A 144,179-nucleotide genomic window follows, 5' to 3' on the forward strand; every position below is an offset into this window, starting at 1 on the left:
TCTATTGTCGGTGCCAGTATCTGTCAGTTGGTTTCCAAATGGTTGCCAGTTGGTTGCCATCAATGACAACATCAACTATTCTCATAAGAGTGTAGAATGCCAACACTTGATCCATTAACATTTACCCTAACCAGGTATCATTATCCCTAAGCCTAATTATTCTTGAACCATAATGTTAATTAAACTATAACTCAAACCCTATTTGAACTCTAACCATAGCCCCGATTTATCTTACAATAGTACCCTTAATTGTAACTTGACATTAACTCTAACCCTAATCTAACCTAACCTTAACCCTAACCTTAATCCTTACCTAACCCTATAATCTTACCCTATAATTAACTAGGTAATCATAATTAAATTATATCTTGAACTTGATCCCTAACCCTTAACCCTAAACCCAACCTAGCATTGACACTATCCCTAATCTAAAGATAATTGAATCCCAACCCTAATTGAATCTTTATTCTAATGTTAAACATAACCCTAACTAAACCTTAATCCTAACCCTAAATCCAGTGTTTACTATAGAATCCTAACCCTAAATCTAGGGTTTACTATAGAATCCTAACCCTTACACTATGCTTTATCCTAAAAACTTAACCCTCTTTCAATCCTAACACTAACTCCAATCCTAATTAATCCCTAATTTAATTGTAATCCTAACCCTAATCCTCATTCAACCCTAACCCTGATCCTTATTCAACCCTAACTCTAACACTAATTCTAATTGAACCTCAACCCTTACCCCAAGCTTTATCCTACAAAAATAACCCTAATTCCACCCTAACCTTAACCTGAAACCTAATCTTACCATAACTTGAACCTAACCATAACCTAACCCTAAACTTAACAATAACCCTATAATTAAATGCTACCTCCAACTTCAACCCTAATCTAACCATAAGTAAACCCTAACTATAATCAGGCCCTAATCATAATAAAAATCTAACCCTAACTATAATCAAACCCTAATCATAAACAAACTCTAATCTAACGATAATTAAACCTTACCTTCAACTTGAACCCTAATCTAACCATAATCTCGTCCTAACTGTAAGTGAACCCTAACTCTAATTAACTCTAACTCTAAACCTAACTTTAAGTGTTTCCTCTAATTCAACCCTAACACTAAGTTATAGTTAATCCTAATTGTGCTTGATCCATAATGCTAATTAAACTATAACTGAAACCCCATTTGAACCCTAACTATAATTTAATCCTATTCATAAATTAAACAATTAAGGTTGAGATATAGTTAGGGTTATAATGTTATTATTCATACTATACTATTATTTAATATAAAATAATATTGTTATCTTAATATGACAATAAATAATATTTTAATAATACCATTATCTTAATCTAACTAGAGAAGGTGGTGGTAGAGTATTAAGACCTAGGACATAGGATCTAGTCCCAACATCAACATATGACATCAATAGGATAGTGTAAGGCCCAAATAGGCTTGAAATGACCCAAGAGAAGGCATGGTAAAGAAAGGGCCCAAATAGTGTGAAATTTTAAAGGGTTGCAATTTATTACACTACAATATTTTTGATAAACTAATTTACCAATTTATATAAGAGTAAAAATTGCTAAAATAATTAGAGCGGGAGAAAGGAGACAACCTACATACATAGGTGTTGGGTGAAAACTTTGTAAACTTGGGGAGGCTTACAAAATGTGGATTTTCACCACAACATGTGAGACAATACCTCTTAGAAGGAAAGATACGGTATCTCCTATTATAAGGGAAGGCCCCCCCTTTCTACTGCAATCTATATCTATTCTTATTTTACCTGCTAACTTTACACTAATTTTAGGATGGTACAATAAATTAGTTCTCTTTATCTGATTCTCTATTTAGAATAGAACAACAAAACAATTGTAACTTGCAATAATCTTAACAATCTGTACTAATTGGAATCAAAGTGTCCATGAAAGTACAAAGCCTTTTGTTGCTTCCTTTTTCTAAAAATGACTTAAGGGATGAGTTTCTTGTATATAAGGAACTCAAAGTCTCCTTCAAATACTCAAATCCTATCAACCACTGTAACCCAAATATTGATTATAACTGTCAATGAAATAAGATTCATAATATATTGTAAGCACAAAGTTAAATTCAAATATATCACAAACCTTTCTACTCTAACAAGATAACTCAACAAAGCACAAAGTCTTCGCCTTATTATCCACTTAATACAAATTTTTCAGTAAGATATCATAACACAAAGTCTACAATATTTTACTTTATCTCTTTTAACTCAAATACTTTTCACAAAGCAATATATAATCTTAAAGAAAGTAGAAAAGAATGACATAAGAACATTCCCTCACACAATTAAGCACTCCCAAGATAAATGTTGGATGCAACTTCTTTTCTTCTTTGATTAAACTTCTTCAATACACTACAAGCTGAAAGTCTTAGATAGCTTTTCAATTTTGCAGAGTTTCAATGTATTAGCCAAAAGATGATAATTACAATGAGCAACCTCATATATGTATGTGAGCTGCAATGAGCAAAAATAGGAAAGTTACAACTAACTTATGACTAAGTCAAAGAAAGAGTTTGATTTGACTTAGGACTTATGCACTCTTACATGCCAAACTGTATATACAAAATGACACTTGAAGTGTCAATTGAATTTACAAAATGACACTACACTAGAGATGCATAAAAATGACTAAGTGTCTAGAGACACATCTTTATTATGATTATCCTTCTTTAGAAAATCTTCATATTGTTGTCAGGTAGCCTGTATTTCATAATCATCTGGTGTTCAAAATGTTTGATGCCACTGAGGATGGTGGGAAGACTAGATAAGAGTCTTGCTTCTTTAACTTCATCTTTTTTTGACTTGGAGAAGGTAAAGTTATCTGGTACTTGTGACTACAATATATTTGAGAAAAACCTCTAAAGTAGCCCATACATCTTCATGAGAAAACCATTTTCATTGGAACAAGAAGGCTGAAAAGGCCTGCTCTTCAAAGTTCCTCCAAGTGTAAAAATTTCTTCTTCATACTTAGAAAAATTCTAAGTAGAAATTGTATCTTACATTTTCTACACTTTGAAAAATTTCCAAGTGCAGGTGTCAATCGGGTCCGTAGGCCCAATTTGCGCCTGGGGTAATGCATAGGAATGTGAGATGCAAATCGGGTATATAGACCCAATTTACACCCGAAAGGGGTAAATCAACATTGTGATGGTCGGGGAAGAACTTGCGTAAGTCGAGTCCATGAGCCCGATTAACACCACAAAATGATTGTAACCAAAGTGTAGGTTGGGACCATGGGTCCGACTTACACATTACATGGGTAAGACAATGTAAAAACAAAGGAAGCATTGTTTAGGTTTACAATCCCATACGACATTGAGGGCAAAGTTAAAGGTGGTTTCATCTGGGTTCACAAGCTTGAATGCCACTAATCTCTTGGTGTAGTTAGGGTCTATGGACCTAGATGACACCAAGACGATGTATTAACTGCAACAAGGGTAACTCATGTAAGTCGGGTTCATAGGCTTGACTTACACCACAAATGATATAATGTGGTGGTGTAGGTCGGGTCTATGAACCTGACTTACATGATGGGAAACTCATGGTGCTAGTGTTGTTCGGATTCGTATACTCGACCTACATAGTTAGGTGCATTTCGGGTCTATGGGCCCGATTTACAGCAAAACTAACAAAACAAGTGTAGAATCAGGTTTAAGAGGTCCGATTTGACACCAAACTCAATAAAGATGAAAAAAAATTAACTCCTAGAAGGCATTTTGTTCAATCTTTCAAATTGACAACTTGAGACTTTAAATCGAGATGATTTCTCAAGGGCCAAGTCATGAACAGAGACAACAAATTTTTACCTCGATCAATGTGCTTAGAACACTTGTGCTACAAATTGGACAAATTTGTAGGGGTTATCCCACAATTTTGAGCAAGCCTAATTGAGGATAACAATAGGAAACAACATAGTAAATGCTATAGATTTGAGAAAAACTCATGTATCTCCATTACCATATCTCTTTAGCTTTACACACAAATTTGCACTTAGATATTATACTAGATCGCCAAGGTATTCTGCACATTTTAAAGGATCCATTCCAAGATCTTTCAAATCTTTATGGGACTTGATAACTACTATTGAGACTACTATTCAACCTGTTTAAGGAAAACTCCCAAATGTGCCTATAGTGCAACCTTGTCCGTATAATTGAAGTTTTATTATAAGTGGTACAAAATATTATCACCCTAAAAGAGACATAACCATGCATGATATGTCCTAATGACATAAATGTAGCAAACAAAGATGACATAAAAGAGATTCAAGTCCTTGACATGGACTCTTGATCTATTGTAGTTTGAAGAAAAACTTAACAAATAATGCCAACCTTTATAAATGACTAAGATTCTCTACTTTTGCTCAATAAGCTACCTTTTATTTTTAGAATTAATAAAGAGTAGTTATTAAGTTATGCATTCATATTTAGATTCTAAATTAAAGAACTCAAGGATAATCAACTTTTGCCTTGAAAAGCATACACTCTTTTAATAGAATGTTTTGATAATTACAAGCCATAGCGATAAACCAAAAGAAAAAGGTTGGGATCATAAAAAAACAACTATAGGTTCTTGAATTGGAATAGGATATCCATGACATGAACCTGGTGGCTTTCACTAACAATATTGAGATCCTCTCCTCTCTTTGCAATACCTTCCATTAGAAGTGTTTGTTGGACCATGCCAATCACTACTATATTAAGAATATACAAGAAACTGTCAACAGGTTGGCTCATTGTGAGGGCCTTCTCACAATAGCTCATATGTCACGTCAACTGTTATAAAACTAAAGACAAAATTTTGATCCTTTAACCTTGATGTTTTAGAGAAATAAATTGACCCACTATCTACATGCATACATATAAAATATCTCAATTAAACGAAATTTCAATGAAATCTTTAACATATCAACTCTTTGAACTCTTCATTTTCATAACTGAAATCAGTTGGAAAATATATGACTATATGTCGATCGACTTAACACACTATATACTGAAGTGCCATTGTATTTGTGCTCAAATTATGTAGTAGTAACATTATAAAAGCTCCTTTGTTGTACCTTGTTTTCAATACTAATACAATATAATAATAGCTTTATTATCTAAATAAAAAAAGGTACAAAAGGAAGAGAATGTTGAAGATAAATGGAATCTGTTTTTTCAACAAGGTTCGTTGAAAAGATGGCAAAGAATAATTTAATATTAAAAGAAGATTTGAGGAGGATGTTTGGAATCAGCTTTACTTTGCCTTTTTATATGTATGTTAGTTATGATTTCTCCTTTTTCCTTTAATAATAGCAATAATACTTTTCTTCTCCATCATCCCTAATAAAGGAGGATCCCAAGAAATAATCACTACAATGTGCAGTTCAAAACTTACCTAATATTAATGAAGTTTAGCAATTTTTATTTTTATTAATTAATTTTTGTCGTTATGCTCTCTTACTTTGCATATTTAATCCAAAGGGTTGGCTAATGTTCCTTAGCTTTAGTACATTAGTCTTCCAAGGCTAAGGATCCCCAAATAATTTAGTTTTAACTATATATTAGTTTAATTTTTAATACTTAAATATCATCATTTTGGGTCAATGACGTCTTGGGGCTTCCACTCCTAACAACTCAAGAGTGCTATGTGCCATTTCATCATCATTGATATTTTGAGAAAATTAATGCTCATGAGGGATTACTACTGATATATATAATTAGACGAGGTAGTGTAAGAGGATAATGACATATAGAGGGTTTTCCAAGAAAAATAAAATATTAAAAATCATGTGTCATTTAATAAAGGAAAGTATAAATTCTGATGGTTTGTAAAGTATTTAAGTAATATTTTTAGTATAAGGTATAAGATAATGAGCGATGGAATTGAGGTTATGGGTTATTATATTTGTGATGTCTATTAAGAGTTTTTCACAATTCATAAAATAACATAAGCTTTTAGATTAAACGGTGTATGTGTTTCAATCGACTTCCACATCACATTTAATGATCTATCATCAAAATGTTTAAATATGTAGAATTGAAGTGCATATATCTTCTCAATATAAAACTTTAGAAAAACCAAACTTTAAAGAGACCAAATTTTCATATATATATTTTTAATGGAGGTTTTTTCATCCATAAAGTCCTTCTAGCTCCTAGATATAGAAGCATGATTCTTGGGCTGAAACTTCTTCGGCTATGAGCCAAAGACTAGGGGGTATCCATTATGTCAAATTCGCTTGTGGCACAATCGAGACCTCATCCCTTGCAATAATAAAGCGGTAACTGGTGACTCGTTAACAACCATTCAACTTCACCAACAAACCAAGAACCCACCACAGAATTCGTTTATTTTCAATCTCTAATTTTAAAAATATATATTTAAAGAGGACACGAAAGTGACTCTCTAAATACACTAGCCCAAATTTAGTTTACCATCTCTAAATTTAGTAACAACAAAACTAAAAAGAGAGTGGATCTCTAGCTCCAATTTCTCGCCACGCCAACTCTTTTTCCCGTTCCGTTAGCCGTTAACTCCGCTCTGAATTCTGTTCCGTCACGGCGTCAGAACACCGCCAAACACGGACTGGTCGTCAACCAACGTAATTAAATCACGGTCGTGATTGGTTACAGTTAAAAAGTTTTTTGCCTGAATATTAATTTAAAAAAGGTAAAATATAAAACAAGCATTTGATGTACATTAATTATTACTATTACCTCACCGACGAATACGATAAAGGCTGATGTGACGTTGGTGGGCCCGACCAAAGGCTTTACCCCATCTCCTTTATTCCTACCCCATTAAATATGCTTTACTATGTTAATGGCTAAACACTTTCCGTAATGTTAATTTCTTTTTTTTTAATGTTTTTTTAGCCGTTCCGAAGCCTCGCAAGGGAATCTTGTAGGTCGGTTTGGACCGTCGGATGCACGTGATTCACACAGAAGATCTCCACCGTCTACCTAGGGTTCTACTTCAATTATTACGCTTAGGGTTCTTTTCTTCTGATTATTTTGACATGTTTCGACATGCAATTATTCAGTGCTTTAGCGTGTATGGTGCACATTCATTCCAAAGATCTTGGAGTGCATTCCATAGAGTTTGGAATGCTTGTACAACATCCCGTACCATAGGTTCGACATGAAATTTGAGCCACTTTAGGCTATTCTCTCTATTATTACTTTCTGTCTTGTCTCTATATTAAACGTTATATGATCATGTGGCTTATAATCAAGAACATTAATATAAATTATTACTATGTTTTTGTTAATAATATACAATGGTCTTGGATAATTACCATTTTGGTTCCTAGAGAATAAAAAAATTATTTTGACTCTATTTTCTTGAGTCAAATTTGTATAGTTGCAAAATCTAGTAGAAGACAAACCAACAAATTATTGCTGATGGACGATGGGTCACATTCAAAATTATTATTTTGACACAAAACAAAAATATTCGAGTGATAGATGGGGCCGCATGCCAATGGAATATGCAGACATTGGCTCGTTGAAAGCTATTTAAATATAAGGAGCCCCAGGAAACGATTTGAAGATCACACTAACCTCATGTATGATCATTAAATATCAACACGAATTACTCTCAACAATAAACATAAGATTGTATTTGTTCATAGGCATTGCAATTTCATGGAGGTGTCATCTTCCACCTTTTTGGGACATGATTTTAAACATCACTTCTTTAATAGAGATGATTTTGAAATGAACCTTAATCCTTATATCAGGCTCTATTTGCTACACAATCCTAGCTAGTAAATCCATTTTGTTATAGTGTCATTATGAAACAATTGGTAAACTCCAAGGTTATTGTGAAAACAAAAACAATTATGTTTCTCATGGTCATTTTTAAATTTTGGTAAAACTTTTTTAAAATCATGTTAGATATACATCTCTTCTTATAATTGTATTATTGACGTTTCTAACATAACACTTGGCAATTGATTTCTACACTTAGTGATATATATCTAGGCTCACCTTTGTTTTTACTATGTGGCTCTAGTGGAGGATAGTGTGGACACATATGTATAGTCATCAAGATAATTTGTATGAATTCCACATTCATATGGAAGAATTGTAGCTAAAACGTAAGGAATAACAACTCTAATTTGAGTTAAGCTAGTGCAACCTAGTGACAACAAATTAAATTTGATCAAAATTTATAAAGGACCTATTAAGTATAAACTCCAATCAATTTTCCAATGTAATTTTATGAAGAATTATTATGGTAAGACTAAAGCACAAAAACCAATAAATGGAGGTGCAACTCATGATGCATGAATCCACAACTCTCTTTGAAGATCTATCTCAAAGAGTGGCACAAGATTGGAAACAAAAACATATTATCTAGTTTGTATTAGGGGGCAAAGTTATTATTACTTACAAATGTACAAATATTTTTAAGGACAAAATAAAAATCATAGTACAACAAATGCAACCAATGAAATATAGTGGTGGATAAAAGTCCTTTTTCCTTTTCAATATATTGAATGAGGAAGAAGGCTAGATCTTTCCATATTCATGTTGACTACATGGAAGATAAAATCAGTGTGCCTCTTCAATAGTGTGAATAAGGAAGAATGATGACTCTTTCCATATTTGCATTGATAACATAAAAGTCAAAGTCTATTTGTCTCTTCCTAGTCTGAACAATGAAGGAGGATGACTCTTTATAGTTTTGAATTAATTATATGGAACTAATTTTTTTTTTGATTATATGGGACTAAAAGTCTCTTTGTCTGTTCATTAGATTGAACAAGGAATACGGATGGGTATTTCCATATTTACATTGACTCTATTGAAGTAAAAGTCTCTTTGCCTCTTCAATATGTTGAACAAGGAATAAGGATGGGTCTTTCCATATTTACATTGACTTTATTGAAGTAAAAGTCTCTTTGCCTCTTCAATATGTTGAACAAGGAATAAGGATGGGTCTTTCCGCATTTGTAATGACTATATGAACAAGGAATAAGGCTAGGTCTTTCCACATTTGCAATGACTATGAACAAAGAAGAAGGATGACTCTTTCCATATTTGTATTGATAAAATGAAAGTAAAAGTCTCTTTATCTCTTTAACAATATGAACGAAGATGAAAGATAACTCTTCTTGTATTTGAAATAATTATACGAAAATAAAAATCCTTTTACCTCTTCAACAATATAAACAAGGAAGAATTTTTTTTTTATAATTTTCGAATAAAATTACTTCAGAAAAAAACCCATCAAAACTAATTTTTTTATTTTTTTATTTTTATATTTTTAATTTGAGATCTCAAAATCATATGGAGTGTGACGGAGTAATGACAATGTTTAAAACTTCATCGACTATTAGAAGTACAAAATCTAAATGATGATTATTAAAAAAAGGCAAAAATCTTCTAGACCTCAAGCTTGTCTCGCTCTTTTTCTTGGTGTTGAGTGGGTTCCCATTATAAAATTGTTGAAAGCGACCCATGTGCGAAGGAACAGACTATTATCATTATTATAATATTCACACAGGAAAAGCAATGTAATCATATTTTATGCTTTAATGGATGACCCATTCGGGTATGAAGTGGATCACATGTGAGAATGTAAACTCGTATGTGAGAAGAAAGATACAGTTGTGGGGCTATGCATAAAGTTGAATCATAACCTCATATTTGCTTTCTTGTGTCTACGAAACCACCCAAATTCCTTTCTATCATTTCTCTTGATTGTTCTCCATTGCCCAAATTCCCAAAATTATCCCTTCCCCAATATAATCACTTTCAAGGATGGTACATTTCACTAAAGGGGGATGAGAAGGATGAATTGTCTGTTGAGGGATCAAAATGTATCGTTGATCTTTTCATTTCGGGATAGATGTTGTTTAAGAAGGGGAAGAGCAGTTGTAGGAATGTCTTCATGGATTCATTGGGTGCGATAATCTTATTTATGATTAAATTTTAGTTATATTTATTATTAGTTCACATGGTCTGATTGTACATTTGAAGAAACTAGGAAATTAATTTGGACGGATTTTTATTTTGTTGTGTGTTGTTTCTGGATTTCGATTGTGTGTTTAGATGCAAATAAACACACACAATCGAAATCCAAAAACAACACACAAGAACATTATGGATTGTGGAAAATTGATATTGCGAATTTTTATTTATTTCATAATCTTCATGTGATCTATATATTTTTTTGATACTTGCATCAATGTTGGCTATTCTATTATCCTATTTGTCTTTCTCCTATCTTTTATACAATCTCATTTTCTTAGAAGACTTATGTCTTCTCAACTACCCTACAAAAATAATTTTCCTAACTTAAAAAATCTTGATTTTGTTGTTGCACTACTTGGAATTCGCAACTTCATATCTAAGACATTGGAGGGGAATTCAAGGATTGAGTGGTGGTGATTTGCCCTCTTGTAATGTATTCAATTTTCATGTTCCTTTCACAAAAGAATGACTTGGGAATGCAAGCATATGGACAAATATATTCAATGAAAATTAGAGCATGCAAGGAAATAATTCATGATAGTTCTGAATATCACAAGCATTTACATCTCTATTGTTTCTATTGAATTGTAGTTCAGAATAGACAATTATAGACGACAAGAGCTAAATAAGAGCCATATTACAATGGATTAATGAGGGCAATGGAGGCTCCAAGTTTTTCTTCAATTATCTAAATAGCAAACATAAGGAGAGAGTTTGTGCCATAGTGGATGACTTGGCCCTTTGTACACAGTTCCTTCTAAGATAACCATGTTGTTCCCCCTGACTCTTAATTTTACCTTAAATGCTAACAACCTTATGGGAAATTCAGTGATGGGGGACCTTTTGCGCGAAACTCACTGAATGACCTCTGAGTTTGAGAAGACGACTCTTAATACAATTGGAGGAGAAAAGGGGAAGAAAGAAACTTAAAACAAATGATCTACACTACTTAGGCGATACGCCAAAATATTTTGGAAAAGCATTAACAACATATAAAACCCAGAGACATGCGGCTTTAAAGCTCATTCAACAATCTACATGCTCAGAACCATTCGAGAGAGCAATTCAACAAAACTCATTCAACATAAAACATTAACCATTCATCCAATAGATAACAAGTCTCAGAGCATAGTTTAATCCGTGGAGTCTCACAACAAATATCATAGAAGTTATTGAATTCGAAAACAACATTGAAGTCAATATATTAACTTTCAAATAAAACAATCACAAAGGCCATAAGCACAATCTGACATGTCTATCATTCACCAAATTTAATTAACATAAAGGGTTCTCCAATGAGCCAAAGTCTAAAAATCTATCTAAAAGTTTGAACCCTTCAAAGCAAGAAAAATAAAGCATAAATAGATCCCCCGACTCCTAACTAACACTTCACAGCATCAACAACATCCTAGCAACCGCTTCTGACAGGAAATCCTAGCGTGGCACTCCGTGAGATGCTACCCAACAAAACAACCTTTGAAGTTATTATCCCAATTGTGTCATGGCGACCCCTGCACCTGCCCAACAAGAAAACCGTGATGCAAACCACGTCCTAGTTCATGAACTACCATGGAAGACACACACCGACTCTGGGGATACCCAAAGTCGAGCACGAAAAGAGAACTAGATCGTGCAATGCGAGGACACCAAGTGTCACCATCTTTACACAATCAATGGTGAGGTCGAGAAGCATATACCGATATAAAAACTTGATCCATGCGGAAGCTCTATGTTCTCTCAACTTTTAGCGAGAAAAGTGAGCAACTTGAGGCAACGCCGAGACGCCACTTGGCATGCATGATGACGAATGGGAAAATAATCAAAAATCAAAAGAAATTGCTGCCACTTGACCAAAATGCTGCCTACGAGCAATCCCAAAATAATATTAATATTTCTTGGCGACTAAATGTGGAATTCTGCCTGCGGAATGCTAGAACCCAAAATTGTTGGTTCGAAGACCAGACTTCATGCTAGAACGGGGAAAAGCAGATCAAAGACTTGCTATAATGGAAACCATTCGTCCTCAGAGGGTAACACCAGCGCTTCCAGACTCTAGTAGTGTTGATCTAAATACATTACTTCATCGAATGGCAAGTTCGCTGGTTCATCATAGACCAACTTTAAGAGTGCGTAGAGTTGGGACAGGGGGTGTAGGAAACACTCGACCTCCTCTGCTGAAATAGGATTGCTCAGGCATTGTAGGAAGGTCCTATCTTGCTGTAATTGCTCTATTTGGCTCAACACTTGTTCAATCCCTAGCACATAACCATTTGCGAGAAAAGGAGAAGACAGGCCTAGGAAAACAAACCTCTCTATGCGCTGCTTGATATCTGGAACCAAAATCTTTAAAGGCTCAAGCGCTGCTGATACATGCACGATTACCCTATGTTGGTTAATGAAGACATTAGTCTTCTTGATTAATTGCTTGTGGTCTGTAATTTTTTTTTCTCTCAACTCTTCATCTTGAGTAGCATACATCAACTAAATTAAGATCTGGGCTACGGGGAGCTTAGGACCAATAAAAAGCATAGAGCTGTTAATGAGAGCGCTCGCTTCAGCACAAAGAGATTGCGCTTCTCCTAAAAATCTTAGTACGGGTTGCAGTGAAGGGCAATACTGCTTGATTCATTCCCAATGAAAAACATACAATTCCACCAAAATTGGAGAAAAATCTTGAGGAACCTCCAGGGGGTGAGGAAGGTTTTATAACCCCAAGACTCCCTCATCTTTTGCTCTTATCTCATCCCACAGTTCCTTGCACTTGTCTTGTTCATGGACCACCTGACTTTCTAGAGTGAGGATTTTGTCATTTCCATCTTGTACAACTTGTTGGAGTCGTAACATGTGATCTTGTTCTTGCTGCAAAAAACCTTTCATATCCAGGATTTTCTTTTTAGCTTGCTCCATGCTACTCCTTTTTCACACACATCTGTTCAAACATTTCTCTTTCCTCCGAAAGCGTGACCTGTGCATCACTCAGTTGCTGAGTGTATTCTTATTTTAGGCAGATCTCCTCACGCAGCTGCGTATGAATTTGGGTAGCATCTCTGGAAGCTTCTTTTAGTTGCTATATTTCTTGCTCCATCTCCTGCAATTCTTTCAAGGCCACATTCCTCGTTGCCTCCTGTCCTTTCAAATAAGAACTCACATTGTTCAGGGCGGACTGCAACTTTCCTTTTTCAGAGTTAGCCTGGGTTAACAATCCCTGCAAGAAGTTGATTTCAACATTCCTAGCTTTGTTGTCCTTTCTCTGTTGGTCTAAGGATTCTCGGAGACTCGCATTATTTGCTTGCATTTTCTCTAGACGATGACTCTTTTTGATGAAATCTGAATACATAGTCTTCGAAGTTTCTTCCATCATTTCTACTTTGTTAGATGTCATAGCGTTCCAAAACCAAAGCCTATGCGAGACAGTGGCTGCATCAAGCATCTGTGGGGAAAACGTTGTAGGAATAAAATTGAGGCCAGGGAGTGAAATGGAGACCTGTGATGATGCAACTTGAGGGTCGACCGGAGCCCCAACAGGTGCTAATGTGAGAGCAGTGAGGATTTGGGTAGGCATAGGTGTGAGCAAAGGAGCTACAGAAGATACAGATTGAGTAGGGAGAAAGGGAAAAGAAGGGCGTACTTGAACCGTATAAGTCATCGATCGCTAAGAGACTGAGGGAACCACTAGGACTCGAGAAGATGAACCCTTCTTTGCAGAACCTAGATATTGCTTTTTACTAGAAGGGGAATCAGGTGCCTGTTTCTCAGCTGATCTTTTGGTGGTTTGGGAATGGGGTCTTCGAATTGAACCGGTGAGAGGAAGAGGAATATTAGACTCGATCTCTTTCTCTTCTACACTTATAGCATCTACCTCCTACTATTGGGTCACCTCGGGGGATGAGTCACCACGTGGGGACTCATCGCCTATCTCTTCATCTGACTTGTTGTGTTGTCGCCATTCAATCTAAAAACACTCATCAAAAGGAGCATTCTTGATGTTAGCCCTCGGCTGATTCACTTCTTGATGGTAGATCTAGAAATCCTCCCTCTTTTTCTTAGGCCATGAATCCAACCTCATGGGTTATAGCATGCTCTGGGGAATAGGCTTCGCTGGATTGTACTTTTGCATTATATAGTAAAAATTTAACCATGAGGGTCATTTCAAAATGGGAAAATCACTGGGACCCACATAGAGATTTGGGTTATTCACTGACGAGTTAGTGCGTCCTTCCCACGAACTCCATGGTTCATGCTTAATTACATTTTTTCTCTTAGACAGGCACCCATCTGGGTTGTAACTCCACATAACATCAATTAATACTAAGCCAAGTTGCACCAGCTTGGATGTCAGGATATTTTCAGCAATGCTTCTCCGAATGAGAGTAATGGGGCCAATAGATTTGTGGTCCTCTATTATGGAGGTATCTTGTTTTCCTGCCCCTATAGCTAAGTTGATCTTCACCAATTGCAGGGAAATTTCAAGGGCGAGGGTTATTTCTGTGACATAGGTAGGTAGGCGGAAGAGCTCTTCAGAGAAGCTATTCACCCAGATAAAGGATAAAGTCACTACCCAAAAACCAGTCACAAGGGGGGCATTCATTGTACATCCAATTCATTTGTATATGGGAAAAGTGGGCAAGAGGCTCCTCGGGGATCAAACCAAGATCTCAAAGGACGGGAGTTAGGAAATAGTCTAAAAACTGGTAGGCATTGTAAGAAGCTAAAAAGATGGGCGTCTAGGCCGACACAGACATCTTGTTTCTTGACTCATCATGGGTAGCTAGTCGCATGAATTGGCTAAAAAAAAGCATCATTCTGATGTAAGAAAAGGTGAAATAAGAATGAGGTGAACCTGAACCATGGAAAATGCTAGAATTCAGCTAGTTGCTTCATCATCTCTCTGGCTATTAAAACAGAGAAGTCAAAATGAAATGGCCCTTTCTGCTTCCAGCATTTGAACATGAAACCTATCACAAGAGCAGTGATCTCTCGGTCGTTATCACGACCGCATAGTCATGCAAGGGTCAAGGAAATATCTTTGAGGTCATCATGCCTCAAGTCGCTGTAGGACAAAGGGAGTCTTGGAGGTCCAGCTATTGGACTCTGATTCAGCACGCCGTGATAGAAGGAGACAATATCTCTTCTAGTGCTCCAATATTCCTCCATGGAAATCTCAGTGAACACCTTTGTTCCGTAAGAAATGGGACAAAACATCATATCTCTCACTGCCTCTGGGGTTATAACTACTCTCAGAGAAGAGCTCTGAATTGAAGAAGAAACAGGCTCAAACCTGTTGGCGCACGTAGCTACAAACTCTGGATAGTGCAGAATCATGAGAACCCAAAATTGAGGAGTGCCACTATTCTACAAATTGACTACTATAGATTGTGGCTCATTTCTGTGATTTACCATCCTACCACAAGCGGCCTCTCTGAGGTTCTTCAACTGCTTGTGAAGTTCAGGCTCAATGACATTCTCTAAAGAATCTATCACAGCCACTAGGTTGAGGGTGGCTGACTTTGATTTAGCTTTGGTTCTTTGATATTTTGGCTTTGGGGGCATGGTGTGAGAGGAATATGAGAGCTCCCCGATTACATCTACCCACATTTTTCCTTGGAAAGGACCCGAGGGAGCTACTTCCATCTCCATCTTCAGTAAGAAAACTTCTCTTTCTAACACCTCTAAAGATTTTCAACACTTGGAGTTGTAGAATGAACAATATGATAGGCACTTTTGGAGACCTTCTTCCTTAAATGCATCGCATGCCTAGATTTTCATGAAAGAAGGAATTTAATGATGAGCACCTATCCGCATGTATGCCAGTTTATTTTCCAGTTGCAATTAATTCTAAAAAATGATAAGTGTCGCCATCTACGATTCTTGAGAAAATGCCTATTCAGTCCGTCGTTACTTAGAGCCACTTGAGACGGTCTGTTTGTCTGGACAAATTTTCCTATTAAGAAGAGTATTCGTAGCTAGTGAGACTCACATGAGTTATAACAAACCTGCGGGTGTTTTGGCTTAAACAAGATATACATATATATATGCATGGCGTCTGAGGACACCGCTTCTATTTTCGAGGTACAAGGCAGGGCATATGCAACCTTCAAACCAGACTCCATCTACTTGCACGAGTTGATGATGGAAGACAACTGTGTCAAAAATCGGGAGCACTGACTTTTCACTTCATTCATCATCCAAAGCTAAAAATACACTATTAATATGTCTTTTTTAGACATTCTTTTGCACAGTATCCAGCTCAACGACAAAGTTTCCTGAAAAATGGATACTCCCGTCAGGCTCAAGTCGCTTTCTTAGGCAATATTTTACACCGGAGGTTACAGGGGATGACAGGGCGCAAAAATCCTCTGATAATTGTTGTTTTCAAATGGGTGCTTGGGGAGGATTTCATTGATGACATGGACAAATATCGCGTAAACACGGATATCTGCTCACGTTTTGTGGTTTTGTTACTGGATACCGGGATGACTGGTTATCTGACCTCAGAGCTAGCTAAAGCGCTCTTCTCTATGGAGTATCTAGCTAGATGGCCTAGAAGACGTCATGGCATACTACGTCCCTTTCAAAGGCTTACCTCTATCCTCAAATTTGCAGCATTTCATCACCCTTGGTGAGGAAGTGACCTGGTATCTGCTTATAGGCGGTTTTAAGACCATGTCGCTGTCATCTCATCGCTTCCGAGCGGAGCTTACTACGGAGTTCCTCCTCCAGGTCCATTTGATAGTGCCTGGTTCGGCTAGCACCAAGTGGTATATTGAGTTCAGGGACTACATATTCCCGCGAATCTTGATGGTGCATGTCCTCCCTACCCTGGTGCTTGTGTCGATAGCTCAGGAGCTTGGCGACGACTCTAGCCACAAGTGGTCAGAGGGAGATGATGCTAAAGGTGAAGATGAAAACTCCAAATTCCAAATGGATGAGGATGATGATGAAGAAGATCATTGAGATACTACCACCCTATTTCAAAAAGATTTGTCTCTTTACTTCTCAAATCTAGGCCGTAGGCCTTCTACATATATTGTACCAAGATACTTATAATATAATGATTTCTTTTTTCTCAATCGATGTGTATCTTGCGATTCACTTTTTCTCTTTGGGAATGCATGAAGAAACATAATTAAATAAATAAGGCACACTAAAATAAACTATTTATATTATTGTACATTAGGAAATCTGCTGCTAGTGAAAGGGTTTAAGATGAAACCCGTTGACCAGGTATCTGAGAGATTCTCCCTGCATATGCTCGAGATCAAAAGTATTGAAACCCTTGTAGTTTGTAATGCAGAAGGGTCCCTCCCATAAACCATCAAATTTAGCATGCTAACCAGGCTTGGCTGCCCTCTCATTGTACTTCAAAACAAGGTCGCCTTGCTTGAATCCCGGGTCAGAACTTTTCTTATTATCAAACCACCTCTTGACAGTTTGTTGGCGGTTTTCAAGGCACGAAAACACTGCTTCCCTTGCTTCCTCTAGCTCCATAATCTTTGCCAATCTCACCTCCATGGGACCATTTTCGGCCACCTCAATAGATTTGAGTAGTTGTAAGGCGAAAATCTCCAAAGATGGGGGGAATAATGCATCCTTGTCATAGACCAACTTGTATAGGGAGTTCTTTAGAATCTATTTGGGCGTTATCTAGTTTGCCCATAATGCGCTTCTCAAGTGGTGATGCCACTCCCTTTTGCGTTCAGAGCCCATCCTTTTAATGAGTCTTATGAGATTCTTGTTAGTGGACTCAGCTAGGCTATTTCTGTGTGGATAGTAGTTTGAGGAGGTCTTCAGGTAGATACCTCTACTGAGAGCGAACTGTGTGACTCATGAGCCTATGAATGCTCACACATTGTTCGATATTATGGTCTTTGGCAGACCATATCAACACACTAAATCTTCCAAAAAATGCTAATATTTCAGCCTCTGATGAATTCCTCACGGGGACAACGTTAGACCATATGTTGAAGTAGTCAGTAGCAGTTAAGATCTACGCATGCCCAATTGAGCTTGGAGGGTCGATCATTCCTATGAAATCGAGACCCCACTGAGAAAAGGGTTCTTCCACCATTATGGGCCTGAGCGACATTGCCACCTTTCTACACCTACCACTGTAGTACTAGCATTCTTTGCATTTTCTTACCAGAGTGTGTGCATCTTTAAACATAGAGGGCCATAAGTACCCAACACGGGTGATCTTAATGATGGTGGTTTGCACTGAAAATTGGCCTCCTGATAAACCATAATGAAATTCATGTAGAATCTTACTAGCTTGGCCTTGGTTCACGTAGTGGAGTAGGATTCCATCAAAATTTCTCTTAAAAAGCACTCCTTCCACTAGGTGGAAGTCGTTGTTCTGCATCTTGTAGAATCTCCTCTTTTCGGGAGGGAGGCCTCCAAGAAAAATCATAGTCTTCATAAATGTTTTCGAGTCTCCATCCAGCATAATTCTGTTGGTTTGGAGGTGACCATTGCAACTTGCTTTGTAGTAATCTCAACTTCTTGGGGTTCAAACTCTTGGGCTATATATTCACACAAACCTTTTTCGTAGATTACCTTGGTGGGTCTGACATTAATGTCATATTCTAGGATTTTGGTAATCTAGTTCACTCTCTTCTCTATAATGTCACCTTCCATTATATATTACCTGATTGAAGGGTGGGTGACATACACAATAGTCTTATTACAGGCGATAAAATGCCTAAACATTTTTAGGCCCTTGATGATGGCCAAAGATTTCTTTTCAACAAAATTGTATTTAGCCTCATATTCGTTCAAAGTTTTGGAATGGAAATCTATGGGGTGCTCACTTCTTTTGTCTGCATCTTTCTGGGTTAGAACCACGATAATGCTATAATTGCTAGAGAAAACATACATTATAAAATCCTTAGACATATCAGGGTTGGAGAGCACGAGAGCTGAAGAGATGGCATCTTTGATCCTCTCGAAATCCTCTTTAGCTTCAGGAGTCCATTTCAAATGCATTTATTTTTTAAGAATTAGAGTGATGGGCCTCACCATCCCAGCAAAGTCTGAGATAAAGCGGCTAACAAAGTTAACTTTACCTAGGAAAGACTAAACACCCTTCTTGTTGACAGGAAGAGGAAGCTCCTTTATTGCCTTCACTCGATCTGGATTGATGGAGACTCCTACTTTTGACACTACGTGCCCCATTAATTTTCCTTGTGGGACCCCAAAGATGCATTTCTTTGGGTTTAATGAGATTCCAAACTCCAAGCACTTCTGGAACACTAGCTCAAGATGATCGAAGTGATCTTCTTTGTGCTTTGAAAACATGGTCAAGTCATCCAAGTATATGAGGATGCTTTTGTTGGTATTATGGATGACTTCGTCATGTGTTGCAATGGTTTTGTCATTGATGTCAACACTTATCTTCTTGGAGGTATACATTGTTGATTTGGCACTATGGTTATATTGGTTTATTGCCGAATCGACACATTATGTTCACCAGTATGCTTAGTGGCTTATGCACAGTTATTGGTATATGTTCACCAACAGGTTATATTGTTCACCGACAGCGATGACTTGTTATCATCTGGAGATCATTTGGTTATGTTGAAGACATGGATTAGAAGTTTAGATTTGGTGTTTTTCTTATTGGTCTAATCGGGTTGACAAATTTGCCTTTACCGATAGATAAGTCTAGGTTATGGACCGGTACATGATATCTATTCTAGATCAGCACAACATGTTTTGGAGATGGTTTATTGATTGGATAATATGGTAAATGTATTGAGCCGACATGTTGTATCACATCAAGACTTATTTGTAATTGAATTTAATTGTAATATCTTTAGTGAGCTGACCTATACATTTGGTCTTAGGTTTTTGTATATATGATTGTAAGATCTTATCGAAGATTGGGATATAGGATCGTGGTATGAGTGTGTTCGAATATTGAAGAGCGAAAAATAAGCAGATCCTTGTGTGAATCACACATACATTATTTGAAGGTTGAAGGAAGTTTATGAAGGTGTTTAGCACTCATGTTCAGAGCTTAAACCGGTTTTGAATCCAACATTGCAGATGCTATTTTGAGCAGTACATTGTTATTGGATTTAACCATCCAATTGTAGTTAGTGTGACTCCTATCTTGTGATTGAGCAGTGAGCTCTAGGCGGTTGGCCTTTCTGCATGTGCAGACCCCATTTGTATACACTTACTATCTGTAGTAGTATCATTTGATTGTGGGTAAGGTTTCCCATAGTGGTTTTTCCCTTACTGGGTTTCCACGTCAAAATCTATGTGTCATGTGTTGTGGATGTTGTTTCTCTTTCTGTTTTATGCATTAAGTTAAACTGGTACTTCTATAATTGTTAATCTATTTTACCAGCACTTAAGTTTGGTTTACCGACATTAAGTTTAAGTTAGAATAATCTCTTTTGATTTACAATTTGTTGACAACTGGTTTACAACCGATTCACCCCCCCTCTCAGTTGTCCTTCCTAGGTCCTAATAAATTTTGTTAATGATATCCTTGAAAACCAAATCCATAGCTCTCTAAAAGGTAGCACCGATTTTTGACAACCTAAATGACATTTTCTGATAAGCAAATGTTCCCCATTTGGTTGTAAAGGTTGTCTTATGTTGATATTCTAGCTTTACCAATACTTGGTTATAACCCAGGAACCCATCCAACATCAAGAACATCTCCGACCTCACTACAATGTTTAATAACTATTCCATTGGTGGCAAAGGATAATGGTCTTTTAGAGATGCTTGGTTCAGGTCCCGAAAATCTACACAGAGTCGGATATCTCCATTCTTCTTCCTGTTTGGCACCAAATTGGATACCTATGTACTATGCTTGATGGGATAAACAATCTTTGATTCTATCAACTTATTCAATTCCTGAGCCATAAGGAACTCAAGCTTCATATTGACAGGTCTTTTCTTCTATTAGACCGACTTGGCCCCATCAACGAGCTCAATGGTGTGCTGACTGATGTTATAATTGTATCCTTTCAAATATTCATATGACCATGCTAGCACACCCACATATTCATCACAATATTGAGCCAGTATCTCTCGATCTTCTGAGGGAACTTCCTTTCCAACCTCAAGTATTCTCCCATTCCCTACTGACATTTTGACATAGTCACCCTTATCAGCCATAAGTTTTCGATTGTCATTTTTGGCACCATCATGGTCAAACAAATTTTTTAGGGTGATCAATCCATTTGAGAGCTTGTTGGATTTCAATTGAATGATTTGATTCCTGTAAGCCTCCTTTACTTTAGGCTACAATTGGTCAGCAAACTCTCCTCAGTTTTGAATGAATAATGCGATTTGCTCGTCACTCTCAAAAACTTGTCAATGGGTGTCATTGTCTAGAATAACTGGTTGAACGATCACGCAGACTGCCTGGGGATCAGCGAGTAGGTCCACAAAAAGGTTGAATTGAGATCCAATAGTAGCCATTCGATCAATAGATGAATTTGTTTTTTGAGGAATCCTCTGGATTTTGAAAGAATCAAAGCTTTCGATTAGATCCCATGTCCTATGGCAGTAGGATCTCATACGGACATGCCTGGCACTAGTGTACGATCAGCTCAGAGTCACCCAAAAATTTCAACTACTTTATACCCATCCTTTATGCAAAACTTAAGGCTTGGATCAACCCTTCATATTCTGCTTCATTGTTGGAGCAAGCAAATTGCAGGCGAAAAGACCTCAGGATCTGTTCACTCGAAGGTGAAGTAAGGAAAATCCCAATGCCTGAACCTACTTTTCATCTTGCACCATCAAAGTGTAAGGTCCAGAGTGCAAAGGACAAATCTTCTTTGGTTAGAGGATCCTTAGTTAGTTTTGGGATGAATTGATCTTCATAAAAAATGCAGTAAGTACCAAGACCTGTGGCATGATAGTTGGAGTATGGATCAGAGTTTATGAATTCATTGAGAAAAACCTCCTGCACTGGTGGAATATCCCTAGTCACCTCTTCATCTTCAAGAAGCTCTACCATTTTTCTCTCTTCATTAGAGATGGAGGTATGAGTTGGCTCAAAGTTGAGCATAGCCTGATTCTCTATGTGCTCGGTGTGTAGGGGTTCTGAAAGAATTTTGAGTTTAGCACCACATTAGGTTCAAAGGATGAGGTGAGACCAGTCTAAATATATGTAACCTCCTATTTTGGCGGTGAAGTCTCGAGAAAGGTAGAGGCCAAAAATAGGCAGAATGTCGATAACTATTACTTCTTGAGACACGGTGACACTAGAACATACAAACACCGACAGAAGAAGGCTTTTGATAAGACCCATAGTCTGGACCTTATTTCCATCTAGTTGCATAACACCCCCATTTAAAGGCTCATATTTCATATTCAACACGTCAGTAATTTGCTTAGGCATGACGGTAGTGCTGGCAGTCGAATCTATCATAGAATTGTGTAAAAGCTTGTCTCCTACTATGAGGGTCAAATAGAAAGGAATTGGTTTAGGATTACCTTCCACTTGGGATTTAGGAGGTGCGACCTCATTTGTCAACACTGTCGGTGAGTGTGATCATTTTACGGGGATCTGAAATCTTTCTTTGCTGGCTCGTGGAGAATTGGCAACATTCCCACCAACAGGTTTCCCCACCTCCGACAAAGCTTCTTTCAACCGATTCTTCTGCTCTGGGATACTAAGGAGATCCCATAAGAAGATGTTGGTAGAGGCTTTCTTTAGCTGCTCCACCATGTCCAACACCAATGACATCGATGCTTTGAATCTCTCAGCTTATAGGGGATAAATTCTTTTCTCAGGTATGTAGTAGCGACTACGGGTTGTTCATGAGCTTTATCTGAGGTGAATCTCCCCTACGTGCCTGCATTCTCTCCTGTGAAGCACCTTTTTGACTGGAGGTTGTAATCTGATTGCACTTTAGGAGCCCCCAAGCTTGATGTGGCTGTGCCATTTGTGAGCACGATGTCTTTGTCCTCCATCCAAGAGAATAGTGCATGGTCAGGAGCTATCTCTGTTTTCTTCTCTATTGACATACCTTGCATATGTGCAATGAGAGATGCATTGTCCATGCCAGGGGATGCGTAAACCGAATCATCTGAAGTCACGCCTAGGTTTCATTGATATGCAATTTTTTGTTGTAAATTGCCTCTTGGGAAATTTCATGGGGCGTGGACGTTGTTACATGGAAAATACCGAGAATTGGTATCATCCACTAGATTATTCTGTCCCACGGTCAACTCTTTACCGGTGTTAGGATAGATAGTTTGCAAAGGATTGGGTACCAGAACTATTTGGCCATTTGGCTGACCTGGGGAAGTTTGGTTATTCACATATTGGTTTTGCTGATATATGGGTCTATTCCCTTGGAAATTTTGTTAGAAAGGAGGTCTAGCAGGTGGGATTTGGGACCTTTTCAGATTAACGATTTCATTCGAGAAAGATTTCAACAAATTTTTCATATCACTGACCTCTGCAGCCAGAGATAAGGGAGAAGGCAGATTTGCTTGTTGGGATCTAGGGTACACATAAATAGATTGGGGAGCAGATTTGATAGCTCAGGAAAGACCGACATGAGCGGTCATGGTGTAAGCTTTCCAGCATCGATTAGATTGTTCTCTACTTGGACTGCTAAATCAAACACATCTGGGAGGGTATTACCTCTGAGAGATTGGATCATCATAGATATATTTGAGTTGAAGGATTTCGGATAAAAAACAAATGCCATATCCATAGGTGGATGGGCAAACAACGGTATTCTTTGTCAGGTCCTCTAAAACCTCAAATTGAATTCTGTCACTGCTTCTTGAGGGGCTCTCTTTATGGTAATCAATTGATGCATCAAGGATGACCTATTAGCCTTGCTGGAGAATCTCTAAAAGAAGCGATCACCCAACTGATCCCAATCGGCTATAGAATTTGGGCCAAGGGATCTGTACTAATCTAGATCTTTCCCTTTGAATGAAGCCATGCGCAATCTCAAAGCTATATTTTTCTCTATGATGTTATGGATGATGTAAAGATCGACCACATCTTGTAGGTGCTCCCTAGGGGTCTTGGGACATTCTTAGGTGAAGTTAGGGACAACTTTTAGCTCGGAAGAGGGAATTGGCCCCCATATTGCAGGTGGAACGAGAGGAATGAGAGGGCTTCCACTATTCCAAGTCATGAAGTTTCTAGGGGGGATCTGAGCCATTATTATGGGAACAACCGTAGGGAAGATAGGTGGGTTCCGGGAAGAAGTAGCTACGAGTGAATGGATGCTTACTAGGGGTGGGAGGAGAAAACTAGGATTTAAAGTTGTCTGGCTCCTGGTAATGAGTCTACAACTCATAAAATTGCTAAGGCTTGTTCAAAATTATGATCCCACAAGGCGTACTAGAAAAAGAATGGTTGACTCTTAATTTTACCTTAAACGCTAACAACGTTATGGGAAATTCAGTGATGGGAGACCTTTTGCACAAAACTCACTGAATGACCTTCGGGTTTGAGAAGCGGACTCTTCATATAGTTGGGGGAGAAAATGGGAAGAAAGAAACTTAAAACAAATGATCTATGCTATTTAGGTGATACACCAAAATATTTTGGAAAAACATTAACAACATATAAAACCCAGAGACATGCGACTTTAAAGCTCATTCAACAATCTATATGCTCAGAACCATTCGAGAGAGCAATTCAATAAAACTCATTCAACATAAAATGACATTAATCGTTCATCCAACAGATAACAAGTCTCAGAGCATAGTTTAATCCATGGAGTGTCACATCAAATACCATAGAAGTTGTTGAACTTGAAAACATCACAGAAGTCAATATATTAAGCTTCAAATAAAACAATCACAAAGGCCATAGGAATAATCTAACATGTCTATCATTCACCAAATTTAATTAACATAAAGGCCTCTCCAATGAGCCAAAGTCTAAACATCTCTCTTAAAGTATGAAACCTTCAAAGCAAGAAAAAGAAAGCATAAATAAAGCTCCTGACTCCTAATTAACATTTCGCAGCATCAACAATGTCCTAGCAACCGCTTCTAATAGGAAATCCTAGCGTGGCACTTCGCGAGATGCTACCCAACAAAAAAACCTTCGAAGTTGTTATCCTAACTGTGTCATGGCGACCCTTGCACCTGCCCAACAAGAAAACCGTGATGCAAACCACATCTTGGTTCACGAACTACCATGGAAGACATGCAGCGACTCGGGGGATACCTGAAGTCAAGTGCGAAAAAAGAACCAGATCGTGCAACGCGAGAACACCAAGTGTCACCGTCTTTACATGATGGATGGTGGGGTCAAGAAGCATACATTGATATAAAAGCTTGAGCCACATGGCAGCTCCACATTCTCTCAACTTTGAGTGAGAAAAGCAAGCAACTCGAGGCAACGCCGAGACATCACTTGGCACACATGCTGATGAACGGGAAAATGACCAAAAAATTAAAAGAAATTGCTGCCACTTGACCAAGATGCCGCCTACAAGAAATCCCAAAATAGTATTAATAGTTCCAAAGATTCTACAAGGGGCTATTTAGAGAAGAAAACCATTGGAAGAATATTCAACAAACTCTAGAAGAGATTATTAAATAATGTACTTCTAACAAAACTGGTCATGGTTATAGCTAATAAAGTTTGAGTATAGATGGGTTTTTAGTGCAATTTTATCAAAATATATGGCATCATATCAAAGACGAATTTTATATCATTATTTGGAAGCCTTTGAGAAATGAACATTGGGTCCAAGCATTAATAAAAGCTTATTCAAGCTTCTACTTAAAGGAAAAAATGAAGACACCATTTCTAGTTGGTGGCCTATTAACTTGTTTAATACTTCTTAGAAAGTTATTGCAAATATGTTGAGTATTTAGATTAAAATTGTGGTACAAGGTATTGTGAGAACAAAATAAAAAAGTTTTCTTGGAGGTCGATATATCCTTGATAACTTGATTTTGGCATGGGAAATTGGTGAAGAGTTTTGTTTAAAATAGAGATTTGTCATGAACCAAGTGAGTCCATACCCACCTCATTTGTAAACTATTTAGTACAAATAAAGTTTTAGGCGATATACTTGAAAAAATGTAAGTGAAATGTGGTATTATTTAGGATGCATAACCATTGTTTGACATGATCTCAAAACAATATGTATTTTTACAAGTTAATATATATGTAAAATTTGAAACAAAAATAAATAAAATTAAAGCAATATTAAAAAATTCTATTCTAAATAAAAAAATAACCTTAGATGGAGCTAAAGATTGTTTAGGAAAAATAAAATGTATGACAATGTTCTTAACACAAAACCCTCTTTATTAACATTGATTTATTTGAGATGTAACATATGTGGTTTTTGAAGGACTTGTTCTAGTTATTGATAGTATTTGTCAAGCTCACATTGTTTTTTTCTACTTTTAATGAAGGAATGAATTATGTTCATAGATGTTTGATTGTGGATGTGAAAGGTGGGGATTTTATCTTGGATGAATGGTTTAAATATGAAAATATGTTACAAATGCACAATGACCTTTCTTATATAGGCAAAGTGAGATGTAGTCTTAAAAATTACCTTGATATAAAAATTAAATGCCTAGGTAACTAATAGTAGATGAGGTGAACATCACCCCATCATAACCAACTTCTAGAATTAACACATAGGACTAAACTTAACATGTTAATATATCCACTTACCATGAAATTACAACCTGTACAAGACATGATTCACTCTAACACTCTCCCTTACATGCAACTTAGGGAGTGCTTCTGGATCTTGCTTGAACAAATATCCATCTCTCGTTATCGATCTCACCTTAGAATAGTAGGGGTCGTCTCTCTTTATCCAATATCGATTTACTGAAGATTGGATGTAAATGATGTGAGATGCAAGGATGGGTCCCAACTACTAGGCCATGTTAGGTACCCATGTACAAATGTGTTGAATCCTAAGAGTGGGGGGGGGGTGAATTAGTATACACAATGAGTTAAACAAACTCTTAAGCAGTTTAACTACAGACCGATGTAGTAGATTAAACAATAAACCGATTGAAACATAACCAAGCCAAATAGAAAATAAAGCATTCACACACAGAAGCACAATCACCGTAACACAAGATGTTTTGACATGGAAACCCAAGTGGGAAAAACCACAATGAGTAAAATTCACAATTCAACTATCTGCAGAATAGTAACCAGTCCGGTTAAGGCCTTACAACATTCTTCACCAGAACAGATCCTGTTAGGAATCCAAATCTCTGTTAGGAGATAAGTCCTGCTAAAGACTACCCTATTAGAGGATTTCAGATCCACAATTGTGAACCACCTTGTGAGAGGATTTTCAATACGCTTGGCTGGGCCTACCCAGTTAAGGGTTTCAGACTTGTCAAAGATATTAGCAATCAACAAGTGAATGATCTAGACAGTAGCACAAAATGCTTGATTAGATCCTTGACAACTCCCTGTTAATACATTCCAACATTACTTCAGTCTCCTATATTTTGCACTCACTATCTCTGTTGTGAGAGACCTTTTCTCGCACATACCTAAACTTCTTTTCAACAATCGCACACACCAACTCCCTTAAAAACCTAGACATGATGTCCTCATATAGGAACTTGATTTCATGTTGGTCCAATAAGATTAAACTACAATTTCCTAGGTACAGTGCATCTAGACACATTTGGTAACATGACACAGAAACACCGCCAAAGAGTCGGTGGATGATAACTCATCACACATTACAATTATACCGATTAACATAGATTACCAATTACCAGTTGACAAGTGAAGACTGGAAAACTGAAACATAGTATTCTGATCAAAAGATTAACTGCCGCATAGGGTCTTTATTTCACTTGAGATCTTCATACCGCTTGGGGTCTTTGGTCATGCTTTGACCGGTAAGCATCTTCTATAAAACACCGATAGTCTTCAACAAACAAAGACTATGCATATTAATGACATACAATACCGGTTGGAACAACTACTGGTTGAGAATAACTCATACATCAAGTAAGTGTGTGTCCATCATTGACAATCACAACTAATCATCATCAAAATACCAACAATCTCCCCCTTTGGCATTGATGACAACACTTAGGAAAATTTTGACATCTAAGTTCTTACAAAACAAAAGTAGATGCCATAATCAAAGTTACTCCCCCTAAGCATATATACTACTCCCTTTGCAAAATTTACAAGTATGTGCATGAAATGTTAATACTCACCAAAATTTTAATACACTACTGCCCCTTTGCCAACAATGACAAGGTAATGCAAAATATTCCCCTTTTTTGTTTGCATAATATGAAAATAGAGTATATGTTCATGACAATAAGGAGTAAAATTTCTCAAAAAGAGATTTAAAGTTTTGCATAAATTTTTTCATGTCTAAAGAACATGACTCAAGAAGTGAGGCAGCAATTTCACTTTCGGTCTTCATCTGGAAGGCTAATTCTTCCATTGCATCGGTGGTGCTCATCTCCCGTGTCACAGTAATAGCCTCCAAGTTCAGGAAACACTTCTGAAGAACCTGTAATGTTGGTAATAGGAGCAACTGGAGCTCCTTCAGATCTCGAGTCCGATTGTAGATCTCTGAGTCAAGCTTCACAATCTGATGCTGGTGAGTATGAACAGTTTGTCCATATACCGTGAATAGATCATAGGGCAATTTGAAGTTGCCGATATATTTCTGTAACTCCAATTGGAGTTGAGTCTTCTATTTTAGAGCATCTTCACAAAATAGGCAAGGTTGACAGATTTTACTCAAAAGTAGGTTACCTTCACTCATAGCTGAACTTATATCATCTTTTTTCTTAAGGAGTCATGTCCTGTCTTCATCCATTTGCTTTACTAAGGCAACTTTCAGTGCCTTTTCATGGTTTTTTTTGCAATGGTATGGGTAGCATCTTCCAAACACTGTACCTGATCATCCACTACTGTGCAAAGAAGTTTGAGCTTGGCCAATGAGGAATCGATACTGGGGAGGTTAGTACCGGGGATTAGATTAGAAAGGGTGTCAACAAAAAATTGAATGACATCCCATTATTTTTTTTTTCCTTAGTTTTTCCAATCTCTCCCGCGCTAGTTGAATGCTCTGCAGTAGCTCAATCTCATCAACCGATTGAGTTAGACAGGCAAGAGTCAAAACAGTGGGACCAGTGAAATCAACCTACTTGGCCTGATCTCCAGTTACCTTCAGAGTCTGTCCTCCTTCCTTTGCCTTGATCTCCACTTATCTTTTCTTCTCCTCTTCTTCTTTTTCTTGGGCTACCTTGGTGGCCTTAACTTTCTCCTCTTCCAATCTCCTCTTCCCCTCTTCTTTCTTCCGCTCTTCTTCTTTCTTTTTATCCTCTTCCTTTTTCTTCTTTGCTTCCTCCTTCCTCTTCTCTTCTTCCTTCCTCTTGTTCTCTTCTTCCTTCCTCTTCTCTTCTTGTCTTGCTTTCTCCACTTGCTCTTTCTCTTGCTTTTCTTTCTTCGCTTTCTCTTTTTCACTTTCTTATCCTTTTCTTTCTCCATTATCTTTTTCTCAGCTTTTTCCTTGTTTGGAGTGATATCCTCAATATCTAGTGCATCAACATCAATGGGTTCATTTTGTTCTACCATTCTTTCACCTAGAGTGTCAAGGACTTCATCCGGTTTGGCTATGGATAGGTTAGGCTCTTGCTCAACCTGTTGATTAGCTTCGGATACTTGTTGCATTTTGACAGAAGTTTTAACCTCCAAATGGGTGTCTCTTTCCACTTCAAAAGTTTTGCCTCTGAGTAGTTGAAGTCTTCTTCTTCGCATGAAGAAAATGCCTTTGTACTTATCAATAATTTCAAACAATTCTGAGTTAGAGGCATCTCGAAATATTGAGCAAAAAATTTCTCCCTGATGTCTTGCTCCTTTTCAATGGCAATGCGCCATTTTGTGTCCAAAGAATCATACAAAGATTTAGAAGTAACTGATTTAATTTCAGAAGGTGACCGATCATTAATACATAAATATTTAATAAGTTCTTGTTCAACATCCTCCTTTTCACTATCATTGAAATCATCAAGAACTTTTCTTCTAATATTCTTTATGGTCCTTTGATAATGTGTCATAGGTTTTTAAGAGGAAATATCTAAATTTACCGGTGCAGAGGCTGCTGATACATTACTAGTTGACTTCTTCTTCTTGCTTGATTGTTTTGTCTTCTTCAGTTCTACCTCTGGTTCAGTGCCTTCTGAATCCAGTGAGTTATTCCTAGTTTTCCTCTTTCTTTCAAATACCTTTGTCGGAATAGCCTCCGGTTTCTTTTTTGCTGGTGACCTTTTGGTTACTTTAGGACTGGCAACAGATGTAATTGGTGCCGATGCCGATGGTACTACTTTATTCTTTTTTGCTTCGATACCTCAATAGGTTTGATCCTATCTAAGTAAGTACCGATCCTCTTTTTCTTGGGATATAGTGGTGAAGAAAGTAGGGTAGAGGCATACCCTGTCAGTATATTATTTACCACTTCATACCCCATAGGCTCAACTACATCTTCTCTTGGTTTGACCGCTTCCATTATGCAACGATCTATTTTGATTGTAAAACAGATGTCATTTTCATATTTCTTAACTAGATCACTAGATATTTTAATTCTCTAGTTCATCTTTAGTTTGAACTAGTCAAAATATTTGTTTAGAGTCTCCGGATATGCAGTTCCCACTACTTGCAGACTCTCCTATATTTGTCTGGAAACTGGTGGGTCAGTTGACCATTGAACATCACCGACTCCAGGAAAATATCCTTGAAAGTAGAAAAACAAACTGACAAGTAGTTGACCAAACTTAAACCTCAGAGTTTTTTCCAATTTGATCAACTTCAGGTTATTTATTAATTGTTTTTGCATACAGGTACATAGGTCACATTCTGCATTCTCCTTGATCATCCTGTAAGCAGTATGCACCGCAACTGTAGGAACAAAATTCATTCTGCTAGCATAGAATATTCTATACCCTATTACCATACATGCATATTTCACCAAATCATCTTTAATGGTGTTGACAGTCATTGCCTGTTGGTCACTCATAGAACCAATGAGCTCTGTCACTTTGGTTTTGGTGATCTTTCAAAGAACGGGGACTTCCCCAACATTGCAGAAACTGGCCACGACATGAATTGCCTCCGATGTAATATCATGGGTTCGCTCAAGGTACATCTTATCACCATGAACCCTACTAAGGATAATCCTAATGTGTTCTTCTGTAAATTCTTTGAGAAAATACACTGCATTATGTAATTTCTTCTTCTCTATTATGCTATATTCAGGTTTAATCTTCTTGTCATCTCCACAGAACAGACTCAGTTGGGAGTGAATCACTAGGGACCCTAGGTCTTCTAGTTTGCAATCAATATATCCTAAAACATCACCTTCAACAATGACTCTGACAGGAATTTGAGATAGGGCATTATATTTCATCTTCTTTGTAAGAAACTCAGGTGCATCCTCAGGTTCAGTAGAACTAGAAGGGATTTTAGATGCAGAAGACATATCTAGAAGATTCCAAATGACAAGAATGTTTCAATAAGAAATACCTTCACTCTCTGAACTAGGGTTTGCCGATGTCGAGCACAACACACTTCTTCAGAAGCTTTTTTACCACTTTGACTTCCACACTGATAGCTTGAAGTGGCTGCTAAATCTTGTGCAAGATTCCTTTTTGAATTCTTTCGAATGCAAGATAAATCGCTATGGTTGCACTGCTTAAGCTTGGAAAAATTCTTCTCTGAAAATAGGTAAGTAAAAATGACGACAAAAGCCACTTTTAAACATGCTCCAACCTACCATAATAAATGCATCATCATTAGGGCTCAAACCATAATTTTACCTTTTACCGCTTCATTTCTTCTATCGATTGATAGGTAACAAATACCGATAAAGGTACTTTACTAATATACTCCAAGGATTCAAAACATTTTATGGATGTGTTCCCCCTAAGCTTTTCGAAGCTCAGTTTGTCAGTTCAGAGATTTCCACACTGGGTTCAGAAACTGGTACATCTTGTGGCTTCTCTTCAGATTTATTTTTCCAAGTTTTATCCATGTCTGCCTGAATGGTTTCAACATCAATCTTCCCTTCTGGGTTGATTGATATGTCTCCCGATGGATTCTTTCTCAGCCTGCTTACTCTGGCAGTGTGTCCTAGTTTTTTACAATGATAGCATATCATTCCAGGTGTTTTTCATGGTCCGGTGTTCACATTTCCATTCTTCCTTCTGCATGTTGCAGTAGTATGACCGCTACCATGATAGATCAAATAGGTTTCTCTCCAACTAGTTGCCACTCCATAACCATTTGACCGATGGTCATAGGTTTTGTACCAGTTTGGGTTTCGGTTCATAGGAAGTTCTGGGACAACTCCTTTAGATCTTGGTGGATAACTTCCAGAGTTGTTCATAACCGACCTGCACTCAAAAGATCTATGCCCAAACTTGTTGCATGCATAACAGTGACCATTAAATCTACCAGATCTAGCCACATTGTTTTGAAAGTAAGGAAAGTTGTTGTAAGCCTTGCTCCTACTTACATTGGCAATATGTCTTTCTTTAAGATAGTTAAAGCAAACAGATTTAAAATTTTGCTTACCTTTACTCCTACTGTTGTTCTTAGGTTTTGATTGCTTCTTTAGTGCATCACTCTTGGTTCCAGAGGTCTCACCTTCCTCATATCTAGAGAAACCAAGTCCAGTGGTATCCTTTGATGGCTTCACAAATTCCAGCTTTTGTTCCAACTTAGTAGCACTCCGATTGAACTTAGCAAGTATCTCCTTTGTCTCAGCAAGTTCCTTGGAAAGGGCATCATTGGTCTCCATCAAGGTTTCATTATGAGAAATAGCTATATTAAGTTCAACTTGTATTTCTTCTATCTCTTCTTTACCCTCATGCAGATAGGCGGTAATGGTACCGATTTCTTGTTTCAACTTAGATATCTCATGCACCTTGTCCTTTACCAAATCTTCAGCTTTTCTTCTATTTTCTAGCTCCTGACTCATCCTGATAGTCAGTCCTTCCAACCCCCTCCTTAGGTTAGTTTTAGATTCATTCAGTTTTTTCACTTCTTCAACTAGGGCCTCCATGTCTGCTTCATCAGAAGAGATGTGTTCAGTAAATTCCATCAATTGCTCAGCAAGTTCTCTTCTCTTGGCTAAAGAAGGTTTATACTTGACTTTGAGTTCATCATAGGCTCTCTTAGACTCGGTAAGATGGTGAGTGAGTTCCCTCATGCTGTATTCCCCCATATCTCCTTCCAAGTGGTTAGACTTATAGAAAGGGAGGCTCTGATACCAATTATTGAATACTAAGAGGGGGGGGGGTGAATTAGTATACACAATGAGTTAAACAACGATGTAGCAGATTAAATAATAAACTGATTGAAACATAAACAAGCCAAATAGAAAATAAAGCATTCACCCCTAGAAGCACAATCACCATCACACAAGATGTTTTGACGAGGAAACCCAAGTGGGAAAAACCACAAAATAGTAACTAGACCGGTTAAGGCCTTACAACGTTCTTCACCAGAACAGATCCTGTTAGGAATCTAGATCTCTGTTAGGAGATAAGTCTTGCTAAAGACTACCCTATTAGAGGATTTTAGATCCACAACTGTGAACCACCTTGTTAGAGGATTTTCAATAGGCTTGGCTGGGCCTACCCGATTAAGGGTTTCAAACTTGTTGAAGATATTAGTAATCAACAAGTGAATGATCTAGACAGTAGCACAAAATGCTTGATTAGATCCTTGATAGCTCCCTGTTTAATGCATTCCAACATTACTTCAGTCTCCTATATTTTGGACTCACTATCTCTGTTGTGAGAGACCTTTTCTCATACAGACCTAAACTTCTTTTCAACAATCACACACACCAACTCCCTTAAAACCCTAGACATGATGTCCTCATATAGGAACCTGATTTCATGTTGGTCCAATAAGATTAAACTATAATTTTCTAGGTACAATGCATCTAGCCACATTTGGTAACACGACATAGAAACACCACCAAAGAGTCAGTGGATGATAACTCATCACACATTACAATTATATTGGTTAATAGAGTATATCGATTACCGGTTGAGAAGTGAAGACTGGAAAACTGGAAAATAGTGTTCCGATCAAAATATTAACTGCCGCTCGGGGTTGTCGTTCCGCTTGAGATCTTCATACCACTTGGGGTCTTTGGTCATGCTTTGACTGGTAAGCATCTTTTGTAAAACATCGATAGTCTTCAACAAAGAAATACTATGCACATTAATGACATACAATACCGATTGGAACAACTACCAGTTGAGAATAACTCATACATCAAATAAGTGTGTGTCCATCACTGACAATCACAACTAATCATCATCAAAATACCAACAAAAAGATGTCTCACAAATGGAGAAAAGAAAATCAAATTGGGAAAAAACCCCTCCCAAAAGAGAGAATGCAAAAGAAGAACATATACAAGTGATATATGGAAGTCTCATCAATACTCTCAAGAAATACATTCATCACGAAGATACGCTCGATATCCCTAGACCATAAGAGGGAAAGAGGGAGAATATGTAGTCCCCAATAATGAATAACCTCCCAAAAAAATAGCGAGTATCTAAGGACAGAATATGATCCAACATCTACAAAAAACTTGTCTCCCCTTAGGAAGAAACAAAACCAAGTAAAAATATAGAAATGCTTCTCATTCAGGATAGGAATTGAAATATGGTTTAACATGAAGAAGTATGATGATGTGTCTCTAAAAAATGCTTATGTGTCTCTGTGTCCATGAAAGATGAAGATGCCACAATACAATTAGGTACGTCCATTCAAAGAAGAAGATGACAATTTGAAACTATACAAAAATTAATGTTTAACAAGATCAAAGGAAATGATAGTTTGACAAGAAAAGTGCAATAATTTTCATCAAAGAGGAGAGTAGACCCATCAAATGTGTCCTCCAAATTGAAAGATAATTTGATGGTCTCTATGAACATGAATGATGGAAGTCTCAATCAATGACTTTGCACAAGGAGTCAATGAAGGTGAAGGTACATCAACTACATTTGAAGAAGAATCAAGAATTGTTGACGATTATTTTGACACACCTGCCAACATTCAGGTAGTCAATGTGAAAAATCACCACCTCTCCTAAAAAACAATAAGTTATGCGGAACTAATCACTCCAATATCTATAGTCAAGTCTCGACGGTGATGGGAAGGCCAATGGTTGATGTGGTTGTACTTGTTGAGGGGCATGCTGATTAAAACTAAATCCCAATAATCGTTAATAACTTTACTTCCTTTTTTGTATTTTTATGATTTTAAGATTCTTCTAGAAATAAATTGCAAGAGATAGGAAAACAAGAAAATAGTAGTGAAACCAATTCAATGAAAACTTAACGAACTACTTAATTAGTACCCTGCAATCCAAATATCATCAAATATTATCCAAATCAACATTCAATAGCGGACCTCCAGTAAACCTGCAAAGTCCACAACCTTACAGACTCATGGAAAGAATATCACCACAATATTATCTATCCCAGTAATTCTCATACACCACTTACGTGCATAGCATGAGTCATAAAGCAATAAATGGAAGATCAGAACACATTGTTGATTTCAAATAATAGACAATACTAGATTACAAATAACAAACTCGTCGAACATATGCATAGATCATGCAATCTATAAGCTGCTTCTTGTATTAATTTCAAAGAAAGGGTAACAAAAATAACTTAAGTTCATAACAATCTACAAAAATAAAATTTCTAAGTGGGCCTCAAATCATCAATTTGTGGACCCTTACAAATGAATGAAATTCCTCAATTTATAGAGTTTTCTGCCCTATTTTTTAGGAAATAAACTTAATCTAAATTAAGAACTCAAAAGATAGGAGCCACAGTTAACTTGTAGGTTTCTGCCTCTATATTCCAGTTAACTACTACGAAATGGAGGTTAGGTGAGCACTACGAAGACCATGCTGCATGAACCAGGCTTCCGTAGTCATGTAGAATTCAACTCAAAACTGGAACGCGAGTTGGAGTACCAGTGGGGAAGTCATGCAAAAACTCTTCTCAAAAGTCCTGCTATCTTTAGTAACTATACGTTTATCTTCTACTTATTTTTATAGGACTTATAATTTTTGATAATACATGCAACTACCTAAAAACCCAAATAAATTTTGTAGCAAATTCTATTATTTGGGGGGTAGGACGACTGATGAGCATATTGAAGCATTCAAAGATACAGTTGTTCGTAAAAACATTGAACACCAGGATGTAGTATTTAGAATCTTCCCATATTCACTTAGGGAGAATGAATATAATTGGTATTTGACTCTACCAACAAATTCTATCACTGGCTGGGATGTTTTGGAGAAATCTTTCATCGATCAATTCTGGGTGTATGTTGACCCCAAAACATTGTACCATCAATTTGCCTCTCTTAAGAAGTCACCAAATAAACCTTTAACAACTTTTAATACTAGATTTCAAAGGGAATTTAAGAGGTTACAAGCTGCTTACCAAGTAGCACCCAACATAGCAATTGACTCATATCTAAGAGCTATTGACCCATGGACCACTATGTTTATCAAAAAGAGTGTTCTCGAAGATTAGAGGGACACCTTGGAAAAGGTCTATGCATTGGTGATCACCATGAATCATGAGTTGAACCAAACACCAGGAGGAACTGGATACAATCTATCCATAGGAGTGAATCAAGGGAACTATAACCAACTCCTTGGGGTACCATCACCTTTACCTATAGGAGCCCCAACAATGAACCCGTTGTCGATCTATGATTCCAAACCTCAAGCTAATCAACAGTTTGCTACCCAACTTTTAAATTGGCAGACTAATACCAATGCCACTCCCACTCAAACACAATATGCTGGTAAAGTACAAGGGGAAAATCAATAATTTGGTAATTCTCATGCAACAAACCAACCTCTAACTACGACACCTGAGAGTCAAGGATCACATATATCCATTGAAGTAGAAGCATTAAAGAAAATGAATTCACAAGTTACTTCAGATTTGAGCCAATTGAAGATGAATCCTCTGGGAGGGTACAACCAATCCCGATCATACAATAATAAGAGGAACTACAACAATTAGAACCAAAACCAAAGGTATAACAAAAAATCATACAATAGGCAATGAAACACGGGTCCAAACAATGGTGGGGTGAACCATGATCATCCTGACACACAAGATAACCCAAATAACACACAAAGTGTTAACCTTGCTTATATGAATTTATTGACTAATTGGTGTAGGTTGCACAATACAAAAATGCATTTCGAGGTTAATTGTGCCCTGTTCAAAAAGATCATAAGGATCGCTCAAGCTGATTCTCAGCCAAAGGATCGCTCTAATGAAGAACCTGAGAAAGTTAATACTGCAATGTTGGCTGACATGTTCCTATGCAAGGAGTTTCAAGTTGAAGCTGAAGGTGAATCATATGTCTATGATGCTCAAGCCTTTTAGACCATAAATAATTACAACCTTAGGAGTCAAGGCAAGGCTCCATTAACAAAACTACCTCCCCTAAAGGGTGGATTTGTACCTCCCGATGCGAACGCAAGCAACAATCCTAGCCCTCCTCAGGCTTTTCAAGGAGCACGTCCTAGACAAAATCAAGGGCAAGAATATGTTTTGAAAGGATCTTTTGATGTTACCAAGGAGATGGAGAGGACTTCCACCACTATGTCCCTAATGGAGGTACTGAGTGATCAGAAATAAGTCAAAGTATTAAATATTTTAATCTTTAATTAATTTTTGTCCTCATATAAATGTAATAACCTTTCAATATTGGTTTGTCTTTTCAACTTCTGATGAGGACATACATGTGGTGTCTGTTTAGCTTCTTTGAAAGCTTATAAATAAGCCCAATTCGAATCCAATTGCAAGGAGTTGGAGAGTTATAGAGTTACAGAGTTATAGGCATATGCTCCTTCACAAGATTTCCCAAATTGGATAGATTCCAAGCATACAACTCTGTTTTACAAAGTTTGCCCAAATTGGATAGATTCCAAGCATACAACTCTCTTTTACAGAGTTTGCCCAAATGGGATAGATTCAAGGGCACACAAATTTCTTTCACAGAGTGCCAAAAATTGTATGGTTCTTACATATTTTCAATGAAATGAAAATTTATATGATTTGTTATGTGTTTACAATACCACAAATTCTGCTTTGGGTATTGTCCTCTGAATTGACAAAATAATTTAGATCAATGGCATCAGAGCCATTTTCAATTGCTACAGGTGCATCTACATCTAATGAGTTGTTACTACTTATCAGATTGCCATTAGTTTTATGTCAAAGTTATACTATGTACTTTAGTCGGTTAACACTACCAAATCATGCAGTCGGTATACACAGAGAAGTTAGTATGCACAGTCTAGTCGGTTACAAAAGAAAGCAGTCACAGAACACAGTATACACCAAGTTGTCTACTGAGTATCTTTTTATGTCTACTGAGCAACAAAGATGACACACCGAGTTAATATACACTGAGTGAATTGTATTACCAGATTCATTGAACTTGGACATGCATATGAAAACGTGTTACAAGATTGAGGCACATCTAACCGTTATCACATTGGAAATTGCACTAGAAGATTGTGTATGATTTCGAGGTCATCTAACCAATGAAATATTTTACATGGTTATAAATCGTGTTTGTAAGATCAAAGCAATGAATTGGATCACCGTCTTAAGAGATCTATTTATACAACATGAGTTAAGGGTGTATGTATGAGAAAAAGAAGACTGTTACAGAGATACAAAGGTCACCAAGAAGGTTTTCAGAGAACAGTCGAAGAACAGAGTAAATAGAAGGGTTTACCGAGTTACTATATGGGTTACCGAGGTATGCTATAAGCAAGGTAATCTATTCTAAGCACATAGAATCTACTATAACATTTCAGATGTAAAGTTGCAGATATTTGTAATGATTTTATTGTAATATTTTGAAGTTGAAAGAGAAACCTTTAACAGGGTAAAAGACTCTAATCAAGTCTATAAATTGTAAAGCCTCTAACCAGGTGCAACATTTAGATTAAGTGTTGTAAAATCCTTTAGCAAGGTAGATCTAACAGATCTTGTTACTCATAATAGGGTAATCTATCAGAAATAGCTAAATATGTAGCTCTAACTGAGCACTCTTTATTATTGCAATAGTGAAGTTGTGGGTGCCATCCCCACCGCAGTTTTTCTCTTTAACCAAGAGTTTCTGCGTAACCAAAATATATGTGTTATGGAGTGAATCATGTATGATTGTTATCTATTTGTTTTAGCTTTATTTTATGTTACTGCACTATTCGGTTTATGCATAACTGTAAAGTTATTATTCAATAAAAGTTTTGGAGTACTAATTCACCCCTCCCCTCTCAGTACATTAGCTTTCCATATTGGGCCTAACAATTGGTATCAAAGCTTCAATCTTGGAAAAGGGTTTAACTGCCTAAAGAGAAAGATCTTATCAATGGAAGGCTATAAACAATCTCGGAGGATTGTGTATCTGCAAGAAGAGCTAGATCATGCTAATCAAGTGATTGCAGGCATGCAAAGGCAAATACAAAAATCTCTGAAAGTAAGAAGAAGATTATCTGATGATTTGCAGGACTCTCAAGAGTTAGTGGAACTAATTGAGACATCATCTGAGAACAATATATCTGAAGAAACTGAAGAAATGATTGAAGTATTGAAAGAAAAGAACAAAGCACTGGCTGATCAACTAAAAGCAATGAAAAGAGAACATGAACATTTCAGCACACAAATGACTGAAAATCTAGATGCATTAAGGACAACTAAGGATAAAGCAAGAGATCTAGAAAGAGAGAAACAACAACTTGAAGTCTTAGTATCTGATAAAAATGATGAAATCATAAGGTTGACTAGGATTCAACAAAAACTATCAGATCAACTAGGTTATGCACATCATGAAGCAATTCTGAAGAATGATGAAAATCAAGCATTGAGACTTGAAGTATCAAGGTTGATAGATGAACTTGAAACAGAGAAGAAATCCAAAGAAACACTGAAGAAGAGTTATGAAGCATCAAAGAAGTTGGATGAGCAACTGAATACAAGAAGACCCAACAAAGATGCAAGACTCGGTTACAAAGGAAAAGACTCTACTGAGAAAGGAATTCATACTACCGAGAGAGGAGAATCATCAAAGCAAGCTGGAAATAGGAAGAACATCAAAAGAAAGAAGCTTATTTGCAACTACTGTGGAAATCAAGGTCACATTGCCAACATATGCCAAATCAGAAAAGGTAAGCAACTGAAGATCAATAAGTTCAATGGTTATTGTTACAATTGCAATAAATATGGTCACACATTTAACCAATGTAGGACAAAGTCTGTTAACAATTATCAGAAGGAAAAATTCAAAGGGTTTTGTAGAAACTGCAATAGATATGGACATAGTATCGAGAAGCGTTGGTTTAAGCAAAATAACTACATGTGGTCTGCACACCGAGCAAATGCTAGAGGTTACCATACTTACATAGATCCTTACCGACAATATGCAGCAGTACCATGGGATTACAATACAAGGATGTGGTGTGAATGTTGTGGAAGATATGGACATATTAGTGCTAACTGTTTTATAAGGTTTGGAATGAACAACTGAAGATCATGGAGAAATCCTGGTATGGCATGTTTTCATTGTCACAAAGTTGGACACTTGGCTGGAGATTGCAGAGATCAACCTAGAGGAGACACTGAAGAAATAAAAGGCAAATTACAGATGATTTTGAAAAAGAAGGAAATTGTGTCAAATGAAGAAAGCACCTTACCTACCGAGTTAGGTGCACCTATTCCAAATTAATCGGTAAAGATATTAAGGGATTGCATTCTCTGAAGGTTAAAATCATAACAATTCCTATTCTATTATGTACTAAATTCAAAATCTGCATAGTTAAGATGCATTAGTAAGTTTGAAATTCTATCAAAGTCTTTGAAGCACTTTACAGGAAACCTATCAAGTTAGTGAATATAGGAAGCCTATCAAGTCAGTAAATGAAGGAAGCTTGGTTACTCGGTTAAAAAAAAGAGAGAGTAAATCGGTTAAAGAGGAACCGAGTGCATTTAATGTTTTTGACCTAACCCGCATGGAGCCCGATAAGGTATTTTGTGTACTTAAAAGCATTTTCACGGTCATTTTCATTCACCAAGTTTTTGAAAGAGAAGAGCAGAGCGAATCAAGGCAATCAAATCTCATTCAAAGCAAATCCAAGGTATTTACATCAAATCTCAACATATTGTTAAGCTGGTTTACCGATCTTATCTTGTTGCCATTATTTGCTAAGTTTAAAGTGTCTGTCGTTTGAAATTCTGAAACCCTAAGGACTCTTTACTAGTTTATACCTGAAATCTTAAATGGTGCCCAAGATCCAAGATCCCAAAGTTGTCAAGAATGTAGAGAAGCCCTCACTGAAATACTCTTTGACTCCTAAAGTCGCCTCCGAACCGGATGACAAAACCACCTTTTCACTCATCTCGGATAGAGTATTGCTAGTCGAAGATGTGAGATTCTTCACCAAATGCCGTGTTGAAGAACTCGGTCATGTTGAAATCAGAGACACCTATGATGAATTATGTACCGATGGTGTATTAAACAACAAGTATGAACACATCAAAATCAAAGGATTAACTAAAGCCCTAACCTACCCTCATGTGTTCAAACTCTAGTGGGTCAAGTTTGTTCTAAGCAGAGTTCATGATGATTTCATGTGGCTAGAAGAGAAACCTTTTAAAATCACCAAGGAAATCATTCATGTGATCACCGGTTATCCTATCTATGATCATGCACGAGCTCTAAAGATGATATCACAGAAGGAATTGATCAGTTTAATTGGAGTAGAATCTGATTACAAAGGACTGAAATTGAACAATGTCACTGATGCAGAAATTAAGTTTTCCATTAGAGTAATTGGTTATTGTTTCTTCCAATCGGCAAGGGAAAACAGTGTACCCTGTGCAGCAGTTGACTTAGCTTATAAAATTGTGAAAAAGGGAATGAAAGTTGACTTATGTGAGGTGTTATTGAAGAACTTGTTTGAGAATCTGAACACAATAAGGAAGCTGAAGAAGAACAACTCGGCAAATACTCTAAAGTTTGGTTCACTTCTTGTATGCATGTTTTTCTACTTTGAAAAATTCTTTCCATCAGTTGGTAAAGTAGTTTGGGAGCTACACCGACCAATCACCCATCAGATTAATGACTTCATCAAGAAGTTAGGAGATAACTTCAATGATATAATGGATGATTATTTTAGTAAATTTCAGGAGAAGATGCACAATAGGTACCGAATTCCACCCCAGCTAGTGGAGAAATATAAAGATGATATATGTTTTGAGGTAGACACTAATTACTGTTATGTGAATACTGTGGAACCAAGAACTCAATCTTTTCCATCTATGGGTTATGAGATTGACTTTGACATCACACAACAAGAAATTGATGCATTTCTTACATTACCAAGGCATGCTACTGAGCTAAGATATGGAACCTATGAAGAAGTAAAGGTAAAAGTAAAAATCAATATTGTAGTACCTAAAGCTACAATAAAAGCAACAAAGATGATAAAGGTTTTAACAAAGAAATTCAGAGAAGATTCTTCCTCCACACCTATCAAAAGCACTCTTGCCATCACCGAAGAGGAATCAGAAGCTCAAGAGGCAACTATAACACTAAGCACCGAATTGCCTAAGGGTAAAGTGTTAAAAAGAAAGAAACAAGACACTTCAAAGGCCCTACTAACTCCTCCAACAAAGAGACCTAATACAAGAGCATCTGCATCATCACCGAGTAAGAAACAAAAGAGTGTTACTGCTCCCAAGGTAACAAAGACATACAAGAAATATACTTGAAGACTCATTTTGGCAAAAGAGTTTAGTGATACAGAATCTAAAGATGCAAACAAATTCCAGATTGTCAAGAGCAAGAAGGTAAATATACATAGTGTTGAAAACTTCTGTGCCAATCTAAAATAATATGGCGGATTTGGTTCATTTAGATATGTCAAGTATGAAACTAGAAATAATGATGAGAAGAGACAAATTGAAGAAGCTGTCATCTGCACACTTCTAAAGTTTCGGTTAGCTCCATTGGAACTAGTAAAGTCACTTCCAAATGAACTTTACTTGCATATTGATAATAGGTGGAAGTATGCAATGGACTCAGAGAAAAAAATCAGAGAAAGAAGTCTAGTCCATCTCTTTCCTGATATGTCAATAGCCGAAATAAAGGAACATCTAACAACCTACAATTCAAAGTTTCTTGTCAAACAGAGAGCCTTAAAATTGATGAATGGGCTATATATTGACGTAGAGAATGAGACAAAAGCAAAATGGTAGGAAATCTTTAAAATCAAGGATGCCTGTGAACAATCTACAATTGAAATCATTGATGTCACTGAGCACGATCCTGATGTCACCGAGCAAGGTCCTGATGCTACAGATTAAGACCCGGCTGACACTATTCAAATAGATGAAGATGTCATGGATACAGAGGAACCAGAGCAGGAAATGATAGAAGGCACTACATATGCAAAACTTGTATCTAGTGAATCCATTTTAAAAAAAGTTCAGCCTTATCCACTAATCAATCAACCTATCTCTACCAAAGCTCCTCAAGATACAACACAAGGCACCGAAGGTCACAAGTCTACATCAGGAGAAGATACTACTCTAGAACAGACCACACAAGCACCTTCGAGCATTGAAAAATGTTGCAGCTGAGACACCCAGTACCGAGACACCAAAAGACACCACAGAGGCTATAGGAACCGACCAAAGTGTATCCTCTATCAAGCAATCAACCGAGGGTTAGCAAGCCTCCCAAGCTATTGTCTTGGTCCAACCAGCCAAAGGTAAAGAGAAGAAAGTGAAAAAGCATAGTTTCAAAGTTGATTTATCTAAACCAATAGTGTTGCCCAATGTGGATATATCAAAATTAAAGGGGCAAGCACTCATTGATTTTGGTGAACTGTGCAAAGAAAAGGTTGAACAAGAAAAATAGATGGCCATACAAAAGAAGAATAAAGTACTTCAGAAGGTGAAGACACTGCTATCAGATATGCTACCTACAGCTACAGTGTCAACCGATGCAGCCATCCACATTCAACTGGATGAACTCCTTACTCAAATAGAAACATCCGGAGTTGATGCATTTGAGTATTTGAGCAAGCTAAAAGACAAGGAGCTTACTGCAAAAATGATAGAAGAGGTACAGAAAGCTCTAGCCATTGGCAAAGTCAAACTTGTCAAATTCATTGCTGAGTTGTCCCCTCAACTCAAGCACATTCTTTATTTATTTCAGAAACTCTGTACATTTTCTATATTCATTAAAGACATTAAGAATAAAACTGATGCAATTGAGAAAGAGATCACCGATCTCTCAAGCAAGTTGACCACAAAGCCAAATTCAATTCAAAATTTTTATACAAGGTTACAACAGCTCATGGCTCAACAATTAGACTTAAGAAATGAAGAACACAAAATCAGGATGGATATAATGACACTCCAGACATTATTTCTTCCACATCTTTCATCAGTCCAAGAATAGATTAACTGAGCCACACGCCTATCTACTACACAAGAGGGAAGCACTCTTGATGGCTTAATATCCCTATTGGCTGATATTCAAGCACAAAATTCTTTAATGGAAAGTGTAAAGGATGCACTCTCTATCACTCTCACCGACGCCCGAAAAAAATACAAATCCATTTTTGACCATTTATCGCCCCTGGATGGAAATTAATTTTTTGATGTTTGTCAAAAAGGGGGAGTGATACTATATATTTGGGGAGTGATACAATTTTAATACATACAATTTTCTTACAGTATTGAGAATGATATAGTATTCAGAGTATAGTATACAGGGGGAGTATACCGAGCAGAGTATGCAGAATATCCAAGTACAATGAACAGAGCAATGAACAAAACTGAGCATGCAAAATTATAATTATGTACAGTATAATGATAAGGGGAGTATATCTGAATATACTATTTCATTGACTATTGTATATACTATCAAGTATAGTCATTTTGCAAAGTATATAATTTTTTGAGTTATGACTTTGAAAGTAGTTTTTGTCAAACATCTCAACTAATGTCAAAAGGGGAGATTGTTACTACTTATCAGATTGCCATTAGTTTTATGTCAAAGTTATACAATATACTTTAGTCAGTTAACACTACCGAATCATGCAGTCGGTATACACAAAGAAGTCGGTATGCACAGTCTAGTTGGTTACAGAAGAAAGTAGTCACAGAATGCAGTATACACCGAGCTATCTACTGAGCAGCAAAGATGACACACCGAGTGAATCATATTACCAGATTCATTGAACCTGGACATGCATATGAAAACGTGTTACAAGATCGAGGCACATCTAACCGTTATTACATTGGAAATTGCACTAGAAGATTGTGTATGATTTTGAGGTCATCTAACCAATGAAATATTTTACATGGTTATAAATCGTGTTTGTAAGATCGAAGCAATGAATTGGATCACCATCTTAAGAGATCTATTTATACAACATGAGTTAAGGGTGTATGTATGAGAAAAAGAAGACTGTTACAGAGACACAGAGGTCACCAAGAAGGTTTTCAGAGAACAGTCGAAGAACCGAGTAAACAGAAGGGTTTACCGAGTTACTATATGGGTTACTGAGGTATGCTTTAAGCAAGGTAATCTATTCTGAGCACATAGAATTTGGTATAACATTTTAGATATAAAGTTGCAGATATTTGTAATGATTTTATTGTAATATTTTGAAGTTGAAAGAAAAACCTTTAAAAGGGTAAAAGATTCTAATCAAGTCTATAAATTGTAAAGCCTCTAACCAGGTGCAAAATTTAGATTAAGTGTTGTAAAATCCTTTAGCAAGGTAGATCTAATAGATCTTGTTACTCGTAACAGGGTAAGCTATCAGAAATAGCTAAATATGTAGCTCTAACCGAGCACTCTTTATTATTGCAATAGTGAAGTTGTGGGTGCCATCCCCACCGCAGTTTTTCTCTCTAACCAAGAGTTTCTGCGTAACCAAAATATATGTGTTATGGAGTGAATCATGTATGATTGTTATCTATTTGTTTTAGCTTTATTTTATGTTACTGCACTATTCGGTTTATGCATAACTGTAAAGTTATTATTCAAGAAAAGTTTTGGAGTACTGATTCACCCCTCCCCTCTCAGTACATTAGCTTTCCATATTGGGCCTAACATGAGCCACTACCCATACTATGAAAAACTCTTCCTTGTCTTCATCTTTAGCAGAAGGAAATAAGGAAGCTACTACAACATCTACCAAGGAACCAGTAGCTGCTACGTGACGCAGGAGCACCTAGGACTTAGACTATCTAGTTTTTTTAATTTTGGCTTGTACTAACCCTAGCTAAGTTAGTAGTGAATAAGGACTCCAGGAGGGTCCAAGAGTTAGTGTTTTGAGTCAATGTAGGCCTAGGTTGAGTTCATTCTTCTTAGGTTTGCATTTTTGTGTAAATAGTGGATTTGAGTAGGTAAATGACCTTCTTGATGGTGAAAAGTGTCAAAAATTGGTATAGGAATTAGGGAGGATTAAATTAATCTTAAAAATGTTTGAAAAGTCATGTGTGATGACTTATATTAGGTCTTATCAGTTGAGAAGACCAAAACATGCAAAATTGCAAAGTTGCAAAAAGTTGTCATGGCAACTTTTGAAAGTTGTCATGCCAACTTTTGTCTTGAATTGGTTAGCGATGGAGTTAGGGATTGTCCAACACCCTAGGATGACTCCATATGTGGGAAATATATAAGTACCATCTCTTGAATGATTACAAAGGTTGAAGAATGTGTCATGTAAGTTCAACAATCTAAAACTACTCATTTTTCAAACTAGTTGGCAGAATTTTGGCTTGATTTTACTCCTTTTGTAATTGAAAATGGATTGAATCCATTGATAAAAAAATGGATTGAGTTTCTCTAGTGTGTTACAGTGTTTTTGGTTCAATTTAAATCTTTTTAGATAGTTTTCATTAGTGTTTTCTTGCTTTAGTTTGCAAACAGCCATTTTTGGCTTGTATATAGCAGTTTTTTGTAAATATGGGTGCCCCATGAGTTCCACATGTGCTGCCATCACAAATTGTTTGGGAATGGAGGGAAACCAATGGTAAAATGTACATATGTAGGGGCAGATTTTTGAGAATATTTTTAACATGACTTTCACCTTGTTCTAGGCGAGTCTAGGAGCAACCCGGCTAGAGGAAATAAGGTGAAAATGAAGTGCCAAGTGTAGAGGTGAATGCCAAACCACTTTCTAAGTTTTTGGAGAGGTCCAAGGAGCTGGGAAAGAGTTTTTAATTCAATGAGAATCCTTGACAAGTACATTTAATGCTCAAACCCCAACTTGACCATTCACTGCCTGCTAGAGGCCTAGAAAACCCTTCAAAACCCTCATTTTGGGGTTAGCACATTGAATGGTGGGTTAAGAAGCCAAAAACACAAAAATATATTGAGGTTAAATGAATCATTGAAGGAAATCCAAAATTTTTAGGGGGTATTTTGAACCGTTTTCACTCAAGCCCTAAAAAACCGGTTTTATGAAGCTTAATTTGGGCTAATTCCTTGTAGCCCTTTTCTAGGCAAGATTTTGGAATCGGTAAGAAACCTAATGATTGCAAACCTCAAATGGACCCTAAATGCATTCAAAACATGAAAGAAGACACCTCCACTCATCTGCATCATCTCACAATGGTAGGAGGTCAAATTGACAACTTGAAGCCAAGAAACTATAATTGAGCACATGGGAAACATTGTGAATTGGTAGGCTTCCTAGCCAAAACACTTGAAGCAAACACCTTAGAAAGGTCAAGAACCAAGCCCTAGAAGAGACTGAGAAGGACTTGGAGATCTAGAGAGAAACTAGGCCTAGTGAGTTGGTGGAATTGAGCAACACTAGCTAGGTGAAGTGTTGAGCAAACTAGGTCAACCCCATCAAATTGGTATCAAAGCCTATAAGATTTGGGCTAGGTGAGTAGATGTACTCAGTGGAATCTGTAGGAGATAACAACATGGTGACAAATGAAGAGTTGGCAAAAAAAGTGGATGTGTTGGGACTCATTAAATTTGAGTAATTTGAGAGGCCCATTTCAAAATTTTGCTCCCCATTTCCAAATGATCATAAAATAAGTCAGTTTGAATGGGCTAGTTAGAGAGAGGGTAAAATGGAGCCAATTGATTTTAAAAGGGTAAGGCTTGGGAAATGAGTCCTAAACCTTTCATTTGGCCTATGCAGTGTGTTGCAACTTTCAGATTTCAGTTTCGATCAGTTTATCAGGTACCCATTTCAAGGGGTGAGTTGAAACTGCATTTTAGGTGCAAATGCAGATTTTATTACGTGGCCTACTTTGAGCACCTATAACTTTTGATCAGTTGATTTTCATATTGAATTTCAAAGTGAATTGAATTATATGAATAAATGTGAGTCAACAAGCCAAGTTTTAAGTCTCTAGCAATCCATTTTCTCAGTTTAGCAAGCTCAATCCATTTGCAATTTGTGTTGTTTGACAAGTCCCTGTTTCAGCAGCTAGTCAGAGCCTCGCTTTGCACATTTGTAAAAGTTGTCCCGGTGAATTTCATGCCAGAATGTTTGTTCCGAGCTAGTGTTGATATAAATGACAAGCCGTATTTCAAATTTTAAGCTCCTGCCAATCCGTTTGATCAATTTTCAAAAGGGTTTCTTGAGCCATCTTTTTCAGTGTTCCGTACTTTCATTGCTCTATCAGTTAAAGTGGTTTTTTTCATGAGCGCACCATTTGCACCCAGTTAGATTCCCGATCGAAATGATCATTCTAAGATTTGATATGTACTTCAAGGTACCTATGCCTCAGATTTGAGGGTCTGCGGAGATCGTTTTATATTTTTAAGAAAGGCATCATGAGTTGCCCACGCATTGACTTCATCAAGTTCGCAGTGCCGACAAAGCCAGTTGGTCATATTTGACCATTAATATTTCTTCACTCGGGATTATTTTTGAGAAACCACTTGGTAGAGTTCATGTTTGTATATCAGAGTACATGCCTGTCAGTTTGCAAGGTCCAAAAAGGCGTTTTGACTAGTTTGAAAATTACATCTTTGCGATTAAATGCGAAAATGTGGGGCAAGCACCTGACAGTTGCAAAATAGTTTGATGATCCGAAAATGGTGCCGATCGATTCCAGAGGTATGTTTAAGGTTCTTGAAGCATTTCAAAGGTCAGTTGCATGAAAACAATTTTTTTTTTAGTCGGACCCACTTTTGGGCCCGACTTGGCTCATGCCCGTGCAATGATTTTATGGTGAAATGTTCTTATTTCATGGCAATATATATCAATGTCAGCTCGACTACAATTTGCTAGTAGGATGGTGAGAGGCGAGTTCAGTTTACTTGTCGTCTATGGATTGATGGACGTATATCTTGCATGCTAGTTGCAAACTTCAAATAATTATCAAAGAGTATATGCAAATTGTAATGCTAAACCCAGGTTCTCCTTTGCGTGGTGTTTGGGTTGAAGAGCCATTAGAGGCTTTCAAGCAATGCCATTGGCAAGATCAATGCCAATCTTCCCCTGCCATGAGAATGATAAAGGAGGAGCTTGAGTAATTTTTTTTTCTGCAATGTGTGGAGTTAAATATGGAGTTGAAAACATTGGAAACCTTCAAAGAAGATTCAATGTGTTATGCAAACCCAAATCCCACAATCTCTACTAATGTCCTCCCTATCGTGGTGTTGAAGGGTGGTTTGAGAATGTTTTAAAGAAAATGCAGTGGCTGGTGTAAAGCCCACATTCCAAAGACTTTGCCAACATCTTCTCTGCATTGGAGGTTAAACCATCAAAAAACTTCCAAGCAGTGCAAACCAGAAGCCTCATAGCCTGCGTGATATGTGGTGTGGAGCAAATTCCCCTCTACGTGGCTGGTGAAAAGGCCACAAAAAATCCCAAGCAATTCATTTGGCAGGTTAAAGAATAAAAGTTTTCAAGAAATAATATTTGGCAGTTGTATAACCAACTTCCACGACAAGCCAACACCCTCCCCGCGTGGTATGAGTAAAGGGAGGCTCGGAGAAAATTTCAACGCTAATGAACCTGCAGCTATAGAGCCCAGCCTCCATGACTCTACCAACATCCTCCTCCCTGCGTGGGCCTATTGAAAAGGCATAGCAACTCCAACAAATGCATTACTAAGTCAAAATGCAGTCCTCCTCCCGCGTGGCATGTAAGAGGCTAGAGTTTTCAAACAAAATGGCATGGTCTCCTCCCAACATGGTAAATGAATTGGAGTGGCAGTGCAGAACATTGAAGGAGAGACATTGAAACAATAGCAAATGCCAAATCCTCCCAGCTGTGCATTGAGCTTATGCCAGAGTGATGAGAAAGTCTCCAAGTAATGCAAATTGGAAGGTACAAAGGAGGCATTCGAAAATTTTCAAATAAAGGTATTGTGGCAGGTGTAGCCCAAATCCCACGACCTCTGCCAGTCCTCACTCCTTTGCGTAGTGGTAATGGAGGGGGGCATTAATAAATCTTTCAATCAAATGCAAAGGCGCCATTAAAACTCAAGTAAAACCTTCAAAATGCACAGTCCTAGGCAAAACCATTTATCCCACATTTGCTAGGGAATGGAATTATTTGATATTTAAAAGAAACACTCCACACAAACATAGTGTCAAAACCTCAAGGGCTTTTGACAGATGGTGCCGGTTGGGCGCCTAGGCAGACTACACATGCGTGGGCACGTTTCCTGAGGCAACCAAGGAGGCCAAGTGGTGACTAGGCAGACCCCACGCGAGCACAGATCCTGAGGTAGGCAAGTTTTGCAGAGAAGGGGCGACTTAACTGGTGAGCAAGTTCATCGAAGATCTACTATGCGCGTAGTTTTGCGAGGCAAAGATGCTCAAAGAATAACCATTGTGAAATGGCAAAAAACACGTACAGAAAAGGGAAGGATTAAAGATCGTGCAGGTTCGTCGAAGATCTACGACTGACATTGTTTCGCGAGGCAAAGATGCACGCCCGTTACCCTTCATTAAATGGCAAAAGGTGACGTGGTAGGTCCAACTTGTGGGTCCCGCTGATATGGCGATGAGGTGCTGATGACATGGCAGATAGATGGTGGTGACAGAGCAAATGATGTGGTGAATCGGTGAGGTGGTGCCTAGTGGACCCTATCAGCAAATCGCAGGCTAACATGTGGCAGGGCATCAGGCCAAAAATAAAAAATAAATATATAGTTCCAACTATATAAGAAATTCAAAAATTTAAATGACAAAGGTGTATTGAGAGATTAATTCGTCTGAGAGGTATTTTTTGGTCAAATATGCAAGTATTATATATCACCGGAAAGCTCTCGGAATGAGGAATCCATTCATGAAGTTTTTTTCATCAAATATGAGATACTTAGAGAGTAGTTTCCATGGGAAGGAAATGAAATTCAGTTAGGGAAAGAAGACACATGGCTTGTTCTGATTAAATCTGATCTTTTTAGCTCTCCTTCATATTCCCATTTATTCTCAATTGTAAGGGTTCCAAAATTTTGGAGGAAGTGCTCCAGATTTCATGGCTTCTATTTCTAAATTTCTCGATCCAAGTTTGTAAAAGCTCTTTGGTTTGTTTTAGGGTATAGAGATTACATTGTAGTCTTGGAGATGTTTTTTCTAGTTGCAGGTCTTACTTGTGTCAATCATGAGTAAATTTCACACAATGTTGTCTCTAGGCATGTATTTCATTGTCATAAATTGAATCCTCATGGAGGATGGAATTTGTCAATTTCTAGGAGATTGTTGTGGCTGTTTGTAGGTATCCTTCAATGAAGGTTTTAAATTTTGTAATCAGTCATAAATAATGAAATATGTATCCAAGATCTATGATTTTGTGAAGGAATTGAGTAATGCATTAGTATAAGGTATTAATGCATGAATATCTTGTAAGGAAAACAAATTTGTACCTATGATTTGCATTTTGCAGTTCTGTGTGTGACTCTGTTTCCCAATGAACAAGGCACTAGTCTTTGAAATATTTGGGGATAGTTTTAGATTTATACATTTAAAGAAAATCTATTTCCCTTTGTGTTTAGGAGTTGTGTTCTTTTCATTCCAAACTCCGTTTCATCCATTATTTGTACAAGATCTAGCCAATCTGTATGTGTTTTCTAATTTGTTGAGCTTGTGGAATGATCTATCTGCTTATTGTTGATGCAGTCATATGTCTATAACTGTTGTATTTAATGCATCAAAAGGGTGTCCCCCTAGGTGTAGCAGAACCTGAAGTACAGGAGGATCAATTAGGGTTAACCAGTTTTGGTGAACAACAAAAATGGCGAGTCTGTTGGGGAAGCTGAACAAAAATTGCCTAATTTCTTCCAGTTAGTCAGTCCGTTGAGATTGCACAGAGTTGAAAATATCTTTTATGGTTGAGGGATTTAGTATTATGTTCTGAGGTTGCAATGGTATTGTCTGCTATTAGAGAAAATTTCTTGTGATGAATTGAAAAATATACATTGTTGAGAGTTGTAATAAGTCATTGCAGGTGTTTATAAATTCTTCCCAATGTCATAGTTGGGTGGTGACTCTAGTCTCTATACCGGTGCTTACAGGAAGTTTGTATTCCAAGATTTCCACAAGATTAGTAGATAATCTGATGAGCCATATTAAGATGCAGATGATTAAATTAGTTGTATGCTCAGACATGGTGCTTTCATCATAAAAGTTTTATAGAAAAGTGCAGTAAAAGATTTTAGTTCATACTTAAGTCTAATGCATTTTCCAGATTTGTGTTAAATAGCCTGGCATGAATTGGTTGCAGCGAGATTGAAGGAGAAAATAGAGAATTAAATATGTGTTGAATGGTATTCTACTGTTCAAAAATATCCTCTATGCAAGAGGTGGCGACTTTGAGGTAAACGACCATGCTAAAAGTTGAAGTTAATCTTTAGATCTACGAGAGTTTATGGCTGCAAATTATCTAGGTATAGTCAGATATTTCAATACTTTAATGTATTTTGGGGTATCTGAAAAGAGCAAAATAGTTTCCCTATCTAGTGTTTTCCACTTTGTTGAAAGGGAAGAAGATAAAAAATATTTGCATATTCAAAGTGTTGTTAAGTTTCAAAATCTTATATGTTTTCCTATGATATGAAAATATCCATGAGTTTTATGTCAAAAAGTGAAGAAGATAAATCTATAGCTTGACATATTTATAAGTTGTTGAATTTTTGGTGGGGTTGTGTATGAAGTTTGAGAAGTCACAATGTGCAGTCAATTATTTCAGCCCTAATATTATTCACATATGACCATGCCTAGTGAAATGTCACAACCATGTAATAGGAAAAGTTTCAGTATGAAGTATTATGCTACTCTAAATTTTGAAGGTATTCCGGGTTACCAAAATCTTATACCCACATAAATTAGAAAGTATTTGCCAATATTCAATGGGAAGAAATCAAAATCAGCATGTCAACATTTGAAAAGATTTTCAGATTTGATGGGAGAATTTGAAATTTGTCAAGAAGATGTGTGCATGAAATTATTTGTCCAGTCACTGAAAGAGGATGCAAGGGATTGGTTTTCTTTCTTGCCAGCAAATTGTATTTCCTCATGGGAAGAATTAATTTCAGACTTCATAGACCAATTTTCTAAAAAGGTGAGTGATTCTGATATGATGAGAGAATTCACGTACATACAAATTAGGGAAGATGAATTGGTACCAGCATTTAATATCAGGTTTTCACAAACATTGTCTAAACTTTCCAGCAAGTATAAGTTTGATGATAAAGTATGTTTGGAAATTTATATGAGTGCATTTGACGAGAAGATGGGTTTCTTATTGAGAAACAAAGAACCCAAAACTTTGGATGAAGCTTTTGACATAGCTAGGGACATTGAAAATAACTTAAAATTTGGGATCTCAAAGAGATTTGTGTCTGCTGTTGTTTCTTGTGAAAACACCTTCAATGGTGAAATAACATGTGAAGCCGAGCAAAAAATTCTTTTTCAAGAATCTTTGTTGTCAACGCTGGTTGTCTCTCACAATAATGATGGAATGATCAGCCAGAAATTTCATGATAATGTTGATATAGAGATAGATATATATAAAGGATGTGTACCATTTGATTTGTATGCTGATTATGCTGATTATGTGGCTGCAAATTATGAAGTAAATCATGAATCTCCCAAGGTTAATGATAATAAAAATAATGATGTTGATGACCAGTGGTTTTTGCATGCTACTAATGTATTTGATGTTGAAGTACCAAATACTGAGGGATCACCAAGTGTTGTTGATTATGCAAGTGAGGATGTGCAATATGATGTAAATCAGATTTTGATTGTCTGATGAAGCTGAAAATGAAATTGTGGATGATGATGATGGTGTTATCAATACAAGTATACCCAGTGATGAATGTGTTTCAGAATGGAGTGGTGTTGTTGATTATGAGGACACTGAGTTCAATTTTCAGCACCTTGAAGGTATACAAATGAACAATGAAGATCAATTTCAGAATGAGAGTGATCTTGGCACAAGTTATTCATTCTCCTATGATTAGCAAATGAATGCCAGTTATGCAGCTGAGGATGTCTATGAGAGTTCTTATTATTCATCTTGTGAAGATGATATAAGAGGAGACCAAGTTATATATCTCAGTCATGAATCTGAAAATGAAAGTGTTTTTGAAGATAAAAATATATGTGAAAGTGCGGATAATGTTTTATTTTCAGATTTAAGTGAACCTATATTTAAATGTTTTCAAAGTTTGAAAAACCATGAAGAGGATGTGAATGTTGATAGTATGTTGGAAGCAGAGATGGAGTTCTTTGCCTTTGATACAAAAGTTCATGTTGCTGATCTCATGGATGAAAATGCTGAAGTCTCCCCTTGTGTTGAACAAATTTTTGATGCTGATGGAGTTCCAAACAGCAGTAACATGTGTTGTAAAAATTTACTTTATGATGAAGATACGAGGCATGGGTTGTGTGATGATTACTTCAGACCATAAATGGAAGTTTTTCAGGTGGATGTAAGTCTGAATGAGAAAGATTTAGCTAATGATTTGCTTCAGTTAGAGGTATGCATTCTTTTCCATGAATGGGATATTAAGAATGCGGATGTATTGAGTTTGATATACAAGGATAGTATAGAGTGTGATCAGCATAGTGAAGTATTACATCTGGACCAAAATGTTTATGTTCCTTGTTTGTATCATTTGGTTAGTAATGTCCCTCATTCTATGAATTTAAATGATGATAAGGCATGTGCTGATGAGAACTACAGTGGTGAGAATGAATGTTTTATTTTTGAAATTCAGCATGATGATGCCCTTGCAAATGATAGAGTTGATTGGGATAGTGAAATGTATTGCAGCTTGTGGGAAGGCCTCTATAGTGATTTGTCTCATGATTTTACCTTTGTTGAAATAGTGTGTGATTACGAAGTTCAAAATCAGGTAAAAGGTGTGCACACCAGCTATTGTAGTAATGAGATGAAAGAGGTTGATTATAAGGATTATGCTCAGTTGTTATTGAAAGGTGCCTTTGTTTGGATCATGATATCAGGTGATGAGAATCAGATATTTGACAAAGGTAAATGTTGAGGAAAGTGGAGCATTTTATAATCAGTCATAAGTATGTTTGTATATATTGTATAGTTGCTTTTCTTCAGTTGTGTGGTTTTCAATAAAGTGCCCTGCTACTTGGGTAGAATAAGGAAGCCCTTTGCTTTTGAGAAGAGAAGAGAAGTGATCCATTTTGGGTGGTCTGCTTTACCATAGATTTTGAATTCTTGTGTTGATCTTGCAATCAACCATCCCCAGTTAGAGCCACTATTGGGACTCATTAAATTTGAGTAATTTGAGAGGCCCATTTCAAAAATTTTCTCTGCATTTCCAAATGATCATAAAATGAGTTAGTTTGAATGGTCTAGTTAGAGAGAAGGTAAAATGGAGCCAGTTGATTTTCAAAGGGTAAGGCTTGGGAAATGTGTCCTACACCTTTCATTTGGCCTATGCAGTGTGTTGCAACTTTCAGATTTCAGTTTCAATCAGTTTATCATGTACCCATTTCAAGGGGTGAGCTGAAAGTGCATTTTAGGTGCAAATGCAGATTTTATTAAGTGGCCTACTTTGAGTGCCTATAAATTTTGATCGGTTGATTGTAATATTGAAGTTAAAAGTGCATTGAATTCTATGCATAAATGTGAGTCAGCATGCCAAGTTTCAAGTCTCTAGCAATCCATTTTCTCACTTTAGCAAGCTCAATCCGTTTGCAGTTTGTGTTGTTTGACAAGTCCCTCTTTCAGCAGCTAGTCGGAGCCTCGCTTTACACATTTGTAAAAGTTTCCCCATTGAATTTCATGCTATAATTTTTGTTCCTAGATATTGTTGATATAAATGAAAAGTTGTGTTTCAATTTTCAAGCTCCTGCTAATCCTTTTGATCAGGTTTCAAAAGGGTTTCTTGAGCCATCTTTTTCAATGTTCCATACTTAGACTATCTAGTTTTTTTAATTTTGGCTTGTACTGACCCTAGCCAAGTCAATACTGAATAAGGACTCTAGGAGGGTCCAAGAGTTAGTGTTTTGAGTCAATGTAGGCCTAGGTGAGTTAATTATTCTTAGGTTTGCTTTTTTGTGTAAATAGTGGATTTGAGTAGGTAAATGACCTTCTTGATGGTCAAAAGTGTCAAAAATTGGCATAGGAATTAGGGAGGATTAAATTAGTCTTAAAAATGTTTGAAAATTCATGTGTGATGACTTATAATAGGTCTTATAGGTTGAGGAGACCAAAAAGTGTAAAATTGTAAAGTTGCAAAAAGTTGTCATGCCAACTTTTGTCCTGAATTGGTCAGCGATGGAGTTAGGGATTGTCCAACACCCTAGGATGACTCCATATGTGGTAAATATATAAGTACCATCTCTTTAATGATTACAAAGGTTGGAGAATGTGTCATGTAAGTTCAACAATCTGAAACTACTCATTTTTCAAACTAGTTGGCATAATTTTGGCTTGATTTTACTCATTTTGTAATTGAAAATGGATTGAATCCATTGATCCAAAAATGGATTGAGTTTAGTTAGTGTGTTACAGTGTTGTTGGTTCAATTTAAATATTTGTAGATAGTTTTCATTAGTATTTTCTTGCTTTAGTTTGCAAACAACTAGTTTTGGCTTGTATATAGCAGTTTTTTGTAAATATGGTTGCCCCATGAGTTCCACACCTGCTGCAATCATGACTTGTTGGGAAATGGAGGGTAACCATATCTAAAATGTATATATGCAGGGGTAGATGCTGGAGAAGAGTTTTAACATGACTTTCACCTTGTTCTAGGCGAGTCCAGGAGCAACCCGACTAGAGGAAATAAGGTGAAAATGAAGTGTCAAGTGTAGAGGTGAATGCCAAACCACTTTCTAAGTTTTTGGAGAGGTCCAAGGAGTTGGGAAATAGTTTCAAATACAAGGATAAGCCTTGACAAGTTAATTTAATTCTCAAACCCCAACTTGACCATTCACTGTCGGCTAGATGCCTAGAAAACCCTTCAAAACCGTCATTTTGGGGTTAGCACATTGAATGGTGGGTTAAGAAGCCAAAACCACAAAAAATATATTAAGGTTAAATGAATCATTGAAGAAAATCCAAAATTTTTAGGGGGTCTTTTGGACCGTTTTCACTAAAGCCCTAAAAAACCGGTTTTAGGAGGCTTAATTGGGGCTAATCCCTTGTAGCCCTTTTCTAGGCAAGATTTTGGAATCGGTAAGAAACCTAATGATTGAAAACCTCAAATGGAACCTAAATGCATTAAAAACATGAAAGAAGACACCTCCACTCCTCTACATCATCTCACAATGGTAGGAGGTCAAATTGACAACTTGAAGCCAAGAAGACATAATTGAGCACATGGGAAACATTGTGAATTGGTAGGGTTCCTAGCAAAAACACTTGAAGCAAACACCTTAGAAAGGTCAAGAATAAAGCCCTAGAAGAGACTGAGAAGGACTTGGAGGTCTAGAGAGTAACTAGACCTGGTGAGTTGGTGGAATTGAGCAACACCGGCTTGGTGAAGTGTTGAGCAAACTAGGTGAACCCCATCACTATGCCTCAAGCTGACTAGGCTCATACTGCTACAGCAGATCAGGAAGAAGCAATTATTCTCTTAAGAGTCTCACTAGAACTTTCAAGTTACATGGAAAAATTTTATTTGGAAGATGATCGAGCAATGAGGCCCATTGCCTTTCAAGAAGGGAGCAATGATCAGAAATAAGTCAGAGTATTAAACATTTTAATCTTTAATTAATTTTTGTCCTCATATACATATAATAAACTTTCAATATTGGATTGTCTTTTCGAATTTCGATGAGGATATAAATGTGGTGGCTGTTTAGCTTCTTTGAAAGCTTATAAATAAGCCCAATTCGAATCCAATTGCAAGGAGTTGGAGAGTTATAGTGTTACAAAGTTATAGGCATACACTCCTTCACAAGATTGCCCAAATTGGATAAATTCTAGGCATACAACTCTCTTATACATATTTTTCCCAAACTGGATAGATTCCAGGCATACAAATCTCTTTTAAAGAGTTTGCCCAAATGGTATAGATTCAAGGGCACACAACTCTCTTTCACAGAGTTTACCGAAAATTGTATGGTTCTTACATATTTTCAATGAAATGAAATTTTATATGATTTGTTATGTGTTTACGATACCACAAATTCTACTTTGGGTATTGTCCTCTGAATTGACAAAATAATTCAGATAAGTGGTATTAGAGCTATTTTTGATTGCTGCAGGTGCATCTACAACCAATGAGCCACTGCCCATACTACGCCAAACTCTTCCTTGTCTTCATCTTCAGTAGAAGAAAATGAGGAAGCTACTGTAGCATCTACCAAGGAACCAGTAGCTGCTATGCCTCAAGCTAACCAGGCTCCTGCTGCTACAACAAATCAGGAAGAAGTGATTATTCTCTCGAGAGTCTCAATAGCACTTTCAAGTTACATGGCAAAATTTTATTTGGAAGATGATCGAGCAATGGGGCCCATTGCCTTTCAAGAAGGGAGTAATGATCAGAAATAATTCAGAGTATTAAATATTTTAATCTTTAATTAATTTTTGTCCTCATTTAAATGTAATAACCTTTCAATACTGGATTGTCTTTTCGACTTCTAATGAGGACATAAATGTGGTAGTTTTTCAACTTCTTTGAAAGCTTATAAATAAGCACAATTTGAATCCAATTGCAAGGAGTTGGAGAGTTATAGAGTTATAGGCATACGCTCCTTCACAAGATTTCCCAAATTGGATAGATTCCAGGCATACAACTCTCTTTCATAGAGTTTGCCCAAATTGGATATATTCTAGGCATACAACTCTCTTTTATAGAGTTTGCCCAAATGGGGTAGATTCAAGGGCACACAACTCTTTTTCATAGAGTTTTCCAAAAATTGTATGGTTCTTACATATTTTCAATGAAAATAAATTTTATATGATTTTTTATGTGTTTACAATACCACAAATTTTGCTTTGGGTATTGTCCTCTGAATTGACAAAATAATTCAGATCACTGAGATATTGCCCTAAAAAAAAGAAGGCTCTCCTTAAGAAGTTGTAACTACTAGAATCTCAGAGAAACAAGGTTAAGATGGATGACCTAAATGAAGTCAATGCCAATGTCAGTAGTGATGCAATTGAGAACCCACCATTTTTACTTAGTTTGAAGATATGTGGAAAGAATCTGCACAACTGTTTGGTAGATTTAGGTGGTTCCGGAAATGTAATGCCATACTCTATATGTTAGAAGCTCAGTCTCAACCTAGTGTGGGAAAATAGTAAGGTGGTACAATTGGACAAGACTGAGGTCAATGCAATTGGAGAATTAAAAGATGTATACATCCAGTTGGGTGCTAATCCCCACATATCTCATTACATCAATATTCAAGTGGTAGATATCCAGAGGTATATGGGACTCTCCTCAATAGGGATTGGTCAAAAAATTTGGTAGGCTATTTTTCAACCTATTTTACATACTTATGGCTTCCATGGAAGGGGAGTAACCAGATCCAAATTGATAGTGAACCCAAGTTGAAGAAGTTGGTCATGGATTATGGAGCTCCCAATGAGGTGGCATATGCTGAAGTGAGTCCAAGAGTCTATAGAGTAAATGAAATCCTCACTTTCTCTGCACCTGCCATTCCCCAGTTATGTCAAGCAGATATGACCTCATATAGAGGGAAGGTCAAAGGTTTCATTACAACAGTAAAACAAGGGATGAATTTTCTAGGGGATACTATGAAAGTACAAAATTTTCTACTTCCAAAATGGTGTCGAATACATCATGAGGAGCACTTGGAGATATCATGTATCCCATGTCAGAATGAGGTTATGAAGTTGATGAGCCTAGTCCTATGCAAGGAAGCTGATCATGTCATCAACATGAAAGAAATTGAAATTCCAAGTCACGAGGGAGTAATACCCCAAACAATGGATGTTATAAAGAAAATTCCTAGCTGGGACAATGCAATAAGGAGATCTTCATGGTTGAGATTGGTAAACAAGAGGATGAGGATATCCCACCTAAGTAGGAGAATGAAGAAACCCCATCTCAAGTGTAGCCTCAAGTAGAACAGTCCACTCCTAACACTCTTGAAGTACTCTTGCAACCTGTAATTGAACAACCTCAGGTGTTGCAACACCTTGAACCCGAGGGACAAAAACCACCTTCAAAACCTAATTTATTACTGATCCTAAGGTGAAGAATGTAAAGAAACTGAAATATGAAATATGATTTTTAAAGTTTGGTGGGTCTAGATCCAAGCAAGGCAGTGGAGCAGGCGTAGAGTTAACAAGTCCCAAAGGGAAAACCTTTCTAGCCTCCTACCAACTCCAATTCCCTTGCACTAATAATATGATGGAGTATGAGGCCCTAATTAGAGGACTACTCTTCGCTCATAAGAAGGGAGCCACATGCTTACGAGTGCAAGAAGATTATGAATTAGTGGTTAAACAAGTAAGAAGCCAATATGCATGTCACGACAAAAGGTTAGTAGCATATAGGAATAGAGTATGGGGGTTGGTTGAGGATTTTTATGCTTTCGATATTCAGCTGGTGCCTAGCAAAGTAAATGGGATATCAGATGCATTGGCTATAGCAACAAGCACACTAGAACCAATGAGCCAATCTCCTTTGAAGAAGTTTTCTGTAGAGTTGGTCTCCACATCCGTTGTGCTTGATAACATCAAACACTTTCAAGTCTTCGAGAATGATACCCACATTCTATCTTTTATTGTCAATTAAGGGGCTCTTGAAGAACAAATATTTGATGAGAAGGATAGGTCAAATGATCTTGATGAAGGGGAAGATGAAGAAATTATGAATTTGCCTACAAATGTTATTCCCAAGGGTATGGTCACACTAGAGAGGCTTTTTGATTTTGATCCCAGGGTAAAAGAGAGATTAACAATGGATTCAGATGCTAGGAAATACGAACCACATAATATTGGTCCAGAAGGCCAAGATAAGATAGTGTACATTGGGAAGATTTGTACTCACAATGAAAGAGAGAAAATTCTGCAAATCTTAAAAGAGTACATTGATGTTATAGCATGGGGATACAAAGATCTCAAAACTTTCTATACATTGATGTTATACCTTTGAAACCTAATGTAAAGCTGTTTAGATAGAAGCAATGACTGGTTAATTCATTGATAGAACCCTTAAATTTCAAGGAAGTTCAAAAGCAACTCTCAGCTAGGATTATTTTCCCGGTACGTCGCTCTACTTGGGTTGCCAATTTGGTGCCAGTAAGGAAAAAGAATGGGGAAATTTGTCCTTGTGTTGACTTTCACAGCCTCAATAAGGCATCCGAAAAGGATAATTACTTGCTCCCTTCCTTAGATGAGGTATTACAAATTGTTAATGGTTCACAAATGATGTCATTCTTGGATGGTTATTCTGGATATAACCAAGTTTTGGTGAACCATGAAGACCGCATGAAAACAACGTTTACTATGAAATGGGGGACATATGCATACCAAAGGATGCCATTTGGGTTAATTAATGCTGGAGAAATATTCCAAAGAGCAATGGATATGACTTTCAAAGATTTGATTGGCAAATGTATTATTATATATATGGTTTACTTGACTATATTTTATAGGGTTAGAGAAGATCACCTGGACCACCTCTGTAAAGTTATGGAGAGATGCTGAAGATGTGGGATTTCCCTTAACCCCAAGAAGTGTGTATTTGGAGTGGCTGAAGGAAATCTCCTTAGTCATGTAATATCTGAAAGAGGGATATGTATAGACCCAGATTTGAGTAGAAGCGTTGTTGAAATTATAAATGCCTGGCAGTAAAAAGGAGATGAGATCTTTCTTTGGAAGATCATTTTTGTCATAAAAATTATCACTGAGTTTGTAGAGATACTCAAGCCATTAAATGAAATGATGAAGAAGGATGCTAAGATTGAATGGACTACTGAAGCAAAAGAGGCTTTCACCCAGATCAAGAAATCCATCGTTGAAGCTCCCATATTAACTAGTCTCGACTATAATCTATCGTTTTATATACATTATTTTGCTTCATTACACTCAGGAGTAACTATTTTGATGTAGAGGCAAGAAGGGGACGAGAAACCCATCACATTCATGAGTTTCCCTTTCACAAGTGCCGAGGTGAGATATTCTTCTCTTGAGAAACATGCTTTTTCTTTGGTAAGAGCAGTCAAGAAATTTAGGCATTATATCCTAAGGAGTAAACTCTACATGATTGTACCTGATTAGGCAGTTAAGTCACTACTTATATAGTCAGAGCTGGGAGAATGTCAAGGGAAATGTATGGCTATTTTACAAGAGTTTGATCTAGAGATGCATCCAATGAAGTTGGTTAGAGGCCAGGGTTTGTCTCAAGCTATGACGACTGATATCCCTCAAATCCAATGCCAACAATATATGTTGCAGTCATTCACTCAGGACCCATGATACATGGATTTAGTTTTTATTTTATTGAATAATAATTGTCCTGAGGGGTTGACAATCACTCAAAGATGAGATTTAAGGCTCAAAACTGCAAATTATATGATCAAAGATTTGACACTTTATAGGAAAAACTATGAAGGTATTTACCTTCGATGTCTTGATCATCAAGAATCCTGTAAAATGATCGAGGAGTTCCATGGGAAGTATGGTACAAGTCATGGGTCAACACATGCCACTACACATCAAATTTTGAAGGCTGGATATTACTGGCCTAATATTTTTAAGGATACTCATGACCATGTTCGTCACTCTCATACATGCCAAACCGCAACTTCTAGAGAGAGGATTCTTGCCATGCCTCTCCAACTAGTATTCGAGGTAAGACCGTTTTCCCAATGGGCACTAGATTTTGTAGGTGTGATTAATCCTAATTCATCTATAGGACATAAGTTATTTCTTACAACAACAAATTACTGCACCTGATGGACGTAGGCCATAGCATGTCAAAATGTTACTGCGAAGGTTGTCTTGAAATTCATTGAAGAATACATCATCACCAGGTTTGGTATGCCGTTCGCTTTGGTATCTGACAATGGCCCTTCTTTTACTTCTGCACAGTTGATGCAATGGTCAAATGAATATAAGGTGATATTGAAATTCTCATTCAATTACTATCCACAAGGTAATGGAGTAGCTGAATCTACGAACAAGAACATCCTAGATGTCATTAAAAAGCTACTCGAGAAGAATCCTAGGGATTGGGACAATCAGTTGAGATATGCCTTATGGGCTGATCGACCAGAGTTAAATCCTCTTTGGGAACTTCTCTGTATTACCTTGTTATGGCCATACTCCTATTTTCTTGACCAATTTACAAATACATGTCCTCCAGTTAATGAAAGAACTTGAAATTAAGGATCAGGTAGAGGTTTGTCTCCTAAATTTGTGAAAACTTGATGAGAAAAGGATTAATACCCTACAACACTTTGCCAGGCATCAAGCTTTTGTTAAGTGATGGTTTGACAAAAGAGCGAAGGTGAAAGACTTTCATATCTATGACAATAATTTTGAAAGGTTGTGGTTAGGTCTTTATCAGATAGAAATTTGTTTAGGAGAAAACACCTTTAGGTTAAGCTCTTTGATTGGAGAACTTGTACCATTGCCCATCAATGGTTAGTTCCTCAAGGACTATTTTGATTAACCCCTAGTGAAGCTTGACCTATTGTACTATAGTATATTAGTTGTTTTTGTTTTGTTTGCTTTGTTGCTTTTTTGGGTTTGCATGTTTGTTGTGTTTTCGCTTTTCTACATGCTTGTTTCCCTTTTGTTTTTTTATTTGTTTGGTTTCGTTCGCTTCCGTTTTGTTATGTCAGGATATATATTTATTCTCAAAGATTATAAAAGGAAGGTGTTCTTTCCATAACAGGTTGCCAAATTTTGAGAGACTTTGACTCTTTTCTCTTTACAACTTCATTATTATTTGGTTAATTTTGAAGCATTTGTCTACACTCGTCCAAGGTGGTATATAATGATTTAAATATGATTTAAGTTTTTGACCCTAATTGGAAAAGGCTAGCTTGATAACTCAACACTATCATCACACGAAGATACATCATTAAATTTTGTAAGATATCAGATGAACTTGTTTCCAAGTGAAAAATCAAAAGTCAGGATGTTTCACGTTGTCGACTGTGGTTCCCAACCCAGTAATCAGACTTCAACATTTGAAAGTTGCTTAGAAGGTTACTAAAAAAATAGTCCTTCTATATTCCATGATGTTTTCAAAAAGAAAAGAAACATAAAATAAATGATCCTCTTAAAGAAACTAAACTTGGGTGTTTCAAGTAACCTCCACCGGGGCTATGGACGCCTGGCTAGCAGTGGAGCACTGCTTGATAGGAACCAAAGGTATCTCTGTCGGGGCTATAAATGCTTGGTTGGTAGAAGAGCTGTGCCCAGGATGACCTTGCATGAAACATATTGATTGATTTCACCTACATAGCTTGGGCCCAGTTTCCTCTGTTTATCTTCATTATTGAAACAATGAAGTAATAAATCATGCACACACACTTAAGAGTTAATCCTATTCAGTTCTGGACTTCGTTGTTTGTTCATTGATTCACTAATGTTTTTTCTCTTATACATCCCTTTGAATGATAGTATCCCTCAGACGTCAGGTTAACCAAAGATTCTAAAGTTCTAAATTTCCTAGAGTCATTTTTCCTAGATAGTCACCATTTGTTATGCCCTGCATATCTAACCCCCATTTGTTTCCTTGTGTTGAAAATATGGGTCCCTCTTTCTTCTTTATATAGTTTTTTTTTTTAGTTTTGCCTGGCAACCTTGAAACCATGGAGTTCCGAGGTCTCCTTTGTTTGTTTTTTATTAGTCCTACCCTGAAACCCCAGAACCTCAAAGTCCCGAAGGAGGTGTTTGTTTGCTTCTTCATAACTTCGGAACCACGCATCCCCAGAGTCTCGAAGTCATGCCTTGTCCTTTTTCGTTGAAGCCTTGTAACCCTGGAGTCTCGAAGTCCTGACTTCTTCATGTTTTGTTGGTCATCAACTTCGGAACCCCAGAGTCCCGAAGTTGTTTTTTCTTTCAACCTCGGAACCCCGGAGTCCTAAGGTCCTTTGTGTCTTTTGCTTGTTTTTGTAATTCATCCTAGAACCCTAGAGTCCCGAGGTGAATTTTGTTTTCCACCTCGGAAGTCCAGAAGTCCGGACTCCCGAAGTCTTATTTAAGGCTATCGTATGGACGAAGTCGGGGGGGGGGGGATAAATAAGAGGAATGAACTTTTCTAAGTTCATTTGTGCACTCAAGTTTTTCAGAGCTCCTAGTTGCGACCTCCCAACTTCGCGCCCCTGTGTTGCTGAGTGTTTTGCGTGTTTTTCTCCCTCGTGTTTCTGCATTTAGATCTTGTTGTTTCTTTTAGTTTTTTTGTTTAGATTTCCTTTTTATTTTTTTTCTCATTTTTGTGTTTTTTGTGTGCCCTAGTTTTGCGAACCTTGGAGCCCTGGAGTTTCGGGCTGGGTAGTTTTTGTTAATCCCAACTAGTGCTCAGAGGGGAGGGGTGAATCAACACTTTACTGGTTTTAACCAATTGAAACTTTTACTTTAAGTTTGAACTGATTTATCATTCATTAATGTAAACATTTACTGCAGAAGATTAAGCATACATGAAAAGATACACAATGACACATAGATTTATCTTGTGGAAACCCAATAGGGAGAAAACCACGGTGTGAGTAGTAACTCACAAAATTTGTACTCTTCTAGAGTACGCCTGGTTAAGAGCCATCCCTATTAGGAGATTACAAAGACACTGTTAGATGCCACCCGGTTAAGGGATTTTGATGAAGGCTGGTTCATGCCTTTATCTTGTTAAAGGTAGCCTGGTTAAAGGACTTAGAACATCAATCACGATGTCACCTAGTTAAGGGATTTTTACAATGGGACCTGTTAAAGTCCACCTGATTAAGGGATATATGTTGCAGTTGTTGGAAAGCAACAAATGCATGATCTATTAAAACTACTACTCATTAGCTTGATCAGATCACACTAAAGAACCATATTAGATCTACATTGGTTGTGTCAATTCAACCCAACTTTGATTTCCTGAATGCACTATCAACTTTGTCTTTTGTCAATTTGCTAATCCTTAAATATCACACTGCTGGTCCTCTGTCACTTGAGTCACCACTCTGTGAAATTCCACTCTATCGGTCTTCTGTCATTCGACTCTGTAGTATCTTAAACTCCCCTTGTGTCCACTTTCACATTATTTTCATTCACCTCAACAACAACCATCTCAAGAATGAGATATGTGTATTTATAGACCCTTTAGTCCGTCCCCAACTTTCCCTCCAAAACATACCTTTCAAAATTCCATTGTCAGGCCTTCCATTACGCCTCTGAAATCATGCATGAATCTCTATCAATATAGTTGAACATGTCAATAAGTCCACCGGTTGACTGGAGATGACTCCCGATTTACTTGGATGTAACTGAAAGTTACCACTATGTCAGTCACTGACTCTTCCGGTGTACCGATCAAAACCTGTCTAGCCGATTTCCTCTTGTATACCCATTTGTTCTTTGCTTAGCCGGTGAACCTCTTCTATGCCGATCTACTCACTGCTACCCGATCTTCTTATTGTTTTCCGGTCTACTCACTACTTGTCAGCCTACTCACTGCTTGTCGGTCTACTCACTGCCGATGGACTATGAAGACTAAGGAGATGATGTTGCCAACAATGACAACCATACCATATACTAGTCATACAAAACAGTATCAGAATGCCAATAGTTTTTCTTCACCTCGGAACCCTAGAGTCCTAAGGTTAGTTCCTTTGGTCGTGCCTATTTGCCTCAGAACCCCGGAGTTTCAGGTCATCTTGTAATTTTTGAAGTAAACTACCTCGACCATGAACCCTTGGAACTCCAGAGTCCTAAGTTCCTTTCTTATTAGGCCACTACTTTAACCTTGGAACCCCAGATCCCAGAGTTCTGATGTTAGTTGTTTTATAAGGAAGTTATCCACCTCGGAGTCCCAAGGTAGATGATGTTATTGATATTTTTATCTATGCAATGGATTGATTCTTGATTCTTTCTTGTAGATTAGAGCATTTAAATGGACCCAACTTCCATCAAGAGAGGCAAGGAGTTAGAAAAACTTCCCATGATAATGAAATATCAATATAAAGGCCAGGTGTATGTTTCAAAGCTAGGGCACATAGAGTTGGAGGATATTAAAACACAATTGGAATGACCAAGGGTAGAGGCCTTGCTGAAAAGGATTAAGAGATCAGGCTTGGTGGAGGCAACCATCTTCCCATAATCAGTCCAAGCTCATGAATTTATCACGACTATTGCATAGTTATACAATGCAGATACAAGAAAGTGCACAGATGGTCAGGGTAGGATGGTAATTGAGTTATCTGCAGATATGCTGGGATTTGTGTTTGGCATCCCTGCGAGGGATGAAGTACTAACTAATGAAGAATAAGTCCTTGAAGTATGGAATAGCAATAATGCTCCAAATAAAAGACACATGAATGAGAACTGGTTAGAGGAGAGAAAAACAAGGCTAAAAGCCACAGATGTCAACTTTAAGGAGGCACAACAAGATTTGATCATCATGCTGAGAAAAGCCTTCGACAAGCTAGATTGCAGGCATTTCCATCCCTAGATGTTCCATTTCATTACCACTATCCTTATAGAGAAGCAATACTTTAACTGGGCTCAATTCCTCTCTGACAACATCCATAAGTAGATGAAGGAAGTACATCAAACAAAGAAGTTATTTTTCACTTCCTATGTTATCTAGGTGGCTACCCGAGCAGGTAAATTCTCAAGATTACATTTAGAGGGCTAGTTGGGAGACGCGGAAGGGCATAAAAAGGTGTGGGAGTATTACTCACAACTCTCTCTTGACAATGCAAAGGCTCACTTTAAGAGAATCAATTATGCCTTCCTCTTTCTTGTTATCATCAAACTCACAAATGATACATATACACGATAAGCCTAGAAGAAATGGCGATCATCCAAGAATGGGTGTGCTGGTTCATTCAGAACTAGCACTCTACATATATCAAGGTCAATGGGTTCATAGGGAACCCCATGCTATTACCATGATATTGCAATGATAGCATTATTTTGTTGGAATATGTTATATAGATGCTCGACCTCCAATCCCTTTTGTCCTCAAAACACAAGGTGGGGATAGATTTCTTAGTGTCCATTGGCTATTTCTCTTGTTCAAAAATTCAGGTAGCAAAAATGACAGAGCAGGAGCTCCAAGATCTAAATCTTAAAGAATTCAATTATGCAAGGGAGTTTTATGATCCCTATGGAAAGCTCAAACAAACCATGCCTAAGGCATATGAAGGGCTCAAGCCTAGATTGGAGGACTTTTGGGAAAACCTGCAAGACAGTTTTGAGGTTAGATAAAATAATTATTATAGACTGTCAGTGCCTCATATTTGGGATTTTGAAATAGAAACCAATCTCCCCAAAAAGCTAAGGGATGATGGAGAACTATTAGACTCCATATATAAAGAACAAGAAATTGACAAGAAGCCTCTCTCTCCTATAAGGTGGTCGAAGCATGAAGATACAGATATAGAATGAATAACTCAAATAGTTATCAATAGAACTAAACAGTGGCTCGGTTTGAGGGTTAGGCCAAGCACTTAAAAGGGGAAGTAGAAGGAATATACCTCAGGTGTGCCCCAATCAAGGGGTTATAAGGAGTATGCTCATAAAATAAGGTATATTTCCCAGAAGAATATGTCAACTGACCTGGATGAAGCTATTGAGCCTGAAGAAAGTACCGATGAATTGATGAAGAAGCTTCAGGAGCAGATGAGAAAATATTAACTATTGAAAAAGGTTGCAGACTTCAGAGTGAGATAAGGGCTGGGTGCTATGCCACTAGCAGAGGCACTTCCTATGAGAACAACAATAAGACAAACTCTAGGAGAAAGCTCTTAGCAGGAAGAAGAACAAGGAAAAATAGATGAAGGTTCACCCACTCAGCCTCCATCAACAGTTGCAGCACAAGCCCCAGTTACTAATTCCCCTATGCAACCACTAGTTGATACAACAACATTGCCTCCCAGGACACAAACATTTAGACCTACCACGAAAACTGTAAGTGTCCGTAATGTTGAAACAAACTCTAACCAAGAGGACGAACAACCTATGGGACAACAATCACATGGAAGAGACAAAGAATGAAATGAGGCTAAATATTTGTTGAATGAAAGATTAATCTTAAACCCTCAGGACCAAGAAGATCTCGTGAAAGAGATAGCTACCAGGCAAGGTATGGGAGACATGGATAAGGATGGAAGGACATTTTGGGAAGAGGTCAATGATAGGTTAGGAGAGTTGCACAAGAAACAACAGTTGAACGTTGATATTTCTCTCCAAACTAATATTGCCCACCAAGTTGCTTCACCTCAAGGGCCTAAGCACACAAAGAAAGAAGAGAAAGATGAAGTAGAGGAATAGACAGACGTGCACATTGTAACCATCGACATCGTCCCTCATGAAGGTCATAAAGATAAGGATGTGCCACAAAGGTTAGAATTCACCTTCAATAAAAATAAGAGGAAGGTAGTGCTACCAAAGGTTACACTACAACAGACAATCATGGAGGAACCAAGGAAAGTTAAGAAAGACAAGACTGTGAATCATCTTTCAAGAAGTTTTGGTGAGGTGGTTGCAGATATAGTAGTTCCTCTGTAGGAAGAAGGTCAAAGCTCCCCAAAGTACCAAGTGTCTCAAGTAAAACTAGGTAAGTAGACAAAGTAGGGGGAGTTAGATATTTTGGAATTGGCTAACAATGTCGTCATGGGGCGAATGGAGAAGGAATACACCTCCCATGCTGAGGTCAAAGCACAATTGGAGCAGTACAAGTAGCTGTTGGTAGAAATGGGAAATCCTTTATGTAATTGTAAAAATGATAATCTACTTTCAATCTCATCACTCCCAGAGGGAGAGGTAAAATCATTGCTTGAAATAAGACAGGTGGCTGCCACAACAAAATCATGGGCACAAATAAATGCCTCCAAAATTAGATTATTTTTGCAAAATACCATGAAGGAGTACAAAGAGGTAGTATAGGTAGGAGGAGCATTAGCTTCTTTCTCTTAGCAATGGGAATGGAAGCTCAACATATTTAGTAAGTTGTTACGGGTATTGAGTAAGGTTTTTTTCCTAGGTGAGAAAGTAATCATAGAGGAGGACCTCTTGGGTGGAGACAATTGTAAGAATTTGTAGTCTTACATGTACATTTTGGAGCTGAAGGTGGAAATGCTACAACAGTATGTGAAGAATGTAGCAGGCATTCAAGTTTCCCTCTTGAAGATGGTAGAAAAGTATGAAGATTTTGTAAGACAATTACTTGGAGTTTTTGGGCTAGGGATAACCAATGCGAGAGTTATGAAAGAAGAGTAGGTATTAGCCAGTGGGATGCATATGAGGGCCAACATTTGGGACCTTTGGCTCAATTTACTATTACATTGATGGATAAATATACATATTTGATTACACAATGTCAAGAGGCGACATATACAATAGGGGAGTTAGAGAAGAAAAGAAAGAATGCAGAGGAAGTTTTGAAAAAGTATAAATTTAGAATTAAGCATATACCCTAGAGTCCCGAAGTAGGTGTTTGTTTGCTTGTTCAGAACTTCGGAACCCCGGATCCATAGAGTCCTGAAGTCATGCTTTGTCCTTTTTCGTTGAAGCCTCAGAATCCTAGAGTCCTGAGTTCTTCATGTTTTGATGGTTATCAACCTCGGAACCCCGGAGTCCCGAGGTCGATTTGTCCCTTTTTATCCTGGAACACTAGAGTCCCGAGGTCCTTTGCATCTTTTGCTTGTTTTGCTTGTTTTTGCAATTCACCCCGGAGTCTCAAGGTGAATTTTGTTTTCTTTTGTTTGCCACCTCAGAAGTCCAAAACTCGAACTCCCGATGTCTTGTTTAAGGCGATCGTACAGATAAAGTGGGGTGGGTATAAATAAGAGGAATGAACTTTTCTAAGTTCATTTGTGCACTCAAGTTTTTTAGAGCTCCTAGTTGTGACCTCTCGACATCATGCCCCCGTGTTGCCAAGTGTTTTGTGTGTTTTTCTCACTAGGTTGGTGAAATTTCCTCCCTCGTGTTTTTGTGTTTAGATCTTGTTGTTTCTTTTAGTTTTTTTGTTTAGGTTTCCTTTTTGTTTTTTTTTCTCATTTTTGTGTTTTTCGCGTGCGCTAGTTTTCCCAACCCTAGTGCCCTAGAGTTTTGAGTTGGGTAGTTTTTCTTCACCTCAGAACCCTGGAGTCCCGAGGTTGGTTCCTTTGGTCATGCCTATTTACCCCGGAACCCCATAGTTCTGAATCATCTTGTAACTTTTTAAGTAACCTACCTCAACCTCAGAACTCTGGAGTCCCGAGGTCCTTTCTTATTGGTCCACAACTTTAACCCCAAAACCCTAGATCCCCACAGTTCTGAGATCAGTTGTTTTATAAGGAAGTTATCCACCCAGAACCTCAAAACCCTGGAGTCTCGAGGTGGATGATGTTATTGATATTTTTATGTATACAATGGATTAATTCTTGATTCTTTGTTACATATTAGGGAGTTTACATGGACCCAAATTCCAACAAGGGAAGCAAGGAGTTAGAAAAACTTATCGTGACAATGAAATATCAATCAAGGCCAGGTGTATGTTTCAAAACTGGATGACCATATTAAATGGGTGATAGACACAAAGGTAGGGTACATCAAGTAGGAGGATATTAAAACACAATTGGAACGACCAAGACAAGAGGCCTCATTAAAAAGGATTAAGAGATCAGGCCTAGTGGAGGCAACCATCTACCCACAATCAGTCCAATCTCCTGAATGTATCATGATTGCTCAACAATTCTACAATGCACATACAAGAAAGTGCATAGATGGTCAGGGTAGGACAGTAATTGACTTGTCTGCAGATATGCTGGAATTTGTGTTTGGCAACCCTGTAAGGGATGAAGTACTCCTAATTACTGAAGAAGAAGCCCTGGAAGTATGGATTAATAATAATGCTCCAAATAAGAGACACATGAATGAGAACTGGTTAGAGGAGGAGAGAAAAATAGGGCTAAAAGCCACAAATGTATTAAGGGCAGACGTTAAGGAGGTGCAACAAGATTTCATCATCATGTAGAGCAAGGCCTTTGGCAAGCCAGAATGCAGGCATTTCCATTCCTAGATGTTCCATTTCATGACCACTATCCTCATAGGGAAGCAATACTTTGACTGGGCTCATATCCTCTCTGACAACATCAATAAGCTAATGAATGAAGTACATTAAATGGAGAATTTCTTTTTCACTTCCTATGTTATCTGGGTGGCTTCCCGAGAAGGTAAATTCCCGGGATTACAGGTAGAGGGCCAGCAGGGAGATGAGGAAGTGTAGAAAAAGGTGTGGGAGTATTATTGACAACTCCCTCTTGACAATGGAAAGGCTTACTTTAAGAGAATCAACAATGCCTTTCTCTTCCCTATTATCATCAAACTCATAGGTGATACAGGTTGCAGGATAAGCCCAGTAGCAATGGTGATCATCGAAGAATGGACGTGCTAGTTTATTTAGAACCAACTCACTACATATATCAGGGTCAGTGGGTTCACAGGGTGTCGTATGATATTGCTGCTATATTGCAATGATCACATTATTCTGTTGGAATAGGTCAGATAGATGCTCGACCTCCAATCCCTTTTGTCCTCGAAACACAAGGCAGGGATAGATTTCTCGGTGTCCATTGGCTATTTCTCTTGTTAAAAAATTTAGGTAGCAAAAATGATAGAGCAGGAGCTCCAAGATCTAAATCTTAAAGAATTTAATTATGCAAGTGAGTATTATGATCTCTATGGAAATCTCAAACAAACCATGCCTAAGGCATATGAGGGGTAAAAGCATAGATTGGAGGACTTTTGGGCAAACCTACAGGACAGTTTTGAGGTTAGAGAAAACAATTTTTATAGATTGTTAGTGCCTCAGATTAGGTATTTTAAAATCGAAACCAATCTCCCCAAAGAGTTGAGGGATGATGGAGAACTATTAGACTATATATATAAAGAACAATAAATTGACAAGAAACCTCTCTCTCCTATAAGGTGGTTGGCGCATGAAGATACAAATATAGACTGAATAACTCAAACGATTATCAATAGAACTAGATAGTGCCTCGGTTTGATGGTTAGGCCAAGTACTTCAAAGGGGAAGCAAAAGAAATTTACCTCAGGTGTGCCCCAATCAAGGGGTTATAAAGATTATGCTCGTAAAATGAGGTCTGGTTCTTGAACGAATACGTCCACTGACCTCAATGAAGTTACTAAGCATGAAGAAAGTACTGATGAATTGATGAAGAAGCTTCAGGAGCAGATGAGAAAATATGAACTATTGAAAAAGGTTGTAGACATCAGAGTGAGAGAAGGGCTGGGTGTTGTGCCACTAGTAGAGGTACTTCCTGTGAGAATAACAATTGGACAAACTCCAGGGGACGGAACTCGGGAGGAAGAATAACAAGGAAAAATAAATGAAGGTGCACTCACTCAACCTCCATCAATAGTTGTAGCACAAGCCCCAGTTACTAATGCCCCTATGCCACCACCAACTAATAAAACAACAGTGCTTTCCAGGACATAGGCATTTAGACCTTCCACGAAAATTGCAAGTGTTCGTAATGTTGAAATAGACTTTGACCAAGAGGAGGAACAACCTATGGGACAAAAACCACACGGAGGAGAGAAAGAACGAAATGAGTCTGAATATTTGTTGAACAAAAGATTAATCTTAACCCCTCAGGACCAAGAAGATCTCCTGAAAGAGATAGCTATCAAGTAATGTATGGAAGAAATGGATAAGGATGGCATAACATTTGGGGAAGAGGTGAGTGATAGGTTAGGAGAGTTGCACAAGAAATATCAATTGAACATTGATATTTCTCTCCAAACTAATCTGGCCTACCAAATTGCTTCACCTCAAGGCCCTAAGCACACAGAGAAAGAAGAGAAAGATGAAGCAGATGAATAGACAGATGTGCACATTGTGACCGTCGACTTAGTGCCTTACGAAGGTGATAAAGATAAGGATGTTCCACAATTGTTAGAATTCACCTTCGAGAAAAAGAAGATGAAGGTAGTCTTACCCAAGGTTACACTACAATAGGAAATTGCGGTGGAACAAAGGAAAGTTAAGAAAGCCAAGACTGTGCAACAACTTTCAAGAATAGGTTCTGGTGAGGTGGTTGCAGATGTAGAAGTTCCTCTACAGGAAGAAGCTCAAATCTCCCCAAAGTACCAAGTGTCTCAGGTAGAACTAGGTAAGCATACAAAATGAGGGGAGTTAGATACTTTGGAATTGGCTACCAACATCATCAGGGGGCGAATGGAGAAGGAATACACCTCCCATGCAGAGGTCAAAGCACAGTTAGAGCGTACAAGAAACTGTTCATAGAAATGGCCAAGCCTTTAGATACTTTTAAAAAGGATAATTTACCTTCAACCTCATTACTCCTAGCAGGAGAGGTAAAAGAATTGCTTGAAGTAAGACAAGTGGCTGTAACAACAAAATCATGGTCACAAATAAATGCCTCCAAAATCAGAATATTTTTGCAAAATACCATGAAGGAGTACAAAGAGGCAGTATAGGTAGGAGGAGCATTAGCTTCTTTCTCTCGACAATGGGAATGAAATCTCAACATATTTAGCATTTAGTTCCAGGTATTGAGTAAGGTTTTGCACCTAGGTGAGGAAGTAATCATAGAGGAGGACCTCTTGGATGGAGACAGTTGTAAGAATTTTCCATCTTACACGTGCATTTTGGAGCTGAAGGTGGAAATGCTTCAATAGTATGTGAAGGATGTAGAAGACTTTTGAGTTCTCCTCCTCAAGATGGTAGAAAAGTAGGAAGATTTTGTAAGATAGTTACTTGGAGTTTTTGGGCTAGGGATAACCAATGCACGAGTTATGGAAGAAGAACAGGTACTCAACTAGTGGAATGCATATGAGGCCCAACATTTGGGACCTCCATCTCAATTTACTATTACATTGATGGATAGATATACATATTTGATTACATAATGTCAAGAGGTGGTAGAGACAATAGGGGAGTTAGAGAAGACAAGAAAGAATGCAAAGAAAGTTTTGAAAAAGTATAAATTCAGAATCAAGCATGTACCTTGGAGTCCCAAAGTAGGTGTTTGTTTGCTTGTTCACAACTTCGAAATACTAGATCCTCAAATTCATGAAGTCGTGCCTTGTCATTTTTCATTGAAGCCTCGGAACCCTGGAGTCCCGAGTTCTTCATGTTTTGTTTGTCATCAACCTCGGAATCCCGAAGTCCCGAAGTTGTTTTGTCTTTCAACCTTGAAACCCTGGAGTCTCAAGGTCCTTTACATCTTTTTCTTGTTTTTGTAGTTCACCTTGGAACACTAGAGTCCCGAGGTGAATTTTGTTGTCTTTTGTTTGCAACCTCAGAAGTCCAGAACCCCAGACTCTCGAGGTCTTGTTCAAGGTGATCGTATAGATGAAGTTGGGGGGGTATACAAATAAGAGGAATGAAATTTTCAAAGTTCATTTGTGCACTCAAGTTTTTCAAAGCTCCTAGTTGTGACCTCCTAACTTCGCGCCCCCATTTTTCTGAGCATTTTGTGTGTTTTTCTCACTAGGTTGGTGAATTTTTCTCCCTCCTTGTGTTTCTGTGTTTAGATCTTGTTGTTTCTTTTAGTTTTTTTTGTTTAGATTTCCTTTTTGTTTTTTTCTTGTTTTTGTGTTTTTGTTTTTTTGTTTTTTTGCCCTCGTTATCCTAACCCTAGAACACCAGAGCACCAGAGTTTTGGAACCTCGGAGTCCCGAGGTTGGTTCCTTTGGTCGTGCCTATTGACCTCGGAAGCCTGAAGTTTCAGATCATCTTATAATTTTTTAAGTAAACTACCTCGACCTCGGAACCCTCGAACTCTGGAGTCCCAAGGTCCTTTCTTATTGGGCCACTGCTTTAACCCTAGAACCCCGATTCCCTAGAGTTATGAGGTCAGTTATTTTATAAGGAAGTTATCCACGCTGTAACCCTGAAAGCACAGAGTCTCAAGGTGGATGATATTATTGATATTTTTATCTATACAATGGATTCATTATTGATTCTTGCTTGCAGATTAGAGCGTTTAGATGGACCCAACTTCTAGCAAGAAAGGCAAGGAGTTAGACAAACTTCCCATGACAATGAAATATGAATATCTAGGCCAGGTGTATGTTTCAAAGTTGGATGACCAGATTAAATGGGTGATGAACATAGAGGTAGGGCACATCGAGTTGGAGGATATTAAAACACAATTGGAATGACCAAGGCTAGAGGCCCTACTGAGAAGGATTAAGAGACCAGGCCTTGTGGAGGTAACCATCTTCCCACAATCAATCCAAGCTCTTGAATTTATCATGATTGTTGCACAGTTATACAATGCAGATACAAGAAAGGGCACAAATGGTCAGGGTAGGACGGTAATTGACTTGTCTGTAGATATGTTGGTATTTGTGTTTGGCATCCCTGCGAGTGATGAAGTACTCATAACTACTGAAGAAGAAACCCTCAGAGTGTGGAATAGTAATATTGCTCTAAATAAGAGACACATGAATGAGAAGTGGTTAGAGAAGAGAAAAATAGGGTTAAAAGCCACAGATGTCTTAAGGGCAGAATTTAAGGAGGCGAAGTGAGATTTGATCATCATCCTGAGAAAGGCCTTCAACAAGCCAGATTGGAGGCATTTCCATCCCTGGATGTTCCATTTCATGACCACTATCCTTATAGGTAAACAATACTTCGACTGGGCTCAAATCTTCTCCGATAACATCCATAAGCAGATGAAGGAAGTACGTCAAACGAAGAATTTATTTTTGCACTTCCTATGTTATCTAGGTGGCTGCCCGAGCAGGTAAATTCCTAGGATTATAGGTAGTGGGCCAGCTGGGAGATGAGGAAGGGTAGAAAAGGTGTGGGAGTATTACTCGCAACTCCCTTTTGACCATGTAAAGGTTCAATTTAAGAGAATCAATGATGCCTTCCTCTTCCCTATTATCATCAAACTCACAGGTGATACAGGTTACAAGATAAGCCTTGAAGCAATGTTGATCAATCAAGAATGGGTGTGTTGGTTCATTCAGAACCAATGCTCTACATATATTAGGTTCAATGGGTTCATAGGGAACCCCATGCTATATTCACGATATTGAAATGATCACATTATTTTGTTGGAATATGATAGACATGTGCTTGACCTCCAATCCCTTTTGTCCTTGAAACACAAGGTGGGGATAGATTTCTCAGTGTCCATTGGCTATTTCTCTTGTTCAAAAATTTAGGTAGCAAATATGACAAAGAAGGAGCTCCAAGATCTAAATCTTAAAGAATATAATTTTGCAAGGGAGTATTATGATCTATGGCAAGCTCAAACAAACCATGCCTAAGGCATATGAGGGGTACAAGCCTAGATTGGAGGAATTTTGGGCAAACTTCCAGGACAATTTTGAGGTTAGAGAAAATAATTATTATAGACTGCTAGTGCCTTAGATTAGGGATTTTGAAATAGAAACCAATCTCCCCAAAGAGCTGAGTGATGATGGAGAACTATTAGACTTTGTATATAAAGAACAAGAAATTGACAAGAAGCCTCTCTCTCCTATAAGGTGGTCGACGCATGAAGATACAGATATAGAACAAATAACTCAAACGGTTATCAATAGAACTAGATAATGGCTCAGTTTGAGGGTTATGCCAAGCACTTCAAAGGAGAAGCATAAGGAATTTACCTCAGGTGTGCCCCAATCAAGGGGTTATAAGGAGTATGCTCATAAAAATGAGGTCTAATTCTTGGAAGAATATGTCCATGGACCCAGATAAAGCTGATGAGCCTGAAGAAATTACCGATGAATTGATGAAGAAGCTTCAGGAGCAGATGAGAAAATATGAACTATTGAAAAAGGCAGTAGACTTCAGAGTGAGAGAAGGGCTGGTTGATGTGCCACTAGTAGAGGTACTTCCTGTGAGAAGAACACTAAGACAAACTTCAGGAGAAGGTGCTCAGGATTAAGAAGAACAAGGAAAAATAGATGAAGGTGCACCCACTCAGCCTCCATCAATAGTTGTAACACAAGCCCCATGTATTAATGCCCCTATGCCACCACCAATTAATATAACAAAAATACCTCCCAGGACACAATCACTTAGACCTACCATGGAAACCATAAGTGTCTATAATGTTGAAACACTCTGACCAAGAGGAGGAACAACCTATGGGACAACAACCACATGGAGGAGAGAAAGAATACAATGAGGCTGAAGATTTGTTGAACGAAAGATTAATCTTAAACCCTCATGACCAAGAAGATCTCCTGAAAGAGATAGCTGCCAAGCAAGGTATGGGAGAAATGGATAAGGATGGCAGGACATTTGGGGAAGAGGTCAATGATAGGTTAGGAGAGTTGTTCAAGCAACAATAGTGGAACGTTGATATTGCTCTCCAAACTAATCCGGCCTGCCAAATTGCTTCACGTCAAGGCCCTAAGCACATAGAGAAAGAAGAGAAAGAAGAGAAAGATGAAGCAGAGGAACAAACAAATGTGCACATTGTAACCATCGACATAGTGCCTCACAAAAGTGATAAAGCTAAGGATGTGCCACAATGGTTAGAATTCACCTTCGAGAAAAAGAAGAGGAAGGTAGTGTTACGAAAGGTTACAATACTACAGGAAATCACAGAGGAACCAAGGAAAGTTAAGAAAGACAAGACTGTGCATCATCTTTCAAGAATAGGTTCTGGTGTGGTGGTTGTAGATATAACAGTTCCTCTACAGGAAGAAGGTCAAAGCTCCCCAAAGTACTAAGTGTCTCAGGTAAAACTAGGTAAGCAGATGAAGTGGGGGGAATTGGATACTTTGGAATTGGCTACCAACATTGTCAGGGGGCAAATGGAGAAGGAATACACCTCTCATGTAGAGGTCAAAGAACAACTAGAGTAGTACAAGAAGCTATTGGTACAAATGGGCAAGCCTTTAGATACTTGTAAAAATGATAATTTACCTTCAACCTCATCACTCCCAAAGAGAGAGGTAAAAGCACTGCTTGAAGTGAGAGAGGTGGCTGCCACAATAAAATCAAGGGCACAAATAAATACTTCCAAAATCAGATTATTTTTGCAAAATACCATGAAGGAGTACAAAGAGGCAATACAGGTAGGAGGAGAATTAACTTCTTTCCCTCGATAATGGGAATGGAAGCTCAACATATTTAGCAAGAAGTTCTATGTATTGAGTAAGGTTTTGCGCCTAGGTGAGGAAGTAATCATAGAGGAGGACCTCTTGGGTGGAGATAGTTGTAAGAATTTGTAGTATTACACGTACATTTTGGAGTTGAAGGTGGAAATGCTTCAACAGTATGTGAAGGATGTAGCAGATAATCGAGTTCCCCTCTTGAAGATGGTAGAAAAGCATGAAGATTTTGTAAGACATTTTCTTGGAGTTTTTGGGCTGGGGATAACCAATGCAGGAGTTATGGAAGAAGAGAAGGTACTTAGCCAGTGGGATGTATATGATGCCCAACATTTGGGACCTCTAGCTCAATTTACTATTACATTGATGGACATATATACATATTTGATTACACAATGTCAAGAGGCAGCATAAACAATAGTGGAGTTAGAGAAGAAAAGAAAGAATGCAGAGGAAGTTTTGAAAAAGAACATATACAAGTGATATAATGAGTGATATATGGAAGTCTCATCAATACTCTCAAGAAATACATTCTTCACGAAGATACAATTGATATCCCTAGGCTAGAAGAGGGAAAGAGGGAGATTATGTAGTCCCCAATAATGAATTACCTTCCAAAAAAATAGTAAGTATCTAAGGACAAAACATGATCCAACATATACAAAAAACTTGTCTCCCTTGATGAAGAAACAAAACCAATTAAAAATATAGAAATGCTTCTCATTTAGGATAGGAATGGAAATATGGTTTAACATAAAGAAGTATGATGATGTGTCTCTAAAAAATGCTTAAGTGTCTCTATGTCCATGAAAGATGAAGATGCCACAATAAAATTAGGTACATGTCCATTCAAAGAAGAAGATAACAATTTGAAACTATACAAAAAATAATGCTGAACAAGATCAAAGGGAATGATAGTTTGACAACAAAAGTGCAATAATTTTCATCAAAGAGGAGAGTAGACCCATCAAATGTGTCCTCCAAATTGAAATATAATTTGATGGTATCGATGAACATGAATGATGAAAGTCTCAATCAATGACTTTGCACGAGGAGTCAATGAAGGCGAAGGTACATCAACTACATTTGAAGAAGAATCAAGAACCTCTAAAGCAACCTTGTCCTCATCTTTTTAAGTTTCAAATTACTCCAAAGAATCAAACTATCAAATAATAACACATTCATAGGGTATCCTTTTTGAAAAGTGAAGAGGCACAAGACAATCTGAAAGAGGATCATTTGGGAATGGTTGAATATCAAGATCTCCATATAACTTGCAAATTTTTGTCCAATGAGCATGATGACACTCAAAATCAACATAGACTTCAACATGTCATCATCTACATACATTCCTATAACTCCTAAGGCATGGTCCATTTTATAATTACAAGCAAATTTCATACTAGGTGTACTAGGAAGGAGAATAGTATTATACAAAGACTACAAAAAATGAAAACATCTAGGATGTTTTATGATGTTATCTCTCTATTGTTTACAATTTCACCTTTTCAAGATAATCAAAGAAGGATGAAATGAAAAACCCATAACAAACTATGTTATTTCTCTAAAATTACAAAGATATAAATCCTCAACATGAAATATAAAATCTCAAAATTGATCAATGCTAGAAATGAAAACTTTCCAAAAAGATAGAACCTGTCTAGGAGCTGGGATGTCCAACTAATCAATAACAATTTCATACAATCAAAAAGCTAAATAATTAATACTTGGGGCTGAATTTGGAAAAAGTGCATGGGTACAATAAAATAGTTCCTTGATACTTTTCCAATGCCACACAAATCATGAAAATTGTAGATTATGGCAAAAATTTATAATCTTAGAGGTCCAAATAGAAAAAAATGACTTCATCAAGCAATACAATTCACCTACAAAAATATCTAGAAAAATTGCCTAGACCAATGTGAAGTATATGGAGCTAAATTTTTGACGATATCTCTTTTGCAAAAAACTCATACCCTAGCAATAAGTTATGATATTTTGAAAAAAAAGCCTATTTTGCTCCTCAGGGGCAAAAAATAGGCACCTAGGCATTAAGCTCACAATCATTTATATGACTTGGGTACTCAATGGGGGTTTAACAAAATATAGCTTGCCGACAATAGCATTGCTCAGGTGGGGCGATGATAGTGGTGGCTTTGTGTACAAACCTTAAACCTTTGGAACCAAGACTTAAATAAAATAACCCAAGTTTACAAAAAACTACTTAGCCCCAAACACAATTTTTAGTGAATTAATTTTTTAGTAAAATTTAAAAATATCATAAACATATGAGTGACACCAATTTTTGAAGAGTTGTACTATAGAGGACATGAGATTGTGCAATGCTTGCACAAGCATAGTATATACCATTAATATGCTCTGGGGAACACAATTTATTCTATTGATGCCTATTGATGCTATGCAATATGTGCGAGCAATACAAAGTGCATGAATGATAATAATGGTGACATTTTTCCTTGATGCCTTAGGCAACAATGTCCAATTTTGACAATTTGACAAGCATTCGTAAGGTTCCTAGGGTTTTCAAATATAATGGTAGGGACTATTTTGGCCTAGTCTACTCAAAAAATTCATCTACCTTCCATATTTGGCAACCTCCTCCATCTTGAAACCATTATAATTGTAGCATCCTACATTGTACTCACCTACAATTCCATCCTCACCTAGGCCTCACTTTGGCGTTCTGGTTTCCAAGGCCTGATCGCAATGTTGATTATGCTCACACCACTCATCTATTTTGCATTTTCATCAATTTCTTAGTTCTGCCCCCAATTTGGAGTCTTAATTTCTATGACCAGGGTGTACCATGCCCTGGGCATCTTAATTGGGCCCCAAATTGAACCCTCATAATAGTCATCATTAATGAGCAGGAATTTGGATCCCGTGCTCGCCTGTTGCAAAAATTTAATTTGATTTTTGATGGTAAGTATAAAAGGAGGTATACCCCTCTCATTTGAAACCTAAGAAATCAATTCGAATTGAAATCAAGATCTCTAAAAAATTGAAGTGAGAAACAATCAGTCATTCATCAAGCACTTAAGTAGAAGTGAAGTCAAGTTTAAGCATTGAAGATGGCATTCATGATCAATGTTTTACGAAGACATCCTACATGAAAGCCTAAAAGATTTGTGTGAAGACAAACAAAAATTCATCAAGGTAAACATTATGGTTTCAAGCATTAAATTTCAGAGTCAGTCTTTCCCTCAAAAGGAAAGTACTTTATTGCAATCTTTGATTACATTCGTTAATTTAATTTCATGGTTAATTCCAAAACCAGGGTTTGACCTAAGGAAAATTCCTATTCCCAACATATTTCCCTTTCTTTCTGTGTGTAGGAAACAAGTGTGGAGCTGTACTTGGAAAATCTGACAGATTCAACAGTGAAAAATTCAGAGGACTAGGGCGGATCTGTGCTACTTGGTCCCAAAAAATCAGGCCGGACTTAGGAGATTAGGTTGTACACATCTCCTTTTGCCCATATCCAAGTTGGTGGTGTATCAACTTAAGTTTCACCTCAAAGGTTTAACCTGCAAACTCATTAGTCTATCATGCAAATATAACTCAAGCTTCAACCAATGAAACAACATGAAATAAAAAAGCAAATAAAAGATTACACCTTCATGATTTATGTCTCATTGTGTCCTAACCCCATTGTTCTTGGTTGCAGATGATTTTTCTCTCAGACAAGCACTGGTATCTTCCAAGATGGCAAGTGTGAAATGGACTGGTAATTGATATGATATGCAAAACTAAACTATGATAATGATTTATGCTAAATTGCTCAAAAACAATTCTAAAAATGCTAAGAAAATATATTGACAGATGCAAAGATAAAGAATCCTGGCTGTAAGATTAGCTATTAGTTTCAAAAATGGCTTAGGAAACCTCTATTTATAGATTTTTGAGTGCATAAGATTAGGTGGCAGAGATCAACGGTCATGATTAAATCTTGCAATTTGGATGTCTATGAGCAAGCGGTTAAGATGTGAGAGAGAAAGGTGGAAGATGTTCCTCCTACACCTACAAGATGGAGGAAAAGGTGAAAGAAGAAGCCAAGTGTCATTCATCTCACCTTGACTGAGAAGAAGACTTGAGAGAATCTAGGATAGTTGGAGAAGATTTAGGGATAAGAGGACAAGTGGACTCAACTTCCTCCAAAGATGTAGGAAAGTTGGAGAGAATATAGGGAAGTGAGGAATGCACATACATGCACATTATTTGAAGAATAAATTTGGAAGTTGAAGATAGTGTTGCATATTAATATTAAAAATATTAATATCTTTAGCCACATGATTGGTGAGTTGGCAAAGAAGAAGTGATGTGGAGATGATGGTGAGTTGGAAAAGGAAGATCAAATATTTAAGAAATTATTTAATTGATGAGACTATAGGATAGTGGATAGAAGAATAATTAAATATAAGATATTTAATTAATTAATTAGAAGAAAGGATAAATGAATTAATTAATAAAATGTTTTATATAAATTAATTAATAGAAGAATATGAAATGAATTAAATAAATTAATCTTTTCAAATTAACTATTTAATAGAAGAATAATCATTAAATAAATATAAAATATTTATTTAATTTCTCATAGCCAATTTTATGTGTATACAGGTGGCTCAGTGGGACATCTATAGCTTACTGTTTCTATTAGTTTACTTCAATAATTACCCTAATTCGCAATTATATTACAAATTCAATTAAGAAAGAGGCTAATTAACCCCAACCAGCTGAATCCAATCAGAATACCATTCATTTTCCCATTGGGATTGAACCTATATCTATTGGGTTCAACCCTCTTTCAATGTAATTTGGTTAATTGGGCTATTTAGTGGATTTACTTAGTAAAACCCTAATTCTTAATTTTCACCCCCATTACAGTAACTTTGGCAAAAAATATCAAATTTAGATTAAATGAAAGACAATCCTTAGTTTCTTAGTCATCATAGACTCAATGGTTAGCTTAGATCTCCTCCAAAATGCATGAAAAAAAACTTGCAATGAGAAACCACAAAAAACCTCTCATTTGGCAATAGCTCTACCCTGGTCCCTCATATCTGAGAAGAATTTTACATGGATATGACTCTAATACCATGTAGGAGATGAAAACTCTAGGATCACTTGCACAAATAACGATTCCTTCCACAAGAGAGTATGCAAGATAATGAGCTCGCTTATATATTGAGATATGGAAATATGCTACAAATGTACAATGACCTTGCTTATATGGGCAAGGTGAGATGTAGTATGAGAAACTACGTTGATACAAACATTAAATGCCTAATAAAAATATTAAATAACTAGGTAAAAAGTAAATAAGGTGAACATTACGTCATTAGAACTAACTTCTAGAAATGACACCTAGGACCAAAGTTAACTTAACATGCGAATATGTCCCTTTATTAGGAAATTACAAGATGCAAGACTTTGACTAGGTACAAGAAATGATTTACTCTAACATTATGATGAAATATGAATGATGATTAGATTATCTATTATTTTTTGAAAGATAGTGAAACTGGATTTTATTTATCTTTTTCAAAATAAATAGATGAACACTAGCCTAATTAACTAAATTATATGAATTATTTAATTAATTAGTGGTGGTAAATGAAAAGGGTAGTTATCATGGAATTATGAAATATCAACATGGAATCAATTTCTAATATTAGGTGTAACATTAAGAGGTTGTGAAAATTATTTTTTTCTCCTATTTGAAGTGGCATTACAAAATAAAAATGTTTTAGAGAAACAATATATAGGCATTCAGTAGAACAACATTAACAATAAGATGTTTCAAGCATTTGTTGGAGCAACAAAATGATGAATGCAATATCCCAAATGGTTCCTCAAATGAATTAGTATGTACAAAATACTAATATATATCATAAAGAAGTATATAACAAACAAGAAATTCCTTGTATATGTAGGAAAAGGAGGAAGAAGGAAGATGAAAGTGAAAAATTGAGTAACCCTTGAAGAAGAGTGACAAATGTAGAACACTTTTGAAAAGTGTGAGAATACATGTCATGTGCCTATAAGTTAAGACAACACAATATATAGCCGAACTTAAGCCAATATAAATAGGTCTACTAGGTGATAGATAAATGTAAACTAAATAAGTAATATCTATTTTCACACTAACATCCTATATAGTGGCACTTCGGGAGAATGCTAATCACTAAAAAATGAGCCTCAATAATAAGGCTTGATGAGATGCTCATGTACAAGATAAAAGTCTCGCACAAATAGAATAAATGAGAAAAACCCATGATAAAAAAATTCTATTTAGAAAAGAGTACTAAATACAATGAAAGGAGGAATCAAAGATCACCCAAGGATAAATTCCTTTACCCTAAGCATACATGTTGCGACTCAAGATACCAAGGCAATGCTAAATATATAGCAAATATGTCTATAACCTAATCCTAAATAGAAAAATACTACAGGGAGATAAATCATCACATGGATAAGTTTTCAAAAGAAATGCATAAGAATCTCAATGTGCTTCATCTTTTGATGCTCGACTAGGTTATGTGAAATGTGAATGACACTCTAATTATCACACCAAAAAATAGTAGGATAATCTAGTGGTAGACAAAACTATTTTATAATATATTAAAGTTGTAGATCCACCTAGATGGAAAGAACTACACCTTGATACTCAAATTTAGTGGATGATAATGCAATAATAGTTTGATCTTTGCAAGACCATGTAACTAGACAAGAACTAGGGAAAAATAGAATTGGATGTCCATGAGCTGACATTACCTATCCAATTGGAATATTCTTCTATGTAATGTATTCCAAAATGTGTGGTTCTTTGAATATACCTCTAAATATGTTCAGATAACTTCCAATGACTCTTATGGGGTTCATGGGAAAAGCGAGAGACAAGCCCAATAATGAAGGCGATTTAAAGATGAGTGTTTGCCAAATACAAAATACTGCCAATTGATTGTCTATATAAAGTAGTGTCAACACTAGGTGTGGTGCAAGTGGTAGTAAAAGTGACATTGGATTAAAATGGTGGAGTACGATTACAATCAACCATGGTGAACTGATGAAGTAAGGCATGACATACTTCTGCTAGTATATGGATATCTCCTTTGTATATTATAGAACTTATATACCACTAAAATGATTGAAAAGCTTGAGATTGGTCATGCTAAAGTGCTCCATCAAAACTTGTTGACCATCCTAAGGAATGAATGGGGACATATTAGTTGAAATCAAAAGACTACTATCAAAATATATTATCCATGTCTTTATTTATGTATATTATATGATTTGGGTGGCAACACTTTTAGGATAAGTTGAACTTAACCTTAAAAATACTATATCATTCATGTGTCTCCACCTTCTTTGGAAAGTGTTTCGTAGGACACGAGAGAAAAATATTTAATATTTGTACTTCATGGTAAATTATAATTACATTTTCAGGAGGTGATTATGTAATGATGATATGGATAAGTCAAAATGGATAAATTCCTTCTTTTAGGCATCTAGTTTGGGATATGAAGAGTCATGCTTTGTGTGCCCAAGATTGGAAGGTGAAAGGTTGTCCCTTGGGTGATTCAAAGTCATCAATGAGTTGCAAAGCATCTGTGGAGCTAAAGATTTAAGTGGTTATGAGTTAGGCACCCATGTTGGAATCATTTGAAAAAAAAAAAAAAATGTCTCATGGCTATCCACTTTCCTAGGCATGGATTTTTGCAAGCCTCTTTTTTTGGGTTACCACTATGGTTTTCCCTCCCTCAACTTGCTATAAATTGGGGCCATGGCATAGCAGTTTTGTATGATTCACTTAAAGGTATTCAGGTGTTAAATATTTTGGTTGGAGAATTGAAGTGGTGTGTATTATTGTAGAATTATTTTTTTTGAAGAATAATAAGATATTTTCTCTCTTATTTGGCATAGTTTTTTCTCAAAAGGGTTTCTCCAAGTAAATATGGTGTCTTGCTTTTGTTGATTTTTATATTTTTGTTTAATATTGCAATTGCTTGTTTATTTTAGATTTGGTAATCTAATTTTAAGATATGCACTCATATTTTTTTTTATTAGTTAAAGTTTTAGATTGTATTACCATATCAAAAAATGTAGTCTCAAATATTCAGCTTCAAACCCCACTCTACAAAATTTTATGCAAGTATAAACAAAAAACTACAATAGACTAATCACCCTATACCTAGTATCGACAACATGCTTTAATTATCAGATATAAACCCCTCTTCACAAAAAATTATAATAGTATAACAAGAAAATTTATAGTTTCAGAAAACCCTCCATCCAAATAACGACACCATACAAACTATACATTATAAACTACCCTACCCATATGAAAATTTGAAAAATATATATTAAAAAAATGTGAATGACATAGAGGACATATCTATTCAGCTTTCTCCTTGTTATTCTCCTTCAAACACTTATCCTTGTAGTCTTGCTTCCGAAATCTCAGGTGCTTCCTGGTAGTCTTCTTGCTTGCACCACCACCGACATACTCCTTGGCTTGCATCTCTTGAAGATACTCTTTGATTTGTTTCCACCCAATGTGGGCCTCCACCCTTTGATTCTCCTTATCACCGTTGGAACTCTATAAGAGGAAAGAGCATAGTAGAAGAGTAAACTTTGCCATGTGAAGCTAGAAACCTCTTGGAGCAATGAAGCCCTCCCCTTGCTTGGAAATTACAACAAAAGCACCAACTCCCCAACACCACTCATCATTGACACAATGATTCATCAACCAGTGGGAATCATCTTTATTTCCTAATTCAATGTACTAGGCTAGAAAGAGGGATGCAGTATCAATATTGGAACAAAGCTTGTATTCTACTTTTAGAAACTCATTGACTAGCATCATCTTGACCATTTGCAAGAACATGGGGTTTTCTAGTTTGAAAAAATTGTGCAACCTCTCATCCAAAATCCTACCCTAGAAAAAAATTATTTGTTTAATGGTTTGTAATGAAAAGGTAGCTTTCATGATTCTATTTTTATTATTGCCTTGCAACACCTTGTTTATTTCCCACCGAATCAGTAATAATGCCCACCAACTCCTTATATTAACTTGTAGAGCAAACAACCTGGATAGCATGGCTTCATCAACTCCCATCACTTCTCATTAATATAAATTTGTAGTTTGTATGCCACCACCTTCAAGAGGGATGTGCCTAAGATCATCCCATATCTCATACTCTCTTTCTAATAATAAACCTGTCACCCAGTTGGACAATATGTTAGCTTCCTTGTTCCCTGTTCATTTGATGTGGGTTATTTTAAAATTTTGAAATGTGGAAAGCTAACTTTTAATTATATGAATTATCTTATTTAATTTCCAAATATTCATCTCACCTTTGATTAAGGCATTGGAAATTATCTAAGAGTCACCTTCCAAGTGGACATTGTTCATTGAAAGTTTGCTTGCCAACTCAATTGTGGGCAGGGCCGTTTTTGCTTCTGACTCATTATTCGTCTCCTCTTCTAGCCTTTGTACACTCTATTCTAGAGCATTACCACACCAATATTGGGTGATATATCCAATCCATAAAGGCCTCAAGCTACCTTTAGAGCCCCCATCAAAATTTATTGTGACACAACCCTAGTTCGATGGTTCCCATACCTCTTTTGCATTCTCTTCCTCGAGTGGTTCAACCCATTGAGACCTATTAATAGACCACAATCACATAAAAAAATTAATGTTGCAAGCTTTCTTCACCTTGTTTTCAACAAATATGTGAAACTAGGTGCAATCAATAAATCATTAATATTCTCATACCAATATTAAGTCTCATAACAACCTTAAGGGGATTTTTTGAGACCATACACTGAGCATTGAAGCCTAGAAACAATTGAAGAGTCATGCGTGAATCTTGTAGGATAATCCATGTAGATATCCTCATGAAGATCATCTTGCAACAAAAAACACTTCACATCCATCTACAAAATTAACCATCTCAAAGATGTAGCTAAAGAGGGGAAAATCCAAAACAAAGATCAATTGCATGAATCAAATAAAACACAATAAAAGCACTCAAACAAACAAATTAATCTTTATACCTTAGCTTTCACTTCTTACTCTGATTGAGCTTGAAGTGGATGTGCACCCTATGCTCCACTTGATTTTCTCTTCTGGTGAAGCATATGTGGATTTATCTCCACTACACAAAAAGATTGGATTGATTCAAATGATAGGTGTGGATGAGATGGATTGTGTGAGGCAATAATTTGGCATTATGAGGGTATGATGATGGATGTGGAGCTCAAATGGACAACATAAGATTGCATAGAAGGTGGATATCAAACTAATAACATAAGCTTACTAATGAAGTGGATTATTTGTGAGGAGTGGAGACTCCAATTTATAGATTGGAAGGGCTCAAAATGGAGGGCCAAGATTGATTAGGAATGAAGGGCTAGGATTGAAAGAAAATGGAGGAGGATTGGGAGGACAAAGTGAGAGATCCGAGAGATCTACCATAAAGGCATTTCTTGTCTCCACACTTCTCAATTACATGTGAAAGAGTTCCCTAGGTACATTGGGAAGAGAAAAGGGAATATAAAATTCCTTGGGAGAGGACAAGAGAAATTAAAAATTCTAGAATAATGGATGTCTGGGAAGAATAAATGGAGGTAGAGGAGGTATATGGAGTTTCAAGGAATGCGACATTCCTTGAATATACCAAAGTTGGTACATTTAAGGTTTGGATGGTGAGGTAAGAAAGACATTTATGGTAAACAGTTGACTCATCCCTAATCAAGATGATTAGGATTGTGCAAAGTGCTTAGGAGGAGTGATTAGGTGGGCTAATGGGGGATTATAATGCAAGTGGGAAAGTTAGGAGGATGGAAAATAAGGAGAGAGAATGAATGGAGGAATATAAAATTGGAAGAAATGATAAGTATGATTACGATAGGATTAATTAGGCTAGATGATAGGATTAGAATTGGTGATTTTTAGGAATCACATAATTAGCTTAGTTAATTGAAATTAATTAACTAAAAAAAGTTTAGAAGAAATAATGGAGATTTTAAATGATTTAGAAGAATGAGGAATAATTAATTTTTTTAATAAATTAATTATAAGGCCACAATGATAAAATTAATTAAATTTGATTTAATTAATCTCAAGAAGGAGACCAACAAAATTAAATTGTTTAATTATGTGGAAAGGCTTAAATTAATTAAATATTAATAATTAATTTTAGACGTCTACATGTTCCCTCTCTTTTACGCAATGAAAAAATTGGTGGTGGTTAAAAGACAAAGAAAGATGTCCCGATGTGAAGATGTGGGTAAGGTATGCCCTTCGCTAATTTAATAAAAAAAAATTAAATTTATCCAGGAAAGTTGTCAAAAAAGAAGAAAATGGTAGGAAAAGATGGAAAAACAATGAAATAGATAGGGGAAAGAAGAAATTGGAGGAGGATCAAGAAAGGAGAAGAGATTGCATGGTAGAAGGGTGAAAGAGGGGCTTATATAGGCCACACAGGGCCCATAGAAGGGTCACTGTCACACTTACTATTCACATAGCCCATAAGGAGTAGAGAAAAGGAGCACCATACTAAGAATTCTTGTGCACGAGCATCACACCGAGAGGGTCTGGAGGTACCAGAGACAACCTGAGTACAACCTGTCGGTATGTTCCCTAACCTTGGCTTTGTGATTTCAATAGGCTAGCATTTATTAAGGGTAATAAATGAGGCTAAAAGTGGCTGGGGCATAGATGTTGATCGCCCGATCAACATCTGTGCTTGTCACTTGGGGATCGTTGCCTTCATGAATGATCCCCACAAGCGCAGGTGTAAGAATTCTTCGAGAGTGGTAGAGAGGGAAAAGGGAAAGTTATACATAATGCTATAAACACTCTACAGATTGGCACACAAAGTGTGGCTTTGGCGTCTCTATTTAGGAAATGTCATCTCTGCCTAGGGGGGAGTGAGAAAAAGAGAGAAAAGAAAGGGGTCAAGGGGATTCGATGAGATGCCCTGAAGGCTTGGGATGGGTAGAATATAGAAGAAAAGACTGACATGAGTGATAGAGTGAATGGAGGAGGATCCTATTACTTTGTAGTCATGGGAGCATTGGCCTCCCACTTTGAGGATTCAGAGCAAGTTGCACAAAGATGAGTGAACTACACTGGCATGGTGTGGATTAGATTTTGTCTCTTCCCAGCCAAGGATCCAGGTTCATTTTTCAATGATGGTGACCCTAGTTGAGTGATGGCATAGCGATAAATGCTCATTTAATTTACCTACAGGTGAGGCTAACATCACATTGCTTAATGTTTGGTGTATCCTAAAGGTTCCTATTTGTGGTGGCATCCTTGAGTCTAGACTAGAGGTTGGGGAGTGGTATCTTCAGCCTCAGTGTTAGACGGAGGACCTCCCTATGGATAGGACATAGATGTCCTTGGAGTTAGTGATGGAGCCACACCAACACATTCCTCAACTGGTGCTCTACATTTGCGGATTGATTAGTGGTCAGATGATCATCGACCTTAGTGGTCATGGATTAGTCACACTGCCTGTACTATATGATGTAAGATGGGGCCTTCTATGCCCGAGGAGCAACTATACTAGGGTAGTCATATCACAATATGCACATGTGTGTATCAAGGGTACAAGAACCTCAAGATCAAAGTCAGACTTCTTCATATTTGGGCATGGGAGCATATTGCCATATGTTGGCCACTTGGGGTATAGGCGCAGAGGCAACAACATCCATATGTTGGCAGGTATAGAAGCTTGTTGCATTACACCAAGGTGGGAGCAGTGTGGCTCTGGTATTTCTTGATCGATGAGATGATGGATTTTACCTGGTGCTCCTATCGAGATTGCGAGCGATGGAGAAGAGATGTCCAATTAGTTTTTGCATAGACATAGTGTTTGTTATTTGGCCACATAGTGCATATTATTGGTCAATACTTGCCTCATAGTGTGATGAGATAGTTTCATATCCAGTAGGACATAGTCAGGGAGGAATGGACACATCCTTAGATTACTCATGAGACAACGAAATGGGGTGATTCTATCTAGCCCTTTGAGGTCGGACTTAGTTGGACAGGGATAAAGAATTTTCCTTGGGATGAGGAAAAATATGTTGTTGATGCAGGTTCCATGGGTTCATATGCTACATGGTGGGAGGCACACCAGCAAGTATGAATGACCATGCTAGGAGTCCTAGAAGAAGATGAGGTGGAACCATCTGTAGATGAGATGGTGGGGGGATATGTGGATAGAGAAGGAGATGGAAGGCGAGGAGGAGGAAATAGAGGAGGAGAGAGGGGAAGGAGGGTATTGAGGTGAGTACTATAGAGAGGAGAATTGGAATAGGCATAGGCACAGGTGCCTTTATAGGTTCAAGGTCTAGCAATAGCTCTATCACTAGCATAGGTATAGGTGTAGCCAGAGCCACAGACACAACCATAGCCCTAGGGTGCACAGGGACATGTATCGTAGGCTATTTTGGATTAGGCCATTTTGGAGTAGGGAACAAAGAGTGACCATGGATTTAGATTGGAGGATGAGATCTCATGGGAGAGGGGGAGGGTAGAGCAAGAGCAGTCATGGGATAACATCTTGTAGGAAAAAGTCAATAGGTTGAGGAGAGAAGGATATGCTCTGAGGTTGCATTTGGTGGTAATAACAGTGGAGAAGGATTCCCTCCACACAAAAGCTGACACCACATCAAATTTATTAGAGGTGGCTCAGGGGGGGGGGGATGCTACAACAAATAGAGGACCTAGAGACAGAGGCAAAGGGATTGAGGGGAGGCTGTCCAAGGTAGAGGAAAATGTCACCTGCCTCTAGAGAGAGAGGGACCTAACCTAACATGATTTGGTACAAAAATAGATGATGCCTCTTTTTATAGAGGCCATGGATGCATAAAGAGTGGTGCATAGAGCCTTGCGAGAGGCTTAATACTATCATGAATTATATCAGGATGTAGTCCCTCCCGATTAGTGAGCTCCCATTTTTGTAGAGAAGAAACAAATGCGACATACATAGTCATAGGTGTATGGTGAGTTAGTGGGAATGAGGGCACCTCACCCACCTCTGGTAGGACTATCTAGTAGGTGGGCTAATCCAGGTGCGGAAGATAGGGAGAGAATTGGCTAGCTCCTATTTTGTGTGACATTTTGAGCCTTCAAGGTGGGGATTTTCATTGTATTATGATTGGGCACATTATTTTTTTGATATATATATATATAGAGAGAGAGAGAGATTTATTGATGTACTTTATTAATAGACATTTATTATGGATGAAGTGAAATGAATAGGTAAATGGGGATTCTTATTGTGTAGATGTGGAGAGAAAAACTAGTTTGATATTGCTAGGGATTATCTACACCACTAATTATAGGAATAAGGATAGTGTGAATATGCAAGGCATGGACTAGATTCTCAGTCAATAGGTATCAAAATGTACACAGGTTCACAAACATCATGATGGTGTAAGAGCGAGAATTGTAGGATCATACAAGAAAAACCATGAAACATGCCATACCATAAAAAATGTCCCCATGTACACCAACCCAAAACATACCAAGATATAGAATGATCTAGGTAGCCCTAGATAGAAGTTGTTAAAGGACACAAAATGCAACTCAAAGAGAAAAGACCAATCATGGAATTGACATACACATGGCCAACTGATATCTCTCGCCAAGAGTAAGACGGGGATTTGGGTAGACTTCCAGAAATGGGAAGGATGCATCCGAGTGGAAAAAGGTAATTGATGGTACTGAAAATAGGCAATAGACCAAGTAGATGGGAAAGCATATGCAAATAAGAGTATCATCACTAAGTTTTAAAAAGAACAATGTGAATAGGTGTTTGATTGAAGCACAAGTAAAGAAGAAGCTCAGATTGATGGGATAAGCTCAAAATATGGGGGAAAGCTCAATGTGATGGAATACAAGTTCATTGTATTGGGACGATCCTTATTCATGGTTCATAGTTCAACTCATCATCTCATGGTAGATGGAGGAAGAATGTAAATGATGTGAGTGGACTATCAAGGTGAAGGGTTCCTGCACCGATAGGAAAGGGGATATGTATATGCATGAGTGAAAGGGATGCAGAGTGCAAGTAATGCAAGCGAGTGTGGATGAGTGTCCAAAAAAATGGTAGATCAGACTTATTTACTTTGGCACCTATAAAATTTTTTTCACTAAGGTACTTGCCCATAGCGCCACAAAGTGGTTTTCACTAATGGACCAAGTGATTTTTCTTTGCTTTTTTTTCCTTTTTCATTTTTTATGATTTTTTTCATCTTTTTTTAATTTTTAAAAACTGGCATACTCTGAAGACTAGGAATAAAAATTATTTAGATGCATGATGTTCATGGACTCATCTAAAGGATCTTCTTCAGGTGTAGCTTACTGATAGGCTCCTAAACCATACTTTGCAGTAATGACATAAGGACCAAGTCAATTAGGCTCAAACTTGCACCCTTCTTCTCATGATATTGAAGATTTCTCTAATTTTCCATAAGGAAAATACCACCGATGTCAAATTTCTTAGGTCCTGAGTTTCTTGTTGTAGCTTAGTTGGAGGTGATTCTGAAATACTTGTAGGCAATTTAAGTCCTTGAGACAAATTTAATCTAGCAATTCAATCTCTTGTATCCTAGCTACTTTGTACTCTTCATCAAGATGTTTTGCAATGACACCTAAAGTGAGGGTATCTCAATCTTAAATGGGAGGATAGTTGTAGAACCGAAGACTACGGAGTATGGTGTGGCCATGAGGGCTTCACTTATTGAGCCTGGGTTATAGCACATGCATTCATGGCATACTAAATAACCCCCCTATTTTCAAAAAATATTGCCCAAAACTCCTTTTTTGTCACCCTGTCCCAATACATAGGTTGAATTAAAAGCCCCCCTATTTATGCCAGATATTGTTTTTTTCATAGCCTGAATTAAAAAAACCCCTATTTTCACCGATGGGCAATATATTGAACCCTCATTTTTGGGATATTAAACCCCCCAAAAGAATGTGTGTGATATAATATTGGCTAGCTAGTGAAGCCCCCATAGGTGTGGCACCTATGGGGATAGTAAAACCAAAGGGAAGAATGGAGTTGCAAGTGTCAGTCACAACCAGCTTCATTGTCTAACTTCTTGAGGATCTTGATGAGAGTTTTGTTTGAAGCATCAAGTTGACCATTACTAGGCAGGTAATATGGAGTTGAAAAGTAGTGTTGGATGAAAAATTTCTAGCATAGTTCTTTGACATCCCCATTCTTGAAATGTCTATCATTGTTTGTAATGATAACTTTAGGGATTCCATAGTAGTAGATTAATTAGTTCAAGATAAAATTAGAAATTTGTTTGCTAGTAATAAATGTGAGTGGTAACGATTCTACCCATTTTGTGAAATACTTAGTTGCATTAATTATGAACTTGTGGCTATTGGATGAGGTGGGATGAATTTTTCCTATGAGATCAAGCCCCCATTATTAGAAGGGCTAAGGTCTAATAAATGGTTGCAAATCCTGAGAAGGTGCATGTATCTTATCACGATGTTTTTGACAAGGTATCCATTTCTTGACATAATGATATGTATCTTGTTTCATTGTGGGCCAATAATATCTAGTGTACAAGAGATTCTTAGCCAGAGTGAGGTTGTTTGAGTGTTCCCCACAGATACCTTTGTGTAACTCACATAATTATCAGTTTGCCTCAGGATTTTCTAAACACCTTAGAAGGGTTTCATTGAAGTGCCTTTGAAAAAGGGTATCACCAAGGATTGTGTAATAGGCATATCAGTAGATGAAGGTCTGTTGTTGGGTTTTGGTGAGGTGAGGTGGAATGACATTATCATGAAGATAGTCATAGGTTTCTTCATACTAGGGTGAATCAGGCTCAACAAGGATACACACCATGTTGGACTTAGGGACATTATATCCTGGGACAAGAAGATGCTCAACCAAGAATTCACACTTCTGACTGTTTTCAGGTATCGGTAAGAGAGAATAGATAATAGCCATAACATGTGCATCTCTGTTGTTAGTTCTTAGGATGGAAATCCTATACCATGTAGGGATAAGGAAGAATCTTATCATCTTTGGTTTGATATTCATCATTGAATTGCTTAATGACAAGTTGGGAATCTCCATAGGCTTGTAGATTAGTGATCTTCTATTGGATAGCCAGACAGAGTCTAGTAATAAGGGCTTCATACTCTGCAATGTTGTTTGTACATGCAAAGGTTATCTTTTAGGACTTGGGTATACAGTCACCTTGAGGGGTGATCAACAAAATTCCTACCTCCAATCCATGTTGTGTACAAGAACCATCAAAGTACAACTTCCATTGAGTAGACTGGGTAATTGTGATGATAGAATCATCTAGGAATTCTACAATAAGGGGATGATCTCCTTTAAGAGAAGCATCAACCAACTAATCAGCTATGATTTGTCCTTTAATTATTTTTTAATCCACATACTTCATGTCAAACTCATTCAGAAGCATAACACATTTAGTTGTGCATCCTATAAGAGAAACCCTTGATAACAGGTATTTAAGGGGATCAATCTTCGCTATGAGCTTGGTTTTATGATTAAGCATGTAGTGGCACAAATTTTGAGTACTAAAGACCACTACAAGGAATGCTAACTCTATGGGAGTGTAATTGAGCTCATATCCAATGAGAGTGCGACTGATGTAGTAGATTTATCATTCGTTACCTTGATCATCAATTTGTGCAAGTAAATGCCCCTAGGGCCATTGATATTGCCGATATGCACAAAATAAGTGGTTGTCCTAGAATAGGAGGCATTAAGATTGGAGGGGATGCCAAAAACTCTTTTAGTTTATCAAAATATTTTTGACACATGTAGTCCCACTTAAACTTGGTTTCCTTGCATAAGAGATGTGCGAAAGGATGGCACTTATCTGCAAGTTGTACTACAAACCAACTAATGGATTGAAGCTTGTCTTATAAACCATGTAGCTGCTTGAGTGTCTTAGGGGGAGGCATTTACATGATTAATTTGACTTTGATCAGATCTACTTCAATTTCTTTGTGAGACACAATGAATCCCAACAGCTTTCCAGATGTGACCTCGAAGACACACTTCTTAGCTTTAAGCCGTAACTTGTATTTTTCCAGTCTTTTGAAGATGTGTCTTAGGACAGGGATGTGTTCCTCTCATATCTTAGACTTACCCAAGAGGTCATCCACATATTATTCCATGATGTTATACAATGGTTCATTGGAAATAGCTGTCATTGCTCTCTGATAAGAGGCACCTGCATTCTTTAGTCCAAAGGGCATGACTTGATAAACAAAAAGTTCCCCAGGGAGTGGTGAAAGCTATCTTGTGTTGATCTTCTTCAGTGATCTTGATTTGATTGTATCTAGAGAAACCATCCATTAAGGAAAGCATCTCTTGCCTAGTTGTTAGATCAACAATCATGTCTATGTTAAGCAATGGAAAATAATCTTTAGGACATGCTTTTTTTAGATCCCTGAGGTCTGTATTAATCCTTATGCCCCCAGAAGGCTTGCAAACATGTACAATATTGGATACCAACTCAAGATAATCAATAGGTTCAATGAAGATGACATCAAGTATCTTTTGCAATTCTAATTTGAGTAGTAGGATGATCTAAGGATGCTGAAGCAAGGGGAAACTAGGATGAAGATAAATGGTTAGTTTGAATGGAAATATGCATGAAATATTCAAACAAACTTAAGAAACACCATTATACCTCCATAGATCTGCAATTGTTCCTCAGATTGAGCTTGATGAAGCGAAGGCACCCCTTTTGATGCTCCACTTGATTTTATCTTTGCTTGTTGTGGATGTGGATTGCTCTCAAACAATCAACAAGATAGATGGATTAAGGATTTGTATTTGGATAGATGGATAAATGGATATGGATAACAAGTATTTGATAGAGGACTATGAGAAAGTGATAAGAATGTGATAGAAGGAGATGAGAGGATAATTTAGAAACCTATGGATATAATAATGGAAGACCCCCTTTGAAATGGAAAGATGCTTCAAATTATAGATTGGAGGAGGCCAATGGAGTTCCATGATTGATTTGCTTATGAAAGGCTACGATTGATTCAAGATAGTGGACATGGATCAAGGATGCATTGGAGAAATAAAAAGGAATATAAAATTCCTTCTTAAGAGAGGGGAAAAGAAATTTGAATTTCTTTGAGAGGTTCAAGATTGATGTGACATGAGTGGGGGAATTAAAAATTGGAGAATAATGATAAGTGGGATTAAGAGAGTTTCTAGAAGAATTAATTAGGTTAATGATGGATTACGAAAAGTGATTTGTAGGAATCACACGACTAGGTTAATTAATCAAAATTAATTAATTGAATGGGTTTAGAGGAAATAATGATTTGGTTGACTTTAGAAGAATAGGGAAATAATTAATTTATTTGATAAATTAATTATTAGACTATAGTGAAAAGATTAATTAAATTAGTTTTAATTAGCACTGAGAAGAATAAGGATAATACAATTAAATCAATTAATTATGTTGATAGGCATAAATTGATTAAATATTGATTTAACTAATTTTAGGTGTCTACATTTTGTGCGTCATGCATAGTTTCTATTTGACTAGCTTTGCATCTAGGTAGATTGCAAGATCGTGCACTACCAATTGTAGATCCAAGCTCGACATTTCATCATAAGACCAAGAAAATTTGATTTGCATCTCTTTGAGGAAGTTTATAGTGTTTTCATTTTCTTACTTTGTGAGGGTTTTAGCACAAGCACATTCTTTTGATTATATTTAGTTTGCATGTTGATGGTATCAGTCTTTTCAATGAGAAGTGATGATCTTTCTGGCAACGGAGGAAACGTGGTAGGCAGGTCAAGTCCCTCATCTTCTAGTGAGTGATCCAGGTTTTCAATTAAAGATACGTCCTTTATTTTTACTTTTTGCATCCCAAGGTGTCACAAAGAGGTTTTCACTAGGTGACTTTTTATTTTTGTTTTTGTAAATTCACTTTGCGACTAAAGGAGTTGACCTTATTGCCAAAGTATGCCTTTCGATTGAGTTGGATTCCATTCACAAATGTGTGATTTTCAAGGTCTCACATGTTTAACAATGCCAAGAGGGCATTGTCATCAACATAATATCAAGAGACGGTAGCCCTTGTTGGTCCCAGTCAATGAGTTATGGGTGTACAAGTTATAGATCTGATGTAATGGAAGGGGTGATAGGGGTAATGGTGTTTACATAGGCATCGTCAAAAAGGTCATCAAGGTATTCGAAAGGCACTTTGTGTAATTCCTCTTTGTCAAATTCTTCGATGTCAGAAGGAGGGTCTATTGGAGCACCTACGATGGTGACCTTAGGCACTAGAGAGTAACCCATGCCCTTGTTGTATTTGTATGAGGTTGGTAAGATGGGCACTTTCCTTCCTTGTTCTTGAGGTCCAATACCATGTCCTTTATAGCCCATCTTATCTACAATAGAAGATGCCTTAGGATACATTTTCTTTGGCATATTTGTTGGTGCTTTATCCTCTTGTCAGTAGAGCCAAGAAGTGACATCAATTTGAAGGTTCTCTTCATAAAGTGAACCCCAGTACTCAAAGGTGGTCTTCTTAGATTTCATAGCAGGCTTATTTTGAATGTCAATTTCCTTAGGCATATCATAAGATTTTGGAGGAGGGATATTCCCACATAGAGTACATTTTGAAGGGTGTATTCTTCACAGCTATTGTCAACTATCTTAACCTTGATTTCAATTTGGGTGGAGGTGGATGCAACATTGGAATCATCAGGTGGTGGTGGCGGAGTAGGTTTATTTAGTGGAAAATGGTAGGTATGCTTTTCTTCAAGGAGTTTGTAATATTGGAAAGGCTATGGATCAACTAAGATTGTGATTTCTCTATCACTGTGAGGTAATTTAATGCATTTATGGTAAGTGGTTGGAATGGATCCATGGTTGACCACGGAGAATTTTATAAGGGAGATCAAGGTCTAAGACTTGACAAGTAGTTTCCACTGTTGCAAGGCCCACTTGAAGAGGTAATGTGATTGTACTTTTGGAGACCCTTTTTGCATCATCATAGGCTTTTATTGTGATTTTGCCGAATGTGTCAACCAAGTCTTCAAAGAAAACTAGTTGTTTGATCAATTTATATGTACAAAAATTCAATCCAGATCCACCATCTATAATGACTCCCTTTATTTTGTGTTTATGTATGATGGCTTCATTATGAAGGGGTTTATTATGGGATGGGTTAGTGGATGGAACATCTTTCGAGGTGAAAACAAGATGGTGTTGTATAGCAAGGTTTCCAATCAAGGCTTGAAATTGGGCAGCTTTTATGTTTTCTGGAACATGGGATTCTAGGAGGGCTTGTTCAAGGATATCTTTGTGAATGGGTGGGATCTTGAGGATTTCAAGAATGGAGATCTATGCAGGAATCTTTCTGAGATGGTCAAGGATATAATAGTGATTAGTGTGTGATGTGGAAGCTTGTGGTGGAGGAGGAGGAGGATCTCCTTAGATAGTTACTCTCCCTCTATGAGTGGTGACGTTGTATTCATTCTGGAGAGATGAGGTGGAAGGTGAGGTACCTTGAATGAGTATCTTAGGCCTATTGGATTGTTTGGTAGGAGGGGAAGCTTGAATGGTTACCCTAGGTCGGCGAGTAGTGGATGAGGGGTCAACTCCTTAGATGGTAATATTGTTAGCATATGTATCATCAGGTTAAATGCAACCTACCAAGGATTCAAATCCGATGATGTGATTGGTGTAATCATAATGAACCTCATGAGATGATGAGTTTTTATCCTTACCATGTTTAGGGAAGGGATCCTGATACATTTTTATCTTATTATTTGAATTCTCAGGATTAGAAATCATAACCTCAACATCACCTGTGTTGATCAAGTCCTGGATGTAATTCTTAAGCTTTAGACACTTTCATGTATCATGACCTTGAATGCGATGGTAGTCACAATATTCATTCTTATTATACCATCTATTTTTTGGTTGATTAGCATCAAAAGGACAAGTCATCAGGAAGTCAACAATGCCAGCCTTGATAAGGTTTGGAAGATGACCTCTATGGGTTCGACAAGTGCGGTGTACTCATGCTCAGATTGATTATTGGGATTAGGGAAGGGACCTTGAACGAAGATGTTGTTGCAGGGTTTGGATTGGTTCTGTGAGTCATACTAGTTGTTGAATTGATTATTAGTGGTGGTGGTAGGCTTAGTTAGAATAGTCATGGCTTGGAAATGCTTTGCAATTAGTAACTCCATCATTGACAACATTCTTAGTCTTATACCAAAACCTATTCTTATCATTGTACGAGGTAGACCCTTTAGAATCTTCTTGATAGGATTTTAGAGTTCCTTCCTCAAGGAGGGGTATTTCTAATGCTAGACTCTTCTTGGTAACTTTCTCAAAGGATAAGGCATTTATAAGTCAAAGGATGAGACATTTTTGGCACCAATTTGTGTCGGAAAAACTCAATTTGATAGGATTCTGGTATGTCCCGAGGGAATTTTATGATGAGATGTCACCATCTTTGCAAGAAGTTTATGAAAGTCTCTCTAGGCCTATGCTTTGTGTTAAATAGGTCCATCATAGATTCATCATTTTGAATGTTATATTCATAATGGGAGACAAAATTCTCTATAAGATCCAAGAATAACTTGATGGATCCATTAGGCAAAGTCAAAAACCAAGCAAGGGTAGGTCCACTAAGAATCTTAGGGAAAAGTCAGTGTAAGTAGACATCATTGTAGGAGACCTCTTGATAGGCTATATAGGAATGTAGCACATGATCTATAGGGTCTTCTTTGCCTTTGCATTTTTTGAACTTAGGCATTTCAAAACCAAGAGGATAAGGCACCGTTAAGATTGAAGGATCATAGGGACAAGGAAAAATCTCTTGAAATGTGTAGAGTTTCTTACGAGTCCCATCCTTTAGATTTTAATGAGATCTTTCATGAGATCAGGTTGTTGATTTTGGACATTAGGAATGCACTGACCTGAGTTAGAGATGGGGATATGTGTAGACACATCTTGGTAAACCACCACCAATATATTGATAAGAGGAGACGAGGGGTTGAGAGGTGACTATGAGATGTGACATGGTAATGGTTTTGATGGGTAATAAGCTAGTACGGATATAGTTGGCAAAATTGGAAGAGGTGTGGATGACCTAGGAAGTTGAGAGATAGGGGGATTGGAGGTGCTGGCATGTATAGAAGTTGTGGGTGTGGAAGTCGTAGGTGTGAATTTTGCAAGTAGTGGATGAAGAATGGTATGAAGAAGATGTCGGTTAGCAAGGTTACCTTCTATAGGAGTGTCAAGGACTAACTGATCAAAGTCGACAGGCAAGTGTACCCCTTGTTTGATAAGCTCTACCAGGAATCCACTTGGATTTGTTTTGAAAAGCTTTTCTAACATTTCCTAGTTGTAAGGATCTTCCACAAAAGTTTTCAACGATGGAGACTGTTTGGGTTGGTCAAAATAGTCTATGTTGAAGTGGATATCAGGGTCAACATAAAGATTGGGGTCAGTTAACTCAACAACCATCTTTTCTTTTTGGTTGTGATTCAAGACCATGCATGGGTAAACTTGAGAATGAAGATGATGACTCAAAATTGGTTGGATAGACTTGATTATGGAAGTGATGAAATGTAGATAAGGACTTAGCAATTTTTTTTTTGATTGGATTTAGGATTGATTTAGATTTGATTGGATGGTCCTTGGATTAGGACAAGATTTATTTGGATTAGGGTGACACCTTAGTCCTTAGATTAGGATGTAGATGAGGTGTAGGGGTCATTGATACAATCCATAAAGTGAGGTAACAACCAAGCTAGGCTAAACTTAGACCTTTGGATTAGGATTTGATCAAGCCTTCTTCTATTTAGTGTAGACTAAGTTCCTAAGAAAAATTAGGCAATGGATTATGGTTTGGATCAACCCAAATGATTAGGACCAATTGGAAAAAATAATTGAGGTAGATTATTTCTCAAGCACAAGACTAATTGGGGATCAACAAAGGAGAAAGGTCTAATTTAAACTTAGTGAAGTGCTGACCTTGAATAAGGAGATTGATTGATTTGGATTGAGATTGTTTGATTAGGTTGATGTACTAAGTCCTCAAGGGTGAAATAAAAATGAATGACAAGTGAATGAGGGTTGGGAAGCGAGTCACTAGAGGGAAGAGGCGATGGATGATGGATTATGGGTAGGTGATTGGTGGGTTAGGAAGGTGAGACAATGAGATACGATGATTTCCATTGATATGTTGAGATAAGCCTAACCTTTAATTATGGGCTATTGTTCTAAGAGGCTCTTGTTCAATCTCATTGGTAAACCCATGGAAAAAATCGTGATACTTATGAAGGAATATTCAATGTTCTAATAGAAGTTCACGATTCTTGTACAAAAAGCTTCGACACTCTAGGATTTCCTTAGGAATTAGTTTATTCTTCTTGACCCGATGATGGATTGATCTCTTTTGATGTTTGAGTGGCTTGGGTTTATGGTACATGAGTGGAGAGTGAATTTGTATTTTCTTTTTCTTGGCATGAAATGTCAAACAATGAATACACATTGGCCAAGGTAACACTTGAAGCAAGCATAAAAGAGGGAGGGCCTACATTAGCCCGATGTGACAAAAATTACTGGTAAGAACAATATAAGACCAATGTATTTGTATATCGGCTCAAAAAACATCTCTTGGGAATCCACTTGGAGAGATGATATCCCCAACATTTCCATTTTGAAACAATCCCTTGGGGTGTTGAGGCCTCAGAGAGGTTATTCTCTACTCAAAAGAAAAAGACAAGTGTTGTTAATCATTTTTCTCTTTCACCCAAGATCTATAAAGCTGAGGTGAGAGGATACTAAGTGCAATGGTGGGTCTACCCCACAGAGCATGCAAGTGCACGAGACATGAAAGAGGGGGGGTGAATCAGTGAAAGAAAAAATAGTAACACTTTAATTACAGACTGATAAAAACATTTAACCAATTTACCAATGAATTTGCATATAATCCAAAGTGTTATAAAAGTATTCACCACAAGAAAAATATTCACCTTAACACAAAGATTTATACGTGGAAAACCCAACTGGGAAAAACCACAGTGAGATGAAACTCACAAGTTAATTATGTGCAGTATAGATAACTGACCGGTTAAGGTCTACAAATGTTTTGTTAGGAGCATATCATATTAGAGATCTCAAGCCCTGTTAGGAGCTATACCTGGATAAAGGTAACCTCAGTGGAGGATTTAGATCCAAGTTAATGAATCACCTTGTTAGAGGATTTATACAAAGAAGCTTGTTAGAGCTTACCTGGTTAAGGGATTTTACTGCTATAGTGGTTAGAGAACAATTGTTGAATTGATCTAAGAATAGAACCTTTTGCTAGTTTAGATCCCTTTCTACATATACATTACTATATCATTGACATACTCTACAATTCCTTAAAAAAATCACCTCTTCTACAACTCATATCATTGCTTATATCTTGTATTTGAAATAACTCATCACAATGTCTTTATATAGATATTAGATTTCATGTTGGATATACCAGTTCAATGTTGACCACTTCAAATAAAATATTAACTCATAGACTGATTCACTTTGAATTCATACTGGGTGATTGTCTCCATGCTCCTCCTTGACTTTATCTACTGCATCTCAAAATTAGTAACTCTGGAACTGATCAAAACCAATTGACTTATCTACACATATTGGTTTAGACATCTTCATACTGATTAGACTTTCACTATACACATAATACCGGTTAACAATACAATGACTCAAATATACCGATTTATCTTCACTGGTATACTAAGATGACTATAACAATCAAAACAAATGTGCCATCAATGACAACAAATGAAGTCATCAATACAAATATCATCATGAAGCTAACATTCTCCCCCTTTGGAATTGATGGCAACACTTAGAATTTTTTTTTGACAACTAAGCGTGCTTACAAAATTCTAGAGACTCTAAAGACTCCCTCTTAGCATAAGATTCTCCCTTTGACATGATACATGATTACATACAAAATTTTCACATATATTACTCCCCCTTTGACACCAATGACAAAGGTATGCAAAAACAAGAATAGATAAAGCATCATAATCATATTTGCATTAAGAAAAACATAGAGGAGTTAAATAGAATTGTCTACAGCTAAGAAAGCTTATCAAATACAAATTTAAAGTCTTTTTACATAATAGTAAGGTTCGTAGACCATGTTTCCAATAACGTGGCAGTAATATCCAGTTGAGTCCTTATCTGAAAAGCCAGTTCCTCCATTGCGTCCAGAGTGCTAATCTCCGGTGTGGCTAGGATTGCATTAGTATGCAAAAAGCTCCTTTGCAATACTTGTAATTTTGGAAATAAAATCATTTGAAGCTCATGTAAGGTTTTTCAACTTTTTGTTGTTTCAGGCTCTAACTTTGCTAACTGGTGCCAGTATGACTCAACAATTTGTCCATAAGTGATAAATGAATCATAAGGAAGTTTAAAAGATTCTATGTAACCTTTAAGTTCAGCTTCAATTTTCTCTCATGATTTTATGAAATCTTTATAAAACAAATCACTTTGGCATACTTTTCTCAAAATCTTGTGGCCTTCAATCATGGCAATAGAGATTTGATCTCTGTTATGTACAAGACTCGCCCAGTCGGTGTCAATACACTTGATCAACTTTGTTGATTTCTTCTTCCTATATTATTTCTTAGCATTCACTTGTGATGTTTCCTCCAAAGTGTTGACTTGATCGGTAACAGATGTACATAGACTATCAAATTGCTTTATTGGGTTTGTAATACATGAAATGTCAATATTTGATAGGAGATTTGACAATACATCTATTGTGGTTTGGAGAACCTCCTTCTCCTTCTTGATCTTCATTTTCTTTGCTTTAGGTTGAAGTTCCAATGACAACTTCATATTCTCATCTGTATCATTAGGTATGACAATTTTTGTACATGAACTGGGTTCAATTGCAGCTTGCGTTTGATCCTTATTACAATTTTATCTCCTTTATTTTTCTTCGGATTTACGCATTCTTCAGATGTCTTTATTAGTTCCTTATCCTTTTATACGTCTTTCTATTTTTCCACTTCCTTTACTTCCTCTTTTCCCTTTCTTGTTTCCTATTCTTTTTCCTTATCCGGTTCATTATTGGTACCGGTTGTATTAATAGTATCTTGAGTATCCTTAGTATCATCAACAAAGAATATTATTGTTGGTGAATTAGTGTCATTGTTATCCTTGTTAGTGTAGATTACATCTGTTATAAATATTTCATCAGTTTCCAGCTCTGGTGGAGCTTCGGTTTCAGTCTGACTAGGTTTATTGTAATAATTCTTCAATTGTTCATTCATTATAAGAATATCTTTGGCAACTTGATGAGTATCATCTTTTACTACCTAAATATTTCCTTCCAACAATCTAAGTCTCCTTGCTCTTGTATGAAATTGTCCCTTGTGTTTAGAAAGCATTTCTAATAACTCTTTATGAGACATTTCAGGAAAGTATTGAACAAAAATTCTATCTATAATATTTTGATCTTGATATATGATCAACTTCTATTTACTTTGCAGAATTAAATAGAAAGAATCAGAAATTTCCTTTTGAATTTCATGTGGTAACCGGTTGTTTTGACATAGCTATTTAATTATCTCTTGTACCACTTCTTGTTTCTAAATATCATCAAAAGAATCAAAATAATCCTTCACATAATCTAATTGCTTTCTTTTTAAAGTTTTCAAAGTCCTCTCAAAATGACTCATAGGCTTGAAAGATGCAGTATCAATAGGAATATTTTGTTTAGGGATTTCCCCTACTGGTTTAAATTTCATACCAGTTTGCTTCAGCTTCTTCTTATCTTCCCCGGACTCTGTTTCCTCGGATTCTTCTGGTAAGATAAGACGTCTGCCTCTCTTTTTAGTGGTAGTCGGCTTCTTTTCACACACTTTTGGTTCTAATTCCTTCTTGGATTGAGCGCTCCTTGTTACCCTTGTACTGGTTAACACTGAAACTACTTGATCATCTTTCTTCTTTTTCTCCTTCTCATCACTAGGTTGTGCATGTGCAATTATTTCTTGATATGTACCCAGTCTCTTCCTCTTGGCATCCTTAGGTGATGCTAGGAGGTTGTTGGCATAACCGATCAATTAGTCATTACCGACTTCATAACTCATTTGTTCCATCTCTTCTTCTCTAGGTTCTACAACCTCCATTAGATAGAAATCGGTGGTCACTGTGAAACAAATGTCAAAATGTTTGACCACTTCATCCGATAACCTCATTCTCATACTCATTTTCTTCTGAAACTCATTGAAATAATTATTCATAATAATTTTAAATGCGTTCTTAATAGCCTTTATACTATTTTTAATTTGAGTATAAACAAGTGTATCTTTTGACCATTGGATATCTCCAATACCAGGAATAAAGTTCTGAAAATAGAAAAACAAATCGATCAAAAGTTTCCCAAACTTGAACTTCTGATTGTTGTCCTTCTTGATTGATTCTAGATTCAACATTAACTAACTTCGCATTGCCTCACACAGATCATAATCTGCATTTTTCTTTATCATCCGATAGGAAGCATGTACGGCAGCCGATGGCACACTATTCATTCAGCTAGAATGAAATATCTTATAACCGATGACCATTGTAGCATATTTTACTCCTTCATTTTCAATGCTATTGACAGGCATCGCATGACCATCACAAGTGGTCTTTGTCAGTTGCATAACAGTCTCCTTTAGAATTTTCCTCAACTTGGGAACTTCATCGGTTTGGCAAAATCCAGTCACATCATGAATGGCATACTTGGTGATAGTATGTGACCTATCTAAATACATATTTACTCCATGAATGTGACTGAGGATGATTCTAATGTGCTCTTCCTCAAATTCCTCTAGAAAATAAACCGCATTGTGAAAACCTTTCTCATGGACCCTAATGTACTCGGGTTTAATCTTTTCATTCTTATTGCACATAGATTTCAGTTGGGAATAGAATGCTAATGAGCCTAAATCTTCAATCTTGTAGTCTCTATAAATAGAAAGATCTCCTTTAACCAAAACTCCTTGGGGTACATGTGATAATACTGTAGCGTCGTAAATTGTACGCACTTGCTAGGGTGGTACAATTTCACACCTAGTTTAGCACCCGCCTTGGCGCATTTTGTATTTTGCATTGCATTTCCCCTTTAGCACTTAATTAATCAAATTAATTAGGTCTAAGGTTCTATTTTATCATCTCCCACATCATAAAGTTGGGCCCTTTCATTAAAGTGTGCCCTTTTCATTTTATTCCTCCTATACATCATTTAATCAAAAACCCTAATTAGGTCCTATTTTGAACTTGGGGGCTTGATTTCGGGGGTCAAAACATCTCGAAATCACCTGTAACTTAGGGATTCTCCCTAAAATCATCATATCCGACGGCCCTGAAAATTTGGTGAAAAGTTGTCGGGACCATGGCGCCCGGAGAGGACCATGGCGCCCGGAGTGCACATGGTCCAGGACATTTTTCCCGAAATTTTAGGAGCGCGATCCAATCATAAAATAAAGCTTAACCCCAAGAAATTGGCGGGATATTCAATCTCTAGGTCGGCCAAAAGATGAATTAAGACCTAGGGTTTCATATATAAGAGCTCTCTTTCTTCATTGAAAAGGATCAAAATTTTGGCTTTCGGGGACCTTCTATGCAGTGAAAGAGCAGATCTTTGAAGACTTCAATAACATTCAACATCCATCCATCAAGCATTCATCAATTTCATTTAGGGCTTGGGAGACATTGAAGAACAATAGGAGATTACCGACTGAAGATTGGCTTGTACTCCTCCCTTGAGGGTTGGGTATGATTTCATGTTGTTTTCATGTCTTTGCATAAGCTTCAATATATCCTTTATTCATGCTTTAGATCACTTTGCATCTTGATTTAGAGCATTTACATTATCATTTACAAGCAATTAGGGTTTACTTTCTAGGTTGCTCTAGTTTGCTTTCTTGCATTTAAGGACCTTGCACACACACTAGGTCTGCACACACAATACATTTTACAATACAACTTGGCTATTCGTGGAGGTGGAAATCACCGAAGCGGGGGTTTGACTAAGGCAAAACCCTATATAGCCACCCAAACACCTTTTCAGATATAAGTGCAGGTTTCGGGACTCGGACGACGCCGCAGGTTGCAGATCCGGGAACAGCAGATTGAGACAGCACTCCACACCAAGTTTCAGAGCAAAAGACCAGGACAGGGGCGTGGGATGCCCTGGTCCTGCTGGGACAGCGGCGCTGGGCACCCTGGTCCTTCTGACAGCAGTTTTCAGCATTTTTGACAGCTTTGCAAAACAACAGTTTTCGGAGCAGTTTCAGGGGCAGAATCAGGACAGTGGCGCCCCCACCCCCGTCCCAAACATTTTCAGTCAGATTTTAACTCCGGGTACGCATTTGCATTCTTGTCTTGTCCTTGTGTTTATAGCTTTCCATTGTTTAAGTTCAATTTTGCAATCTTGTTATTAGTTCATACTTGCACTTTGGGGTTAGGGATTGAACTTGCATCGTTTCATCTTTCAATTGCAACAAAGGAATAGAAATCCTAATAGGTATCCCGTGGCTCTCTCTTCCACAAAAAGAAGTAGCCAATTGTGTGATATCTCTAGGCTCTTTCGTATTCCACAAGTGTGTGGTTGAAAGTGAGATTAGGGCATGTTTGCTTAGTGTCACTTTTTCTCCCACACAAATACATTGTACAATTCTATCTTGTTCGTCTCCATTGATTCAATGGATTTAGCAGTGATGAAAAGACTCTTTGAAGGTGTTGATGATGATGCCATTCCAAATAACTTTGATTTGAGAGAGGAGACTGACCAAATACCTTGTTTCCTTCACGCTGCTAGGGTTTCTGGATGCCCTCTTTCTTGCACACTCGATTTGCTTTACTTTCCTCAAATCTGATCCAACTTCTCAATCCGCTATTCAAATCCGTTCATAATTTGCTGGGAATGCTCTATTTCACTCTGCAAGTGCTCACAAATTCTCTTCAAATGCAATAGGTTAAAAATGACTTAGCAAAACTAATTTTTATTTACTTTACCTACTACATTCATTGCACTACTGATAGGGTGAAAAATCCTAGTTACCACTTGACATACTTGCCTTTACCGATAGGTATACCAATCGATTGATAGTCCTTGGAAATTGATTGATAGCAATATAAAAATTCTTATATTTCAACTCAAAATGCAAAATTTACTTACCATACTTTCTTCAAGGGGTCTGAAAATGTATTTATCGACATGCTTTCCCTAAGCTTGTTGAGAAGCTTAGTTTGCTGGTGTAGGAATCTCCACACTAGGTGAAGTATTTGGTTCTTCCAATGGCTTATCCTCACTTTTATTTTTCCAGATCCTATTCATCTTTTCTCTGGTTTCTTCAACATCTACTGTCTTCTTCCTTTTCAGATCTACAAAGTGACTTAACGGTTGATTTTTTTGCATTCTACAAAACTTAGAAATGTGTCCCAGTTTATGACAATGATAGCAGGCCATTCTAGATGCCCTCCAAGATCTTGTATTGCCTCTCCCTGTTCTTCTTCTATAGCTCATAGCTACATGTCCATGGTTGTTGCAAATTGTGCAAATCACATTAGTTCCTTTCTCCATCTCATAGGGACTAAACCGGTTAACATAGGGTTTTTGCTAATTCATGTTTCTCCAGTTATCATAATTTCTTCTCCAATCACCAACATGTTGTGTACTCATATGAGGTGCTGGGATCTTTGCTCCATACCTATATTCAACTGATCTATGCCCATATATATTGCTTGTATAATAGTAACCTTAAAATATCCTAGACACATATCTAGTGTTAAGTCTGTAACCGATGTTTTCCTCATATCTGCTTCTACACACATTTGCAGTATGACCTGATTTGTGATAGTTAAAAGAAACTGGTTTAAAGTTCTTCTTACTTGATTTCATGCTTTCAGATACTAGTTTGTCTTTTGGTGAAGTATCCTTTGTTTTAGAAGATTCACCTTTCTCAAATGATGAATATCCCAGTCTAGTGGTGTCACTTTTTTGTCTCATAGACTCCAGTTGCTCATCAAGTCTAGTTGTTCTTCTATTGATATTGGCAAGGATTTCCTTGGTATCTTTAATTTTTTTGGAAAGAACCTAATTTGTCTTCTTAAGGGATTTATTGAGAGATATAAATGCATCTAGATTTGTTTGAATCTCGGCATTTTCTTCCTTTTCCTCTTGCAGATATGTAGTTATGGTTCCAACTTCTTGATTCATCTTGAATATTTCATGCTCCTTATCTTTGATCCGATCTTCAACACTTCTCCTATTTTCCAACTCTTGACTCATTCTAATGGTTAAAGCTTCTAATTCCTTTCTCAGATTTGAATTGTCTTTATTCAATTTTTCCACTTCATGGGCTAGTGCGTCCATGTTAGCTTCATCTGATGAACTATTTTCAGATATTTCCATTATTTGCTTTGCCAATTCTGTTCTCTTTGCTTGTGAAGCCTTGTATTTCACCTTGAGCTCATCAAAGGCATGTTCAATCTATGTAAGTCAGTGTGAGAGTTCTTTGTAACACATTTCCCCCATGATGGCTTTAGGGTTTCCTTCCAAGCAGTTAAGCCTCAAGGAAGTCAGGCTCTGATACCAATTGATAAACTTATAAAGCACTAAGAGGGGGGTGGTGAATCAGAGAAAGCAAAAATAGTAACACTTCAATTGCAGACCGATAAAAACATTTAACCAATTTACCAATGACTTTGCATATAATCTAAAGTGTTATAAAAGTATTCACAACAAACAAAATATTCACCATAACACAAAGATTTATACGTGGAAAACCCAACTAGGAAAAACCATAGTGAGATGGAACTCACAAGTTAACTATCTGCAATATAGATAATTGACCAATTAAGGTCTAAAAATTCTCTATTACGAGCAGGTAGAGATCTCAAGCGCTGTTTGGAGTTATACCTGGTTAGAGGTAACCTCAGTGGAGGATTTAGATCCAAGTTAATGAATCACCTTGTTAGAGGATTTATACAAATAAGCTTGTTAGAGCTCACCCGATTAAGGGATTTTACTACTGGAGTGGTTAGAGAACAACAGTTGGATTGATCTAGGAATATCACCTTTTGCTAGTTTAGATCCTTTTCTGCACATACATTACTATATCACCGACATACTCTAAAATTATTTCAACAAATCGCCTCTTCTAAAACTCATATCATAACTTATATCTTGTATTTGAAATAACTCATCACAATGTCTTTATATAGATATTAGATTTCATGTCGGCTCCTAAACCTTGATACAATTTCCTAGGTTCAATGAATCAGGACAATCTTCCTTAACACTATTGGCATTATGGATAAATTGACTATGTGTTGCATTGATGTTTTTCATTGATGTTAGCACTAGTTGATTTGGATGGTTACCGAGATACAAGTTTTGGCTATCGATAGAAGATCTAGTATTACCTGTAGAAGAGATTATCTAGTGGACACTTCCAACATGTTTGGATCAGTAAAGTATATTGGATTTCATGAGTTATATGCTCCATGAGCATGTTTTGGTCAGTTGGTATTGTCTTGGTAATTGGATGTTATCATACACTTTGGTAAACCCTTACTGACACTGGTTTAAGGCTTTACCAACATAGCTTTCATTAAGGAATCATGACAGGATGCACAATTGGTGTCGGTGCAACTTTTTCGAGGATTTTAGGATGATGAAGATGTTCGTTGAGCATGCTTCAATTGCTTGAAGACATTGCTTTGTCATGGTGGACCCAAAATAGGTCTGGTACCTATCTAGGTTATGGACCGGTATCATGCTAGCGTGTACTCTACACGTTACCTGGATGATTCAAGATGGTTTATGGATTTTTTATTATTGTTTTGGTCTTAAGATGGCATGGCATATCATTGTAAATGGAATTATGTAATGATATTATTGTAATATATTTAGGTGGTCGACCTAATTGGTTTAGGCCTTAGGGTTTGTATAAATAAGAGATAGAAACTCTTTGTAAAGTATCATGGTTATTGAAAAGGTCATGGTCAAGGAATGTAATGTGCAAATATTGTAATATCATCCAGGCAGAGAAGTTGATCGATCATTGGTGATCGAATTGGATTCAGAAGAGGATTTAGTCCTCCGACATTCAGCTTAACTGGGACCATAATTAGGCATCGTAGATGCTATTTCCAGTAGTTCACTCTATTGAATTGTTGTCCATTTATCTTGAGAAGGTTGTAGCCTCTTTGTAGTCAGTGAGACTCTTTTTGTAATGAGCAGTACACTCTAGGCGGTGTGCCTTCCTGCAAGTGCAGGCCTCTAATTGTAGCACATACTGTATGCAGAAGTATCATCTAACAATGGGTAGGCTTCCCATCGTGGTTTTCCCCTTTTCAATTTTTCCACGTACATATCATGGTGTTATATGGTATGATGTCTTCGCATTGATTATCTGGTTAATTGTTAAGTTGTATTATTTACTGCTATCTGTTTCTACTGGCATTTGTTTGTGCTTTACCGGTACTTGATTTGTTTAAGGTTGTATTGTGGGTTAAAATTTATAATATGTTAACAACTGATTTATCCCCCCGCTCTTAGTTGTTCACCGGTTATCCTAACAAACACGACACAAATCATCGCCATAGTTTCAGTCAATGGCAACACATCACAGTCGGTGGTAACTCATCACACAAATTGGGAAAACCTGTTAGATCATCGATACCAGTTTAGTGTTAACCACTTCAAATAAAATATTAACTCATAGACTGATTCACTTTGAATTCATACTGGATGATTGTCTCTGTTAGATACTTGATCAGACCCAAAGACACTGAGAGGGGGGGGGTGAATCAATGTTTAACCAATTAACAAAAGATTTAATCCTATTTGCAACTTTATAACCCAAATTAATATACCGGTAAACAAGTAATAATGCAATAAAGAGAAATAATAGTATAACCATCAATGCACACCATGACACAAATGTTTTGGTGAGGAAACTTGGTAGGGGAAAACCCTCAATGGGATTTGTGACCCACAATATTTACTCACTGGCCAATATGAATAAATATTCCTTATACAATAGGGGTTTGCACATGTAGGAAGGCCAACAGCCTAGAGCTCACTACTCAATCACAAAAATAGAGTCACACTGACTACAAAATTGGATGATTAAATCCAATGACAATGTACTACTAAAATAGCATCTGCAATGTTGGATTCAGTACTAGTTTAAGCTCTATCAGATACCTCGACCATAAACCTTGCTTCGCTCTGTTATGCTCTTATTCCCTCATAAAATAATTACATCATAATGCATATACATATATTTTCTCTCATATACTGCTTATATTCATTACCTATATACACTTTTTTCAACTTACAAAATGACCTATAAGATCTCATACTTATATGAGTCTTTACAATACATCATGTCGGCTATACAAATAAAATTACAATACAAAACAATATAATTTCCATGTCACTTGGGAGTGCCGATAAGATCTTCTTTTGGTGTAGAATGGATGTCGGTGAGAGTAATCTTTGTAGTGTTTGTCGATGGCGGTAGATGATGTCTATGTCGGTGTAACCTATGAACCATGTTACCAGTTGGTTTCTATCAATGACAACATCAACTATTCTCATCTGAGTGTATAATGCCAACAATCTTCCCCTTTGGTATTGATGGCAATGTTGTTCTAAAAAATGAGCAAACCAAGTTCACTTGAAATCTATCTATGAAATAGCCAACTTCATACAATGAATAACTTCAGGACTTGGACAACATAACAAGGATTTGAATCCTTCTACTCTTCAGGCTCTGCAAAACCTAGGTGGGTGTACCTTTGATGCATTAAATCAGACCCATTACACACATATGATAGTATCAATAAAAGCAGATAGATCTCATAAGCTTAAACAACTAGGAGGTTACTGCAGATGGGCTAGATCTACATTAACATCTCAACTCAGTTGAAGCATGAGATAGGTGGAACAAACTAAAACTACAAACATAAAAGTAAATGGATATTTGATTTTAAAAATCTCTGGAATCCCCAGAATCTGCAAGACCAGTGCCTTATCCAAGGGCATAGAGTCATACATCAAACTATAAAGGAAAACCTCCATCGCAAGTCCACCTTCATCATTAAATATCCCTGAATTAACACCTTACAAAAATGCATTACTCAACTCACTCACAAAATCATCAAATCTTAAAAATATATCCCATTATCTATGATTGATTACAAAGTTTAAATTCTTCCTTGAAGAATACCTGCAAATAATCACAACAATCTCCTTGAGATGACAAACTCCAGCCTCCTTGAGGACTTAACACCTGAGCCACTCACTTTTTCTGCACGTGCTTTGTCGCCAAGTCGTGGGGGATAGCTGGTGAGCTTCTTTCCATCGCGGTATAGTGACCGCCGTTAGATCTCTTTGCCCGACCATCAAATCTACTCAATTTTCTTAGCCTTTACCTCTTTGTCCATCTATGCCACATGCCAGTCTCCAGTTTGCCACCTGATCCACCTGAGCACGATCTCATCCGCCACCTCAGCACCATCAGACCCACCATTTCACTTTGGTTTGTTTGGCATCAATCTTTCCACCAAACTTCCTCCCTCGACGAGCTGTTCACATGTCCCATCGATACCTTAGTTTCCTTGATGCCTTTCACTTTATTGGTGGGACCAATTTGAATTTCTCTGATATACCCTATGTCAATGGAATCGAGATTTCGGCAAAACCATTTAGAGATCCATCGCGGCCAAGGTCTATTCGATAAGTCACTTTGATGACATGCCATCTATTTTGGTGCGTGATCGCCACTAGACCTTCCACCTCTTCTGGTGGGTGTCACCACATGGCACCTTGTGATTTTCTCAGAGTCCACCTTGATGCCACTGAATCTGCCATTGGACTACCACTTCAATAGTCACCAAGTCACGATGATACCTGGCGAGCATCTTTCTATCGCGGTGTAGCGACAACTGTTGATCTTTCTCAAATCACCGTCTAATCTGCCTGACTTGCTCAACTCTTACCTCTTTGCGCTAGCCTGCACAAAATTTGGATGCCTTGAGATGCGCACACGCAGGGTCCACTGGGCCACGATCTTCCACTTGCCAAAAGCAATCAATATTTTGACACTATATGGTGCAGGACACCCTAGGTCTTGATTTATCCTCATTAGCCTCATGTAGCCAAATGTAGATTTTTGTGGATTTTGGTTTATTTTGTTATAATAAGGTATTTTAGGGCCATTTTAGTCCATTTTTAATTAAATGCCCAAATTGTAAGCCTTTTGGCAAAAATGTGAAAAGTTGCAAAAAAAAAATAATAATTTGAAAATGTTGTCAAAATTAGAAAAAAAAAAACATGTGTTGGAAGGTGGAAAGACACACATTGGGCATGCATCAGTTACATTCCAATATTGAAGGCCTTTTTCAAGCCAATCTTGGCCCTATTGTATAGACTTTTTTAGTTGGAGTGAGTTACAATACAATTTTCCTTGGTTTTTCCCTATTTTTCTGAGTGTTTTTCAGTCTGTTCTAGCTCATTTTTGGATAATTTTTTTCACTCCCATGATTTCTTAGTGATTGGGATTAAAATAGCTTCGAATCTACTTTCATATGCCACCGGTTTCATGAAATTTCATTCATTTTTGACCAAGATATTGTTGTTTTTGTGAATAAAGGTTAAAAATATACCTAGGGTAACCCGGGATCTAAAAAAATGTAGAACTCTTTATTCCCGCAGTAGATTGAGCTGAAATCTGGGTATGTTTGTTGTTTTTATGTATATATTCTTATTCTATAAGCGAAAGGAAAATGGTGAAGGTTTTCTATGGTATTTGAGCTGAGTAATGTCTGATATCCCAATGTATCATATAGAGATTTAGTTTTTTTTTAATTTTGCATGGGAGGTTGGTGGACATATCTAAGTGTATTGGATCTTGGTGATTTTTTAAGGAGTAATAAGGGACCCTAAGACATCAATTTTTCACGTGTCTAACTCTTCAAAAGTATCTCGTTGTTCCTTTCACAATGACTGTCATTAATCTTGTGACTGAGACAACAAGAGCAAGTGAGAAGAAAAGTCTCTTAAACTTTAACTTTTTTGCATTTTTCATCTCATGCATGTAATTGTGGAAAGTTTTTCATGGTTTCAGGGTCCCAAATAATCCAAGACAACAATCATAATATTATTCCTTACACCATGTGTGATAAAAAGACAGTCTGCTGTCCTAGTTGTAGTCCATAGACATTTCCAGTTTTGGTAGAATAGCCATAACTCTTAGTTTCACTGTTGGATCGTCGTGAAAATTTTATATTATGTCTATATCTAGGTTATCTAAAACCAAACTGGAGTGATTGGATTAATTTTTAGTATGGAAAGAGTTTGGATTTATTTTGAGTATGGCAAGAGTTATTAATGACTATTCGTGACTGTTTATTGTGACCAGCAAGCCTTAAATTTTAGTTTTTTATTGGTTTAAATCAATGGTTTCATTACATGTGTTGAGTCTTTGAATATGAAAGTTGTAGTCCAAAGTATTATCATGCATTGTGTGAAGGATGTGCGTGTTCATAGTTCCAAGGTCTCCATAATGAACCTATATGAAAGAAAACCTTTTTTTTGATGATTTCCTTTTGTTTAGCCCTTACCTCTGCATCACTATAGTTATATGCAACATTGCTTTTAAATATTAAAACTCTCCTCCCCACCACTAATGTGGGATAAATGCTTTCCAATGAAAATTTGTTTCTTTTGTAACCCAATTTGGTGCCCAAGTAAAAAAAACCTTACACAGGCCGATTACATTTTCTTGGATTTTGTTTTGGCCTTTCCCAACAACCACACGAAACTTCATGTAGGGAGGAGCTGGAAAAGGGGTGCGTGAAACTGGCCTTAAGCCTGCATAGTGCATTTCTTTGAAGCTAGTAACCTTCTCAAACACCACGCCAGGAGGAAGTGCAGATGTCTTGTTTGAAATGGGCCTCTCAAATCATCAAAATTTTTATGAGTCCCAACAGGCAACACTCATGAGAAAAATCCAAAAACTGATCCAAAAATAAGAGTGCCCCCCCTGAGCAATTGATCCCTTCTATATATTTTTCTCCACACTACTACTCCCCCTTTGACATCAATGATAAAAGGATGTCAAAAAGAATCAAAGAGGTCAAAATTCTACCTCATAGCCTGTAACCGGTTATGTACAATTTGAAAGATATCCACTAAAATCAAATTAAGATTCTGCATAAATTTAGTGCTATAAAAAATAATTATTTCAGTCTGTTGGATCATCTCAGTCAGATAATGCATCTGTTGCTCCGGTGATCTTTCTCCTTGAATGGTTTCTTTAGATAACTCAATCTATTGAGTTAAAAGGTTGTCCAATCTAGGACCAAGTTTATTTTTTAGCTCCCGGGCCTTCATTCTTATACTTGCTTTTTCCTTTTCTAATTTTTCAATCTTTTCTTCAAAAACTGTCATTTCTTGATAAAATACTGAAGTAAGTTCCAAAGAACCTATCATGTTATCTGCTATATCATCAATCTCTTTTTGTGTTTTCTCTATCTCCTCATCAATATCCTATGTTAGGTGGTGAGACTTGCATGCTTCCTTATACAATTCTTTATATTTCAAAATAGTGGAATTAAGTCGGTAATAAAGAATCAATATGCTCAGTACAATCCTTAATAGTCTTATCAAAGAATTTACATTTCTCCTTGTTCACCCTTTCCTTAACAGTCTCTTCATTAATTTTATCTATAGTTAGAATATTTGAAACAATGAATTTAGACAATGTGTCCAATTTATCTAAAGATCCATCAATATGATCAACTCTACATGCCGCCATAATCATTTTCAAAATAGGTAAAGTATCATCAATGGCCTTAAATGCTAAGGTGTTGCAATCTGTGATCCTCTTTATGGAATCCAAAAATACCACTATCACATTAGTAGGTGTTTAATCCATAGTGGAAGTGCTAGGTAGAGTGTGAGGTTCTGCAGTTGGTTTCTTCTCATCTCTGGCTTCCTTAACCACTTCTGATATGTTGTTTCCATCATTGACCTTTTCTTTATCCATTGTTTCTTCTTTGTGCTCACTCTATTTTTCAACTTTGTTTTCATCCTTACCATCATCCTTACTTTCTACCTTACTAACTGTTGGTCTAGCTACACTCTATTCTTGTCCCTTTTCTGCTTCAGTTTGTGCTTCTACTTCTGCTTGTGCTTCTATTGGTTTCTCAATGTTAAGCTACGTATCATCAGGGGTGGTATATGTTTTCTTAACTTTAGCTATCTCCTCAATATTCTGTTAAGATTTAACAATGTTTACTGGTGACTCAAAGACCTCAACATTTGTACCTTCAACTCTCTTTTCCTCTGCAGTTTCCTTATCCATGACAATGTTAAAATCCTGTGTGTCCATATTCATGGTAAAAAGAATTTTAGACTTTGGAATAGTGTCATCTTGTGTCATTTCCTCTGCCTTCTCTTCTGGTTGACTATCAGTTTGTGTCAGTGCCTCTGTAGTTATTGGTGGGGTGTCCTATGCTGGTGGAGGAAGGTTATCCTTGACTGTGATATCAGATACACTACCAATTTTTCCTTTACCCTTATCCTTCTGATATACCTTGGCAAAAGATTTATCTATTTTATGTCTATCCTTGTCTTCTTTCTTCTCTTTTTCCACAAAAAATATATCCCACTTATCTGTCATTTCATCTTCTATTTCTTTCACTCTGCCTACCATAAGGCTAACCTCTTGGTGACCAATCACAAAAATTGTTCTATTTGCCTATGATATTAAATGATCAATTTCTTGTTTGGAATTAACAGGATGCACAACAAATAGAGCCTCTACTTTTAATTTCTTATCTAATTCCATTACCGACATCCTCTTAGCCTCTAACCTTAAGTACAAATCATTTGGTAGATCATCTACAACCTCAATAAGAACTTTCTTGTAGATATCAATATGTAAAATAATGCTTTCCTCTATAGTATCCTTATCTAAATCCTTGAAAGAATGATAAAGTTTATTCACATTACTAAGGTTACCTTCTTGGATAATTTCATTGATCAACTCTTCCAGTGTAAGAGTATCCAGTGCCTTAGGTTCTTGTTTCTTCTTAGGAGTCACTATCTTCTTCTGACTAATGGGCTCTCTAACAGCCTGTTGTTTCTTTCTTTGTGTCTTTGACTTCCTGGGAGATGGAGTAGGTGTCGGTGAGGGTTATCTTTTCTTCATGTCCACTCTCTTGAATTTAGCTGCCCTGTCATCACCATAGGGGAAATGTGTGCTACCGTTATTTGCTTCGATTGACGTTCTATCACGCTATCAGCAATACCACTAAGATTCATCAAACTTTCTGTAACATCCTTTACCATTTTAGAAGAATCTTTCATAAATTTATCTCTTTTCTTCCTTTGCTTCATCATAGCGACATTACTTTCAATGGTTTTATTATTACAGAAATATCATAGGAAAAATCCTTGTGTCCTATATTGGGGATCTCTTTTGAAAAGTAAAGAATTAAACACACTATCAGACTCCCAAATTTGAAGGATCCTTTCTTATCACCTTTGATCTTATGCATATTCTCTAACAGTTCATCCTTTAACCATTCACAAATATCAATCTTTGCATTGTTCAATATCATCTCATGTGCACTGTGAATGCATGAACTAGATACAAAACTCAACCTATTTGCATGACCAACTTTATAGCCAATGACCATGCTAGCAAATTTAACATTTTTATCCTTTATTTCATTTACCCTAAGTGACCGGTTGTCAAATTTAGCTCTAGTTAAGCTCATGACCTCTTTCTTAGGGATTTTCTTCTTCTTGTCAGGTCTAGAACCGGTGGAGGGTAAACCAGTAACAACCCTGATAGCTTCCTTGGTAATCTTAAATACTGAGTCGAACCACATAAATTTTCTGTGAACCCTGCTGAGGACATAGTGGATGGCTTCATTTGAGAATTCTGACATATGGAGGATATCTATGAAACCTAAATCCTGAACTACCTTATGTTCTGGTTTCACTACCCCATTCTTGTCAGTGATTACATCCATGTACATGTTCGTCAAACCTTCAGAACCTGAACTTTCTATGTAACAATATATGTATTCCCTAGGGTCTTCTACAAATGCAACTCCCTTTGGGATTCTAGAAAATTCACCAATAGAGTCATCCAATTTTTCTATCTTAGGAATAATCTTGAAAATGGGTCTAGGTCGTTTAATGTTCTCCACAATGGTAGGGTTTGCTACAAATTCGGGAACAAAAGATGAAGATGCCATTGCAAAAGATAAATACCTTTTAACTGTGAAATCCTTGAATGCTTTGAAAAGACCTTTGTTGCTTCGCCTTTAGAATGCCTTTTCTCAATTTTTCTCTCTTTGAATGCTTGGATGCTTGGTGAATTGAAATGAGAGGTTACAATGCCTTTATAACCAAAAAATGACTTACAATCGCAATAAATGCTTCATCGGTGAAGTGAAAACTCCACATATCCACCGGTAAAGAAGAAATATAACTTCTTACCACCAACTGAGGATAAATGCATGATTTTCAATTTTTTGCCTTACCCCTAAGGATTATTCCTTAGTTAGATGAAGAATCTCTTGTCGGTGCATGATTACCTTGTTCTGCCGGTGCAGAGACAGATTCATGAATTCTCTGAGATCTCTTCCTAATCTATTATTTAGAAAATTCTTTCTTGATTTCAGTTACCTTTTCTTTGCCTTTGTTATTGGATCCTTTATTGTTCGCCCGTACATTCTTACATCTACAAAATTTTGCCATATGCCCAATCTTGTTACATGCATAACAAGTTACATTGTTTCTCTGAATAGCCTTTCCATAACCTTGACTATTTTGAGTTCTTCATTGATTAGATAAATGTCCAAATCTACTACAAACATAGCATTTCACATTCATTATGCAATTGTCCGAGTTATGAGAATTTTTATTGCATTTGGAACATTCACCGGTGCGTAAGTTTGTATTCTAATTATTCCTAAATCTGCACTGAATTGCTCTATGACCAAATTTGTTGCAATTAAAACATTTCCCATTAAATTTATAAGTATTAGGTTGCCTTACTGGTTTGTTGTGATCATGATTGTTTGATGTCCATGTTTAAATCCAAGCCCAATTGTTTCTCCATCAAGTTTCTGACTTTTCAGCATATCATCAAGATTTTTTGAACTCTTCTTTTATTTGTCTTTGTATTCATTTGTAGTGACCAACTCACTTTCCAAAGTGCTAACTTGTCTCAAAAGTTACTCTTTGTCATGTTGCATGTGAACCAAATCAGTTTTAAGCATATCATTTTCATAACTAAGCCTTTGAGATTCATCTGATCTTTCATTTACTCTTTTGGCCAAATCTTCCTCATTCCTCTTTCTATCTTCAATATCCTTGCATAGTCTCATGGTTAAATCTTGCATCTTATTCTTCATGTTACTATTCTCTTGTCTCAATTTGTCTGCAATATCTCAAAGAGTTTCTTTTTCTTCATCATCTTGATTTTGCAATTGCACATGTAGTTCTTTTCTCTTATTCTTTTCTATAACTAGGTTATCTTGAAGTGCTTTGATAAATTCCCGAGCAATTCTGAGTTCATTTTCTAGTTTGATATTCTTCAATTTTTCAGCATCAAAATCTTCAAGAGCTCCTTCCAACTGTTGTCTCAAACTTTTCATCAGTACCAATTTTAGAATCTTCCTCAAGCTGTTAGGCTTCTACAAATAGAGGATTAGGGTTTGATACCAATCGTTAGATACTTGATCAATCCCAAAGACACTGAGAGGGGGGGGGGGGGGTGAATCAATGTCTAACCGGTTAACAAAAAATTTAAACTTGTTTGCAACTTTATAACCCAAATTAATATACCGATAAACAAGTAATAATGCAATAAAGAGAAATAACAGTATAACCATCAATGCACACCATAACACAAATGTTTTGGTGATGTAACCCGGTAGGGGAAAAACCTCGGTGGGATTTGTGACCCATAATATTTACTCACTGGACAATATGAATAAATATTACTTATACAATAGGGGCTTGTACATGCAGGAAGGCCAACAGCCTAGAGCTCACTACTCAATCACAAAAATAGAGTCACGCTAACTACAAAATTAGATGATTAAATCCAATGACAATGCACTACTAAAATAGCATCTCCAATGTTGGATTCAGTACCGGTTTAAGGTCTGTCAGATAAATCTGCCAAAAAGCTTTCTTCACTTTGTTATTCGCTTATTCACTCATAAATAATTACATCATAATGCATACATAGATATTCACTCTCATATACCATTTATATTCATTACCTATATACATTTTTTTTAATTACAAAATGACTTATAAGATCTCATACTTATATGAGTCTTTATAATACATCATGTCGGCTATACAAATAATATTACAATACAAAACAATATAATTTCCATGTCGGTTGGGAGTGCCAGTAAGATCTTCTGTCGGTGTAGAATGGATGTCGGTGAGAGTAATCTTTGTAGTGCTTTCTGGTGCCGATAGATGATGTTTGTGCCGGTGTAACCTGTGAGCCATGTTACCAGTTGGTTGCCATCAATGACAACATCAACTATTCTCATCTAAGTGTATAATGACAATAGTCTCCACGCTCCTCCTTGACTTTATCTGCTGCATCTTAAAACTGGCAACTCTGGAATTGATGAAACTCGATTGACTTATCTACATATACCGGTTTAGACATCTTCATACCGGTTAGACTTACACTATACATATAATATCAGTTAACAATACAATGACTAAAATATACTTGTTTATCTTAACTGGTATACTAAGATGACTATGACAATCAAAATAGACGTGCCATCAATGACAACACACGAAGTCATCAAATACAAAAATCATCTTCAAGCCAACATAGTAGACTTGGTTTTTTATCTCGGTCAAGCGAAAGATGCAAGGACAAGAATAAAGTTAGTAAAATCTAAAAATAAGCATTTACAATAGAGATGATGGAGTGCAAGCTCAGACACTAATCCATTTGCGCAGATGTTAGTTGAAAATATGCACCAAAACAATTTAGCCCGAAAATTCAAAATTCAAAAAATAGAAAATAGGTGAGAAAAAAGGTTAAGCAGAGGCATTGAAACAGTTAACGCAAACATTGATTCAGGTTCTGCACACAAACAATTACTTTAAATGTTCAAAATTTTGAAAAATAGAGTTTAAGTAGGAAAAGCATCGAGACAGAAATGTTGATCTATCGGCGCAGACATTGAAACTTCTATATAAATTTTAATGCGCAGTCTACAGAAAATAGTTAGCCAAAATCCACAAAAATGCAAACAAGCAAATCAATATTTATACTTTATCTTTCACTTCTTTCTTCGATTGAGCTTGAAGTGGATGTGCACCCTACGCTCCAATTGATTTTCTCTTTTGGTGAAGGATATGTGGATTGCTCTCCACTACAAAATAAGATTGGATTGATTCAAATGATAGGTGTGGATGAGATGGATTATGTGAGGAAACATTTTGGCATTATGAGGGTATGATGATGGATTTGGAGCTAAAATGGAAAACATAAGATTGCATGGAAGGTGGATATCAAACTAAAAACATAAGCTTACTAATGAAGTGGATGATTTGTAAGGAGTGGAGAATCTAATTTATAGATTGGAAGGGATCAAAATGGAGGGCCAAGATTGATTGGGAATGAAGGGCTAGGATTGAAAGAAAGTGGAGGAGGATTGAGAGGAGAAAGTGTGAGACCCAAGAGATTTGCCATAAAGGAAATTTTTTTCTCCAAACTTCTCAAGTACATGGGAAAGAGCTCCCCAAGTACATTGGGAAGAGAAAAGGGAATATAAAATTCCTTGAGAGTAGATAAGAGGAATTAAAAATTCCAGAATACTGGATGTGTGCAAATAATAAATGGAGAAAGGAATTAAAAATTCCTTGTGAAGAGGAGGTATGGGGAGATTCAAGGAATGTGACATTCCTTGAATAGAATAAAGTTGGTGCATTTAAGGTTTGGATGGTGAGATGAGAAAGCCATTTATATCAAAGAGTTGAGTCATCCCTAATGAAGGTGATTAGGAATATGCAAGTGATTAGGAGGAGTGATTAGGTAGGATAATGAAGGATTAGAATGCAAGTGAGAAAGTTAGGAGGATGGGACATGAGGAGACATAGGATTATCAAACATCTCAAGATCTAAATTTGGTCTTTTTTTATAATTTTCTTCAGGGTTTTCATTGCCATCACAAAGTTATTCATAGTCATAGAAATTGTTAATAAGAGCCCAAGGGTTCAAAGGAGGAATGCACATATGAAAGGTTGATTAGAAGATTTTATAGATATTGACATATTTTGGGGTAACTAGGTATTAAAAAACAAATGGGTGGATGAGAATGAAGGATTAAAGAAATGGATGAAAATGGTTATCAAAATTTATGTCATTTTGTTCAAATTTCACTTACCACTGTTATGTGTAATTCAAATATGATAGCCACATTTATTCACATGTGGTTTTCATATGGACATAACACTTTTATTTATATAGAAAAAGAAACCTAAGTAAAGGAATGTTAGGAAGACTACTCTCTTCTTGAGGAAGGAGTAGCTTAAAGGTGGCATTAAATTTTGTATAGGGGTTTGTTGCTATCCTTTTAGGATTTTTCTCTTCCTAAGGAAAGAGCTCCCTTTAGATGAAGGAATTCATTAACACCTACCAAGATTTGTGTGAATCTTCAAGGAAAGGATGTTCACATCAAACATATCATTTGTTAATTCAAGCATTTCCTTTAAGGTTTTCAGCCTCCGTCCCACTAGGGGTAAGCTCTCTTTCATCCAAAATTATGGTAGTGGAGGTGGAAACACCAACATGGGGTTTGAATTAGGCAAGCCCCTATACAAAACAATACTTTTCCCTTTTTAATGTGTGTAGGCTATAGATCCAACAATTGAAAGTGGCAAAATTGTGCAAAACATAATGAGACCAACAGTTCTAGACTTTGAACATGAAAAAACACTAGGTCTATGTCTATTTGCACACCTGACAGACAATTTTTGTTTGAATTTAAGAGGGAACTGTGTGCAAAATTATTATGATTAATCCATTCATAAACATATAAAGCACACATACACAATGAAACATTACATTGAGGAAAAAAAACAAAGCAATTAAAACACTCCCCAATATCGTCTCATCACTCCCTAGTCTTGAGGACTTTGTCGGTTCATTTAATGGCTCTCAGATGCATGATCTTTGGCAAAGTGACAACCCAAGAAATGAGAATTGATATACAAGCTAAGATGCAAAAGCTAATCTATTTCTATGCAGACCTACATTATGCTGATTAAACTACTAATGAAAACCACTATTACAATGATGCTATGCTACTCTAATACTATGATAACTATGATTGCTGAAAATGTTGATAGAATACTTACAAAATGTTGATAATGATGCTAAGGGTCCCTCTCATAGCCAATAGAGGGGCTATTTATAAGATTTTCATGACCAGAGGTGAGGTGGCAAAAATCAATAGTGTAGATTTAGTCTAGATAAATTAACAGTCGAGATTGAAGAATTTGGAAGGAGGTTGAGAAGATGGACACTTGTCATTCCTAAGGAGACAAGTGGTAAGGAATCTCCAATCATATGCCAAAAAAGGGGCAAGTGGCATAAGTGCCATGTATCTCCAAGAGAGGGTAGACACTCCAAAAATGGTTAAGATAAGAAGTTGGAGAGGATAGGATTAGTTAACCCGTGGTTAGGCTACAGGTTGGTTAGAAGAAGGTTAGGTTAGGGAGTGGTTAGGAGTTAGGACACGTGCTGAAATTTGAATTTAGAATTCAAAGTTAATGGGGAGGGAATTAATTAAATAAACAAATTAACCAAATTCATTTATTTAATTAGGAAATAGAAGAAATTGATTTTGGTGGGATGAATTAAGAAGTTGAACCATATAAACATTATTTAATTCATTTATATAGTAGAATAATAAAGGTCATTAATTAAATATTTTTTATATTTAATTAATTTGATTTTGTAGACAGATTTTAGTGTGTACATTTTGCCCCTCTTTGAAGCGATGTGTGATAACATGTTGGTTCAAAGAAAAATCGCTCGTTGTTGTTGATTTGGTTTGATATGATGCCCCAGACATTGATAATTGGATGATGGTACGAGGATTCCCCCTTGGGAGATAAATCAAATGAATTTTTAATATTTTTGAATTTTTTAAAAAAAATTAATGATTTTTGGATTTTTTAGAGATTTTTAAAGTTTTCGATCGATTTACCGATAATAGATTTTTGCTTAGCCTAATTAGAAATTTGATAATAGATTGATGAAATTTAGTTTAGAGACTCCTGATTGATTAGATAATGATCAGTTTTGATTATCTAAATTTGCATGCTAGATAGGATAAAATTGATAATGACCTCATGATAAATAAGAGTCGTTGATAGGGGCTCAACAAGATTTGATAGAGATCTCACATGAGCGAGATAAGTAGATTAGTTGATAGATAGATAGATAAATTGAGTTACTGATATGATAATAGGAGTCTTTAGGTACTCTACAGTGTCGAGAATGTTTCCCGGAGACCTATAGTTTGATACAGGATCTTATTGAGGAAGATATGGATTTGGTTCACCGATGTGGACTATCTTCCTTGATCAATATGCCCTGGTATATGGTTAACAAGGGTTTGATGACTGCGCTAGCCAAGAGATGACACAATGAACATAATACCTTTCATCTACCTCAGGGAAAGATGATAATGACACTCGAGGATGTCCACCGGATACTCAAGGTACCCATGGTTGGGCACATCATCTATTATGACTTATATGAGCAGGGTGGGACAAATGCATTAAGGAGGATCTTTGACGATGATCAGATATGTGGGTATGATATCCCTTGGCAGGAGATGATCGATTTGGAATATGATTCACTTCCTTCATATTGGCAGGGTTCTTTGGTGGTTTCCTTTGTCCTAATCACAGGTCAAAGTGCTTATCAGTTGGATGGGGCTTCTTGTTGGAGTAGATGACTACATAGGGCACTAGGTTCTCTTGGGGATCCTGCATGTTAGCTCACTTATACAATGACTTGCAATGAGTTGTTTACCATGGATCAACCACGTTATCAGCAGGTGTGACCCTACTAGAGATATGGGCTTGGGAGAACTTACCTGTCACACATCCACTAGCAGATAGAGATTGTCCAGGAGGGAGGCCCTATGTGTATGTTTACCCAGGTGCAGTTGTCCAGTGAAAGCTGGGCAAACTGGAGTATTGGAGGAGAGTCCTGGATGATCTTGACAATGTGATCTAGTGGCCATATAGAGATTTCCAGTGATGGGTGGAGGATGCATATGAGATGCCACTTGTTTTCTGCTCACAGTATCTCATTGGTTCTACTCCATACATTTTTAAGCGGTTCATCATTACCCAAGTGTTACGTCAGTATGGCAAAGTCCAGGGACTCCGATAGGGGACAACGTTGTATGCACAGAGGCAAGATGATGTGGCTACTTGGGGGATGACTATTTCTTATGATCCTTCCTATGATGAGTATGAGAGTCTTAGAGCATAGGACTAGGACTACATGGTCAATATTATTGATCCAGACATTACAACAAAGTATGGCCAGTATCTTCTGACACACCCATTTCTAAGATTGACTGCCTTGGATGAGCTGATACCTAGGTTTGATGATGGAGAGTATAGATGGCCACATTGGGCTCATAGACAATCAAGAGAGAGAGAGGAGGGAGATGAGATAGGAGAGATGGAGATGATGGAGGAGATGAGGGAGATGATATAGGACATGGAGGAGATTATGGGGTAGACAAGGGAGGTGATGGTGGAGGATATTATGGAGGGGATTATGGGGGAGATGATGGGCAAGATGTAGTGACAGATGTATCAGGAGATAGAAGTTCTAGAGCTACAAGAGTGTCACCTATGGATTGGGTGACCAGGGTGGTTTTATAAAGGAGATTTTGACACCTAGGAAAGATTCAACAGGTAGATCAGATACCACAAGTACCCGTAGAGGCCTTTCAGTGGATACTCATCAGGATGCCTTCTCACCAACAATAGGCACAAATTAGTGACTTGGAGAGTCAGGTTCAGTAGGTGGAGGGTAGGCTGTCAGAGAAAGACTCACAAATAGTACAGTTTCAGGCTCAGATGACAGATTTACATGCATAAGTATAGGGTTAGGGGACTCAGATGCAGACACAGATTGCTACGCTAACCAGAGAGAGATACAACCATAGAGAGACATGGGTAGGTCCAGGAGTTGATACAGACTTTAAAGCGAACAACTTCTCAGGGATTGACTAAGGCAACCTTGAGGGATATATTACACCACTCCACTTGGGCACAATATATATCACCAGGTTGTATCTCCAGAGAGATGGGTGACATCCTATGTGTAGAGTACCAGGTAGGGTAGTTTACATCGATATTCAGAGAGCCAAGGTGTTACAGGTCCTAAGAGGGATCCAGGCGGGTCAGGTTCATTTGGCGGTAATGGTGCCAGGTCTACAACATCAGGCACGAGCTTAGTTCCTCATCCTTCTTGAGATGTTGAGATATGACAAATTTCTAATTTGATTGTATACACTTATTGATGATACGTTGATGGTTCTTGGGAGATATTTTTGTGATGTATCTCCGATATTTTTGTGATATCATGGTACACTAGATCTTAATTATCTTTTGAGTATATGAGATGCAGCTTACGATGCAACTTATTTTCTATATGATGGATGCATTCTACTTACTTTATGACAATGTCTTATATCTATTAGATGTATGCAACAATTTACATGAAGTATGCCTATGTGATTATATGATTTATTGATGATTGGATACAATGCATTATGGATCCTATTTGAGATGCTTATGCTTTTTAAAATGAATGATGTCATGATTCTATGATGCAATGGTTCTATATGCGATGAGTATGAAATGACTTTATGATTCTATGGTTTAATAATGCAATGATGCTATGGTTCTTTGCATATGTGATGGTATGAGATGCTAACTATATGATATACTTTCTTTTTGTTGTTTTTATGATTTTTGATGAAATACAAATGAATTTATGACGATGATATGCAATATGAAATTTATGCTGATGAAATACAATGAAAAAGACATGTATGAATTAAAATGCATGAATTATTTATTTTTGTTGATGTCCAATGTACTCAATCAATTAATAAGAGAGAGAACACCACTTGACCTCAACCTTTGGAAAATGAGATTTGATTCCTTGTGCACATTGAATGCAACATGCAATCTAATCTAAATATGCAAATATACAAGTAATGCAATGTTATCATCGAACCAGTCACTTTGGTCATGCTTTTTTATCATCATTGAGCCTTTAAAATATGGTAAGTGAGTGCAAACATCAATGGTATAATTGAACCATGATGACCTGAGCACTTTTTACTTGGATTTTGATATTACAAGCATGAAGGTATAATGGACCAAGATGAACTGAGTGTTTCTTGTGTGTAAACAGACAAAAGTTAATCATCCTCCTATGCAAACCCGAAATGTCATCAATGATATTTGATTGATCATGTCCTGTGACAAGTTTGCATAGTAATAATGATTAACTAACAGGCAGCAGACAAAGAAAAGATCATGCTTCGTCCTTGTTTCTCTAGTACAAGACATCCTTGAGTCACTCAGGGAGAATGATAACAAAAATCAAATTACAATAGTTGAACATTCAAACTAAAGTATTTCAAATATGATTCAAGTTATATCATCCATTGATTTGGTGCTTGGTTTTGATGTTAAGTTGGATTTTGATACTTATGTTTAAATGTTGAGAGATTTTTCATCTTTGCTTATGACTAGCATTACCTAACCATTGTTTTCCTAATGAGTTTAAGCTCAATGTAGATTATTACCAACTGAGTTCAGGATTTTGCCCCAAATCTAGAAACACACTGGTATATACAACGATCCAAACCATGATGGGATTTATAGATGAGGCATGATTAGATACAAAAGGATTTATTGTGGATAAGTACAATGGTGATGGATGGATGCAAGACAAGTGACCAAATAGATGGAGAAGCTCGCTAACAAATGGTGCCTATTTCTAGGTTTTCACCATTTTTTTTTGCACGTTTTCTCTCTTTTTTTCTGCTTTTGTGATTTTTTTGGATATTTTCTGCTTTTCTAATTTTTTTTAGATTTTCTGCTGCTTTTAGGTATAATTTTTTTTCAGATGAAGGCTATTGATGGGTTCCTCGAGCTGATCTCTTTCTGCTATTGATAACTAATAAGTGCCAGATCCATATGCAACTGTGACAACAAAAGGACCCAACCAATTTGGCTCAAACTTTTCTTTCTTTTCACTATCTTGCTAGTTGCATGGATTCTCCTTAAGCACAAGATCACCAACTTGGAACATCCTAGGTTTGACCTTATTATTGTATCTGTGTGACATCCTTTGTTGGTAGACTCACAAATGATCAATAACATTTTGCCTCCGCTCTTGCAGCAATTCAAGTTCTTGTAACCTAGACACCCATTGTTCCTCATTTGGAATGAGACCCTTTAGTGACACATGAAGAGATGGTATTTCAATCTCCATTGGTAATATTTCTTTAGACCCATAAGCAAGAGAATATGGTGTGGTTCCTGTTGGGGGGTGAATACTGGTGCGATATACCCATAGAGAAGGATTCAACTGAATGTGCTAGTCTTTGCTAGCATCATTAACTATCATCTTCAAGATTTTCAAGATTGTTTTGTTTGATGCTTTTGGTTGACCATTTCCCTGAGGGTAATACGATGTGGAAAAATTGTGCTGGATCTAGAACTTTTCACAGAGCTCTCTTACATCTTGATTTTTGAATGACCAACAATTATGAGTGATAATGGTCATAGGATTACCATAGAGACATATGATAGAGTTCAAGATGAATGTGACAATTTGCTTTCCTGTGATATTAGTGAGGGACACTTGTTCAATCCACTTCGTGAAATACTCAGTAGCTATGAGTATGAACTTGTGACCATTTGAGGAAGGTGAATCGATTTTCCCTACTTGATCCGGGCCCCATTGACAAAATGGCCATGATGTTGCTAGGGTATGAAGCTCATGTGCTGGTGCGTGTATGAGATCATTGTGGATATGACATTATTTGCACTTTTTGGTGAATTGAAAAGAATCCCTTTCTATAGTAGGCCAATAATAACCCAATTGTATGAGTTTCTTCAAAAGAGTAAGAGCACTCGAATGAGTATCACAAATAACATTATGAATTTTAGTTAAAGCCTTCTCAGATTCTTCCTGCTCAAGACACCTAAGGAGAGTACCATCTAGACCTCATCTATATAAAGTATATGCGACAATGGTGTAACGAGCGAATTGTTGAATGAAATTTTGTTTTTGATTCTTTGACAGGTCAAGAGGAAGGGTATCGTCTTTCAAGTAGGTATAAATTTGGCCATTACGAGAGGAATCGGGTCCTCCTAGGTGACATATGATTTGGGAATCAAGACAATTATAGGCAGGGTGAAACAATTCTTCCACCAGGAATTCATAACGATCTTGGTTTTCTTGTGTTTGAAGCAAAGAGGCAATTGTAGCCATGGCATCAACTTCTTTGTTTTCATTCCTTGGAGTTTGTTCAAAAGAAATTTCCACAAAGTACTTTCTAAAGTTATCCACTATCTTCTTGTAAGGCATTAAATTTTCATCTTTGGTTTTATACTTATCATTGACTTTATTGATGACTAGCTGAGAATCTCCAAAAACTTGCAAATATGTAATATTCCATTCTAAAGCCATACTGATTCTTGTTACTAATGCCTCATATTTTGCCATATTATTGGTGCAAGGGAAAGTCAGTTTATATGCTTTTGGGATGGTATGGCCTTGAGGTGTGATAAATAGAAAGCCTGCTCCCGATCCATGCTATGTATAAGAACCATCAAAATACAACCGTCATGTTTCCTTCATGACTGTGAGAACATCAACATCTAGAAATTCAACCTATATTGGATGATCATCCTGGAGTGGTGCTTCTACTAATTGGTCAGAAATCACTTGTCCTTTTATAGAATTTATATCAACGTATTCAATGTCAAACTCGCTTAGGATAATTACCCATTTTTCCAATCTACCTGTTAAGACTGCCTTGCTAAGAAGCTATTTCAATGGATCAATTTTGGCTATCAGCTTCACTGAATGGGTTAGCATATAGTGTCCCAGTTTCTGGGATGCGAACACTACTGCTAAGAGTGCCTTCTCAATAGATGAGTAGTTGAGCTCATATCCAACTAAGGTCCTGCTGATGTAATAAATAGCTTGTTCTTTCCCTTCATGGTCCAATTGTGCTAACAGAGCTCCTAATGATACATCAGTGGCTGATATATACAATTATAAAAGCTTGCCTTCAATCAATGAAATTAGGATATGTGGGTTCATTAGATATTCATTTATTGCATGAAAAAGTTCTTTAGAGGTATCATCCCATTTCAATGGAACATTTCTGTGCAACATATGTGTGAAAGGATGACATCTATCAGCTAGTTGGGATATGAACCTTCTAATGGACTGAAGTCTCACTTGAAGTGATCTTAACTGACTAATTTTTGTAGGTGATTCCATTTCCATGATTGGTTTAACTTTGTTTAGATCTACTTCAATGCATTGTGCTGAAGCAATGTATCCCATAATTCTACCAGATGTGACACCAAATGCACATTTCTTTGGATTCAGCCTTAGTTTGTATTTCTCTAAGGGGTCAAATCTTTGCTAGGATTTCCAGATGTGCTTCTCTAGTATATGACTTAGCCAATAGGTCTTCAACATAATCTTCCATGAAGGTATGCATCATGTCATGAAAAAATGTTGTCATTTCTCTTTGGTAGGTAGCTCCTGTGTTCTTGAGTCCAAAAGGCATTACATTCCAATAGAAAGTACCCCATGGGCATGTGAAGGCTATCTTCTCTTGATCTTCTAGTGCTATTTTGATTTTATTGTAGCTTGAGAAACCACCCATAAGAGAAAACATTTTGTGTCCAACTGTAAAATCCATAATGATATCTATGTTTGGTAAATGAAAATCATCTTTAGGACATGCCTTATTAATATCTCTAAAGTCTGAGCATACCTTGATACTTTTTTCTAACTTAGAATCAAGAATTATATTGGATACCCATTTTGGATATGCTATTGTCTACTGGGTTCTAGTAGAGTGGTTGGATTGTGATGTGTTGGAATCCAAGAACACTGAGAGGGGGGTGAGGTGAATCAGTTTTCTATCGAAATGATCAATTTTAACCTTATTAAAACATGCATTCACTAACCGGTATAACGGTACATATAAGATTGAAATAAGTAAAGCAACCAATAAGCCAATCACATAAATTAATACCATAACATAGAGAATTATACGTGGAAAACCTCAAATAGGAAAAACCACGATAGGATTTGTGACCCATAATATCAATCCATTGGCCATATGAAAAGATATTACAAAATATAGGGGCTTGCACATGTAGGAAGGCTTACTACCTAGAGCACACTGCTCAATCATAAAAGGAGCCTCACTGACTACATACAAATCCAGACTACAATCTAGAGAAATGAGTGAACTAAAATGATAGCATCTTCTATGCCTGAATACAGTTTCGGTTAAGCTCTATATGTTTCGATCTATAACCCTAAACCCTTACGGGAATAACCTCTTACATAAATGTCCTTACATACATGATCTCTTTCACATATCTGGCATCTCCATTACATTCCATAAACTTACACATTACAAAATGATCTAATCAACTAACCTATATACCCTTACAAACTTTCATGCCTTATTTTAGCTTATAAAGATAATTACAAAAAATGAACATACATGTCATCTCAATAACATATATACATAAATATAAAAATCAATTTCTAATGCCGGATCTCCCAAAATGATGTTAGCCGCCAATACCGATAACTTGATGAAGTCATGTTGACCTGCAATGCCAATACCCAAAGAGTTCCTCCTACTGGTAAAGATACCTGTCAGTGTCGATGCTGGTGAAGTGTTTGTCGGTAATCATCCACACCAAAATATGAAGTTGGAACATGTTTCCATCAATGAAAATATATTGAAACCAATCAAATGAGTATCACTTGCCAACAATCTCCCCCATTGGCATTGATGGCAACACTCATGTGAAAAATGATAATGGTTTCCATCTGCCAATTTCATCTTGAGACTGCCCCCCTGAGCTGAATATCCATTTGAGATCATCACCAATACAAAATTACTCCATTCCTCCATATCTTTTGATTCCAAGAATATTTTTTTCACCAATATTCCCCCTTTGACATCAATGCCAAAAAAATACCAAAAATCGGGACGAAGAATGAAAGATTGTACAAAGAATGTCCCAAAATACCTTACCGGAGCTGGATATATTTGAAAATTTCCAGATAAGCTTTCTCCAAAAGCTCTAGATAAGTATCCTAGCCTGATTTGTGTGTGCTGGAAACAAATACAAGTCCATTAAGCATATGGGCATATGACTCTTTATCCTTAAGTTTTGTCGATGTGGGCTTACCAATCATATCAATACACTCCTTCTTACGTACACTTAATGAATCCAACCGAGGACTCACCAATCCCCTAAGACCTCTAGATCTCCTTATGATTTTATCTTTATCTCTCTCAAGAGATGAAACTTGAGCTTCCAAAACCAAAATCTGACCATCAATAGATGTAGTCAAAGAATGTGAACCATCAAAATAATTGACTATACCTACAATCTTCTCATGAGTATCCTTAATCTTTTTATTTAAATATGCTTAAAGTAAACCTATGTTACAACATACTCTATAAATATTATTACATTGCCTCAAAGCATTGTCAATCAACTTTAGCTTATCATTGATCTCCTTCTTCTCCGACTCAATCATCTAATCAAATGTTTCTCTCTTAGCCTATGTAAACCTCTCCATTGCTTGTCGGTTTGATATTTGTTATAAAGATTGAAAGTCCTTTGAAATGTGCTCAGTGATTATTTTAAGCTTGTCGGATGGGCTTGCTTCTTTATCAAATTTGCAATATGGGACATGTGTATGCAATACTGGGATTGACTGATCAATAACTCCTTTGTCCATAGATCCTTCCTTTATCATCTTTTGTGTAGCCATCATCATGAGCTTAGTAGAACTCATCTCAGTTATGCTTTTCTATTCAATCGGCGAGGTGTCAATTGACAATAATGATGGGCTCACTACCAGTTCCCTACCAGATTCCCCTTTCTTCTCCTCTGATGTTTTAACTTTTATAGATTCTTCTCTTGCACTGGTGGCTTCACCACTTGGTGCAGTATTAGTTATTATTGGTTCCTCCTTATGAACTATGACCTCAACCTATACATTCAGATTCAGAGGACTATTATCCTCAGCATTAGTAGCTTGTACACTCTTAGATTCTGTTGATATCTCTACATTTGTGTCTTGTACATTAGTTTCTACTGGGGGTTCAATATCCAATATCTTAATGTTTTTCAAAATTGTAGATGTGGTACCCACTATACCTTTACCTTTCCCTTCAACCAGGATGTCTGTAGTATTAGTTTTAGCCTTCAGTGAAGTATAAAAACCAGGGTTTGATGCAAATAATTGAACCCATGCCTGGTGGGTATCCTTGACTATCTCTTTAACCCTAGCTAACATAAGACTGACTATCCTGTGCTTGCTATGAAATATTTTCCTATCTGCAACATCAAGAGTCCTATCCAACTCCTTTGGAGTAATAGTTGCACAAGTAGTTAACAACTCTTGAATATCTATATGCTTGTCCTCCTCCATTGTTGATAATCTTCTAGCATCTAATTTTTCATATAACTGTACCAGTATTTGATTTTCAATTTCTAACAAGGCTTTCTTATATATTTCCAAATACAATAAAAGTACTTCCTCAACTTCTCTCTGTTCATCATCATCTAAATGCTCATAATAAAATTGTACATTCTTCAAAATACCATCCTTAGTTATTTCATCTACTAATTCTGCACAAGTCTTGGTTAGAATAATAGTTACATTACCAGATACAAGTGCAAGATTAGTGTCATCCATCTTCTTTCTTGTTCCAGTGCAGGATGGGGCAGAAGGTGTTTCCTTTGGAGCTCGTTTCTATGTTGGTACCCGGATTGTAACTTTCCTAACTGGTTGCTTCATAGATTATACGTTAGTCTCTTCTCCTTTCTTCCTTCACACCCTCTTTCTTCCTTTTTTCGGAACAACGTCAATTAATGCCTTGATGTCCTGTGAAACCTATTCCACAAACTTGCTTGCCTTGCCCTTCTACTTCTCCCTCTTCTTCTTGTTAAACTCAGTTTCAACCTCTTGCCTTTTTTGCTTAGCAGTACCGAAGGTTTTCTCAACTTCATCAATAGGTGCATCAATTAGCAATTGTGCATAAGCATCTAGAATCTATGCATCAACTTCATAACCCATCTCTTTAATCCATATCTTCTAGAGCTTGATATCTTCAATCAAAGTTTCATCTTTCTTGACAATGAAGCATATCTCAATTGAATATTTCTCAACAATGTGATTTAGAACCCTCTCCCTAGAATTCATAGCCTTCCGGAATGCCTTAAAGTAACCCCATACTTTGTCATCTCGCTGACTACCCAAACTCACAATAGATTGTTTTAGTTGCCTTCCTATCGAGATATCAAATACCCATTGTCTCTTCCCAAAACTTGGAGTTTCATTACTAAAAAGAAAAATCAAACAGACAATAAGATTTTCATACCCAAATATTCCCTTCTTCTCTCCTTTGATCTTTCCTAGGCTAATTAACAATTCATCTAACATCCATCCAAAAAGATCTAACTTCTCATTTTCCCTCCTCATCTTATGTGTTGCATAAATGCAAGAACTAGAAATAGAATTTAGAGGGTTCGATTGAGTTACCTTGTAACCAATAATCATGCTTCTGAATTTGATGTCTCTATCGGTGATAGTGCTAACCCTCATTGATCACTTGTTTGATGTTGTGTCGATGATTTTGTTGACCTGATCATTAGAAACCTTCTTCTCTGGATGTTGCCCAATCTATGGCAAATTGGTGCTTGCCTTGATGGCCTTCTTTAAGATCTTATAAGTTCTATCCAACCAGATGAATTCTCCATGCACTCTTCTTAAAACATATATGACAATCTCATCTTCAAATTCAGGAATATCCAAAATGTCGGTAAACCCTAGGTTCTCAATATGCTGATACTTGGGCTTAATCTTTCCAGAATCTCCCATTAATTCTCTCATATACATGCTCTTAATATCAATGGTTCCCAAATCCTCTATATGACAGTGAATGTATGCTTTGACATCTTCAACATATACAACTCCTTACGGGACAGGGGCAAAAGCGCCAACCGAATCATCCAAGGTGGCTATATGTGAACATCATTTGAAAATAGGCCTAGGATGGTCCTTGACCTCAACAATAGTAGGATTTGCAATAAAATTTGGTGCAGAGGATGATCCCACTTCCATGATGAAAGATAAATACCTGTGAAATAGTTGCCGGTGAAAACCCTAAAAAACTCTTCCGATCGTTGTGAAATTTTTGAAGAAGATATTGATCGCACTGAATTTCCTTACTCACCTTGAATGAAAAGTGATCGCAAATGAAGTAGATTCAACCTTTTAACCTCCAAGAAAACCTAATCCTTCATTGATATGAATGACTTCCAGTGAAAGATACCAAATCTCGGTCTAACATCTCCATGTCGGATAAGCATTTCCAATGTCTAGAACATCTTCCAGAACCTCTTCTTAGGGCATAAGCAGTATTTTCATGAATTTTTCCTACCCCTAAGGCATTTGCCTCAATTACTAGATGAGCTTCCTACCAGTGCAGGAACAACCTCCTTTGTTGGTTGAGTAACCGAAGCATTTCCATCTATTGATTGATCTTCTGACTTTCTGACCCATTTCTTCATATGATCTTGCCTAATTTTATTAACCTTTTATTTTCATTTCTCATTTTTAACCAACGAATTTATGCTTCTATAGAACTTAGCTACATGTAACATTGTTCTTTTGAATTGCTTGACCTGCATTGATTAGCCATATGTCCAAATTTTCCACATGCATAACATTTAACATTCATTCTGCAATCTTCTATCTTATGACCATACTTACTGCATTTATAACATTGGTCGGGAGTAGAATTATAGTTTTGATTTTCTCTATTTCTACATTGCCTAGCCCTGTGACCAAATTTATTACAAACAAATCATCTACCATTAAATTTGTAAGCATTAAGCTGCCTTACCGGTGCCTTCTAGTTTTGATCTTCATTTGCACTACCGGAGCTTTGACCTTGTTCAAATCCAAGTCCACTGGAATCTCCATTCTGTCTTTGACTTTTTAATAATTCATCAAGTTGTGCTGAACTAACCTTGAATTTTTCTTTATACTCACTTGCAGAAGTCATATGATCTCTTAGAATTATCATTTGTCTCTCAAGTTCTTGTTCATTACTCAGGGATTGCACTAAATCAGTTCTAAACATCTCATTCTCATGAACCAACTGAGAGCATTCTTCAAATTTATCTTTCAGAGATACAGCTGGATTTTCTTCCTTCTTCTTCTGGTCCTCAATCTCCTTTGACATCCTCATAGTTAAGGATTGCATTTCATTCCTCATGACCATGTTCTCCTAACTTAGCTTTTGCCATTTCTCATTAAGGGCATCCTTCTCTTCATTATCCTTATTCAACAAAAGTTCCTTCCTCCTAGCTTGAATAGATGATAGCCTCATATGTAGGATAAGAATGAATTCCAGAGAAAAATTCAACTCATTTTGTAACTTCAAGTTATTTATCCTTTCAGCATCATAATCTTCAAGTGCTACCTCAAGTTGCTTCTCAAAAATCATACCCATGGATTTCGGATTCAGGATCTTGCTTAAGCTTTTAAACTTCCTATGAGGCACAAGGGTCGGATACCAATTGTTGGAATCCAAGAACACTGAGAGGGGGGGTGAATCGGTGTTCTACCAGAATGATCAATTTTAGCCTTATTAAAACATGCATTCACCAACCGGTATACCGGTACATATAAGATTGAAAGAAGTAAAGCAACCAATAAGCCAATCACACAAATGAATACCATAACACAAAGAATTGTACGTGGAAAACCTCAACAAGGAAAAACCACGGTGGGATTTGTGACCCACAATATCAATCCACTGGCCATATAAAAAAATATTACAAAATATAGGGGCCTGGACATGCAGGAAGGCTTATAGCCTAGAGCACACTACTCAATCACAAAATGAGCCTCACTGACTACATACAAATCTAGAATACAATCCATAGAAATGAGTGAACTGCAATGATATCATCTTCTATGCCTGAATATAGTTTTGGTGAAGCTCTGTCTATTCTGGTCTGAAACTCTAAACCCTTACTAGAATAACCTCTTACATACATGATCTCTCTCACATATCTCGCATCTCCATTAAATTCCATAAACTCACACATTACAAAATTATCTAATCAACTAACCTATATACCCTTACAAACTTTCATGCCTTATGTCGACTTACAAAGATAATTACAAAAAATGAACATACATGTCGACTCAATAACATATATACATAAATATCAAAATCAATAGCCGATGCCGAATCTCCCAAAATGATGTCGGCCTCCAATGCCGATAACCTAATGAAGTCATGTCGGCCTGCAATGCCGGTACCCAAAGAATTCATCCTACCAGTGAAGATACCTGCAAGTGTCGATGCCAGTGTTGGTGTCAGCGAAGTGTTTGTTGGTAATCATCCAAACCAAAATATCAAGTTGGAACATGTATGTTGCATTGATGTTTGTCATTGATGTCAACACTAGCTTGTTTGTTTGTCTACAGGGTTCTAGTAGAGTGGCTGGATTGTGATGTTGATCTGGAGATCATCTTCAGTATTCTCTGGTACAATCATTTTGGTGGAATTGGTTTGGTTGGGTCATTCAGATGCATGTCACATTTGGTTGGTTTGGTATTTGGTGATCCAAAAGCTATCATATGTTCTAGTAAGCCTTTTGGTTACCAGTAAGGGTTTTACCAGTAGAGCTTTGTTAGAGATCTTTTGATGGATTCGATAAGTGGTGTTGGTGCAGCTTCTAGAAGGTTCTTAGGATGCTGATGGTTATCATGTATGCATTCCAGTTGATCGGTGGTGTTGCATTTGGCTTATGGTGACCTATTTTAGGTTTTGTGCTATTCTGTTAGGTTATGGACTGGTTTATGTAGCGTGTTGGTGGATTCTCCTGATGCGTTATCAGTTGGATTTAATGTTTGGCTAATGTTGTTTCTGTCTTAGGCTGACTTGGATTACCATTGGTTTGCGGGTTTATGTAATGGATTTATTGTATTATCTTTTAGGTGGCCGACCTAATTATTTAGGTCCCGAGTTTGTATAAATATGATGTAAGATCTCTTTGTAGATCATCGATCATGGGTTATGTGATTATCTATGTGTGAATAAAGTTGTAATCATATGTAGAGGTTTTTTTCGATCATAGGTGATTGAATTGGGCTTGTGTAAGAGGTTTAAGACCTCTGGCATTGATCTTAACCGAAATTGTACTCAGGCATAGGAGATGCTATTCTAGCAGTTCAATCTTCTTTCTGCATTGTAGTCCAAAGATTTCTTGTAGTCAGTGAGACTCCTTTTGTGATGAGCAGTGCACTCTAGGTTGTTGGCCTTTTGGCATGTGAAGGCCCCTTATATGTAATATTTATTCATCTGATCAGTGGATAGATATTGTGGGTCTCCAATCCCATCATGGTTTTTCCTCATTAAGGTTTTCCATGTATAAATATTTGTGTTATGGTGTTAGTCTTTGTGGTTACATTATTACTTCTTGTTATTTTATTTTATGCATATCGATTGCTAAGTTGTTATGTTAATAAGGTTAAAATTTATCATATTGGGAGAACACTGATTCACCCCCCCCCTCCTCTCAGTGTTCTTGGATTCCAACACTTTCTTAGCTTTTGCTTACTGGTTTTACTCCAAGAGAAATATTTAAGTGATACATGATGAGATTCGGATCCAAGCCCAGCATATCTGCGTATGACCAGATGAAATTGATTTGTCTTTCTTTGAAGAATGCCATACAATCATGTTTCTCTTATTCTGATAATGATGTTGTTGGATAAAGAATCTCTGGTTAATCTGGTGTTCCAATGTTGACTGATTTAGTTGGTTCAATCAATATTGAAGATCTTTCCTAGAAATACTCAGGTAAGGTGTCAAATCTCTCATCCTTTGGTGCCTCAAGGAGGATTTTACCATCGGATACATCCTTTGTTTTTACTTTTTATTGATCTAATGTTTCCATTAAATGGTTTTCAGCATTAGATATGATATTTGTTTTTTTTTTCACTTTTGCGACTGAGAGATTTGGCACCCACTTGACTAGAAGAAGAGTTACTGAATTCACTAGTGGAAGTTGTTTTAGGTTCAATTGCATTGAGATATAAGGCAATGGCATGATCATTAGGGAATGTTTCTATCTCAATGGGTCTCTAATTGACCCAGTAAATAAGCTCAAGATACACTAATGGCAAGGGGTCATCAGATTGTTGTGTGTCAAGAGCATTAAGGGTCATGATAGATATATTTAAGTCTTCAATGACTATTTCTAAGTCTAAGATATTACTTTCCTCATAATGATCTTCAGCAAGTAGATCATGATCGTCCTCACTAGAGGCAACATCGATATATTGTTGTTCCCATTCAAGTGCTCTATACTCTGACGTTGCTACATACAAGTGGACTATATCGATTCCTACATCTTTTATATAGCACGACTCTTCAGAAGAATATTCATATTGGTAAGAGTCCCATTCCCACTCATTGGAATTTTTTTCACTAGAAGCTTGTAATCTGATAATTTCCTCATAAAGGTTATTAGTAGCTTTTTCTTTCTTTTTAAAAATTTCTTCAGCTTCTTTCTGTTGTCTGTGAGCCGCTTCTTGTTGGTGTTTGTGGATAGCTTCCTCTTGTTGTTTACGTACAACTTCTTCTTCTCTCTAAATGGCCTGTTCTTCTTTTTGTCATTCATATTCTCGCTCTTGTTGATTGTGAGATGATGCTTCTTCTTGTGGATCTATGGTGTTCTAACCATAACCTAATCTTGATTTATCCTTTGGAAGTTGTGAAGGAGGTTGTATTGGTTATGAAATACCTTCTTTTCTTTT

Source organism: Cryptomeria japonica, chromosome 1, assembly GCF_030272615.1.
Source record: "Cryptomeria japonica chromosome 1, Sugi_1.0, whole genome shotgun sequence".
Lineage (NCBI taxonomy): Eukaryota > Viridiplantae > Streptophyta > Pinopsida > Cupressales > Cupressaceae > Cryptomeria > Cryptomeria japonica.